This window comes from Melanostigma gelatinosum, assembly GCF_949748355.1.
Source record: "Melanostigma gelatinosum genome assembly, chromosome: 9".
NCBI classification, from domain to species: domain Eukaryota; kingdom Metazoa; phylum Chordata; class Actinopteri; order Perciformes; family Zoarcidae; genus Melanostigma; species Melanostigma gelatinosum.
In genome coordinates, this window is record NC_136642.1 from 22,856,066 (window position 1) to 22,961,033 (window position 104,968).

Below are 104,968 nucleotides of genomic sequence, written 5' to 3' on the forward strand. Positions count from 1 at the left end.
GGACAATGGTGGCAGTTGAAAGTGGAAGGCATTGGTCTCCACGACTGTTGTACTGTCTGATGGCAGGAGGCACAAATGATGATACCATGGGGGAGGTTGTGGGAATGTGTTATAAATTGAGCATGCTTACACTTTCTGGACTTGCATTCTTTATCCACCCAAGATGTGTAAAATTGGGTTTATTAAGCAAATCATGCAATTCTGCCCGTCCAGTCGTTAGTCCTTCATTGATTCCTCCCGTTGTCCCGTCACCTGATCCCTACTTGCCGTACATCTGTTCCAGAGGTCGCCACAAAAAGACTTTGGGGATGCCACCTTCAGTCATTTCACCCCAAATACATGAAACGGTTTGCCTGTAAATGTAAGACTTGCTGACAGTTCTAAATGGCAATGCAAAACACGTATTTTTAATATTGTTCTTAACTAGTAGCTTTATGTGTTTAACCTTTAATGATTTGTTGTTGTTGGTGTAATTTTTAGAAAATAGAAACACAATGTCTCTTTTCCTCCTCGTGTATATGAATGTGTTTTTTTGTCGCTGAATTGTAAATCACTTTGTGTTGCATTTTGTGAATAAAAGGTGCTATAAAAATAAAGTGAATTCATTCATCAGCACCCCACTATTCACCCACACCTGCCCACTAACACCAAACCGCCGATTGCGCAAACACAGAGAGTTTTCCAAATTCCAGTGGTGGAATGTTAAGTACATTTACTAAGTACAGTACTTACTGTCAGTACATTTTCATATTTCACAGTCATATTTTACTTGAGTATTTACATTGTATATATTACTTGTTGCATTGTAGTCTAAGATTTTACAAAGCCTTGATGAGTTTCTGAAAAATGAAGCATTCTTATGGATCAAACCATCCCAACTGTCAGGACCAGATTAAGGAGGCTAAAGGGAGGTCTGGGCCTTTTTACCTCTTTGGTTCCTGAAGTTGGTTTGTTTTTCATTTGACTTGAAAACTAAATAAAAGTATTCAAGACTGTGCATTGAAGTCTAATATCAACTAAATCTTTAAACGGTCCCTTTTCTGAGACCGAGCCTCAGGATGGAGCCACTTTATGGCCCTTATTTATTTATTTAGATTGTGCGTTATGGATATTACAGAACAAATGTGGAATTAATCAAAGCAGATGCCTTTGGGGCGTGTCAGGGTTTTGCGGGGTTTTGCCCTCTTTGCCCAGTTGGTAATCCTTGATATCAGCTTGCCCTCGACCGAGCCACAACATTGAAATACTTACACATAAATATATTAGTAATATTGACACCACAATGTAATCATGAAACTGTCAGGAGCCATTTTGCTGCATAAAGAGTACCTTTGACACTTGAAGTCCATTTAGCTGATAACACTCCTGTACTGTTACCGAGGTAACATTTTGAATGTACTTTTAATGGTGTACTTTCCATTAAGGTATTGGTGAAAACTTCCAAACATAATTTGACTGTTTTGTGCCTGAGCAAATACATCTAATTACATTGAATAATGCTCTCATTCTTCCACCAAGTGTAATCACAACAATGTACTTTTAAACCACCGTCCTTGAAACAAATATATAAAATGTGATGCCTGTGTAAAGTATACTTATTATTCCATATATGGGGTTGTCATGAGGATTGGAGGGATTTCTTTTTTCTTACAACTTCAAACGTTTACAATGTGTTGATAATGTAACAATTGTGATGGAAGATTTCTAAGTTAATCGGGAGAAGAGAGTTTTGTTCACAAATCAATAATAAAGTCTTCAGAAGATTCAAAGTTGTCTTTTCTCCGTTTATTTGCTTGCAAGGGAAGAGTACACAACAGAGTACGTATTCAGCAGTCTGTGGTAAAAACTTCAAAATATGTAACCCACAGGCTCCTTCATTTATACAGCAACAAGTTAGATTCAAAGTGCAGCACCCACGAGCGCTTGTCTGCTGTGTCCAGCTGACTTTGCACAGCTTCGATACATTCAAGGTAACATGAGGTGTTTTCAACCACCAGTTCTGATTACTGCTTAGTCTGCACTTCCTTTACTCCATGTAAGGAAAGTTCAAGTTCAAAGTTCAAAGTTCACTTTATTGTCAAATTTTCCACATGTGTTATGCATACAGAAAATTCGAAATGCCGTTTCTCGCAGTCCCACAGTGTAATATAGACATGAACATATAACATATAATAGAATAAAATAGAAAAAAAAAGTTAAGAACATAAGGGCCTAGATAAAGGATTAACAAGTAGCAGCAGAGAATAAAAAGTGACTGGTGCTGGATGAGGCAGAGAATAAAATTAAAATAAATAAATAGAAAAAGTGACTGGTGCTGGATGAGGGAAGGGGTGTGAGGGGGAGTAGATGTCCTGGTATGTTCCATTTGAGGCAGTGGGGAAGGTGGGTGAGGGGGAGGGTAGAGAGGTCAGGGGAGAGATGGCAGAGATGGCAGGGGGGGAGAGAGGGGGAGCGAGAGGAGAGAGGGAGGGAGAGAGTTCAGCATCCTGACCGCCTGGTGGAAGAAGCTGTTCCTCAGCCGGGTAGAGCTCGAACGGAGACTGCGGAACCTTCTCCCTGAAGGCAGGAGGCTGAAGAGGCTGTTGGAGGGGTGGGTGGGGTCACCCGCAATGCCGAGTGCTTTGCGGGTGAGGCGGGTGTTGTAAATGTCCTGTAGTGTAGGGAGTGAGACTGCGACGAGGGGAGGTAAGAGCCCCCTCCGCGTGACAGCGGGCGTCTGCGGACGTCCGCGCCTCAACTCCTCCTAGGGCCTTCTCGGTCGGACCGCGCGCCCCTTCTCTCCCCCCGCCGCCCACGAGCCGTTGCTTTGCCGACCTGTTCCGAGGACTGACGGACCTGACGGTGGAGTGCGCTCGGGCGGGGATGGCTGGGGCTGCGCGCCGGCGCCAACGAGCGGGCCCGCAAATCGGAACCTCACACTAGTGCGGCGCGGCGGCCTCGTCCTGGTCGTCCGTCGCGCGCCTCCGGGTACCCAACTCTCCTCTCTCCTGCGGAGGGAGCACGGGGGGTTCAACGAGTGAGACTCCTCGTGGCAGAACAAGTTGTTCTGCCACGCTAAAAGTAGTTTTGCTACTTTTTCAGTAGCCATTTTCCTTAATAGATGACGCGTAAGTTTTCAAGTTCACTGCGAGTTCACACCGAGGACAAAGTTCAAATGCAAATTTTACCATTCCACAACATATACACCTATCATAGAGCACATGTGTAAACATAACAGTAAACTATCAGCCATACCAATTCAGTTAATGAGGAAAGAAGAAAAATAACTTAATCAGACGGTATAATAAATAATCATATTGATAATAACAACAACCATATTAATATGAATATAATCGATATAATAACAATAACAATAATAAGAGAAAATAAAGTAAAAACAAAATAAATATATTTTGGTGACAAAACTTTGAGAACTATTTAAGAGGCTCTAAATAACATTTAATTTAAATGATAAAACAACTTAAAAGATGGGGTTGAGTTAAGGAATGTAACGTTAGCTGTATGAATATGAAATTCCCCTAAGTGATGTTTGGGACTCTTACATGGCAACAGCGCCATCTAGCGTCTCTTTGCAGTAGAGTCTTTCCCCCACAGCCGCAGACGGAAGTAGCCGGTGTGTCGGTGACACGTCACTGAGGTCAGACGGGAGGAAAGATGGCGAGCACCTACGAGAGTTTCAACTTGTAAGTGCTGCGGATCAACGCCGTAGCTTTTCTTTTTTTACTGTTCATGCTGAGTGAGGGGCGAGGGGCCTCCGTCAGGACTTCACACTGACACGGCTAAACGACGAAGCAGCTCGGCGTGTGTAGACCACCTCGTCAGCGCAGGTGTCGTGTTACCGCTCCATGCAAACAATGCTAACTGCACTGATTCCGCAGAAAGTTTTCTCCCCTAATGAGCTCTTTTGAACGGGTCGTGTATGACAGCGGCACCTCGTGAACGTCACTCTATGTGACAGGAGTCCCGCGCTACCGGGTGAAGCTGGATATGAGACGGTTTAACGGATGCAGCACTGCTACCTGCTGCTAGTCGGTTACTGTGTTCCATTAGCTCTCGTAGCTAACAGGTACTCCTGTCAGCTCGCCGTGTAGTCTTCCGCCAGTTGACTCTAGTCCGCATCGGTTCTGTAGGAGTATTACACGGAGCCCCGCTGATGGTGGTGTTAGTGCTAGTGGGTTTTTAAACAGCTCTCGTCTGTCTGTCTCACCAGGCGCATCACACCAGAGAAGTTCTACATTGAGGCTCTGGATGACGGAGCCGAGGACGTCCTGGCCATCGACAGGGTGTCGACCGAGACGACTCTCACAGGTGAGCTCAGGTTAGGGGCTTGAGCCTCAGCACGTGTGTCATTGAAGGAGAACACAGAGACTGTAGCAGCACTACTATATATTAAATATATTGTAAACAAGCTTAGTGTGTTGATGTCAATTCAAACCAGATTTACTTTTTTAGAGGGTATGATTTTAATTTTGTTTCATATTTATTGTCATTATTTACCCAAGATCTTCCTCGGTGCCATTGTTTTTGGTACATTTTTGCAAAAAGAAAAAAAGTTTAAAGAAACCCTCAGTAAAGAGGTACAAATTAAACACCAACATGGTTTACATTTTGTACTACCTTGTCTTTTGCAAGTGCCTTCATCATTTAAAATGTTCTATATATATACTGTATGCTGCAGTAGCCATACACACATACTGTATTTATATATATATATATATATATATATATATATATATATATAATTACCCCATAATAAATGTACATTCCCCAGCTTTGCACAGTAGTCTTACTCAAATCACTCTCACACACACACACACACACACACGATCGGTTATTTGTGTTAATCATTTAGTTCAGACATTCCCAAACACTCGGTGGGTTGTCGGAGATGTTATTTGGGTCGCCAAATACATTTTCAGAATTTCTTCCGTAGTCTAGATTGTGTGCAGTTCACATTCAAGCCACAAGAGGGAGCCTGAATGATCGTAATGTTCTGATAACTGTAGCCTACTTCTAACATTGAATCTAACATGAAAAGCTTTCCGTACATTCTGTTTGTTTAACTGATGAAAGAAAATGAAAAGAATGAGGCTGTTAACGCCGTCTAAATGCATTTATTTGGTGTCATTTATAAAGCATTTATCTAGTGTACATGTTTTCAGTAACGCATGCATAAAACAAACTTGTGATTCGTCAAAAGTTTGTTGTGAATTTGGCCGCGATGGTTTTCCATTTTTAAAAAGTGGGTCACTAGAAAAGAGTTTGGGAAACACTGCTGTAGTTGGTACAAATGCCCAAAACATTTACTCGTTGTAGTTGCACACATAACGTTGTTACTTTAACTCCGTCTCATTATGTGTAGCTCGCATCTAAAAGACAGTTTCAAGGCGTCCCTTTATTCTCTAATAATTTTCATTTGTGCCATTAAAAAAAAACAAAAAAAAGTATCTGATCAGTTGCAGCCCTAGCTGAGATAATTCACACTGCTGCTTAACCCTGGCTGTGTGCCTGCTTTGGTCCTCAGTGAGGAGGGAAATCCCTGCATCTGCAGAGACCAGGCCCATATGCGGACTCATGGGGACGATCCGCCTGGTGGCAGGTGAGTCAAGAGCACACGAAGACCGTCGGGACATTCCAGCAGCAGGCGGTGTGTTTTTAAAATCTCCAACCACTTGGTCTGTGTTAGGCATGTACCTGGTTGTCATCACGAAGAAGAAGAAGGTGGGGGACCTGCTGGGCCATGCTGTGTGGAAGGCCGTGGACTTTGACATCGTCTCTTACAAGAAGACGATACTGCACCTGACGGACAACCAGGTGAGAGATCTCATGGCTCCGGGTTGCAGTTGCCAGTCTCAGAGAGTTGAGAGGGTTTAAATGTCCTCCACGATGGTGGACTTGATTGATTTTCATGTAGAAGGTGTTCCCCAAAGTGGCCCTCTGGTGTCCGATCCGCTAGCAGCGGCTTCCCCTCTCTGACCTCTGGCTCTGGGTCCGTCTCTTTGTTTCAGATGCAAGACAACAAGGCGTTCCTGTCCATGATCAACAACGTGCTTCACACAGACGGCTTCTACTTTGCTACGGACTACGACCTGACCCACACCCTGCAGCGCCTGGCCAACACCAGCCCCGAGTTTCAGGAGATGAGCCTTCTGGAGAGGGTGAGATGTACTTCGAGCCCCTTTTCCCCCGCTGGACAAAAGAACCCACAAACATCTGGCTTTTGTCTTCGGGGGGAAAGGTCACAATCAGTCCCGGGACAAATGACTCTGCAGAAGTCACGGGTATTTATCGACTCCAGCGCCGATCGGTGCGATTTGGACAGTTATTATAATTTATTAACATATAAAACACACAACACAACAGTCATTATTTCCTCCCTGATCCTCGAAACACACTGCGTTCAAACTCGGCAGAAACAAAATACAACTCGTGAAATCCGTCTTTGTTCGTCTTTCCACCGTTCTGACAATCACCAGCTCTGGTTTGGTCAAAGTAAACTCCTAAATTCACAGACTTAGATGTGAAAAGAAACGGCCGTTACATGCGCTCCTCAGTGCTACCAGACGTTGAACGTAACACCAGAAGAAAACAGAAAGGTATGCTGGTCTACTGGCAGCAGGAGAGGAGTCCATCGGCTATTTTTAGCTGGTTTTCCTGTGTTTAAAAAAAAGCTGCATATATGTGCTATTGTTGGTGGAAAAAGGGGTGTTGAATACCAAATACATCCCTGTCTCTCTGTGAGTTGGTGAGCACACAGTGGCCAGAGTTAAATAGCCAACTATAAATGTTGTTACCCATAAAATAACAAATTAATTAAATTCACATAAACAATAAAAAAACAGGAAAAAAACACCAATCTCAATGAATAATTCCAAATGTACAATTGTTGAAGTATTTTTCCCCGACAGTAAGCCTCATCTCCGGGTGTAGGCCACGCCCCTGTCTGTCTTTGTATTGACTCGTGCTGACTGTCCTGTTGCAGGCAGATCAGCGTTTTGTCTGGAACGGCCACCTGCTGAGGGAATTCATCGCGCAGCCAGAGGTGAGGCCAAACCAACGTTCTCTCTTTCACAGCAGTTATGTAACCTCACTCTGGGATACGCCCCCCCCCCTCCACCCCTGAGGATTCTGGTCCGTAACTGTCCTCACCATTGGAAGCGTGCTTGTCTACTGTAGCCTGTGTTCAAACTGCGGACTACAGCAATAGTAGCAGCAGTCTGGCTTCTCCACGCCCATTCGACCAGAAGTCTGCGGCCAACATTTTTCTACATTGCAACATTTAGTTTCCATTTTGATTCAACAACTCAATTCAGCCGCTGTTCAGGCCAACTCACCAACACCCAACACCCTAGACCCAAGCAGGAGAGTAAAGCAAAGCATCTCATGATCTAACACTGTTTCTGTCTTACAGTTACACAAGTTTGTGTTTCCTGTGGTCCATGGCTGTATCCTTTCCTGCTGTTTGGTGGCTGTTGGTGCTGGTTTAGTGAATGAGTGTGAGATCTATCATGTCGGGTCCATCTCACTGAGTGAGGCATTAAATAAGACACGTCTACTTTATTGTATTGTTGTATTCACGACTTCTAAATGTTTGTCGTGTTTCTTTTAGTATAAAGGTAGTCGTATAAAGTTTATACAACTACCTTTATACTGTAAAGGTAGTCGTATAAAGTTTATACAACTACCTTTATACTGTAAAGGTAGTAGTATAAACGTTTATACTACTACCTTTATACTGTAAAGGTAGTCGTATAAAGTTTATACTACTACCTTTATACTGTAAAGGTAGTCGTATAAAGTTTATACTACTACCTTTATACTGTAAAGGTAGTCGTATAAAGTTTATACTACTACCTTTATACTGTAAAGGTAGTCGTATAAAGTTTATACTACTACCTTTATACTGTAAAGGTAGTCGTATAAAGTTTATACTACTACCTTTATACTGTAAAGGTAGTCGTATAAAGTTTATACGACTACCTTTAAAGGTAGTCGCCATATCGTGGGGGGGTGAGGTCCGCCATCTGCATATGTTATTTTTTTTAAATAAAAGTGCTTAGCACTGACTTCTCACGATTCCACGTCAGTTTTCTTAACGCATCTCTTGACCAGTCATCACCATGAAGTCGGGCTGCATCAACGGGAAGGTCTTTGATTGGATCATTATCTCCAGGAGGAGCTGCTTCAGAGCCGGAGTCCGCTACTATGTCCGAGGTAACGCTACCGACCCCACGCGTCCACGGGAAATGTTTTCTGTCTTCAGCGTCCAACACTTTTACAAATGTTCTACAAACGCATTGAAAACACATTGGCAGCTCATTTATGGCACATCCCCAGCGGACATTATTTCGATGATGAACCTGTCAAACAGCTGTTTGTGTTTTGGTGCGCAGGCATCGACTCAGAAGGCCATCCTGCTAACTATGTGGAAACGGAGCAGATCGTGCAGTACAACAGCGCCAAGGCTTCGTTTGTTCAGGTGAGCCAAAGCAGTGATGCTCCAGGAGAGACGCAGTGAAGTCTGCCTTCAGGAAGAATTGAACCGCCGGTCAAGTCTCAAGCCAGTGGTTTGATGTTATATCATGACGGCACACAGATGTACAACATTAAAGGGCAACTGAAGGGCTCAGATTGTTATGAGAAGTGTCTGACAACATTATGCAAAGAACCCTACAGGGAAGTAGAACTTTGTTTCTGAACCTTTCTGTTGGTCATTGTGTCATGTGACTTGTTGCCTGGAGACAACGGGTAGAAACGTCAGTGAGAGTCTGAGAGAGAGGAGAGACGGTGTTGTCGGAAGTTTGTTGAGCTCAGTTTTACCGAGAAGATTTTCAATGTCACGGCCGAATATTTATCTTATTTCGAAAATGTGACGTGGGATTTCAGAACGAGGCTTTTTGTGAGCGAACAGACAAACCGGATCAATTAAAAATGTTTTATTTCTCTGTAGGGTTCTTTACATAATGTTGTCAGACACTTATGATACCAATCAACAAGAACTTTTAGTGGACGTGCATTGACGGCGATCACACGACAGCCTGTTTAGCATCTGCAGCTGTTGTCCCCATTAGTCGCTTATAAAAGGTATAAATAGGGTCCAGGTTGAAAAACACCGAAGTTCCCATTTAAGCATCAAAATATCGTTAAAACAATTTGAGCATGTCTTCAGCTCTTTTTTTGTTTTGTGTATTTGTATTCCTTTACAATTAGTTCTTACAGACAGTTGTCTCCACATTGAATGCATAATGCCCTTTTCTTTTTTTCCTCCTCGTAGACCAGAGGCTCCATCCCCCTCTACTGGTCCCAAAGGCCCAATCTCAAGTACAAGCCGAAACCACAGATCAGCAAAACAGTGAACCACGTAAGCTGCCTTTTTCATTTACACGAGACAAAACATGTTTATTTTTTCCTTGCGTTCCTCACAAAGTTTCTCTCTGCTGTTCTCTTGTAGTTGGACGGATTCCAGAGACACTTTGACTCTCAGATTATTCTCTACGGAAGACAAGTCATTTTGAACTTGGTAAGTTTGTTATGGCAGATGTGCCAGCTCGGTTTTCATTTCACACTGTTTTAACCCACGATGCGACCCTGACTAGAAATCATTCTTTTTTAGATAAGAGGTCTTGTTGTCCTTCTTTTTTTTCACAGATCAACCAAAAGGGCTCCGAGCAGCCACTGGAGCTGGCGTTCGACAAGATGGTGACGGGCTTGGGTAACGGCATGATCAAGTAAGACAACCGCCGGCTCCGTCCTCCGCCCCTCACTGCGTTGCTGCGTTCTTTTAGGGCCTTGCGTTGACACCGCCTGATATTAGCTCGAGGTCACCACTGCGGTTCAGTAAACGCTTTCTCTTTTCCTGCAGGTACATAGCTTTTGACTTTCACAAGGAGTGCAGCCGGATGAGGTGGCACCGCCTGCATATCTTAGTGGATATGGTCGCCGAAATGCAGGACGAATTTGGGTTAGTGCGCTTTTTTGCTTTGTGCGCCAGGTAAATATCTACGTCCGTCTCTGCAGCAGAAGTAATGGTGTGTGTGTGTGTGTGTGTGGATCCAGATATTTCCTGGTGGATGCGGATGGGAAGGAGATGATGACCCAGGAGGGGACGTTTCGGAGCAACTGCATGGACTGTCTGGACCGCACCAACGTCATCCAGAGCATGCTGGCCCAACGCTCGCTGCAGTCACAGCTACGGGTACGACCCTAGCGTCCCACAGGAAGTGGACGTAATAATCACAACAGCTGATCACAGAGAACCGAGGCCGTGCCCAGCTTGATTTGTGTCGGTTAGCTCAATGTAATCCAGCATAATGTCCACAGCACGGTCATGTCATTCGATCCGTGTTAAAGGGATAGTTCGGCTGTTATGAAGTGGGGTGGTATGAGGTACTTATCTAAAGTCAGTGTATTACCTACGGTAGATGGCGGCCGACACACCCCCAGTCTGATTCAGACAGCAGTACCAGGCACGGGGGCAAAACAAGACTCTCGCAAAAGCCGCCAGACTCCATTGACAAAATCAGCGATTTCACCGAGCAAGACACGAGAGTTGCTGCTGCTTCGTTTGTGTTATTGTGACTTTGATGAATCTGAACTATCCCCGTAAAACACCAAAGTCACACAATATCACAAACAAATGAACGGATACAGGCAGAGTGGACCAGCAACTCCCGTGTCCTGCGAGGTGAAAGTACTATTTTTTTTCTGGTGTCATCGTCTGGAAGCATCGGTGAGAACAGAGACTGCTATAAAGATGTTTCACATTAAAAGCCTACCAGGAAAGTGAGGGAATGTGCCCTGCTTGTTAGGAAGTGTTGAGTTTGCATTCACAGCAACTTAAAATAAGAGCAGGTCAGAAAACTTGCTACAGCATCATGTAATGTACAACAAGCCTTATAGCAGGGGTCTGAAACTCTAAAGTCATTAGATAGAAAGTCATAACTAGAAAGTCAAAGTTATGCGATAGAAAGTCAAAAAGATGATAGAAAGTCAAAATTATGAGATTGAGATTGACAGTCAAAATTATGAAATAGAAAGTCAAAAAGATGAGATACTTAAACAGTCATAGAAGCAGCTAATTTTGGACTCTCAAATCAATATGTGTGTGTGTGTTCCTGCAGAGAATGGGAATCCTCCACGTGGGCCAGCAGATCGAGGAGCAGGCCGACTTCGGCAAGATGTTCAAGAACGGTGGGCTCACACTCGCACTACCGGTTTCCTGTTTCACCGGGCCACGCCCGCGGTCAAGGGTCCGAGATGTTAATGCCATCTGTTCTCGTCTATTTCTCTCCTCCCCACCCGTCTGTTCACGTGCAGCCTGGGCAGACAATGCCGACGCCTGTGCCAAGCAGTATGCCGGTACCGGTGCCTTGAAGACTGACTTCACCAGGTTAGTTTTCACACAGCAAATGGATACCGTGCTAACTACCTGCTAATGACAAAAGAAAAAGTCTAAAGGATGGATGTGTCTGCGAGTTTGTCTATTCAACTGTCTGTCCTTCCCCAGGGTTAATTCTTTGGTTGTTCTCTCAGATTTATGAGCATTAACCCTCTGAACCCAAAGCAGTTTCGGGCGTTCTTTTGGTCCTGTCACATTTTTCTCTCTGTGGCCTTGATTTTCTCTACAGTATGTAAGTCCTGCACCTCTGTGGAAACAGCACAATGATGGCAAGAACTCACAAATGTATTTTGAGCAGTATAACACAGTTACAATGCCATAAATCATAAGGAAGAAAAAGTAGAATTTCTGTGATTTATTTTATAAAAATTGAAAAACACTGGAATCTATATGTACATGTTATCAAATGTCTACAAGTTTAACCAATTTTGGGGAAAACAGAGGCTCCACATGCGCTATACATTGAACTCCTCTCTGCTCAGCAGCCTGCAGGTCTGTCCAGGTTTGGCGGAGTTGTTGCCGTGTGACTGTTGGTCTCAGGCCAGTCAATCATGGCTTTTCTTACAGCTGCTGGCTGTGATAAACTGTGTAGTTTGGGCGATTGTTTCAGGAAAACATTTAAATCCCGCCGGTGGGTTTTGGGGTTCGGAGGGTTAAGTTCACATGCAGTAAGAAAGCTGGATGGACGGGGTTTATCCTCTGGGGAGCACGAAATGGCCTCGGTAAATGAGGTTCGATGTTAGTTGGTGTTAAATTGGGAGGCTAGAGGACGGGTCAGGGGGATAACTAAATGGTTTGTATCCAACCTATGAGGACGTAAGTGATTTTCTACATGTTGTTGACCCACATGATGATCTCTCAGGACGGGGAAGAGGACTCAGTTGGGGCTGCTGATGGACGGCTGGAACTCCATGATCCGATATTACAAAAACAACTTCTCCGATGGGTTCAGACAGGTGGGTCCAAACCTTTCTGGATTTTATCCGTGCATTAGTGTGTTTCACTATTAATTGGGTGGCCAAACTTTTTTCATTGTGGGTCATATACAGAAAAATACAAGGAGTCACGGGACAAACTACAGTAAATGTGTAGTTTTCGAGCGGTTCCACTGCAAGAACATCAGTGTTTCTAGACCAGATAAACCCAACGTGCCAGTGACTGAAGTGTGGGACTGACCTTTAGTTTCGCCACAACGGATTCCTTGCAACTTCACTTGCACTTCTGTGACAAAGTACTCGTTTACCCAACGTTTCTGACATTTTCGGCACTCACTCGCTATCTTCCGTCTTTTCGGTTCCGCCATGTTTACCAAATCTAGTGAGGTAAATGTTTCAGTAATCCGTAACCTGACCGACCAGATGTTTGTTACACAGAACCAGCTGAGACGCCATCATTGGAGACTGTTTGGAAAAGGGCAGGCACTTTTAAAATGTATATGGCAGGTGATTGGACAAATCATCTGTCAATCAAACTAACTCTAACCGAAGCCAGTAGGGAGAAGAGCGGAAACATCTCTTCCATCTAGAAACGCCTTCAGTGTTCCTCTCCAGTTCTGATATTACTGATGCTATTCCAGCTACACTAACCTCTTCAGGGGCCGCCATTGTCGTGAACAGCAAACATTTGCCTCTCTGTGTCATCTGGCACAACCTTAAGCCACGCCCATAGCTACCAGTAGCTCCTCACAGGAAACTGATTGGTCCTTGCGCGGCTTACTGGACACAAGCGCACTATTTGATGCTTGAAGCCTGACGAGATGGGTTTTCGTGCGATATGTGATCCCGAGATTCTCACGTGATCTCGCAATATCTCGAAAATCCAGCTGGCGTGCAATGTAAAGTAATCAACGTAGGTCAAGTAGTTGTTCATGATGGCATCTAGTGTTTAAACTGAGACGTGCCACGTACAGGCCGCTATTGGTGCTATTTATTAGAAATTGGTTATGTAGTTCAGCCACCCAAGGCAGAAGGTGAAATGCGGTACTGCACATGTAATGTAGACCTGTCAGTTATCTTCAGTTACAGTAGACTATAAGAGGGTTGGTCATGAGCGAAGTCTGGAGATCTCTCATTTGCTGACACAATGTAGAGACGACAGAGTGGTAAATGAGAAGCACTCGCACTGCAAACAGTAAACGGTTGGTCTGTTGTAACGCAGGACTCCATCGATCTCTTCCTGGGGAACTATGCTGTGGACGAAGCTGATTGGGCCACCCCGCTGCGTGACACCAAAGACTGGAAGTTCCTGACGGTAAGACCGGCTCTGGAAGATAGACGGATACCCTTTTCCTCTTTTCCCGATGTTTTTTTTTTAATGTGACTCTTTTCCTTTTCTAGTTGCCCATCGTCATGGTGGTAGCGTTCTCCATGTGCATCATCTGCCTGCTAATGGCTGGTAAGACCAACTGCAGTTAACTCAAATTAACAGTCATTGTCACACTGCACACGTAACGACATGCATCAGGGTTTAGTTATCCTAAATTAAATTCAGATCATGCTTAAAATATTTAAGCAGTAATTGTTACTTTTGGAAAGTTCCCCCAACAGTTTGATTTAAATATGTTCCCCTGACTCTGTATGACCTGCTGTCCCCCCCCACCCACCCACCCACCCTGTCAGGTGAGACGTGGACTGAGACGCTGGCCTACATTCTGTTCTGGGGAACAGCCAGCGTGGTGACGGGCGGCCTCATCCTCTTTAATGGACTGGACTTCGTAGACGCTCCCAAGCTGGTCCAGAAGGAGAAGCTGGACTGAATGTGTGCGTGTGGAAAGCAGCTTGGCCCTGGCGATCTCACCGCCTCATCCTCTGGCTCTTCGTCACTTTACCCCCAGCATCAGCACCCGCAGGCCTGGAGCCTTTACTAACGGACGGGGTGGAGTGGAGGATGGCGGTGGGAAGCGGGGGCCGGGGCTCGTGCGCGACAACGGCGGTAGAGACAGGGACTGGGAGCGCACGTTGCCGGCTGCTGTCCACACTGCAGATACTGTCATGTGGACAGGACTGTGTGTCCGCAGTTTTACTGGACACTGAACCTCTGGAGTTTGTTCTTACTGGATGTGATTGTTTCCATGGTTTCAGAGGAATGCTGTGGGGCCTAAATGTAAATGTCCGCCCCATTGAATTACCTTAATGGGTGTTTTGGGATCAGTTCTTTTGTCTTTTGTATTATTGTCAAATATATGTTCATCCATGCACAGATGCTCTGTCCCAGGTTAGACGCTGCCTGCTTCGATGGTTCAAGACCAGCAACAGGTCGATGAGCCGATCCGGTTCCAAAGGCTCCAGAAATCCGGCCTTCTTTGGCGGCGACTTTAATTACACAGCCAGTGTATCATCAGAAGTCCTCAGTATCCCAAATGTCTGTTGGCGATTTGTTGGATGGTGCACTTTTATCACTTCACATGGTTGTGAAATACGTCAGGTATGCTGTATATTTAACACGCGCTTGTGATTATCATTGGTTGTTATCAATACACAGTGAGAAATCATCATATGAGTGTTGATCAGTTAAAGGCCACTGCAGGATGTAAATGATACTGTTGAAGGCAGACACCAACTCTACGGTTGGGAGTGAGCTTCTCACTCCAAACTCCTCAATTACTGACGTTTGGTCGGACTCACGACGCTTCTAACCCTCGAGCGTCAGTGTTGGCCTCTGGGACAACGTGTCGGTTCCCGGTCGTTACATGCGTACAGTATCTTTTCAAAATGAAATTCCAGCGTAGGTTTACTTATTTTGAAGGTTTACTTGTGCAACAAACTGCTTGGTTAGATTCAGGCAGCAAAAGCTCTCAAAATAACTACAGATGTTACATAACCAAAATTACAAAGAAAACTACGGTATAACAGGTCAACATTGCTGGAGAGGGGATGCAAAGATAGGTCTCCTGGGTGAAAGTCCCAGGTTTGTTTGATCCAGACGTACGTTTCTAAAAGATGCCCTGATGCGTCGGTATCAGACGCTGAGGCACTGACAAAGCAGCGGCATGAGACGAGTTGGGAGCGAGAGCGGGTTCTGCAATCGTAGGCATCATGGAACGTGGCGCTTTATTTACCATGAAGTGCACAGAAAGGAGCATCAAGTGCTCTATCTACTTAATTCTTGCTCTCAAATGAGTCATTTAAGAGCAAGAATAAACGGAACTTATTGTTACAAAGTATTGTTAACATTGGAACTCTCTGAAAGGGTGAAGTTGTAGGTTGGTGTATTGAAGCGTTAGCGGCATGCTAGCAGCTGTGTTTAGGTATCGAGGTACCGACATGTGCTGAGTTCATTCCTGCGTAATAACACTGTCGGTTAGCGCATTCGTTTCCTACAACAAGTAGCCTCCCGCCCTTTCTTTAAAGCTAGGGTTGGTAATGTTGAGAAACTAGCAAGAGTACACTAGAAAACAGCCCAACGTGCCAACCCTTCTTCAATGAAACTAGCTCGCAGCACTAGCTCCAAAAGTCGCTAAATCTAGCTAGAAAGTTGTCCTTTCACTTCCCTTCAAAGCCACGCCCCCAAAATGATCAATGATGGCTGTTAGTACTCCAAACTGTCAAGCGAGCAGCTTATGGAAGACTGGTGACGCGCAATGAGTGGACAGGCAGTTAGCACGGCCATAGATACCAGACCTCTTCTGGTTTTTTGTTGATTTATTGATTGCTGTCGGGATGCAATAAGACTTTCAACAAATATAACAAAAAGGTCTTCAAGAAGATTACCAACCCTAGCTTCAGTGATAGGTGGATATTGAATGTTGTTTCAATAACGCTTCGGCTGCACAATCTGATTCTAGAATAAGTGCTTGGTTTGATTTGGGACGGAGATGCATGGATATACTTCAGATTTAGCCAGTTATGTTATCTGTGACATTCCTAAATATATGTTAAACGTTAACAATATTTAATGTTCTGTTGAGTGTACCTGGAGAGCATTGATTTCCCCCTCCGTGACGCCAGCCGGGGTCCGGGCAGTTACCCTGTGCTCAGAGAATGTCCGACTTGATGAGATCACACAAATACATTGTTAACTTTGACTCTGTACATATAGATCTATGCTTCTTGATCAATGGGTCTCATGCAAGTGATTTATGAGAATCTGTGGCATTCACCAAGTTACTAGTATTTGGAATTCTTTCTGTGGTCCAGACCTGTCGCACGAGTCATGAACTTTTTTGATTTTAAGATATTGTTATGCCTTAATCTGAATGAATTTGCAGTTTAAATATGAAACAGAATACGAGATCAAATAAAATATTTCAGACAAACTAATACTCTGTTCCCCGTATCTTCATCATGGCTGCCAATAAAAAGGAAATAAAACCATTTTGGCATATTTAGTTAGAGATCTTATAGATGACAGTGGTTCTCTCAGTATGACTGCTGTCTGCAGGGCTCTGTCGAGTATCATCCTCTCTTGCACCTTAAAGTGGTAACATGACTTTAGGCTGTTACATTCTTCTGTAATATCTCTATGAATTTCACATCCTCTCATCCGCTTTGCTTTACAACATAAACTATAGAAGATGTGGACGTAGCCACATGATGTCCCCCATTGATTTGTGGAATGTCATTTTGAAGCCTTGAGTTTGGCATTTTTTCCATCGCCATCTTTTTCTGGCCAGCTGAGCAAGCTGAAAACACAGCTGTCATACTGTCGCCTTGTTCTAGTAAATCTGTTCACATACACATCCAGCCGATTGCTTCTATACACCGAAAGACACAGCTACAGTAGACCTCAGTGACCCGTTCACTCATTGAGCAAGTACCTTCACAATGTTAGGAAAGCCGAAACAAATGCTGCTTTCATGAAGGTGTTAGGAAGCCAAAGAGGATTACGGTGCGTGGAATGTGCGGTATGATTTGTATTAAAAGAGCTCAGACATAAATACACCTGTATGGTGCTCTGATTCAACATTGAAGTGAAAGCTCAGGGACAGAACACAGTGAAACTAAGCGACTCAAACGTTTTATGCTGAATTGAGCTGATAGTTCTGCGATGTGCTGTCAATAAAAGCTGCAGTGAGATGCTCAAAGGTGGTGTTTTATGGCAGGACATGCGTTTTCTCCACCTCCTTGTATGCTGAAACGTTTCTGCTCCTTCCCCTGTAAACCGCGAGCCGTGTTTACTGTTGGAGACTATTTCATGGTCCCTTTATCAGCTTCTATTAGCTTTAGCATGTGAACAATTGTGTTATTTATCAGATTTCGATAATGACAGCAGTACTTTGAACAGCCTTGATCTCATGATACATCGGTGTTTTCCCCATGTATTGTTTTATTGTATGTTTAGTGCTTCTGGGCCTCTATATTTGGTGCTTTATGGGTTATATTGTTTTATGAGTCTTTTGTGATTTCATTTTCTTATGTACTTTGTAACATTGTAAAGAAAAAAGTGTTTATCATTATCATGCGATGCTCATTTGAAGCCACCCAGCTGAGTTCTGAGGACTGGTCATTGTATAGAGAAGTATACCCTGGAAGTCAGCATTGCACTGGATCCCTCCACAAAAAGATCTTTTTCATGGTGTTTTGGATTATTGCAACAAAAAAAAACAAGCTCTATGTCAACGTCAATGATACTCACAACGACACTTAGCCAGCCATGAAAAGCTACTGTCAGACGTGGAGCTTGAACAGTTACTCGATTCACATTTTAAGATGAGATAAGATGAACCTTTATTATTGATCCCGAGCGTCAGAATTCTGATGTTGCAGCAGTTGGGTTGGCTAAATGAGCTGCCATCTCGTCAAAGAGAGGGTGAGGTGTTATTTAGGATGGTTTTGATCTTGTCCACCAAACGTTTCCAGTTCCACCCCAAATACAGAGCTGGCCTTCCTCACCAGCTTGTTCAGTCTGCTGGCCTCACCGGCCTTGATGCGGCCTCCCCAGAACACCACAGCAAAGACCAATGAACTGGCTGCTACAGACTGCTAGAAGATCTGCAGGAGTCTGTTGCACGTACATTGAAGTACCTGAGTCTCTTCAGAAAGAACTGTCTCCTCTGTCACATCCTGAGTCGGGCGTCTGTGTGATGGGACCAGTCTAGCTATTGTTGAATTAGACCCCAAGTTACCAGTATGAGTCCACTATCTTCACCTCCTTCCCCTGGACGATAACCGGGACAGGGGGGCTACTGTTCTTCCACAACCACTTGCTCTTTGGCCTCGCTGATATAGATCTTCAGATGACTGCAGGGTGGCGAAGCTCTCTATCAGTCCTCTGTCCTTGGAAACCAGAGTAAAAGCGGAAGTCTGAGGTGGAGATAGTGAAGCGGATCGGCCCATGAACAGTCCCCTGAGGTGCGCCGATGTTGACTCACAGGAAGCCGTTTCAGACAGCAGAGTGCAGCAACGAACTTGAACGTCATCAACAACTGCGGCGCATAGAGAACGTGGTGTTGCGTGTTGCACCATGTGTTGTGGAAAAACGGATTCTTTTTTTGCTTAAATGTGTGTGTTTGTGAACTGTAGCTGCTGTTGAGTGGTTATTCTCTTACATCTCTGTGTTGGCTGCCTCGGTGGTGCTTTATTCTGCTGTGAAAGTGGCAGGTTATATCATTTCTGTAGCCCAACGATGCTTGTTGCACCCTCCGCGGTGTCCATAGCTCTTTTTATTTATCGTTGGTCACTATTGCGTAATTGTCTGTTGGCTGTTTATAGTATATTTACAATCAATAATCAGTTGTGTGCACAAGCTACAAAGGAACATAGAGTACCGAAAATGAATTTATTGTTACTTTGGACACAGGGGCGCTGTAGTGCAGTGTGTTTTAGTGTACTATTAGTCCACTGTGGTGTTCATCTGGGTACTCGTGTAAATGATTTTACTACCATTTGTACCATTGACAATACCATGCTTATCCAATCGGATGACGACAAAACAACAAGCTTAAAATGCCAGTTCAGATGAGCCTCGGTGAGCAGAAAGTGAGAGGCCTAGCAGACACCAAGGTGTTTCACGCCATTCAATGAAGTACTGCATCCAAATGGCTGATGAGTTTAAGTGTATTAAAGTACAAAACAAATATTGAATTGTCTCTTGAATTGTCAACACCTGACCGATGTATGTAACTGCAGTAGGATTCTCTGGTCTATAGAGTCAACTGTGAATGTCCTCCCTCATCTTTCTTTTGCACTCTAATGGCTCCTGGTCGATGAACTTTCACTTGCTGTTCGTGGTTTTCATCTGGATCCGATTACACCTGCCATTAACCTGCAGTCTGTAACTGGACAAGTGTTGTGGATGAGGAAAAGCCCATGTTGATGCCAGGTGTAAATACATGCAGAACACATCGGGATCGGCATTGCATCGGATCAGATGTGTAGAGTTGCTGTTGTCCTGATGTCAATGGGGACCTCGTTCCACCTTTGTGGAGCCAGGGCAGCCAACAGTCGTGGATTTGTAGAGCGGTAGCCGGGCCCTCTTTATCGTAAGGGCGTAGCAAGCCGATTGGCAGTAGCAGAGCGTAGTGGACAGGCCGGTGTGTAAGATTTCATCATGACCTGGATGTAGGCTGGGCCCAAGAATGATGTATCCAGATAGAAATCACATGTTAATACCAGGTATAAATAGGGCCATACCATTTTCAAGTTCAGTTCTTCCTCTCCTATCTTCAGGGTGACCCAGCAGAGACGTTTTTTTGTTGAGTGATGATTGAAGGCTCTGGTTAGATGTTCCAGCTGCTAGATGACAATCTGCTTGCGTAAGGGCGTCCCACTGGCACACTGGTTTTCTCCATTGGCTTAGCAGTGTCTTGCTGGTCTGAAGTCGAGGCAGGATTCTCCTCATCCACTACTTGTACCCGTTGACCTGCAGTGATTCCCAGACCTGCTGCACCTCCTTCTCTACCCTCCTCCTCACTGATAAGATGGTGTGCTCTGTTTATGAGGGTCCTCAGACCGCTGTCTTTGATTATGTTCTGCTCAGAGTTCAAATTAGATACCGGTGTGTGTGTGTGTGTGTGAGAGACTGTGGTCTCAATGCTCCAGTCAGTCTTCACATGAACAGCAGCTCACCATTCTCCTCCCGTTCACCAGCCAACCTGATGTGTGGGTTGATGTTCCCGATGTGTCGGAGGAAGCTGTTGATCCTGGGCGATAACGTTGCAGTTTGGTGAAAGGCTCCTCCGGGCCGGATGTCAGATGGGTGGAAGCCGCTGTCCCGGTTAAAAATCTTCCATGCGCAAGTTAACTGCAACGGGGGAGATTTTGAGAGAAAAGATGAAGGAAGCCAATTAGGGGTGGGAATCGCCAGAGATCTCACGATACGATATTATCGCGATACTTCGATATTATCACGATATTGCGATATTATCACGATACTGCGGTATTCTGAGTATTGTGATAACATATATTGCGATTTATTACTTTTTTCAACTTCAAATTATGTCCCCAAAGGAAAACTGTGTCAACATGTTTTATCTGAGTTCTTTCTCTGATGTCTCCATCTTTGTTTCGACCAACTTCCTACCAATCACGCACGCAGACCCGGCACCTCTGCTGACCTCACCAGAAAACAACTCAGCGCCATCTAGTAGACTGAAAAAGCAATTTTAATACATTTTTTAAAATAGTTTATATAATAAAAGATCGATACTTGGCGTCCGTGTATCGATATAACATCGCCACGCAAAATATCGCGATACTATGCTGTATCGATTTCCCCCCCACCCCTAAAGCCAATCATGATCAGAGTAGCTTTCTGTTTTTTTCCGACTGCAAGGTGATGAGAATTAGTCTTTGACCTGACTCACACAGGTACATAAAGGACAAAAACACGGATTAAGGGAGATCATCTTTGAAACGAGGCAGGGGTTACCACCTCCACACATATACAACCAATCACGAAACCACCTCCACCACGAGCCACTCCATCAGCTGAAGAAAGCCAAGAGGTGCGCTTGAAAGCTTCAGAAGCAACAAGTAGGTTGGACTTGGTGTTGACAATTACTTTGTGAAGCCACTGTTTCAGAGGTCAAGGGTGAACGTTCAAGCTCAACAATTTCGTGGTAATATTCTTGACGCTATATTCATGTGTGAACAGCAATGTAGCCAGCAATACAGAGTTCACTGTGGTTTTAGTTGCTCAAAGTAGCTAGAGTATTAGCAAATGGCCATTTTCATTGTCCTGTCAAACAACAAAAAGGTATTCATATGATTAGAATATCATATTTAGTGATAATTGTTTGCATTAGAGACACCCATTCACTCACACACAGAGAGACTACATGTCCATTATTAACATCAACATTTATCTTTAATAAAATCAATAAAGTCATCGTGTCATCGTGTCGTGTCCAAGTAAGGTATCCTGTATTCTGTTACGGTGCCAATAGGTGTTTCAATAAAAGGATCAACGGATCGAAAGAAAGACAGCGCATTGGACATTGGAATGTTTGTGGAACACGCGTCCGAACAAGTTCACCCGTTCGCCCCCACCGTGACTTTAATATAGAAAAAAGGGATATTGTTGAAGTCACTACACTACTCATGACATGATGTATGTTAATGGCACTTTTGATTTGAATTGACATCAAACTAGTTCGTTCATCGTCTGTGACAGTCAGTTACTAACATCTCATTTAGCCAATTGCACAAAAAGAAGAAAACAAATCACATATTTCTGAAGCATTCCAATCATTCAACTTTTCAGCCAAAGTGGAGTGATGTTTTTTAAGCACTACATTCAAATAAAAAGTCATATTTTGGTACTAGTGATGTAAATGGCCCCTTCTTTCATATTTCAACAATAATGACTCAAAAATTCCTGAAAAGAAGGGAAACAGCATTAACTACTGGTGGCAGTAGTGCTGACCTTTCTATAATCCTATCGCTGGACTTTAATCCCATTCAGGAATGTGCATCTCTACAAATACACTTGATTTGACCCTGAATTAGTTCACTCCGTTGAGACATTAATATCTGTGGCTGAATATGAATAACAAGACATTTTTACAGTGTATAAGACATGAAAAAAAAGAATACCATACTCAAACATATAAGCCTCTGAGTAAGCTACATGTCGTCCTACATTCAACTACATTTGCTCCAAACATTTGGCAATCAAACAAACTGTAATATAATGATGCAAATACAACTTGAACTTCTCTTTAAGTGCACAGAGTATTGATTGGAATCTGGCTCAGAAGTCTGACTTTAATTGTGATGGAAACTGTACAGTAGTACATTCACCTGAATGTACCCGACACCAATCGGTGTCGCTGCGTGTCGTCGCTGCGTTCAGCTGAAGGGACAGATGTGTGGAAGGTGATCAACGCCCCGGTGTGTCATCTGGGTCGACGGTGCGCTACCTCGTGTGATGGTTTCCATGTTTCCTCTTCCTGCAGTAGACATACAGAGCTGTGAGGGGGACACAGCCGACTGACGACACCATCAGCAGCCCGATGAAGACTTGGCCGTAGACGGGATACTCCATCACCACCGACTTGCCCTGAGGAAACCACAGCTACATTCAGCACTTTGACTTGACACGTTAGTTAATTTCAGTCATTTCTATCAACTACAAAAAGTACTAAAAAAAGCTATTCAATTAAATCAATAGTTTCTAATTTTCTTTGGTATTTTTACATATATGCGATCATGATTGCTGGGTAATATGAATATTGATTTACAAGGTCAAGTCTCCATTTAAACATGTGACGAGACGCTAAGATACGCTGTAGCTAGTTTAGGGCGCAACATCTGTCAAGCAGAGGGAGCAGTTGTGCTTTTCAAACATAAGAGGCTGTAGGAAAAGTGTGTGTGTGTGTGTGTGTGTGTGTGTGTGTGTGTGCGTGTGTGCATGCAAGCAGGCTGTGCACAAGGGCCCATCATAACAGCGTGCTCTTGGCCCCGTCGTGACTACATTACACCACTGCAGCCAGATTGATCTGAAACACTAAACACCTTTTATTTATGTTGAGTTTTTCCAGTTTGCTACCCGTTGATATGTGCATGAAAATACTTTTTAGTGATTGAGGAAGATTCTCAACCAATAATATCATCCGCATTAAACTGTAAACTGTAAAGGGTTCAAGTTCTAAGACAAAAACACGGACAACTTCCAGACCGGACAACGTCATGTCAATCACAAGGTAGCCCCGCCCCCAAGCATACTCTGCTTTTTAAAGGCAATAAAGGCCAATCTTATTTTATAAGGCACACTTTAGGCCTGCATTCAAATTAGGTAGTCAATTTAGATGTGTAATTTTACGCCACGTTGTTACTCAGTAACTTAAGTTGGTAGTATGGAGAGTACGTCACAAGCATCTGTGACGTAACTCAAAACAACTCAACAACACAAACGCCGGTCTCCTGGTTGAAGGTCCTGTGTTTGTTTGACGCACCCACCATAAGTAGCTATCCTCACTGTTCATGCTACGTCACTAGCTCTGAACGTAGCGTATTCACACGTATGCTTTTACGCCGCAGTCAGTACAGACAACGTGGCGTAAAATGACACCAGCGAAGTAAGAGTAGCATCGTTATTGCATGCTAAATGATTTATATTTTGTTCTTCTTTGTCATGTTGTGTTCTTTTTCTCATTTATTTGGAAAGGTGGCCCTCGGAATTTTTTTAACAATCAGAATTGGGCCTTTTACAAGTTCCAAAATGTCGAGAAGCTCCGGCCCATATAGTATTTATAAGTAGTCTATAAGAAGTGGCTTGGTGGCGTGGTCTTATTTGTAATGACATTTGTTTAGGTGGGGTGATAACATGAGATATGATATAATATGATATTGAAGGAGACAGCTGTGCGATTGCAATTTGGACATCAGAAGGAGGCGGATCTGTGCTCCGGCTTTCTCCGGCCCAATTGAACCGCTCCACGTGCACACATGTGAACCAGCTTGGAGATAGAAATGGATAAGATAGAAAGATAAAAAGTAACACATAAAAGACATCAGTAAAGGAGGAGGAAAAAGCCACAGCTCACCAGCTCTTTGTTCCATGCCTGGTAGGTGGGTGTCCCTCCTTGGATGTAGTTGACGATGTAGACGATGAAGAGGGTGATGAGGAGAAGGGGACTGACTCCTGCCCACATGATCTTCCAGTACCAGTTGGGACGATGACCCAGCATGTCTTCTATGTCTTTCTCAAACCTAAAATGAGAAGATAACGTATTCCATTCACATACTAGCCACGAGTGGAGCCAAAAGCTGAACTGAAGGCACACAAATGTGGGAAATGTTAAACTATCGAACCAGAGGCTTAAGATTCTCCGACACAAGTCATAACCTTGAGAAAAACTAGGTGTAAATTTGCATTCTACCCACATTGCCTTGATGTAGCAATGATGCAAGGAAGGGGGTATTTATCCATAACTCCTGACAATTCTTATATTAGCCTACCCACTGTTATAAAACTAAATTACAAGACAGCACAACTGGAGGCCTGTTCATATTCTGGGCTAATTGGCCTTTTTTTTTTTGCTGTCCTGAAATGAATTAAAATGAGAATGCTCAGACTAAAACCAACTACTAATTGTAAGCGTCACAAAATGGTCAAATTGAGGCACTTTTGGCATTGTCGATCGTATGTCGTGCAGTGCACAAAATGAATGATCGTACAAATACGACGATGAGCGTACATCTTGGAACGCTGGTGCTGCCGCACACAAACACACAAACCTTTTAATCCCATAGATGTAACTGACGGCTATGACCTCGATGAGGACGATGAAGAGCAGGGAGAAATTGGCTCCATAGTCGTTGAACATGACAAACCAGTAATTCCCTGAGGTGGTGGTGAAGCCCAGGCCGAGCAGCAGACAAAAGACACACACTATACCTGCGAGCGAAACACAGGGCACAGGACGTTTTAACATTCGCTGCAGAGCAACACATACTATGTTGCAGCAGACGTGTGTATATGAAGGGATGTAAACAAGTGTGTGTATATAACGTAGAGTACTTTGTTTGTAACCACAACCACATGATCAGCACTGAGTGGCTGAAAGTAACATTTACTCAAGTCAATATTTAAGTACAATTGTAATGTACTTCTACTTTTCATTTTCTGCTACTTTGTACAGACTTAAATTTATTTTTATATTATGTGATTTTTTAAAAACAAAATATGATCAACTCATAAATTATGATGTATTATTATAGGGAAAACTTTATTGACCCCTGGGGAGAAATTAAAAAAGTAAAAGTTTGCTCCACCTTTCCCAGCTGCATCATTAAAATGATGAATACAGTTATGCATTAATTATTATAATCCTATAATAAATAGTATTCTGACAGAAGCCATTCTGCATAATGAATACTTTCCCTTTTGGTACTTTAAATCTATTTTGACGACATTACTGATGTACTTTTACTTAAGTACGATTTTGAATGCTGGACTTTTACCTGTATCAGAGTATTTCTAGTACTACTTTTACTCGAGTAAATGATCGGAGTACTTGTTGATCCGCCAAAACGCACCAATATGGCGATTGGCTTTTTGGGACTGACGGACACAAAGGCTGACCGTGGCAACATCTTCCATCAACATCAGCCTGGATCTTACCGTTGAGCAACTCGTCGCTGATGTGGGACGTGAACTTGAAGTCCCGCAGCGGGGTGATGATGGCGGTGACGTTGCCCAGCATGCTGCCCATTCCCAACAGCAGGAGCATGAAGAAGTACAGCACCGACCACAGCTGGGACACTGGCATGTTCTTAATGGCCTCGCTGTACACAATGAAGGCCAGACCCGTCCCCTCCACTGCCTGAAACAGAAGAGCGAGACGAACAGTTTATGACTGGGATGGATTCTGAATTGGGCTCAGAGAACGTTGCTACATCCCGATGACTTTTGCTCCACAAAGTAGAAGCAATAAGGTCTTTAGTTAGCACACATTGCTCAAAACCCACCAGGTCTGGTGGCAGCATTATATTTTGACTAATCGGTCTCTCTGCCTCTTGCTTTTCATGGTTTCTTCTTCAACTGTTATTGCAATATCTAAAAAAAGAATCCATATCTTGTTTTGCGCACCCAATTTCCCAATCAAAGCCTTAAAAAATATGAAACTGTCTTCACCCACTCACCTTAACGTATACGCAATATTAAATTGGGTATAATCAGTATTTCTACTGTAACAATGTGAAAACCATGTGACAATGTGCAAGGGGTCGCTCTTAGTAATTATGAACCTGCTGCTCCCCTCGGCTCTACAGAGCTTTATAAATTGTTTCAGTGAATCGTTCAGCTGTCCGGCCCACAAATTTACCGTTGAGATTCACTTTCGCGGCTCTCATGGTGCTGTTTTTAGCTGCACATGGCTGCTGTTTTCAGAGAGAAAGCTCTCGCTGTACACTACCTGCTCAGCAGCAAGCAGCAATCAGACACAACCAGAGACAAGCCGGGGAACATAGTGGAGCAGTCAGCAGCTAAAGAGACTCAGGAGTTGGTAGAGACCAAAAACAGAGCTAAAATAGGTTCATTACAGTCCAATCGTCAGGTGGATCGAAACACAACTACAAAGGAATGATAATGTTGCTCTGTAACTGCAGGATATGGAAATAAGCAACTGTTTGCTAACAAATTTGCAATATCGACTTAAAAGGTCACAACTTGTTTCTACTGCCTTCAAGTGGCCAAACGAATACACAATTTTGCGCAAAATGTATGAATATTACATAATTTAAATATTTGAAAATAACAGAGGAGCACGAGGAGCTGTTTGCTTGGCAGCACAGTTAGGGGTACATTTCACTGTTTGCAGGAGCTTTGAGTATTGTCGGGTTTTCTGTTTCATTTGTCAAGGTAGCAAAAGCAGCGCAATCTTTACTGCAGGTGCTATATTTTTACAATAATTAGGTGGAAACTTATTGCCATTGATTGCACTGTTCTTTTGTTTTTATTTTGACATGTTTTTGTGTCTAGCAATATGTGTGAATCAATTGTATTCTCAATATATCAATAATTACACATATTAAGACAAATTGAAATGATGGGGAACATACAGTGTCTAGCTCGCTCTCCAGGTTACAGCCTTCGAGTTTGTTGGCGATTTCAGCAAACTGTGCTGGGTATGTTGTGTTCAGCTTCTCGATCCACTCAAAGACATTGTCCATGTTGATGCTGTCCTCTGCTAGATCAAATGTATTCAGCAGTAGTACGCGTGTCCTGGAAGAGGGGATAAAAAGGGCCGTTACATGAAGAGTACACTGTCTTCATCCTGACCATCACCCAGAATGTTAAGCGCCAGGAGTATCCTTCACTACTTGTTGAGTATATTTGGACGGAGCACATAGGACGGACCTAAGGACAATGACCATGGCAAATGGATAATTGACAATGAGTGAAAGATGCATTTGTGGCAAGGTCTGCAAGAACAAGTGCTGCCTTAAAATCCATCAGGCCAGAATGAAATGCTTGGAGCCAGAGAGACCAACGCAGCACACGGTGAGACGCAGGAGGATCCAGGACCAGAGTCATCCCATAGTGCCCAAAACCTCCAAACAGCGGAAACTTCTGCTCCAAACAAAGTAGTTCAACGTGAGAGAGCGTGGCTACAGTTTGATGAGAATGCAGCCAAAAATGACTAAAACATCAGGCAAGGGAGACGCTGACAGATGGTTTCAGACAATCATTCATCAGTGACCAATCATTGTCAGCTACTCCGCAGAGAGGTTTGGTGTTGCAGGTGAGAATACCGACAGATCTTAGTGCACCATGAGCAATAGGGCAGCCCAGATCCACCACCTGCGTCGAGAGCTTTGGACCCTCACCTGGCAGTTCAAGGCAGCAACCGAGGAGGAAAGACAAAATGGAAAAGAAGAAAGAAGCAGGCACAGGAAACCGAGGAGAGAGAGACCCAAGGAGCGCACTGCCGTTAGCTAACTCGTTTGGGTTCATAAAATGATTATATGGACATAAACACAGCAGCTGCCTTGCCTGCTCAAAAGAAGAGATTGACCACTTCCCTCGAGTGACTCAGCAGGAGAACAAGAGTTGGATCCCTACATAGCCCTTAGGAACCCACCCCCACCTGTAAGGAAGTCCAGGGGGTAGTCACCACAACCAAAGCCAGACCTTGTGGAGTATCCTATAAGGTGTTCAAGTGCTGCTTGAAGCTCTTTTGAATACTCTGGAAGATCTTGCAGGTCATATGGCACAGGGGAACAGTTGCGAACCAGTGGAGGCAGGCTGAAGGATTCTGCATTCCCATAAACCTGGAGATGTTCAGATCTATCCCACTCAGCGTGGAGAGTAAAAACCATCTTCAGTATCCTGAACAACAACACATCTACACAACAGCACAGAAAAGCAGAATCCTTGGAGTACCTGAAACACACCAGAGTGGTCACTCAGCTGATCAGGGAAGCCTATGCTGGGAAGGGAGACCTGGTAATGCTTTGGCTAGATCTCGTCAATGCATACAGGTCAATATTCCACAAGCTGATTGAGGAGGCCCTGGACCATTAACCATGTTCCCAGCAAGATCAAAGGACCTCATCCTCGACCACTATGGTAACTTCCAGCTTAGCTCCACATCTGGATCGATGACATCAGTCTAGCATCGGCTGGACAAGGGCATCATAACAGAGTGCACAATCTCTGTTATTCTTTTTGCCCTTTCCCTTACCATGTTGGTCAAGGCAACCAAGGCAAAGTGCAGGGGTCCCCTGACCGAGTCCGGTTTGTGGCAGCCCCCCTTCAGAGTCTTCATGGATGACCCCACTGTCACCACAAAATCAGTACAGCCCAGCAGGTGGATCCTCCAGGGGCTGCAAAAGCACACCGCCTGGGCAAGGAGGAGCTACAAAGTTCCATCTCTCCATCAAAGAGAAACCAGTTGAGAGCTTGGGCAAAGTCTTCAACTGTAGCCTCAGGAATACAGTTACTATCCAAGCAACCAACAGGGAGTTCGAGACCTCACTCACCACTGTGGACAAGTCAGGTGTACCGCGCTAATTGAAAGCCTAGGACAGACGCCGACTGGTCCTGGAGGAGGTGTGGGCTGCTGGAACAGAACAGCAGGATGGTGGACATTTGGCAGCAGAGAGCATGGGCAAGGTGGGAGAATGACTGAGAGGAGCTAGACTGGAAGATCCAATAATCAAAGAAATACTCCAAGTGTGGCTGATCAAGAGGAAGGGAGCACGAATATGGACAGAGATGTGAAACTGAAACTTTTCTTGTTGGATGTAATTCAGTATATTTTCTAGGTTGATCAGTTGAGTTCATGAACTACACTGCAGATTGAAGTGTCCTCAAACAGTGATACAGAGGGGTAGTGGACTCGTATGAATGGGCCTGACATGGATATAACAATTAAGTAACTTACTCCCACTCTCAATTATGAGAAGAACAAGAAGATCTTGAAGCCCCCAACTTTCTTCATTACTTTCTCTCTAATCAGCTACAATGTATTAGAGCTTGCAGAGCTCCCATTCATCAGTCTTATATCTAAAGCCACCGTTGTTTGGCCAGCTCAACAAAGGTTTTGACTCTGACAGCTTGGTGGAGATTTCACAGAATCACCTCTCAAAATCAACGATGCATCCCACATCTTAAACACCTCTTCCAGAACAACACAATTATCCTTCATCTCTCATCTGGTCCAGCAGTATGGCATTGAATATTTTTCTAAATGAATCTTAATAAATAGTATTAATCAGTAAATCCTGTATGGCCTGTAAAACACTTCCAAACGTCATCAAGCTGTTTCCATATCACGCTAAGCCCCGTGCAGCCATAGGATGCTAAGAATGGTATTCACTAAATATGAAATCTTTTTCACTCAACACATCCGTGGTGACATCCACGCCACTCGGCACCGCACACAGGTGGATCAATTCTGCCAAGAAGTAACTCAACATTTGATCTCCTTTTTGATCTCCCCATCGCTCTGCCTACTGGTCTACGTCACCCTCTGGCATCATTTCCATCTGACATTCACCTGCATCCATCAGTAACCTCATGCAAGTGATCCACATAAGAAGAAAAATTCGCATTTGAGTTGCATTAATACAAAAACAAATAAAAATAATAATCCAAGGAACCCAAAAAATTAAACCATGAAATTATCTCCAGCTTTAGTGTGCACATATGCACAGCCTTTGCATATTGTTTTAAAGTACACGCATGTACACAGTTGTCAGGGTGAACTCACATATACACGTCAGGAAAAAACACACACACACACACACACACACACACACACACACCTCTCCAAGCAGTTCTCGTAGTTGACGGTGGCCTTGAACCCATAGATGGAAAAGGTGACAATGCTGGCAAAGATGGAGGTTCCACAGTTGATCAAGGAAACAATGATGGCCTGGCGCTCAAAGTTGTTGTGGTACTCGTTATAGCTGGCAAATGCTATGAGCGTCCCAAAACCCAGACCCAGAGAGAAAAAGATCTGAGTGGCCGCGTTGATCCATGTAGTCGGGTTGGCAAGCTGTTCCAACTGAAAGCAGACAGACGCATATGGGCACAGTTGCGACCACACACGTAAAAAAAGCACACATTAGAGCAAAACATGACACCTTACATTTTAAGAAGTCATATTTGATTGATTGTCCAGCCTGTATCATGGGCACTATCAAGTATCGAGTATTGTCCTTGTCCTTGGTATGACAATACATAGGGAATACTCACAATTTGTACTACTATTGATACACAATAGTGACGCTATGTTGTTAGAAAACATCTCTCGGCTTCAATGTCGGTATGGCTATTGCCCAATTTGCAACATAGCCTTACCTTCGGTGTGAACATGTACGCCACACCGTTGAGGGCGCCATGCAGAGTGAAGCCCCGGATCAGGTAGATGAAGAGGACCACGTATGGAAATATGGCTGTGAAGTACACCACCTACAGGTGGAGACAAGCAGCAAAGTCAGGGTCAGAGTTCAAACGTGGGAGTGAATGCGTGGGAAAAGGGGGGTGGCTTGTTGGACAACTTATCATCATATCCCCCACTATCATCCCACTACTCTGGTCTAACACTTGCATGCTACACAATTCTTTAAATGTACCTTTTTCAGTGAGCCAGTTTTGGTCTACAGGTCTAACAAATATGTAAATTGTTATTTCCTGTACTTGTATGTGATTGCATGGGCAAAGATCTTTCATATGGCTAACAATCATGTATGAATATATGTGGTTCCTTTGTGATTCCAACATATTACAGTTACATTACAGTTGTTACAGCTGCAGTTATTGTGTTCATTTTGATAATGTGGAGATTTAAGATCCAAGTCCTCATAGCTGCTTTATACTAAACTAACTGTTGACTGTGGTTAGCTAACATTAATGTGCAGTTATTTTTCGACAATGAGTAATGTTGATACTGACAAGATTAAGTAAATTAAATGAAACAGAAGATACCTGTGTTTCTTTAAACTGAATGCAGTGTTTCCCTATGATTGTACAGGCCACAAAATTAGTTTTTCTTTATGCCAAAAATAACGCCAAATATCCACTCACTGTGTCTGTGGTTAGTTCACATGTGTGTAATAACAGTAGGACAGTCGAGTGTCAGCTATCGAAACTGCTAGTGTCAGTAGAACAAGTGAAGCGAAGATAACATTGTCAGTGGGTTACGGTAGCTAACGTGCTGTCGGCTTCTGTGTTTTTAGCCAACCAGTGAAAAGTAGATTTTTTCCAATTGTATCTTAAAAGTTGACAGTTACAATTTGCTGACTAGACCCAAACCATGTACACCAAGGAATACCTCCCAGTGTGTATGCTTTCAATACTTGCAGTCTGAGGGACTTGGAGCACTCTTACCTTTCCTGTTGACTTTATTCCTTTGACAATGAACAGGTAGGTAATTATCCAGGCCAGCAGAAGGCACATTGCCTGGCCTGTATGAATGCCTCCATTCTCTTCAATAGAAGGAGAGATGTTCAGCGTTTCCCTGTAGAAGAAGTACTGGGTGGGTGTCGCCTTGTCACACTCCTCTATCGGTCCCGTCTGGTTGGAATTGAGGGGGCACTCTGCCCATGGCAGGACTGACTGAGAACGGAGCGAACACAGAACAGTATGGGCGTGTTAGCTCACTGTCCAAGCAATATCCGACAGTTTAAATATATGTATGTATAGTATCGGCTGATGACAAAAAATTACAGTCGTTTGTTAATTAGCAGCTCACTTGAAATGAATGAAAGAGGTACCAGAAACTCCATGCATTGATGATGTTGTAATAGAGACACAGATACAGGGACGTCACAACACTAGCAAGACCTAAAACGAGAACATGATAGAAGAAATATCCCAAATCATTACATAGGATAACGCAGCAGTGAGAAGGGCGCTCCCTTCTCACTGCTGCGTCTGCATGCAGTGATTTTGTCCTGAAACCTGCATGGATGCACAGTCAGCACTTACCTACTCCTCCCAAATAAGGGCTGATGGCAGTCCACGCGCCGATGCTGCCCAGGCTCATCTTCTGACCAATGGCAAGCTCCAAGTAAAATAAGGGGATACCCTCCAGAACCAGCATGATCAAATATGGAATCAAGAAGCCCCCTGAAGGAGGAAATATAGTATAGTAGTAAAAACAACATGACTTTTGCTGCTAGTCTAGGCCTTCATTTTTTAAACAGGAAATGTGGAGCAAAGAATTTGGTCCCTCGGGGTTCTTGAAGGGGTTAGGGTAGCACAGATTTACTGAAAGATAACACTAGTGGCATTAAGAGGTGTGGCATCATGAAAACAAAAAACTGATAAAACATTCAATCTATAGCTGCTATATCTGTGAGGCGGCAATAGATGTGGCAGGAGGCAATATGTTTTTCTGTCCGTCCATACTCATTGAACGTGATATGTCAGGAATGCCTGGAGGGAATTTCTTAACATGTTGGTACCACTCAAGGATCACCCAATTCGTTTTTCAGAGGTCAAAGGTCCCTGTCCATCCCGTTCCTGTGATATCTCGGGAACGCCTCGGGCAGATTTCTTCATACTTAAAATGTGGTTGTCAAAGGTCATTGTAACCACACAAGACATGTTTTTGGCCATAACTCAAGAATTACAGTTTCATCGTTTTTACAGGAAACTTCATACGGAAACAGCAAGAAATGATGAACCTGTGAAATAGCATTGATGCACTGCTGAAGGTTTCATTTCTTCTTTTCATTTGAACGTCTAACCAACTCCGATTTTGGATGTTTTCCCCCCAACTTCCAGTTCATGTGCACTATATAATAAAAAGCTCGAAATCAAAGCCCTACAGCACTATAGACATCATTTTAGTTATTAAGAGTCATTTTAAAATGATAATTATTTAGTTGGCTTTTAACAGTGTCTCCCATAAATCTGAACCAATGGCACACTATCAAAGCATCATTGGAATAGGAATATCATATTTAGTACAAATGATTTTGACTACACTTGGTGGAGCTGGTGAACCATTATCATTGAGTTGTCAAACATTGAGAGCAGGCTGTCACGTGTCCCTCTGGTTTCCTGCTCCAAAGTTCCACATTTAGGAGAGTAATTACAGTAGATGTGTGCTCATTGTTTAGTGATCCGTGACTAGAACCCAATAAAGACAGAACAATTCTCCCGTCATGACACTGCATATCTACTCTGGACACTTTACGACCTGCTGTATGAGATCTGGCAACGACCCTGTTATTCTTACCTCCTGTTTTGTCCTCACCGCTCCACACAGCAGAAGTAGGGAGAAACATTACAGATCAACTATGTATAGAATAGAAACAACCGTCTTTTGTTACTGACAAGTGCTGGAGGATATCTGTGTTTACACACAGTACATACAGATATCCTCCAGCAAACAACAGTGTCTCCCATGTACTGTTTACATACAGTACATGTGCGAATTGTTTTCTCTCCTGTAAGACACAGTCCTAGTCATCGTTCAGTGTTGAGCCTATATTATGCAAGCAGTCTCCAGTCTGGAACCAGTGACTTACCTCCACCGTGCATTTGACAGAGGTACGGAAAACGCCACACGTTTCCCAGTCCGACTGCATACGACACACACGCCAAAACGAACTGGACCGGGTTGTCCCAGTTGGGTCTGGCTTCTTGTTCCATATTCTGCGATTATTCTAGAGCGAGGCAGAGCGAGTCATTGGGCCAACAACAAGTGGGTCAGTGCGGTGCGCGCGGTGTGTGTCGGAGTCTACGTGTCACCGTTTTTATAAGCAGCTCGCTGTGATTGTAATGGCCCGGGAGGAGGATGAGGAGGAGGAGGAGGAGGAGGATGAGGAGGAGGAGGAGGAGGAGGATCCTCTAACGGGACAATTCTGATGTTTGTATTGTTACATAACTCCTCCTCCCACGAGCCTTTGACTTCAGAGCGCTGTAAAAGCTTCTTGTAGTTCATTTGTAGTCTTTGAGGGGCAAAACAATTGTAGATGCACCTGTTCTGAGGTTATGAGGAGGCTTTTTGTTCTTCTTTTTCTTTTTTTTAAGTCCAACGCATGTCCCGGTAATTATTGAAAGTTTACAAAACGCATTTAGCTTCGTTATGTCTCAGACATCACATATATGTAACTGTTCCTCTTTGCAGACGGGAAATGGCCCACATTATGAGAGTGCTGTCAATCAATGAGGTGGACAAGGAAGATAACCAGGTGAATGTTTAATTGTACAGATTAACCCACAGCAGTAAACTGTCTTCAACCCCAGCCGACCCTCGTCTACACCTGAATAGACGAACCATTTCCATTGACTGATAACACTTAACATGCTGGGTAGCCTGGACTGAGCCACTGGAGCATTTAACTGTCTTAAATTACAGTTGAGTAACTGAATAATTCAAAAGCATTTATGGATTGATTGATCAAAGTTATATTTAATTAAAAAAATATAAATATATTTTAGAATATTATGGGCTATTTTGCTTCAATAAAAAAACAACTCGTGGACATCATTACAAATGTAGGGGGTTTCTTTTACTACTTTGTCTAGTTTCTGTATATTTCTCCTGAATTCACCAAAAGTTACCATTAGATAATGCCTAATTAGCATATTTAAACTTCACATTTCAGAAAACTTGTAATACAAAAAAAGAATTGTCCTAATGTAAGTAATGAACAAGTATCTATATTCACCTTATTCGTTTGTAGTGTCTTCCCTCAAAGGTTTTATGAAGCTCTAAGTAAATAGAATTACAGTTGCAATTAACTGACTTTGGGTTAATTTGTCCCTCTATCAGTCAAAATCATAATTGGGCAACTAATGGAGAACAGACAAAAGCGTGTAGTTGTCCTGCCAAGCCATTCAGTTATTGCAGAACGGTTTAATAAGTTATATTATTGTATCCATCCATTCAGAAGTCAAACATGGCTCCATTTGTTAATGGAGCCATGTTTGATTAACATTTGATTAACAATGATTAACATTTGTTAATCATTAATGAAATAGTTAATTCTCCCTGAACAGCTTCTTGTGTGATGACCCGGCAGAGATAACAAACAACAGGTTGAATATAAACCAGGATGCAATGAATGATATGTGTGAGTTCCTCTCTGGGAGCCTTCTCTCTGCCTGAAACCACACTGAACTCCCACGGAGCAAATAATCCACCTCTGCCTGCTGATCCTATCCCAACCACCCTGTTTATTGACCATTGTTATCTAGTTGACGAGAAAATGCATCATCTGACTTCCCTCTCTGCTTTTCCTCCCTCCTCCTTCCTGCTTGTATATTTTACGGGTGAAAAAAGGCGGCAAGGTTATATGTCCGTAGGACTTTGTAACTGCTCTACAAAGACAATAATTAAATATTGTATGTTCGCAACTCGCTCCTGAACATTGGATAGATCTCTTCCTACCGGTTTTCCAGCTTTTCAGTGAAGGCGAATGGAAAAAGAACAAACATTGTGTGAGACAAGTTGATGTTGATGAGAGCCTAAGTCCACCATCCACCTCGGCCCAGTATCTTACTTACAAACATTCAGTCCCAGACCCGGACCTGACCAATGTGGAGCCCCAGAGCAAGGTTTCAGCTGGTGCCTGTTGCATCACAAATTCCACCACCAATCATGTCATTCATGCACTCACACTGAAACTGCAATAGCGTTATGTCTTTAAGATATGCTGATCACACTTGACTGTATTCCTCAAAACAAGGTTGTAGGTGGGAAGTAATTGCTGTTAACTCTAATTATTGTGACAGCCCCCGGGGTGGACAGGGGGTTTCACGACAACACTGACCAATAAACACAACCAGTCGGCAGATAAACGGTTCAAGTGAGGTTTTTACTGAAGGTAGAGAGTGGAAAGAGGTAGGATAGACACTCAATAACACAATGTCCGCTTTCCAGAGGGATGGTCGGTGTCCAATTCCACGGTTCGGTGCCCAACGGGTATTCCTCAGACGGTCCAGGGCGCGGGCAGGAGCAGGGTAGTCGTACAGGCAGGGGTCGTGAGCCGGGCGGGTAGTCGTACAGGCAGGGGTCGTGAGCCGGGCGGGTAGTCAGACGTTCCCGGGTGATCCAGGGGTAAGGCAGTCTTCTCCAAGGGTTTCGCTGATTAGGCTACTTCTTCTTCTTCTTCTTCTTCCTCTTCTACTCCTACTCTCTCCCGGTTTCCTGTTTCCTGGGCCCTTTTGTAGTCCCCTCCTCCTCCTCTGATAGGGTGTGGTCGCTCCCTCGTCTCTCCTCCTCAGGTGTTGCTTGTTGGGCTGATGGTGGTTTGGCGCTCTTTTCCCTTCCCTGACATGGGGGCTCCGCCTCCATGTCAGGCCATATCGTCCCTCTATCACTACCCCTCTGGGGTTGCCCCTCCGGCTGCCACATACCCCCCCCCTTAAATCCGACCTGGGGGGAGGACTGCTCCAGGACCCTAGGGCGTCCCGTCTTGACAGGGCGTCCGCGTTTCCATGAGCGGCCCCGGATCTGTGGACAACAGAGAAAGCATACGGCTGAAGGGATAAAAACCAGCGGGTGACCCTGGCGTTATTGTCTTTCGTTCTGGACATCCATACCAGGGGGGCGTGGTCCGTGACCAGGGTAAAGTGCCGTCCCAGCAGATAGTATTTCAATTCCCCCAGAGCCCATTTGATGGCCAAACATTCCTTCTCGACCGTGGCGTATCTTGTTTCTCTAGGTAATAGTTTTCTGCTTACGTATGTGATTGGGTGCTCCTCTCCATCCCTCAGCTGGGACAGGACGGCACCCACCCCGGTCTCGGAGGCATCCGTCTGTACCACCAACGGTTGGGTAAAGTCCGGGGTCACCAGCACTGGTTCGGAACAAAGTGCTTCCTTCAGCTTCTCGAAGGCGTCCTCGGTCTCTGCCGTCCAGACGATCCGATCTGGCAGCCGGTTTTTGGTTAGGTCCGTCAGGGGCGCTGCAAGGGCAGAGAACTGGGGAACAAAACGTCGGTAGTAGCTAGCTAGCCCAATGAATGCTCGTACCTGTTTCTTTGTGCGGGGGCGGGGCCACTCCCGGATCGCCTCGACTTTCCCTACCTGGGGCTTGACGCAGCCGCGGCCGATGGTGTACCCCAGGTAGTCAGCTTCCCGGAGGCCGAGGCGACATTTCTTGGGGTTGGCTGTCAGCCCCGCCCCTCGCAGAGCTTTCAGGACTGCTTCCAGTCTTTGGAGGTGAGCCCCCCATTCCTCCCCGTGTACGACGATGTCGTCCAGATAGGCTGCCGCGTATTCTCGATGGGGACGAAGTACCTGGTCCATCAGTCTCTGGTACGTGGGGGGGGCTCCGTGGAGACCGAACGGCAGCCTCTTATAGTGGTACAGGCCCATGGGAGTAGTGAAGGCCGTTTTTTCCCTGTCTTCGGGGGCCACTGCCACTTGCCAGTAGCCTTTAGTCAAGTCGAGGGTGGTTATGTATCTGGCCCTCCCGATGCGCTCTATCATTTCGTCCACCCTGGGCATCGGGTAGGCATCAAATTTTGAGATGGCGTTGAGCTGTCTAAAATCATTGCAGAATCTGACTGAGCCATCTGGTTTCGGAACCAACACTATAGGGCTGCACCACTCGCTAGTCGAGGGTTCGATGATGTCTGCCTCCAGCATACTCTGTACCTCTCTCTCTATCGCCCCCCGGCGGGCTTCGGGGATGCGGTACGGCCTTAGTTTTACCTTCTTCCCGGGCTCGGTGATTATCCGGTGTTGCACCAGTGTGGTGTATCCGGGGTCCGGGGAGAACACGTCTCGGAACCGATCCACCATTTCCCGGACGTCCTGCTTCTGCCGGGGGGTCAACTCTTCTCCCACGGGTACCTCGACTGGCTCCGTTTTTCCTGGGGGTGTAGAGAGAGCGAAACAGAGCATGGCATCCCTACTCACCCATTTCTTGAGAAGGTTGACATGATAAATCTTCGTCGGGTGCCTTCGACCTGGTTGCCTGACTCGGTAGTTTACCGGCCCCAATCTTTCCATAACTTCATAAGGTCCCCTCCATCGGGCTAAAAACTTACATTCCGCCGTGGGCACCAGGACCAACACCCGATCCCCTGGGTTAAACACTCGGGGTTGTGTTCCCCGGTTGTACACGCGGGCTTGGGCCGCCTGTGCCTCGGCCATGTGTTCTCGGACTATGGGCCAGAGTGATGCCATCCTCACCCTCATCTCCTCGACGTGGTCCACCATGGTGCGGTAGGGGGAGGGTTGGTGTTCCCAGGCTTCCTTGGCCAGGTCGAGTAGTCCCCGGGGTCGTCGACCGTACAGGAGCTCGAAGGGCGAGAATCCTGTAGACGCCTGGGGCACCTCTCTGATGGAGAACATAAGGAATGGCAGCAGTTGGTCCCAATTCTTACCGTCCTGGTCCATGGTCTTTTTCAGCATTTTTTTCAGTGTCTGGTTGAATCTCTCTACTAGGCCGTCCGTTTGGGGGTGATACACCGACGTCCTCAGTTGTGTCACCTTCAGCAGGCCACACAGGTCCTTCATGATCCTAGACATGAACGGGGTCCCTTGGTCGGTGAGAATCTCCTCCGGTATTCCGACCCTGGAAAACAACATCACAAGCTCCCTTGCTATGCCCTTGGTGGCCATGGAGCGTAGGGGGATGGCTTCGGGATACCGGGTGGCGTAATCAACAATAACCAGGATGTACCTGTGTCCCCTGGTGGTCTTGGGTAGTGGCCCCACTAGGTCCATCCCGATCCTGCTGAAGGGGACGGTGATGATCGGCAGGGGCACCAGCGGGTTTCTGTGATGGGGTTGTGGGGCCACTTGTTGACATTCGGGGCAGCTCCGGCAGTAATCTTCTACGGCCTTTTTTATTCCGGGCCAGTGGAACCTGGCCCTCACCCTTTCCAGGGTTTTCTCCACTCCTAGATGGGCACCTAGGAGATGGGAGTGGGCTAACTGTAGGACCGAGGGTATAAAAGGACGTGGCACCAGTAACAACCTGAGGGGGGCCCCGTCCCTCATTACTACCTGGTATAGGAGCCCGTTATATATGGAGAAATGTGTGGGAGGGAGGTCTCTTACCCCGTCCAGTGGTCGTCCGTCTACGGCGGCCACCTGCCGAAGGGCGTTGGCTAGGTTGGGGTCCTCCAACTGGGCCGTCCCAAACCTCCCTGTGAGGGGCCCGGGTAAGATGGGCTCCTCCGGGTCCTGGGGAAACAGCCCGGCCAGCTCCTCTTCGTCGAGGGAGGGGGTATCTGCTTCCTCGGGGATGGGCGGCGCCTCTCCTTCGGGCTCACTGGGGCTGGAGGGTCCGTCGTTCTCGATGGCTGTGGCATAGACGTCATCGGGGTTGGGTTGGGTGGCCTCCACCAACGCCCGGGCCACGGCACTGGCGACTCCTTCCGATAGGGGAGAGGTGGAGATCTCCTCCCCCAGCCCACAGATGGCTTTCTTTTTGTACTTTCGGGGAGGGGTCGTACCTTGTTTCACCACCAGGCTGCGCCAAAGCTCCTGGAACACGGGCAGGTCTCGGCCGACGAGCACCTCTACGGGGAGTCCTTCCACGACTCCTGCAGTGCCGATGTATCTACCCCTCGTCGTGTAGATCTCTAGGGCGGTGGTGGGGTATTCGCGGGTCTCCCCATGGATGCACGTGACCGCTCGGGTGCCTGTTAGGAGCGGGTACTGAGCATACGTGGGTCTCACCAATGTAATGGCGCTCCCGGAGTCCACCATCGCTGAGGCGTCGCGGCCGTTGACTTTGACAGGGGTGAGGGGCATGTGGTCCTCGTGAGTGGCCCAGCATCCTGTAATCAAGCCGCATGGGCGACTCCCCTCACTGGCCGTGGGCATGGGTGCGTCCTGGCGGTGAGGGCATTCCCAGGCGATGTGCCCGATCTCGCCGCAGTTGTAGCACCTCCTCTCTTCCTGTCCAAACGCCGGCCGACGTCGGGGAAAGCCTGGGGGGAAGGAGGGAGACACATATTTATTTTCCTCAGTTTTAATTTTTTCTTTGCAGGTGGGCCCCTCTAATTTCTGGTTTCTTCCCCCACGCACTAAAGCTTGTGCTGCTTGGTAACCCTCCATTATTTCCACCAGGTCCTCGATGTTGCGGGGGTTTCTCTGGCCTGCCAATTTTTTTTGCCTCATACGGGAGTGATCTGATGTATTTGTCCATGACCACGCGATCGGTGGGCGACACCTCTGTTGGCTCTGCGTGTAGCCAGGCCATCGTAATCCTTTTGATCTCATGCATCTGGGCTCGCGGAGAAAGTGAGGCGTCATATGACCATTCATGAAATCGTTGGGCCTTTAAGAACAGCGTGACCCCGCATCGCTGTAACGCTTCCGCTTTCAAAACCAGGAAGTCAACTTTTCCAGCGCGCTCTAAGTCCTGATACGTTACTTGCGTTTCATTGATCAAAAAGGGGGCTATTAACTCTGCCCAGTGATCTTCTGGCCATTTTTCGCGGAGTGCCGTTGTCTGGAATATTTGAAAAAAAACTTCAACATCGTCAGCTGCCGTTTGTTTGAGAATGACGCGCGCTGGATTGGCTTTCTCCACGGTATGTTGCTCCTGTTGGTTTTGTAACATGCCCTTGATTTCGCTTTGCATGGCATCCGCGCGTTCTGTTTGCAATTCCATATATTTCTCCATTTGTATTTGCTGTTGGTATTGTTGTTGCTGCTGGGATTGGAGGATTTGCATTTGTAATTGCATGGCTTGTTCGTGGCGCTTTTGGGTTTCTTGGTTGCTAGCGATTAGCCCCGCTAGCAGCTCTTGAAATGGCACCGGGGTGGCCATGCTTACTGGGTCGGTTGGTCTATCGGTCAGCGTTGCCAGAACCGGGTTGTGCCCACATTCTCCACCAAGTTGTGACAGCCCCCGGGGTGGACAGGGGGTTTCACGACAACACTGACCAATAAACACAACCAGTCGGCAGATAAACGGTTCAAGTGAGGTTTTTACTGAAGGTAGAGAGTGGAAAGAGGTAGGATAGACACTCAATAACACAATGTCCGCTTTCCAGAGGGATGGTCGGTGTCCAATTCCACGGTTCGGTGCCCAACGGGTATTCCTCAGACGGTCCAGGGCGCGGGCAGGAGCAGGGTAGTCGTACAGGCAGGGGTCGTGAGCCGGGCGGGTAGTCGTACAGGCAGGGGTCGTGAGCCGGGCGGGTAGTCAGACGTTCCCGGGTGATCCAGGGGTAAGGCAGTCTTCTCCAAGGGTTTCGCTGATTAGGCTACTTCTTCTTCTTCTTCTTCTTCCTCTTCTACTCCTACTCTCTCCCGGTTTCCTGTTTCCTGGGCCCTTTTGTAGTCCCCTCCTCCTCCTCTGATAGGGTGTGGTCGCTCCCTCGTCTCTCCTCCTCAGGTGTTGCTTGTTGGGCTGATGGTGGTTTGGCGCTCTTTTCCCTTCCCTGACATGGGGGCTCCGCCTCCATGTCAGGCCATATCGTCCCTCTATCACTACCCCTCTGGGGTTGCCCCTCCGGCTGCCACATAATTTATTAAAAACCAAATGTTGCTATTGGCCAAAATAAGCCAGTAGCAACGGTAACTGCTAACATCACGTTACCTCTGTGCTTTCCCTGTTTTTCCTCCTCTTCCCCAGAGGGCTTTGGTCTTTTTGACATGATACAATATATTTGCATCAGTTGAGTTTTATTGTCCCCGGGAGCTATTTTTCTTGGGCAATAGTGCTACAGCAAAAAGACACAGTAATTTATGTTTTCAGAAAACTTGTGTTGTGGAATATTTCTATGAATAGTCGGGAGAAGAGTGTTAAAGTGTTAACAAATCAATGTCAAATGAAACAGAGTCTGGATGAACGATCAAAGTTGTAATAGTCAATTTATTTGCTTGCAAGCAAAGAGAACACAGTCTCACAGACACATCAGCGTCATCTGTTAGAGGTGCTCTGAATAACATAGTCAAATGCATGGACATTTATCCTCAGTCAGCATGCTGTTATCTTGGCTCGCAAACAAGAATAAACAGAAGAAGGAAACCAGTCAAGGCAGATGTTTTCCTTTGAAGCATAGTGTCCTGTCTTTACGATACCCTGAAGGCGCTTTATGGCCGGTTTACGAATCCCTTTGTTATCAGTTTGTCCCACAATATTTATGGAGACATCAGATGCTTCCTTTGATGTCACTGTTAACTGGTCAAAGAGTTAAGTCACAGTATTGCAGAGACGGAATAAACCGGTGAACCATCACCCATCATAAATACCTAAAGAGGGTCATGCTCTGAAGACAAATAATGCACAGGAAAACAGATACCAAGATAACATAACAACAAGACCCCTGGATCCGAAACTTACGAGAATCATTTAGAAAACACAAGGTTTAGTGCCTGCTCTTCTAAAACTCACATTTCTTAACCCTAAAACAGTAGACTGACATATTTTCCCATCACATTCCACTCTTTGATTACATAGTAATCACACAATATAGTAAAAATATGTTATAAGGACAATTCAACAACAACAGAAGTATTACCCAAAAGTATGATTTGAAAATACATCACTTGAGAGAACTGAAGAAAAACTGTTCTTGTGAGATAAAAGATCCCATGAATGTAGCAGGCAATATAATTCAATTAACACAAAAGAATAAAAAGATAGAAATCAAAAACTGTCTTGAGTGCAACAGCCACCAGTTTGTATGGAATTCCCTCGAGCAACTGCTTTGTGTGAGCAGTTTTGCTTGTGTTGACACCGTGAGGTTTCCACAAAACTGTCAGAGACACTGTTATCATAAAAAGTTTTTCGTCCTTTAGAAGCCTGACCGTTCTTCTTTTCTTGTGTTTGTTGGCATAAACACGTGTCGAGAGGGGCTCTTCCAGCCGTCTTCCTTGCGTGGCATCCACGTCGAGTTGTAGACAGTTAACACAGAACACGCACGTGTCTGTCGGCTAACTGCCCGTCGTGATCCCGTCCGTGAATCACTGCATCTCATCTGTCGATGGCACCGTCGTCCGTCTCTCGTCCCTCGGTGGTGCCGGTTGGCTGACACTTGGTGTAGGTGCTCGCTCACCTGAAGCTTCTCCTGGATCTGGAACCTTTTTGCAATGTGACGCGTGAACCCAAGTTGCCATCTCAGCTACTTTGACAGCCGTCTGAGTGACGAGGAGGACCTGGAATGGACTTCCTTCTGAAGTCTTTCACCACCTCGAAATCACCAGGCTGCAGCTTATGGAGAGGTCCTTCAGTTGGTCTCTGGAGTGCAGCTGCTACCTGTTGTCTTATGTTAGATAGAGCAAACGACAATTGTGCACAATATGTTTACATTTCATGTGTTCGCATAAGGTGGTTGAAGTGGTGCTCTCGGTGCTTCCGTGCCCACATGGGGAGGAAAACCAAAGCTTTTGTCCAAGGCAGACCTGTGTCAGCACAACATTTTGCTAACTTGGTCTTAAGTGTTTCATTTAATGCTTAACATTTAACATCCCCCCTTTTGACACATGGTCTAACCCATGAGTCAACTCAGCGTAGTGAGAGAAATAATGTTTAGGCAAACAAGGTTTACCGTCAGATTTTAGAAAACTGTCTGTGTTTCCATAATGCGGCAAAATCATATCTGCAGCCAGTGTGAATAGTCACAGTGGTACCCTCTGCGAGTTTGCAGGCTTCCATGAGTACGATAAGCTCGGCTGTAACCTAATTTAGCGTAACAATGGAAGAGACCACATAGCAATCTATCTAAGCTAAGCCATACATAATGTTATAACAATTGAATATCATAAGTGAGAAATATTTCCGTAGACACACCGAACCTAAAAGAAAAAAAATAAATCGCCTTCACAACATCAGCTTCAGCATTTCCTGTTGAAATGGGATCAAAAGCGTTAGTGGGAGTGTCGGTGAGGTCAGCTCTCTGTATGCAGACCTGTTGAAGAGAAACTACATAGTTAATCAGCCTTCCATCTGCTGGAGGAGGAGAAAAAAGTGTTAGGATTAAGGGTAATACATCGTTTCAAAGTAGTGTTAGGCAAATCTATTGTATTCATTTGCTCTAATCTGTAAAAAACAGCATAAGGAAACATGTCGCAATATCACGTGCAACAGCATGCAGACAGAGGAGGTCCTGTGCTGTGAGGTCTAACCTAGTAAAGTAACCAGGCCTTTGTCTTCCCCCATGTTCCTAAGTCTAAACTAATGTCATGTAACCGTCTCTCAGGTCAACGTATTGTATGACCAGTGTGTCAAGTTCAGATAGTCCAAGTGTCGGAGCTGATAGTAATGCGTCCTCTATGTCATTAAAAACAGCAGTTAAGTAATCAGTCTGGGTCAGTTCGTCTTGCGCATAAAGATATTACCATGAATCATGGAAGAGAGGAGTACCTCTCTTTCTGACTAGTTTGGGATCCACTTTCTATACTATGACGTCATTCCTAAGAAGCTCATCATTCGTTTCTTAGTTTATAGTTTAGGCACACTTTGAATTGCCTGTAATATTTTGGGAGGGAGGGTTTTTGTCCTCTGCTGTGATCACATGTCCCAGATATGAAACTTTATCGAGAGCAAATTGCAATTTGGACGGTTAGGCTTGAGCCAAAACCTAAATAGGACAACTGTAAATCTAAATTATTCTAATTTACATGCTTCTTCTTTGGCCTGCAAATCATGATATCATCAACATATTGTAAAAAGGCTGAACCATTTGGTAAGTGTAAATTAACCAGATTGTCTCACACAGCTTTGTTAAAATATACCAGGGCTTTTGGGTGGCAAAACAGTTTCCCCACTGGGGATTAATAAAGTTGTCCTAATCTAATCTAATCTTTCTGAATAACCCTAAGGACACCTGGGTCCAGGTAGAGACTCTTCCTTTATGAGAAAGAAAAATAAAAAATGACAGTCCTTGTGCACAGGTACAGGAAAAATAAAATCAAATAAAATAAAATAAAATCAAATAAAATAAAATAAAATATGCAGTGGCCAAGTCGACGACGAAATAAGTCTGGAGGGATGAGTGACATAATGGTGTGTGGATTAGAAATGTGAGGTGCTCGCGGCTGCACCAAACCTGCTTACAAATGTTAGCCAAATCGTCACTCAATTGGTTCCCTCAGATCATGAATTTTCTTTACCGGTAAATTTTAGTGTGCACACTGGTGAATCATCACACTCCATTATTATACAGCCTTCAATAAAAACTCAAAAACAGGTGTAATACTTTCAATAGCCTCTCATTTGAGACCGCTCAGTCATGTTGACAGATGTGTGTGTGTGTTTTATCAAACATAAGTTGAATGACTCTTTTTACTGATAAAATTGATTTGTGTAAGTCACCTTTGTTTCTGTACATTACCAGGATCCTCTATATTGCTGAAGTCAGTGAATTGAGTCTGACTTGCTGCCAGTCAGACATGTCCTTCACACCAGTCCTGGGCTTGTACCATGTGGAAACATGTGGAAACATGTGGAATCCTCCCCCTTTACAAACTCAGATTGTGTGGGACACAGAGAAACAGACAGCAGCAGTACTTTTTTGTCCAACAAACTCTTATTATACCATTATATCATTTCCACTTCTCTAAATCATACTTCCACTAACCTTTCATCTCGTTCATGTAACCCATGTGCTGTGCAGTGAAGTGAATCAGCCTGCATGTGACAGTCTAAACATTTTCTCTTTTTTTTTTTTTTTTTCTTAACAGTTAACGTGACTTGCTGTGACTTTCTAAATCCTTCAATCTCATTCGAATACATATGTGGGTGTGAGTGGTGTTTGTCTAGTTCCTAATGTGTGTACTAAATGTACAAGTTTGTCATCTAAAGAATCTAAAGTTAACTCACCCTCTGTGTTGTATTTGTGTGCGGGTCGTTGGTCCAGCTCTGGTCTCACTCCGGTCCCTGCTGCACCCCCTGATGGCTGATTGTCGAGCCCTCCCACCACTCCTTGTTCATGGAGCGTGAGCATCTGTTCCTCAATGTTCAAGCTGCCACATTTATGGCACACAAAGTCTTCAGTTGGTGTGTGTCAAAGTCTCAAAGTCTCTTTCAGCTTCCTCTCATGCGCTGATACATTATCAGCTGGGCATGCTTGCATCTGTGCTGACGAAACTTCTCTGTTGTCCGTTGTTGAACTGATCCTCATGTTCAGCATGCTGCATGTCACACAACTCTCTTGTGTGATGTTCTCCAGGCTTATGGATGGCGGAAAGCCTTCTTACAAAGTTCAGTCAGAGCTGTCACCGCATGTTTATACGGCCAGTTTTCACCATTGTCGTATGCACTCACTGCAGGTTTGAATGCCGCAGATATTTTCTGACATGGTACCTGTAGATTTTGACGAGTCTCGTTCGTCTTCTTCATCCTCGACGTGTTGAGTGGTGGGTGTCGTTCAAGTTGTTTGTGGCTGGGGAGCATACAGCAGGAAGCGGAATCCCCAGATCAGGACCAAGGACTAAAAATCAACAAAACAAACAAAACAAAACAGCTGCCGAAAGTTCAGCAGTAAATGTTAGACAACGTTGTCTCATGTAGAGATACAATTCTTAGATCTCTGTGTTTCTGTGTGTGCGTGCCTCTGTGGGTGTGTGTGTGTGTGTGTGTGTGTGTGTGACCCCTCTTTCAGCTGCTGGAGCGAGCATGGTGTCTGTGTGTGTGTGTGTGTGTGTGTGTGTGTGTCTCACCCCTGCATTCCTCTCTCTCTCTGCTCATATGCCTCTCTGTCTATTTTAAACAGTTACACCTATTTTCGTTTCCTCTTGGACATCAACTTATTTGTATCTGCTTCACCTCTTTCTCTGCTCCAAGCACGTTTTGAGTTTATCAAATTTAATCGTCGGCTAAAACTGCCTCTTTCAGGGAATCCCAATTTTGTTCATTCTTCCAATTATTTGGCAGTCTGATTGTCCTTGTCCCACATTTATTCATTATCGGAGGTAAGACCTTGGCATCGGGCTGCTCAGACTCATTCTATGACTTTTATCATTCCCAAATGTTTCAGTTTTATTTCTAAGTCTTTGACTCGGTCTTTCTTCGTACATTTAATCTGTTTCAATTTACCTTCGAAATCCCCTCTTAACATTTTGAGCTTAGCGGCGCTCAATCAGCCGTTTTCAGGAAAACCAAACTCCTTTGACCAGCACGTGAGGCATTCTAAACACCAGTTTCCATATTTCTGTCTCATCACATCCACTATCGGACCCGAGGGCTCCGCGCTCTTACTATCTTTACCACCCATCTTTCAGGCGTGGATACGTTAACGTTACCTTTACAATACAGTCGTCACCATACAGCGTATGTTTATTCTCTCGAAGGAAAACTTTTTGCAAAAAACCTCGTTTGAAATTCACGTTATGTTGTGGAAAACCACGATTCTTATTTCAAACTTGTTTGAAATTCACGTTATGTTGTGGAAAACCACGATTCTTATTTCAAACTTTATTTGAAATTCACGTTATGTTGTGGAAAACCACGATTCTTATTTCAAACTTTATTTGAAATTCACGTTATGTTGTGGAAAACCACGATTCTTATTTCAAATGTTATTTGAAGTTCACGTTAGTTATTTATCACGATTCTTATTCTATCAGTATAGAATTCACGTAATTTTAACCACGGTCTTACAACAAACCAATTGTAGTCAAGCGATCTGTGTCTACTATCACCGTATAACACAATCCTGTCTTCTACGTAAAAGCGTGCAAATAGTGAGATGCCAGAAAATGAAAAAAAGGAGTTTAAATGAACCACATGTAAAACGAAACCACGAACGTCAAAAACAATTGTTACCCAAATAATAAAAAATAAAAAATGACTACTTGACCATTCATCTGTGTCTGTTAAATCATATGACCTTAGTATACTTTTACCATTACTTTTACAATTGGAATTTTAACTTTCTTACCCGTTTGTAGAAATTAATTCTTTTTCGTTGGATTCGCGTGCCGTCAATCAGAAACTCCCTCGGGTCTGCCGGCTCTCTCTCTCTCGGCTAATGAGGTATGAGACAGGAAACTTCAGTTGTGGATTCCTGGAGAGGCCTTCTCCTCCGGTCAGTCCCTCTGGAGCTCTGATAGACAGTCAGCGAATCCTGCCGACAACGCCAAATTGTTGTGGAATATTTCTATGAATAGTCGGGAGAAGAGTGTTAAAGTGTTAACAAATCAATGTCAAATGAAACAGAGTCTGGATGAACGATCAAAGTTGTAATAGTCAATTTATTTGCTTGCAAGCAAAGAGAACACAGTCTCACAGACACATCACCGTCATCTGCGAGAGGTGCTCTGAATAACATAGTCAAATGCGTGGACATTTATCCTCAGTCAGCATGCTGTTATCTTGGTTCGCAAACAAGAATAAACAAAAAGAAGGAAACCAGTCAAGGCAGATGTTTTCCTTTGAAGCATAGTGTCCTGTCTTTACGATACCCTGAAGGCGCTTTATGGCCGGTTTACGAATCCCTTTGTTATCAGTTTGTCCCACAATATTTATGGAGACATCAGATGCTTCCTTTGATGTCACTGTTAACTGGTCAAAGAGTTAAGTCACAGTATTGCAGAGACGGAATAAACCGGTGAACCATCACCCATCATAAATACCTAAAGAGGGTCATGCTTTGAAGACAAATAATGCACAGGAAAACAGATACCAAGATAACAGATCACAAGACCCCTGGATCCGAAATTTACGAGACTCATTTAGAAGACACAAGGTTTAGTGCCTGCTCTTCTAAAACTCACATTTCTTAACCCTAAAACAGTAGACTGACATATTTTCCCATCACACTTATCATCTAGAACAGCGGTTCCCAAACTTTTTAGGCCACGCACCCCCTTCTACATCCCGACCGGGTTCACGCACCCCCAACCCCCCCCCCCCCCACACACACCTTAAAAAAAAAAAAGCAACAGAGCCGCATATAAATCGGACGAATGAGAGAACAGTTTGCTCGCGCGTGGCGTTTGTTTACAAGATAAAAAACACAAAAACTCTTCCTGCACCGTGCCTTCGAAAAGGTAACGGACGTAACGTTACGAAGGTAACGGACGATTGGCCAGATTGGCCACATCTGTAGGCTCGTCTACTTGCAGAGAGTAAAACTCACTCTTCTTCACGCGACCGACCAATGTAGCCAGGATGTCTTCGGACAAAGCATCGATGCGCGCGACAGTGTTGTTGGACGCGGGATCACGTCCAACTTTTTCGCTTCTCTCTCTCCAATCATACATTCCACCATCTCTTTAACATTTTTCCCTCTCCTTCTCCCTATTACGCGGTCAGAATACGACCACAACACGCCGCCTGTCTCCGGCAGAAATGCGCTCATCCACGCACGGGAACAACACCGAGTTGTAATATATACCTCCATAACACCCCGCCACTCTCGGCTCATACCTCCCCAGCAACGAGGCACATCACCCGGTCACAATACCTCCAGAATGTCCCCCGGGTGAAATCCGGGACTTGGTGTTATGGTTCCGAGTGGCGGGCGCTCACTCGTTGGCGCCGGGACGCGAGGTCTCCAGCCGTCCCCGCCGCGAGGCGCCCGATCGTCAGGTCTGTCAGCCCTCGGAACAGGCCGCGGGTCAATAACTTGTGGGTGGCGGGGTAGAGGCGAGGCAGATGACAGAAAAATAATAAAGACTAAAGTACAGCAAAGATATGTTGATGAGAAACGTATTTGTACGTCAAACACAAACGTAATCAGGGAGAAAATACGTTCGTGGTAAAACGTAATTGAGAATGCATTTTAGTTTTGGGGGAACGTAATTTTTAGGAGACAGGACTGCACCGCCATTACACTTTTCCTCTCGCGCACCCCCTAGAGGCAGCTCGCGCACCCCCAGGGGTGCGCGCACCCCACTTTGGGAATCCCTGATCTAGAATGTTAGGAATGATGAAATTCTCAGGGTTGAAGAATTTGTTTGGCATTCACAAGACATGCACAGTTTTTAAACTGCACTTTTGCATTTATCATCTTATGATCTGTGTTCTATTTTGTCTGTGTGTGAAATGCCAGAAAGAATCCCTCCTCCATTAGATGTAAGGGCTCCGAGCCCACAAGCATGCATGCAGAGAAAGAGGTCTTACCTTCAGGTACTGTGGCGATGGTGGGGCGTACACACAGCTGTTCATTATGTAGGTACGACAGTTGAGCTCCTGCTCTTTCGTCTTCACTGACAGCTCCACGGGAGTGTACGCACCTAATGTCACATTCTCTTGGCTGAGAACACATGCACACAAATGAAAACACACAAGTGGTCGTGGTCGAGGTCAGTTTCACAGGAACAGCGATCCAGGGGAGGCCATTAAAGGAATTAATAAGTGAGAACTTTACCTGTCTAGAGACTCCAGATCAGACATGCTCATCCTCCACACCACACCCCACACCTCGCCCTTCGGGCTGTGCTCTATGGTGGCCACACCTCCGTGCCACCGGTCACTGGCAAGGCCTTTGTAGTTCCCAAACACCAATCTATAGTCCTGAAAAGGAGAAAAAAGGTCATAAGTATGCACAGCTCACGTGGGACAGAACATTGATGCGCCTGATATCAGGCCGTACCTTCAGCCTGGCCACGCAGTGGACCTTAGCAGACGGGTTCTTGAGCTGGAGCCGCTCCTTCAGCAGGTTGCTGCCATATGCGAAGTACAGGAAGGTGAGGTGATTCTCCATGTTGGCACCTGCTTCTGCCAGCGGGGAGACAAGAACAAGGAGGGTCGAGGTGAGGAAGATGACGAGCAGTGGGAGAGAGGCGCCACTGACGGAGCTCACAGAGCGGAGTGTGTGGAGGAGCGGAGGGCTGAGGGGAGAGAGCATGAGCTGCAGTGACAGAAACCAAGTACTGGCCTTCCAGCACTCGCACACCATTCTAATGCTAATCCCCTGCACTGCTATTGAGCCCTGTTCACACTCACAATGGTTTGTCTCATGTGTTGAGCCAACAGCTCTGAGCCGTACACATGGGGAGTAATACAAATACACACAAACACACACACACGGCTGTCTAAATATAATATCAGGTAGAACTTTTTACCAGAGATCACATGATAATAAAGTGATAATATCTTGGGAACAACAGGGTAATAGTGGGGCTATACAATGGTAATAACAGAGGCAATAACCTGGTTAATATAGTGCTGATAATAAAGAGAATATCATAGTAACATGAGAATAACAGGAAGACCAACCCAGCAGGGAAAGACATATCTCAGCATGAACTTGTTAACAATAGGGAAACAACAGGACAGCATCCTCAGCATATCTGGAAGATACAGATGTTTTGTATTTTCCAGCCCTGATTCTTGGTTTTTATGACAAAACCACCATCTGTGTTTCCAAGTACGAAATAACAACATTTGAAGGAGCATTTTGACTGTTGTTTTCTTGTAACTATGACGGTATTTCACTGATATTACCCCAATATATTTTGAGAAAATATTTCCCGAATACTATAAATATATATATAATATTTATATATAAATATTTATAAAAAATATTTATAAAAAATATTATAAAATGTAATATTATAAAATTATATAATATATAATATATTATAATTACAATTATTATAATTATAATATATATAAAATTATATAATATATTATATAATATAATTATAAATTTAATATTATAAAATTATATAATATATTATATAATTATAATTATATTTTATTATTATAAAATATTATAATTTCTTTTTATTATGAAATATTTATATATAAATATTTCCCGAATAATCATAATAGATGATGCTTAGTTTTACAATGGCATTACTGAGATGTCTTTCCCCATTATAACCCTCCTGTTTGTGCCTCATCTTTGTCTGGTAACCGAATGAATCCCCAATATTGTAACAAGGCTTATTACCAGGGTATTAACAGGCTATTACCTCTGTCAATTTAGTTGCCAATATATTAGCCCTTAATTAAACTGTCAATGATTACATGTCATGTGGCGTGATACCAAATCTCATTAGGGATATATGAAAACCATATTGCTACATGACAGAGATGGCTGTTGTTTGAACCATGGGTCACTTTTGATTTTGGTTATAATGTCAGAGAAGAATGACTGCCTTGCATTTCTAAGTTCCAAATTATAATTGCGAAGTCTCTCTTTATAGATGTCACAGTGAACCTGGACATTAGTTTTTCGTCACCTGCGCTCAGCTTTCCGACACTCTCGTTTCTCTATTTTGACCAGCGTAGCATTTCTCCAAGGAGATCTTTGCTTACCCGAGACAACCTTCACTTTAGTGGGTGCAATGGCATCAATAATATTTTTAACTTTAGAATTGAAGCCATCTACAAGCTCATTGACTGAGAGACAAGAGAGGGCTGGTGTGGAGGAGAACTTCTGAATAAATAGTTCACTGGTGTTTTCAGAGATGTAACGCTTTGTCACAACCTTGGTTTGGACATTTGTGTGCAAGGAGATTGCACTCTCAAAGAAAACACAGAAATGGTCAGAGAGTGCAACATCAGTCACAGCAACCTTGGAAATGTTTACACCTTTGGTGATGATTAGGTCCAGAGTGTACCCCCTGTTGTGGGTGGGTCCTGTCACATGCTGAGTCAGATCATAGTTATCAAGGACACCACATAGTTCTATAGACTCTCTGTCCTGGGGATTATCAACATGGATATTAAAATCACCAACAATAACAACACAGTCAAAATCAATACAGATTACAGACAGCAGTTCAGTAAACTCATCAAAGAAGGTTGCACAGTATTTAGGTGGTCTGTAAATGTTTAGGAATAAAGCTTGAGAGGAATTAAGAGCCACATATTCAAAAGAACTAAAATGACCAAAGGGCATCTGCTTGCATTGAAGAGAATCATTAAATAAAACAGCAACTCCACCTCCTTTCTTATGCGCTCTTGTTTCGCTCATGAAACTGAAGTTGTGAGGTGTTGATTCAATAAGAACAGCTGCACTGTTATCTTGATTTAACAAAGTTTCAGTTAAAAACAAAATGTCCAGTTTGTGCCTAACAATAAAATCATTGATTAAAAATGTTTTTCCTGACAGAGACCTGACATTTAATAAAGCTAGGTTTAATGTGGTTAAAGCTTTCTTTGCCCAATTTATTTGGACAGGCTGACGAGGAATGTATGCTAAGTTTGATAAGTTAGCATGTTTACTATTGTTTCTTCGCAGCCTCACCTTTCTTTTTCTATAAACTTGCAGGACAGGAATTGAAACAGCTAGCTGCAAACAGGGCCCCGACTTTTCCTGGAGAGAGTCATTGGTGTCATAAGCCTTGTAGCCTGGACCCAGAAGATATCAATTGTGGTACCGTTGAGGAGTGGGGAGAGGAGTGTGTTTGGTTCCAGCAATGACCAGCTTTTCCATGTGGTCAGTGAACTCCAGGTGGGGGGAGGATGGGGAGAGTGTGAGAGAGGATTGCGATCCAAAGTATGGACCCGAAATAGAAGTAGGTGCTGGGGAGGGAGGTAAAGACTCCTCGTCTAGGAAGTCCATACTTTGCAGTCCAAAGTATGGACTTTTAGTAGGTGCTGGGGAGGGAGGTAAAGACTCCGCGTCTGGGAAGGGTGTGGAAAGTGGGAGATCGGAGGCGGTCTCTGATGATGAGGTTGGAGACTCCTCCTTTTGGCTGTCGTTAGGCGGGGGTATCCTTCCCGTAAGGTCTCCATGGCGATGCTGTGTGGTTATCTTGTGTTTAGACTCCTCTTGTATCTTGTCCTTGACAGTAGGCACAGACGGGTGATGCAGGGAGAAAAACAGGTTCGAGGTAAATAGTTTTACCCCTGACTTGTTCAGGCAAATTCCATGCGCTGCAAAAAGATGTCTGCGCTCCCAGAAAAGGTAGAAATTGTTGATTAAATGTACTGAATGGTCAGCATATGCAGTTGACAGCCATCTGTTCAGTGCAAACAGCCAGCTGAATCCTTCATCTCCTCCTCTTGACTGGTGGAAGAGGGCCACTGATGAACACCTCAGCCTTGACAGAGCTGACTGTGTTTAACAGATAAATAAAGTCTCGCTTTAGAACTTCAGACTGTTGTTTCACAATATCACAGCTTCCTGTATGCACAATGATGTTTTTCGCTGTGGGATAGTTAGCCACGATGTCCAGGAATTTGTCTCTCATGTCAGAGACCATATCTTTCGGAAAGCAGAGTATTTTGGTGTTCTTGCTGCACAGTTTTCTGACATCTTTTACAGCATAGTCACCAACAATCAGAGTCTCAGGCCCAGTCACTAGCTTTGCCTGAGGCCTTTTCTCACATTGACTCTCAGTTCTTACCCTGCTTTGAGGAGATAGCTGCTTATCCAGGTCATCAGATGGAGATTTATGATCCTGCGACAATGGAGCAAATCTGTTTTGAAGTTGTAGGCTTGGTTGTTGTGGAGGTATTTTGCTGGTTTTACTTTCCTTAGCTGTCCTTGGCTTTGTCCGTCTGGGTGCAGGGGTTGAGGAGGAGTTCTGCCCGTGTGCTAGTGCAGGCCAGTCAGTCGCATAAGATTCATTATCTGCTCTCTCCTCCTGTTTCTTGGTAGGCCTGGTTATGCTAGTTAGCTGTGTCTTAGCTTGCATTTGTCCAGTGTTTTGAGTCCATGGTAGAGTGGTATTATTCCCACACAGTCCATTTACTTCCGCGTTTACTTCTAGTCGGTAGATTTTTGTTTCCAAGACTGCAATCTTCTGTAGGAGTTTGTAGTAGTCATCCGTGGAGAAGGGAGGCATCTTGCTGCTACTTAGCTTTAACTTAGCTGCTAGTTAGCATTAGCCAACAATCCAAATAGCTCGACGACTTTCTGGATTTGTCTTCACTCAAACGTTGAAGAGTGATATATGTGATATATCTGGCAAGATATATGTGATATATCTGGCAAATTGAAGCAAGAAAATGCAAGAAAATGCAAGCAGAGGCAAGCAGAGGCAAGAGCAAGCAGCAAAGCGACTGCACTCTCTCATCAAGGTCGATGATCGAAGAAAGTGCTTCATCATGCTTCTACCGAGACCGCTTACCAAAGGGGAAATAAAGAGAGTTCGTCTTTAAATTGTTATGTTTCTAGAAAGCACTTCAGCATAAAAACAAATCATAAAAATAAAGGCAGGTCAAAACTGATGAACCATTGGATTCTGGCTCTGTTGGAAGAACTCCGCAACTACGACGCCGCATTTAGTTTCCAACTGCAACAAGGAAGCGTTCTGAATTGGCTCCAGCTCGGACTCACGCTGGTAGGCAGAGACGAGAGAACCACTCGTGTTTTCATCTCGTCCTCCACACAGACGGGGGGACTGTGTGGAGGATCAGATGCACAAACCATCTGATCAGAATGCCCTCCCATTTATGTTGCATGATGGATCCTGAGGTTATGTGCGTGACACTAGTTAGTGTCAAGCACATAACCTCAGGATCCACCAATTGGTGGCTGTGTGGTGGCTGTGTGGAATCCATCTATCCTTTAATATATCAAAATATTGTGACAGAACTACTTTCAATTCTCAGATATTTATCTCAACCTCACAAAGAATCAGCAATTTATTTGAAACAAGCACATGTAGTCGTGCTGATTTCAGGTCAGACATCATGCAGGGATTGTGTACCTTGTAGGAGGGGAGCATATGCATCGGTTGTGTGTAGCGAGGAGAGGAGCATCTGGAGGTTTCTGTATCCACAGCCCCAGCCTTTATCCCCCGCTGAGGAGCAGTAGTGGTCGGTGTCAGCACTCAGCCACACGTGCACGGAGTCCTTGCATTCGGTCTGGTAATATTCATACAAAGCTCGGACCACACCTAGACAGAGAGGAAACAAGTTCAGCTCGGTACATTCCAGCTCAGCAGTGTTACGGACACACAGCTAAACCAGCAGCCATCACATCTCACTGATCAACATGCACCTCGGGTGACAGATTAGGTGAATATGTTTGTCGCCAGCGAGGGCCCCTCAGTTTGGGCACACTTCTGAGGGTCTCCGCTCCAGGAGCGGGGGAGGCGCCTGCTTTTAGTTAAAACGTGTGAGCAGTGCATGTGACAGCTTTAAGCCATCTCTTGAGTGTATTTGAATCCTAGAGATTTTATTTATGGGCGGATAAGCCATGATTACAATATCCTGAAGTCAAAATGAGCAGGTAATGCAACTGTGCAATGTACAGCACATGCACAGTTGACTAGCTGAGCGTGTGCTGCTGTACTGCCAGCCCAATCGGCACCCGCTGACCAACAAACACTGTGTATGAGATAACTGTTGTAGGCACTCGTTTTCAACGAATGGACTGGAAAATAAATGTGAACAAAATAAAAATAAAATCCCTGCTGAAATAAACGCTGGTTAAGGTTAATCTGTGCCAGGCAGTACACGCTAGAGTTCAGCTTCTTTTTTTTAATGGTTCTCAATACGATATTCAGAGCAGAGGGATTGCCTCCACTCGGCTGTCGACATGGAGACGACTGAGCCAGTGGCTAGCGGCTAAACTGGCTATCGCTTTAACAAGTGCTATAGAAGCAGACATTGACCACAAGGGGAACCGCAGGGTGGGTGCTACGCTTCAACGCTGTTGGTCGGGACGGCGTGAGAAGCAGTAACCGCCGCATGAGCGCAGTGCAGAGAGGCGGGATCAGCTAGCCGGCACAACAGAGACCCAAATGCATGAACATGCACGCACGGCCAGCCCTGCTACGTAAATGGACGTTCGCATGTAGCCTTTTATGTCTTCCTGCCACTCAAAGTGCTGCACACACACCTTTGTACGTTGATGGCAGGGGCCACCATGCAAGGTGCCACCGTGACCTACCAGACAACAGGATATTGACAGTGTAACCACACGGATCTTCCTCTCACTGCATGTCTCGCTCAATTGATTTCCATAACGACTGAATAAAGCACATGTGATTCGGCGGGTTAATACACACACGCACACACACACACACACACACACACACACACACACACGTATGTGTGGCATGTATTTTAGTAGCCTATCCCACAACCAGACAATGACAGATTAACTGAAAGAACATTTTGTGAACGTTGAGGGAATGCTGAAGAACTGGTTCAGGACAAGGACTGAAAAGGGGAGTTGACATGCAAGAGCATGAACAACAGTCCAGATGTATTCATTTATTCATCGACGTTACCACTCCTTTTTCAGAAATTATTTTGAACAATTCAAAAATTTGAGGATTTGACGATGCATTTCCCTTGCAAACACTGCAGTACAAAACTCATTAACTGTTAGCACCCATGACAATTTCGATCTACTCTTAATTCCAAACTCTGCATCAGATATTCAATCTGGGGTCCTCCAAGGCTCAATTTTAGGTCCTACTCTCTTCTCTCTTAATTTCAACCAAAATGTTCCAGGAAATAAGGAAATATGCAACCAAAGGAATTATACCAAAGGACCCAGAGAAGAAGCGGAAAGTCTCTTTTGTGCATTCCCCTTTGCAGTCCACAGTGGTTGGGAATAGCTGCTGGGTTACTGTAACAAATGTCAGAGTTGCCTAAACCTACAGGAACTTTGTTGTATCCCTTTAAACCAGTGACTCTCAACTGGTGGGTCGCGGGCCTTTGCCTGAAAAAAAAAAAAAAATCCTGTGCTTTATTTTGAAGGGGATTTTTTTATGCAGCGGAGTGCCGTCTATTCACACTTCTTAATGATATTTGGCGTTAATGCCTTATAACAGGGGTCTTCAACGTTTTTCAGGCCAAGGACCCCCAAACTGATCGAGAGATGGAGCAGGGACCCCCGACTATATATTGTATAAAATTGTGTTTTATATGAAATGGGCCTAGTGCCACGTATAAACATACCTCTTTGTTGTGCATTCAATACTAAGTTATTCAAATAATACACAGGTTCATATATTCATGCTTTCATGCAAGGTACAGTGAGTAGGGCAGCCGTGCCACTGCCATTTATAAACACACCTTGTCAGCTGATACCAATGCCAATATCAACATTGTCAATTGCATGATAATCATGCATACAAGCTATTCAAATTGATGTTTTCATTTTAAACATAAATGTGGAAACGAAAAATGAGTGATGGCCTATTAGTGCCACTGCCATGCATAAAGATACCTGTTATCTTGCATACAATACTGAACTCTTAAAATAATGGACACATTCATGTTTAGAGAACAAACAAAAAAAGATTTTACCCCCTGTTGAAGACCTCTGCCTTATAATGATAATATCAGCAGAGGATGAACTGAAAACTATACCTCTGTCAAATGACACTAAGTAGACGAATTGAAGACATGTTAGATGACATCAAACAACAGACCACACCTCGAATTAAGGCAAGTGGTCATTCTGCATTACAAATGGCCGAATGTACAGACATAAACAAACAAAGCAGTTTGACTCGTTTACGTGAAACCTGTGTGGGACGGGGACAATTTCTCTGCACTAGAGAGCTCCCTACACTACGACTGAAGAGGACATTTTCAGCTCCGGTTCAAACTGCACCACCTTTACATTAAATACATTTCAGAAGTTGAACATTTTCCTTGATTTGGGTCGCGGCTTGTCATTAAGGGGTGACGGTGGGTCCTGCAGCCGGACCAGTTGAGAACCACTGCTCTAAACCAGCAGTGTTGTCTCGGTGTGCTTTTGCAGAATTGTGGTTCAAGGATGCGAACAAACATACCTTGAGTTCTGGTTCTGCCATCATCAACCCCTGAGGCCAGGGACTCCATCATCTCGGCCCTCTTACAGTGGAACTCTGCAGGGGCCATAAGACCCCTGGCCACAGCCCTCTCCATGGTCCTCTCCATCTGTCTGCTGTAGCCCCCGCTGCCATCCAGACCGAACTGCCTCTGCACAACATGTCAACATGTCAACATATCACACAGTGGTTGACATAAAACTGCAATGGAACTATCATTCTTTTTTTTTTTTTTTTGGTGCCTTTTGTGTTCAGTTCAATGTTCAGTTTGTTCAACAAAAGTGTGTCGGAAATAATTTAATTTAATTTGTTTAAATTCAACAAGCAAAAAGTTGTGTTTTAGCAGTTTAACACTTTATTATCCTCTCATTTATCGCAAATAATATCGCTATCGCGATACTCAAATACGGTATTGCATATTATAATCTTATCAGTTGGGTTCGCCCTAAAAGTGACACACAGACAACCCTACGGGGTTAACAGTAAAGGAGGGATTTGTAGTTCTTACAAAGTATACGTACTTATGAAACCCTCGAATGAATGCTAACTTATTGGAAATCCAACAACATCACTGTCTAAACGGTCTGCACAGTGAGTGTGCTCTCGCGTAGAATCCAGACCTGCAGCTTCTTGAACTCTTCCCTCTCCTGCTGGTCCTCCTCCAGCCTCCTCCTCTGCTCCTCCTCCTGCTGGAGCTGTCTGGCCAGCTTCAGGTCAGAGCCCGGGCTCCCTGCGGACGCACACGTGAACCAAAGGCACAGAAAGATATGACATTTATACCAGTGTGCGAGACAGAAGTGGGAAAAAAAGAGTTTAACAGAGGGACCTGAGTGACTTATGCAGCACGGGGGGGGGGGGGGGGGGGGGGGGTAGGAACACATGCCCACCTGCAGAGTTCCCAGCAGCTCCGTGGTCTAAATGCAGTTCCACGTGTTCCTGCAAGAGACGCTGTCACTGCAGGCGACAGAGCACATCGGGCACACGAATCTCTTCTCTCCTACAAAACAGAAGGGAAACCCCATGTAGCTTTTAAACATGTTTCCTATGAGGGCTGACCACTGACACAGGTAGGTTAATGGTCCTTTCTCTGGTCCAGTCCGTGTCATCCATTGGAGGGAAATTCCACTGGAAACATTTGTGTTTAAACACCTTACAACAGACAAATAGACACAGTATTAACCGTTCATGTTTCTACAATTCTACCATACAGTTACTAAGATCACTGAAGCACCGTGAAACCTGACTGAAGCTTGCATGTGTTAATTCAATAAACTGTACATACAGCGACAACTGTACATGTTTCAGACTACTTTAATACGTATCCACGAACAACTGTCACACGTCTTCCGTTCCTCTAGAACAGCGGTTCCCAAACTTTTTAGGCCGCGCACCCCCTTCTACATCCCGACTGGGTTCGCGCACCCCCCCCCCCCCCCCCCTTAATAAAAAATAAAAAAAAAGAAGCAACAGAGCCTTTTAAGCCTTCATAGCCGCATAAGAATCGGACCAATGAGAGAACAGTTTGCTCGCGCGCGGCATTTGTTTACAAGATTTAGTCCGCTGTTAAATGTTGCAGTGTGAACACAAACCGAACAAAGGAGCAACTGCAACATTGTATCATATTAATCCCTGAATCGCAACAAAGCAAACGAACTGAAGGTGTGAAAACGCCCTGAAACACTGCAACAAAGTTTCAATATCTTTCAGTGACACAAGGCGTCACTTTTAAAGAGCAATACGGATGTGAGGACACACGCACAGGCTCAGAGGCAGATTATCACATTTCATTTACAATTAATGAGCGACTAATGTAGCCAGGATGTCTTCGGACAAAGCATCGATGCGGCGCGACACAGTGTTGTTGGACACCGGGATCATGTCCAACTTTTTGCTTCTTTCTCCCCAATCATACATTCCACCATCTCTCTGGCAGCTGGCAAGCTCACGTCTTCAGTGATTGTGTGCGGTAGCCCCTTTCTCGCTATTCTGTAACCAGATATGAAGCCCGTAGTGCGTCATTTATAGACCCAACACATGAATGAGACTCCAGTTGTTTTTGGCTGTTTTGTAACTCCTCCAATTTCGATATAAACAATGTAAGGGGCTTTTGACTTGCACTGGCATGCTTGGTGTTCAGGTGGCGACGTAAATAAGAGCTTCAGACTGTTAGCCAGAACCTCGCTGCACACCACGCACTGTGGCTTTGGGGAATCTGCGTTGCCAATCCAAGTGAAGCCCAGATACTTTTCATCATATTTCCTCTTTTTTTTCCCAGTCTGATGCTCACTCTCGTTTCCTCTTTTTCACCTTGACTCCGCGATGGGCCGATGTGCTCCCGATTTGTCTGTGCTGCACCTCTCCGTTCCCCTCGCCTCCGATTCCTCTCTCTCTCTCTGTCCCTCTCCTCTTTTACGACTGATAGCTTCAGATGTCCCACCTGACAGTTTTTAAATTAAAATTACATTTTTTTTTTATATTTAATATTATTACACCATCAGACCGCCATTACACTTTTCCTCTCGCGCACCCCCTAGAGGCAGCTCGCGCACCCCCAGGGGTGCGCGCACCCCACTTTGGGAATCCCTGCTCTAGAACTAACTGCGTCCCACGCATGCGCACTAGTTGACTCAGGACTTAACAGTATGAAGGAGTTGCTTCAATATTTGTCTTGTGTTCACGCAACACTGAATCAGAACCTGAATTATCCGTTGATTCCGTCGTCATTTTCATTCATACGACTCATTCCCTTTCCTGTCTAATTGATATTTCTTCTGGCGAATGAGAGAAATGTGCACGATTATCTGAGAGAGAAATAAAAGCGGAGCAGAAGAACCACAGTTCACTGTCAAAAATAGTTGAGATCCCAGGGAAGCTGCCTTAAATGAGGGAATACATGTTCGGTATGTAAATTAGGCTAATGGGACATAGAGCGTATAATTATAGTTTAATGGATGAAATCTAATAATCATTTTAAAGCAAGCGGGTATTACATAACAAATGTAAAGTGATTTTAACAAATGTAAACCTGATAATAATAATATGTGTATCTGAGTATAGTGCAGTCTGAGTGTAGAAAGTACGGAGAAAGAGGAAGTAAGCAGGGTGTTGGCTTCAAGGGATGGGGAAATAATGGTGGTTGAGAAAAAAGACACAAAGCACAATAATGATGAAGGATGAGATCAATAATCATTTTATAAGCACACGTGTACTAAGTAAAGTGATTAACAACTGTAACTGTGATTATGATAACTAATCTGTGTTAGAAATGTGTGAGTGTAGGAAAAGGGGAAGTACAACAGATGTTGAACACCCAGACACGCGCAGAGCTTGATTAAGTAAGCGCCCAGACAGGGAAGTTGGGGTGATTTCCTCATGCACACACACACAAAAGTTAGGTACTTTTCAAAGCACATGCACCAAATCAATGATGTCATGTTAATCATGGGCTGAGGGAGGACGTGTTGGGGAAGAGGGGGAGAGACGGGAGAGGCAGCCCAAAAGTGTTATAAAAGAAGTAACTTGCAAACAGCAAGACGGGATTTCTACACGAGCCGTCCAGACGCTCTGAGAAGAAGATACGGACGATCGCCACTGAAGTATTCGAGGACTTCGTCTCTGTTCACGGAAAGAAGGCCGCTGTTCGTGGACAAAGATTGAAAGACGGAGATTTTCCTCTCCCCACTGCTCGACTTTAACAACTGAACAACGGAGGAACGCGGCAGTCTTAGAAAGACTTTGTACTGAGCCTTCAGGACTGTTGAACAGACTCCGCTGCGGGAGCAGGAGGACCGAGGGTCTGGCCAGACCTTCGCTCCTAACAACTCCAAAATAACCTTTTCATCGCACCATTGAAATCCAGCTCCAACCGAGCCGTCTCGGCATCTAAAACTAATGAGTATAATCTAAGAAGAAAATCAAAGTAACGAATCAAGTGTAGTAACATTTTATGTGAGCTGTAGCTTAACCCTTGCTAACTAACTAAATATAACCTGCAATAAATATCTAATCTGCATTTAAAGTAAATTTCTCAAGTGCATTTATTTGTCGGGAGTAACGGCAGTTAGCAGAGCCAGGCGAGTTCCCTCGACAGCTCAACAATCTTTTAATAGAGAGCTGAGTCAGTAAGTAGCCCCGTATCGGGCCAGAAGTACCCCAGGATCTAACAACCCATTCAGATGACCGACTCATCGCTGTCAGCGTGGATATCAGTTATTAATAGTGCTGCCCGCTGTTTGTTTGTGTCACGAAGTGTTCCTAAAAGACGACCAACGAATCCAAGTGGGTCTCATGTGGGTTATAGTCGGGATTCGTGGGTAAAGGCTTATTATAAAAGAGCCCAAACCCTTCGGAACACTCATCCAGCTGGGATCCGTAAACTATGACGCTAATCTATGGTCTGTCATTGCTGCTCCCTATTTGTAGGGATGGGATCTCTATGCAGAGACAAATCTCCCCCTTAACGGGATCAATACAGTATAATAAAATTAAAGGAACCCAGCATCATCATTACTTTATATTAGAAATACTGAATTTACTCAATTGATCCGTGGTTAGCAGATCAGAGCTGTAGACTAGACAGTCTACAGCCATGCAAGAGGCAATCCGTCAGCTTCTCGGGACCGAGAATGTCTGTGCAAAAAGGTCACGGACACCCATCCAACCGCGTTATGTCAGACAGACAGATCGCCAAAACCATTGCGTCATCGGCGAGTTGACAACAGCTTTCAGGCAGCGATGTTGTGTTTTTCTTACAGGTGAAGATACAAACACCTCGGTTGGATGGCGAGATCTTTCTTTCCCTTTCTTCATATTACCATAACAACAAAATACTGTTCCCAGCGAGCTAAAAACAAAGTCAAGAGGAGACGCACCTGAGAGGCTGCTGGCTGACGGGGAAAGCGAACACGCCTCCAGTGTTGACCCTGAACAAAGAAACGGTCATGAATACAAGGTACAATGGTGTACAAGTATCTGGCTCAGGGCGTCTTTGTGTTGATGCCATTTCATAACTGCTCGCCCTGCTGGCTTGATGTGCTCAGCTCGTCAGTCTAAACTAGACAAACAGAGACTTGATATTGGACAACATCAACATGCACATTTAAAAAAAAATTATGTTTTTACTTAAAACCATGACGAAGATGGGTTTTCGTTTTCAGCGGGATAATATAGAAAAATTGCCATAATATGTAAATTCTTCCAAACCATTGCTCGCAAGGGCCTTTTCGTTATTGGAAGGCCTGCTCTCTCTATGGGCCCCCTCATCCCGAGGCCCCTGTATCAACACCCCTGACTGGGTAGGTATCTGTGACCCCTTGAGAAATTTGCCCAGATCCTACAGATTGATTATGTGCCGATAACCGTCGGTGACAGAGTGACCGAAAAGGAAATGTTCCAGACATGGCAGCAAAGACGCGACTCTCGGAGACACCGTTACCTTCAGCTGCGCGCTGCTGCTGCAGATGTAACTCCACATGCTCCTGCAGGATGAAACAGCTGCTGCAGACCAGCGCACACATGGGGCAGGAGAACAGCTTCTCTGGAACAGATGCAGGACAATTCAAGTCAACGGTGATGTGGTGGTGGGCGTGGGTGGCTCAGCTGTGGAGGGGGCGGAGTGTGGGAGTGGTTCGGGGAACGGTGCCGGTAAGGGACTTAATTAGGCGCAGCTGGAAGGGATCCTGATTGTCTCACTGACGGCTGTATTTAATCCCACAGTAGAGACTGAGGCGGTGGAGATGGGGAGGGGGAACCAGCGGAGCCTCCCGTGGAGACTCCGCGGGGTCCCGAACTACACTCCATGGAAGATTTTCCACTTGAGCAGTCTCGGGATGATACTCTACGCTCAGCCTTTGACCAAGTGATACGAATTGATGGTCAGTTGGTGCGCCCTGACGCAGCACAGTCATACCCGCACTTTTCATTGATTAGGGACAGACTGTATAGAGTGAGTCGTGACACTCAGTCAGGTCAGGAAAATACCCAGTTGTTGGTGCCGAGAAGCCGCCGGGAAATTATTTTCCAGGCGGCTCACTATAACCCGATGGCTGGCCACATGGGATATGAGAAAACACTGGACCGGATAATGGCCCGATTTTATTGGCCGGGCATTCGGGGTGATGTGCGCCGTTGGTGTGCATCCTGCCCAGAGTGTCAGTGGGTAAACCAGCCGGCCATTCCGAGGGCGCCTTTGCGTCCTCTGCCGTTAATGGAGGTCCCATTTGAGCGTATCGCCATGGACCTCATCGGGCCATTTCACCGGAGTGCACGAGGATATCGCTTTGTGTTAGTCCTAGTGGATTAAGCAACACGATATCCCGAGGCAGTGCCGTTGCGCAACATTTCTGCAAAGAGTGTCGCGCAGGCTCTGTTTCAGGTCATCTCCCGAGTCGGAATCCCGAAAGAGATTCTGACTGACCAGGGCACCTCGTTCATGTCACGCACACTGAGAGAACTTTACGGATTACTGGGCATTAAATCTATTCGGACCAGTGTGTACCACCCACAGACCGACGGTCTGGTGGAGCGTCTGAATAAGACTTTAAAGTCCATGATCCGTAAATTTATTCACGACGATGTCCGTAATTGGGATAAATGGCCTCCCTTTGAACTACTGTTTGGCAGGACACCACCGGGGGTGCTCGACCTGATTAAAGAAAACTGGGAGGGTCCGAGCACCGGGAAAAGTGAGATCCAATAGGTCCTGGACCTGCGAGCAAAACTCCACACACAGGGTCGACTGTCACGTGATAATTTGCTCCAGGCCCAGGACCGTCAACAGCGGCTGTACAACAGAGGGGCCAAGCTGAGACAATTCGCACCGGGAGAAAAGGTACTTGTATTGCTTCCTTCTTCCAGCTCTAAACTCCTCGCCAAGTGGCAAGGACCCTTTGTGGTCACACGGCGGGTGGGGGATGTCGACTATGAGGTGGTGCGTTCTGACAGGGGCGGAGCTACGCAGATCTACCACCTCAACCTCCTAAAAGCATGGAGAGAGGCGGAGTCTGTGTCTCTGGTGTCCACGGTTCCTGAGAGGGAGGAGCTGGGGCCGGAGGTTCCAAAATCCTCCGATCCAACCTCGCTCCTTTGTGAAGCCCACCTCTCCGGGACCCAGAGAACAGACATTGCACAGTTGCAGGAACAGTTTGCCGATGTGTTCTCCCTCCTGCCAGGGTGCACAAACCTCATAATGCACCACATTGAGACTCCTCCGGGTGTGACGGTGCGGTTACAACCCTACAGGTTACCTGAACATAAAAGAAAAGTGGTTCAGAGGGAATTAGCGGCTATACTGGAGATGGGGGTAATAGAAGAGTCCAACAGTGCCTGGTGTAGCCCCATTGTTCTGGTTGTCAAGAAGGATGGGTCTATACGGTTCTGTGTGGACTATCGCAGGGTGAATGATGTGTCACGATTTGATGCTTACCCAATGCCCGGGTCGACGACCTCCTGGACCGACTAGGCACTGCACGGGTTTTTACGACACTGGATTTCACCAAGGGCTACCGGCAGGTTCCTTTGTCGCCAGAGTCCAGGGAAAAAACGGCCTTCTCCACTCCGTTTGGGTTATACCAATTCACCACACTTCCCTTTGGGTAGTTCGGTGCCCCAGCCACTTTTCAACGCCTCATGGACCGGGTGCTGCATCCGCAGGCTGCGTATGCTGCCGCCTACTTGGATGATGTGATCCACAGCACCACCTGGGCGGAGCATGTGCAGCGTGTGGGTGCGGTGCTGGAGTCCCTGAGGCAGGCGGGGCTCACCGCCAACCCGGGGAAGTGTGCGGTTGGACGGAGGGAGGTACGGTATCTGGGGTACCACTTGGTAGGCGGGCAGGTGTGCCCTCAGGTGGACAAGACTGCGGCTATCGCAGCCAGCCCCCTGCCCAAGACTAAAAAAGAGGTTAGGGGGTTTTTGGGGCTGGCGGGTTATTACAGGCGGTTCATCCCCAACTTCGCAGATCTGACCAGCCCCTTGACCGACCTGACCCGGAAAGGTGCCTCAGATCCGGTCCAGTGGTCGGAGCAGTGCCAGTTGGCGTTTGAGCAGGTAAAACACGCCCTCTGTGGGGAACCACTCCTTCTTACACCTAACTTCTCTTTGCCCTTTACTCTGCAGACTGACGCATCGAACAGAGGGCTGGGGGCCGTTTTGTCCCAGCGGGTAGAGGGGGTTGACCGCCTGGTGCTCTACATCAGCCGGAAGCTATCCGAGAGGGAGACCAGGTACAGCACGGTGGAGAAGGAGTGCCTGGCCATCCGGTGGGCGGTCGACTCCCTGCGCTACTACCTCCTGGGACGCTCTTTCACCCTCTGTTCGGACCACGCCCCGCTCCAGTGGCTCCACCGCATGAAGGATACTAACGCCCGGATCACTCGGTGGTATCTGGCTTTGCAGCCGTTTAACTTCAAGGTGGTCCATAGGCCGGGGGCGCAGATGGTCGTGGCCGACTTCCTCTCTCGCCCTCAAGGGGGGGGGGGGGAGTAGGTCAGGCCGGATGGCTCCCCGGCCTAAGTCGGGCGGTGGGGGTATGTGGTGGTGGGCGTGGGTGGCTCAGCTGTGGAGGGGGCGGAGTGTGGGAGTGGTTCGGGGAACGGTGCCGGTAAGGGACTTAATTAGGCGCAGCTGGAAGTACCCCAGGATCTAACAACCCATTCAGATGACCGACTCATCGCTGTCAGCGTGGATATCAGTTATTAATAGTGCTGCCCGCTGTTTGTTTGTGTCACGAAGTGTTCCTAAAAGACGACCAACGAATCCAAGTGGGTCTCATGTGGGTTATAGTCGGGATTCGTGGGTAAAGGCTTATTATAAAAGAGCCCAAACCCTTCGGAACACTCATCCAGCTGGGATCCGTAAACTATGACGCTAATCTATGGTCTGTCATTGCTGCTCCCTATTTGTAGGGATGGGATCTCTATGCAGAGACAAATCTCCCCCTTAACGGGATCAATACAGTATAATAAAATTAAAGGAACCCAGCATCATCATTACTTTATATTAGAAATACTGAATTTACTCAATTGATCCGTGGTTAGCAGATCAGAGCTGTAGACTAGACAGTCTACAGCCATGCAAGAGGCAATCCGTCAGCTTCTCGGGACCGAGAATGTCTGTGCAAAAAGGTCACGGACACCCATCCAACCGCGTTATGTCAGACAGACAGATCGCCAAAACCATTGCGTCATCGGCGAGTTGACAACAGCTTTCAGGCAGCGATGTTGTGTTTTTCTTACAGGTGAAGATACAAACACCTCGGTTGGATGGCGAGATCTTTCTTTCCCTTTCTTCATATTACCATAACAACAAAATACTGTTCCCAGCGAGCTAAAAACAAAGTCAAGAGGAGACGCACCTGAGAGGCTGCTGGCTGACGGGGAAAGCGAACACGCCTCCAGTGTTGACCCTGAACAAAGAAACGGTCATGAATACAAGGTACAATGGTGTACAAGTATCTGGCTCAGGGCGTCTTTGTGTTGATGCCATTTCATAACTGCTCGCCCTGCTGGCTTGATGTGCTCAGCTCGTCAGTCTAAACTAGACAAACAGAGACTTGATATTGGACAACATCAACATGCACATTTAAAAACAAAATTATGTTTTTACTTAAAACCATGACGAAGATGGGTTTTCGTTTTCAGCGGGATAATATAGAAAAATTGCCATAATATGTAAATTCTTCCAAACCATTGCTCGCAAGGGCCTTTTCGTTATTGGAAGGCCTGCTCTCTCTATGGGCCCCCTCATCCCGAGGCCCCTGTATCAACACCCCTGACTGGGTAGGTATCTGTGACCCCTTGAGAAATTTGCCCAGATCCTACAGATTGATTATGTGCCGATAACCGTCGGTGACAGAGTGACCGAAAAGGAAATGTTCCAGACATGGCAGCAAAGACGCGACTCTCGGAGACACCGTTACCTTCAGCTGCGCGCTGCTGCTGCAGATGTAACTCCACATGCTCCTGCAGGATGAAACAGCTGCTGCAGACCAGCGCACACATGGGGCAGGAGAACAGCTTCTCTGGAACAGATGCAGGACAATTCAAGTCAACGGTGATGTGGTGGTGGGCGTGGGTGGCTCAGCTGTGGAGGGGGCGGAGTGTGGGAGTGGTTCGGGGAACTTAATTAGGCGCAGCTGGAAGGGATCCTGATTGTCTCACTGACGGCTGTATTTAATCCCACAGTAGAGACTGAGGCGGTGGAGATGGGGAGGGGGAACCAGCGGAGCCTCCCGTGGAGACTCCGCGGGGTCCCGAACTACACTCCATGGAAGATTTTCCACTTGAGCAGTCTCGGGATGATACTCTACGCTCAGCCTTTGACCAAGTGATACGAATTGATGGTCAGTTGGTGCGCCCTGACGCAGCACAGTCATACCCGCACTTTTCATTGATTAGGGACAGACTGTATAGAGTGAGTCGTGACACTCAGTCAGGTCAGGAAAATACCCAGTTGTTGGTGCCGAGAAGCCGCCGGGAAATTATTTTCCAGGCGGCTCACTATAACCCGATGGCTGGCCACATGGGATATGAGAAAACACTGGACCGGATAATGGCCCGATTTTATTGGCCGGGCATTCGGGGTGATGTGCGCCGTTGGTGTGCATCCTGCCCAGAGTGTCAGTGGGTAAACCAGCCGGCCATTCCGAGGGCGCCTTTGCGTCCTCTGCCGTTAATGGAGGTCCCATTTGAGCGTATCGCCATGGACCTCATCGGGCCATTTCACCGGAGTGCACGAGGATATCGCTTTGTGTTAGTCCTAGTGGATTAAGCAACACGATATCCCGAGGCAGTGCCGTTGCGCAACATTTCTGCAAAGAGTGTCGCGCAGGCTCTGTTTCAGGTCATCTCCCGAGTCGGAATCCCGAAAGAGATTCTGACTGACCAGGGCACCTCGTTCATGTCACGCACACTGAGAGAACTTTACGGATTACTGGGCATTAAATCTATTCGGACCAGTGTGTACCACCCACAGACCGACGGTCTGGTGGAGCGTCTGAATAAGACTTTAAAGTCCATGATCCGTAAATTTATTCACGACGATGTCCGTAATTGGGATAAATGGCCTCCCTTTGAACTACTGTTTGGCAGGACACCACCGGGGGTGCTCGACCTGATTAAAGAAAACTGGGAGGGTCCGAGCACCGGGAAAAGTGAGATCCAATAGGTCCTGGACCTGCGAGCAAAACTCCACACACAGGGTCGACTGTCACGTGATAATTTGCTCCAGGCCCAGGACCGTCAACAGCGGCTGTACAACAGAGGGGCCAAGCTGAGACAATTCGCACCGGGAGAAAAGGTACTTGTATTGCTTCCTTCTTCCAGCTCTAAACTCCTCGCCAAGTGGCAAGGACCCTTTGTGGTCACACGGCGGGTGGGGGATGTCGACTATGAGGTGGTGCGTTCTGACAGGGGCGGAGCTACGCAGATCTACCACCTCAACCTCCTAAAAGCATGGAGAGAGGCGGAGTCTGTGTCTCTGGTGTCCACGGTTCCTGAGAGGGAGGAGCTGGGGCCGGAGGTTCCAAAATCCTCCGATCCAACCTCGCTCCTTTGTGAAGCCCACCTCTCCGGGACCCAGAGAACAGACATTGCACAGTTGCAGGAACAGTTTGCCGATGTGTTCTCCCTCCTGCCAGGGTGCACAAACCTCATAATGCACCACATTGAGACTCCTCCGGGTGTGACGGTGCGGTTACAACCCTACAGGTTACCTGAACATAAAAGAAAAGTGGTTCAGAGGGAATTAGCGGCTATACTGGAGATGGGGGTAATAGAAGAGTCCAACAGTGCCTGGTGTAGCCCCATTGTTCTGGTTGTCAAGAAGGATGGGTCTATACGGTTCTGTGTGGACTATCGCAGGGTGAATGATGTGTCACGATTTGATGCTTACCCAATGCCCGGGTCGACGACCTCCTGGACCGACTAGGCACTGCACGGGTTTTTACGACACTGGATTTCACCAAGGGCTACCGGCAGGTTCCTTTGTCGCCAGAGTCCAGGGAAAAAACGGCCTTCTCAACTCCGTTTGGGTTATACCAATTCACCACACTTCCCTTTGGGTAGTTCGGTGCCCCAGCCACTTTTCAACGCCTCATGGACGGGGTGCTGCATCCGCAGGCTGCGTATGCTGCCGCCTACTTGGATGATGTGATCCACAGCACCACCTGGGCGGAGCATGTGCAGCGTGTGGGTGCGGTGCTGGAGTCCCTGAGGCAGGCGGGGCTCACCGCCAACCCGGGGAAGTGTGCGGTTGGACGGAGGGAGGTACGGTATCTGGGGTACCACTTGGGTGGCGGGCAGGTGCGCCCTCAGGTGGACAAGACTGCGGCTATCGCAGCCAGCCCCCTGCCCAAGACTAAAAAAGAGGTTAGGGGGTTTTTGGGGCTGGCGGGTTATTACAGGCGGTTCATCCCCAACTTCGCAGATCTGACCAGCCCCTTGACCGACCTGACCCGGAAAGGTGCCTCAGATCCGGTCCAGTGGTCGGAGCAGTGCCAGTTGGCGTTTGAGCAGGTAAAACACGCCCTCTGTGGGGAACCACTCCTTCTTACACCTAACTTCTCTTTGCCCTTTACTCTGCAGACTGACGCATCGAACAGAGGGCTGGGGGCCGTTTTGTCCCAGCGGGTAGAGGGGGTTGACCGCCTGGTGCTCTACATCAGCCGGAAGCTATCCGAGAGGGAGACCAGGTACAGCACGGTGGAGAAGGAGTGCCTGGCCATCCGGTGGGCGGTCGACTCCCTGCGCTACTACCTCCTGGGACGCTCTTTCACCCTCTGTTCGGACCACGCCCCGCTCCAGTGGCTCCACCGCATGAAGGATACTAACGCCCAGATCACTCGGTGGTATCTGGCTTTGCAGCCGTTTAACTTCAAGGTGGTCCATAGGCCGGGGGCGCAGATGGTCGTGGCCGACTTCCTCTCTCGCCCTCAAGGGGGGGGGGGGGAGTAGGTCAGGCCGGATGGCTCCCCGGCCTAAGTCGGGCGGTGGGGGTATGTGGTGGTGGGCGTGGGTGGCTCAGCTGTGGAGGGGGCGGAGTGTGGGAGTGGTTCGGGGAACGGTGCCGGTAAGGGACTTAATTAGGCGCAGCTGGAAGTACCCCAGGATCTAACAACCCATTCAGATGACCGACTCATCGCTGTCAGCGTGGATATCAGTTATTAATAGTGCTGCCCGCTGTTTGTTTGTGTCACGAAGTGTTCCTAAAAGACGACCAACGAATCCAAGTGGGTCTCATGTGGGTTATAGTCGGGATTCGTGGGTAAAGGCTTATTATAAAAGAGCCCAAACCCTTCGGAACACTCATCCAGCTGGGATCCGTAAACTATGACGCTAATCTATGGTCTGTCATTGCTGCTCCCTATTTGTAGGGATGGGATCTCTATGCAGAGACAAATCTCCCCCTTAACGGGATCAATACAGTATAATAAAATTAAAGGAACCCAGCATCATCATTACTTTATATTAGAAATACTGAATTTACTCAATTGATCCGTGGTTAGCAGATCAGAGCTGTAGACTAGACAGTCTACAGCCATGCAAGAGGCAATCCATCAGCTTCTCGGGACCGAGAATGTCTGTGCAAAAAGGTCACGGACACCCATCCAACCGCGTTATGTCAGACAGACAGATCGCCAAAACCATTGCGTCATCGGCGAGTTGACAACAGCTTTCAGGCAGCGATGTTGTGTTTTTCTTACAGGTGAAGATACAAACACCTCGGTTGGATGGCGAGATCTTTCTTTCCCTTTCTTCATATTACCATAACAACAAAATACTGTTCCCAGCGAGCTAAAAACAAAGTCAAGAGGAGACGCACCTGAGAGGCTGCTGGCTGACGGGGAAAGCGAACACGCCTCCAGTGTTGACCCTGAACAAAGAAACGGTCATGAATACAAGGTACAATGGTGTACAAGTATCTGGCTCAGGGCGTCTTTGTGTTGATGCCATTTCATAACTGCTCGCCCTGCTGGCTTGATGTGCTCAGCTCGTCAGTCTAAACTAGACAAACAGAGACTTGATATTGGACAACATCAACATGCACATTTAAAAAAAAATTATGTTTTTACTTAAAACCATGACGAAGATGGGTTTTCGTTTTCAGCGGGATAATATAGAAAAATTGCCATATGTAAATTCTTCCAAACCATTGCTCGCAAGGGCCTTTTCGTTATTGGAAGGCCTGCTCTCTCTATGGGCCCCCTCATCCCGAGGCCCCTGTATCAACACCCCTGACTGGGTAGGTATCTGTGACCCCTTGAGAAATTTGCCCAGATCCTAGTACAGATTGATTATGTGCCGATAACCGTCGGTGACAGAGTGACCGAAAATGTTCCAGACATGGCAGCAAAGACGCGACTCTCGGAGACACCGTTACCTTCAGCTGCGCGCTGCTGCTGCAGATGTAACTCCACATGCTCCTGCAGGATGAAACAGCTGCTGCAGACCAGCACATGGGGCAGGAGAACAGCTTCTCTGGAACAGATGCAGGACAATTCAAGTCAACGGTGACTTTAAAGTTTGAATTAAAGTTTGAAATAGTTCAATCACCTTCTCCCGGTGAAGACCGTCGCTTCTGTTTGGCTTCACTGTGCTTGGCTTTAAGCCCATCTTTGTCCTCAACACAGCGCCTGACAGACTCCTGTCTGGTTTCAGGGCTCCATGTTGTCAAAGTCGAAGTGACGGGTGCAGCCTCCCCAGTGGATGAACCTCCGCTTCCTGGTGTACTATTCGGTTTCGGCCGCACGGAGTCTCTGGTGACACGAGAGGCACCGGTGGGTGCTGCTTCGCAGCCGTCCCCGGCCGGGCAGGACTGAGGCGTTCGGGGCTTTTTGCTCCCCATTCCGGCCGAGCGGTCCGAAGTGGATGCGAAGCGGGCCGGATGCTGCGCTCCGTGCTGCTTCTCTGGGTGCGCCGAGCTGATGTGGAAGCAGAGTTCGTCGTAGCACACACCAGAGAGGGGACAGAGTGGGCAGTGCATGTCATTTTCCAGGTGGCTGAGAAGGACATGCGTCCTCATGTCCTCCTCCAACATAATGTCCTCACCGCAGATTTCACAGGTCAGCATGGCTGCAGCACACACACACACACACACACACAGGAAAAGTGTCAGGTGCTGAAAGTTGGTACTGGCACGGCATAAAAAACAGATCAAGTTAATTATAATAAAATATAACCAGCTGACAAAACACAACCTTGCCTCTGTCTTCCTGAAGAGATTGTTAAGGGATGCAAGTAAATGTCCACATCAACTGAAATGAGTCTGAAATTGGGAACATGATTTCTTAGCAGACAATTAAGTCTCATACAATCATTAATAATCATTGGTCATTAATCTGTTATCAGCAGATAGATCTTTGTATTATTAAAAATAATAATAAATAAATGTGCTCAAGCAACTAAACACTAACAAAGACTAATCTGACTAAATTCATTGTAGCATCCTGCAACACTGATTCTATTTCAGAACTACACAGTGAGCATGAAGGAGAACTATCTCCTAAAATATATTTACTTATGAATGTGTTACATTAAGGGTTATGCATCTGCCGAAATAAAGAGAGGTCTCGTACGATGAGGTAAATGTTGATTGCAATGTTGCCATGATCTAAAACTATCGTAAATGAGCAGATTTGTTGAATGGAACCTGGCCTACGAGGCACACTATCGGCGCTATCAGACTCTACAGGAGGCTGTAACGATGTGTAATTGGAATCATGGTGTCACCGCCTTTCATAGCGTTCTGTCACACCGTGCACACCCGGTGGCTAACGTGAGCCACACCGAGTACTTTAACGTGCGCGTGTTGCCTCTCTCCGTCCAGACTGTGACGTCTTTGTCTCAGTACGTTGAAAATGTACTCATGGTCGATGCAATGAAGTCAGTATAGCAAAGCTAGAAGTCTGTTTCGCTTTCCTTTCGTCACGTTCCAAACCTTCAGCAAATTTAGGCTCACGTCGCCGTGCTACCAAAATAAACCGCAAGACTTCTGGCATAAACTTTCACAATAAAATGATTGCAAACAAAGAAAAAAAAATATTTTATAGAAAATAATAATACTATAATATAGTATTATTATATCATATATATGTATATATATTTGTATTAATTACAAGGGAAATTGCTGTCCAACAACGATATCTTCACTTCCAGGTTCAAATCGAATCGTTTATGACCATAAGAGTGATCATTTTTGTATTAGCTGTGAATAGCATTTTCACTGTTTTTATAAAGAACTTTGAGCCTGTCACACTAAACCAACGTGGCTTTAAATAACATATGTGCTTGTAACACCATTTCATTCCTTGCTCTCCAAATAGGTAGATTTGGGGTCCACTATGCAAATTCAAAATCCCTCGTGCCTTATCCTGACCTTTCACCTGGCTTAAAAAAAGAGGATGCGGTTCTTAGCAGCAAAAATAAATGAATAAAAAATCAGCTACATCGGATAATGCCTCATTTCCCTAAGTTTGTTTCCTGTGGAAACAGTATCAAATGGTTTAACAAGCACATATTTTGGGCTAAATAATAATGCAATTGACACAATAATAAATACACCTTTTAGTCAGGAAGGCACAATTCAACAGCCATTGACAACGTGACCAATGAAAGGTGCACTCAGGTGACTCTTGCAAAATAATTCTTGATCAGAATGAGACTACACCTGATGAAATATATGCTACAAATATCTCTCCCTCTAGCCACCACCGCCACCATGTGGACACACAAAGAAATGTTGCAGTGAAAGCACCTTTGGCCACGATCAGCGCTCCTGCAGCGAGGGCGCATTGGTGCTGGATGATGTAATTATTCAGTGTGCTGAGGAAACAATCCCTAAGAGTATGTAAAAGTAAGTAAGTCAAATTTATTCATCAAGCGCTTTTCACAGACAAAAGACACAAAGTGTTTTACAGGGCAGAAATTACAAACGTAAAAAACACAATGTGACCATAGGGCCAATCACAGACAAATACAACATTAAAACATAGTTTAAAAGCATGCACGTTCAGGTTGGTGCTGTATTTGTACTGAAAATTACAGGTCTCAATAGTTCGCTGTACAAAGTCTAAACACCAGAGTGCGTCCCATCTCTTCGGGTCATACAGAAACAATGGTTTCTGATGGGTTATTTCGGGAGGCACTAAAAAAACAAACAAAATATTAAAACAAAAATAAATGAAAAAATATAGGACTTTCAACCAAAGCGATGTTGTGACGAAAAATCAACACAAAGTAATAGTGCTTTTTTTTTTATTAATGGGAATTTGGAGCCAGCATGTTTATTAACCAGAGGTCGGGACGTGGGGGAGGTCATTCTGGGCCCCAGCAGTGAACTTTATCTCTGGGGCCCTCAACAGGTCTTCTGAAAAAGACGAGGTGTCTCTTTTCGATAATATAACAAAGTGGACATTCATGTCCCAAGTCTTCCATTGCATTAAAAACCATCAAGTAAGTTGTCGTGGCAGTCGTCCACCACCAGAGGGTGCAACAGATCAAAGTCTGACAGGGAGAGAATCACAATTTGGGAGTTGAATTAAGAGAAGAAGAGTTCAACCTGGAGCTGGTTGTGGACCTCGTGAGAGCAGATGCATACCTAACATGATTATGTTTAGTGGAATAACCCTTTAATTACTTTTATATCTGCAAACCTGATAGGTTGGTGGAAAGTGAGCTGTCAAGTCTGCTGCTGCTGTCCAGGAGGTAAGTGGTTAAACTGTTCATTGGAGTAATTAAGGAATATAACGAGTGGTGTTGGCCTTTTTAACATGACCGGTAGAAGCAGTGACAACTAACTGGATTGACACTAAGTTAAAGTACCAGAAGAATACAGGCAGCCTATAGTTGTTTTGTATCTCTTTGTAGTTTTCTATTTCTTTGCAGTCATTTTGTGTCTTTGTGTTTCTTTCTTGTTGTTTGATGTCTCTCTATAGGCAAGGCAAGTTTATTTGTATAGCACATTTCAACAACAAGGTAATTCAAAGTGCTTCACATAAAACCATTAAAAGCATCAAAACATAAGGCAAAAGAAAAGGAGATTTCAAAAACAATTAAGAACATTCATTGCATTAAAACAATAAAAACAGTGCAAGAAATAAAATACAATAGTAAAATGCAGAAATGCAGGAAATTGATTAATATATTAATTGAATGTGGTTCAATTAAAGGCAGCAGCAAACAGAAAAGTCTTCAATCTTGATTTAAATGAGCTGAGGGTCTCAGCAGACCTGCAGCTTTCTGGGACTTTGTTCCAGATATGTGGAGCAGAAAAACTGAACGCTGCTTCTCCATGTTTAGTTCTGACTCTGGGAACAGAAAGTAGACCGGTCCCAGACGACCTGAGGGGTCGGGATGGTTCATAAGGTAGCAGCAGATCAGAGATGTATTTTGGCCCTAAACCATTCAGTGCTTTGTAAACCAACAGCAGGATTTCTATAGTTGTGTTGTGCCTCTTAGTAGTTGTTTTGTATCTCTTTGCAGTCATTTTGTGTCACTTTGTGGTCATTTTGTGTCTTTTAGTAGTTGTGGTGTGTCTCTGTAGTCATGTTGTGTCTCTGTCACTGTGTGTCTGCTGGTAGTAGTTTTGTGTATCTTGTATGGGTTTGCAATATTGTGAAATGACTCCAGTCAGGGGAATGATTTTATTCCAGATTCAGAATCAGTTTTATTTGCAAGTCATGTATTGGGCTTCTAACGCTGCATACTCTTAGCCCAGGGCTATCCTTAGCCCCTGTGCTTTATAGGACTTCCTCAGTTCAAATCTAAGACTTTGAGCATGTTCATACTACTCCGTTTTCAAATGAAAACGGGAGTAGTATGGATGTAGACTTACTCTCTGGCTGTTTATCCTCTAATGAAAGGCAAGGTGCTCATATTTTGGGTGTAACATTTGACGCCCACCTTTCTTTTGAAAGCCAGGTGGCTGACCTGTAGTTGAGCTACAGGGGATTGCTCAAGTTTCAACTTGTCTGGGAATCGTCAGAGTTAAAGAACAAATGACAAAGACAAACAGGCCGATAGTTTGCCGCAGGGTATGGTAATCCTCATAGTCTGCATCAATGTCAAGAATACAGGTTTTAAAACATTTTTTAAAAAGCTTTACAAATGCTTCCTAGTCGGAAATGCAGTCGACATGTTTGTCTTAAACGACCAGTGTGTAAGATTTAGGGGTGTTTATTTGCAGAAATGCATTACAATATTCAAAATATCGTATATTATAAGAACATTTCTACAGTAGTGTGTTTTTACGTTATCTGAAGGCGACTATAATTCTCCAACAGGGGAGGGGTGAGCTAGAGTGTATGCAGTTGGCTGCAATCTGCAACCTCACCACTAGATGTCACTAATCCTACACGCTGAACCTTTATGGTTATAACCGCTAAAACAAGGATTTAACGCGCAGTGTACCAATAACTTCTCTGCCGTTTCCCATTCATATAAAGTTCTGCAGTTGTATAAATAGGTAAAGATTAAGTTTTGTGGATTTACTTGTACTGTCAAGGTAAACAGTTTGGCTGTTCATAGTCATCATCTTTTAGAAAGGGACCAACCAAACTAATAGTTTGTAAAGAAAATTACAACAATAATGCCTTTTTTAAAATTCTAAAATACACATGCGGCCTGGTCTCATCCACTGCAGTTCCCATTGAAAGGTTTTGTGAAGGTTGGCTTGTCCGAGCTTGTTTTAACCCCTGAAAAGGAGTTTGACATCATGCAATGAAGGATTATAACTTTAAGGACATACAAGGATGCAAATACATTACTATTCAGTTAAAAGAAAGAGGATCCAAATACAGGAAAGCAGGTGGATATGTAAAGTGAACAAAAGAGGAACTTTCATTTGAAAGAAGAAGCTGGTTCCAAAAAGCAAGGTGATACAAAGGAAACACGGCCAAAAACTCAACTGATGTGGCACGAGGACTACAGGTCGGGAAATCAGAAAGACAAGCGACAAACGCAGAGGACCTAACAACTGAAAGAGGGAGAGCACACAGAATAAATACACAAGGGACTAATAAACTATCGAAACAGGGCTGCCATTTAAAAAACAGGCGGAGAAAAGGCAAAAGAAACAGGAAACAAACTACAAACAAACCTGCACAGTGACTCTAATGACACGGCAGGGCAACCACGCTCGCTTGGCCTGCGGATCAGACAGGAGTGGAATGCTGAAAGACTGTCAGGATCATTACACAGTCAAACATGACCTCCTATTGAGACACAACATGGCCTACATGAAATGCATGTGTACAGTGGCTAGCTTGAACTGAAATACTGCCTAAATTATCTCACATTACACACACACACCAGGAGACAGTTAATGTGGTATTACAGTTTACTTTATTTGCACACTTGTCAGTTTTTAAATGAATTGTTCATCAGGTATGCAACCAGGGCTATAGGCAGGACTTTAAAAAAAATACTAATGTCGTGAGTTCCCCAAACCCCCCCCAAACCCCCCCCCCCCGCGATTTGTTTTTAAGAGCAAAAATAATACGACAATATCGAAATGGCTCCTATAGGTCTGTTTAAATGGGTCTCAGTGTTTTCAGTAGGCCCTGACTGCAGCTTCTTACCTGAGTTAGTTACTTACTTTGTGTTAGTGGTTGAACACCTAAATGCATGCAGTGTTACAGACATAGGGAGAGCGGGTGTGTATAAAATAGTGGTTATGCCCTTCATTATGTCATGTGCTTACAGAAGGTTTGGCAAATACTTCGGAGTAACATACTGAAAGCTTTTTGACAGTTTTCTCTGTAGAAAAGCTGTTCCTGAGTCAGACTTGCACATAAAATCAACTTAGTTTTATACCAACAGTTATAATAATAATAATAATAAAAATGCATTTTATTTGTAACGCACTTTTCATTTAAAAAAAATCTCAGAGTGCCACAGAGCCAGTACACAGTAAAAACATAGTGAAAAGCATAGTTAAAACATAGTTAAAAAAAATAAACTATAATAAAATAAAAACCAGTGAATGAACAGAAACACAAAAGAAATAACTGACAGTGATTTAGGTCAGAAAGGCTTTCCTGAATAAAAAGGTTTTTAGGCCAGTCTTAAGAGAGACCAGGGTCTGTGTTGCCCTTAGATGGTCAGGGAGACTGTTCCACAGGCGTGGAGCTGCCGAGCCAAAGGCCCGGTCGCCCATGGTGCGGAGCTTGGTGCTGGGGACCCGGAGGAGCGAGCTGCTTGATGATCTGAGGGTGCGGGTGGAGATTTGGGGAGTGATGAGGTTATGACGGTAGCACCACAGTTTGCCCTCTCTCAATGCATCTCTATTCCATGCTCCAAGTCCAACACGGGTCTCTTCTCCGGTGCATAGTCCCTGTCTGTCCTCTCCACGTACCGCTGCAGGGTGCTGTAACACTGGTCGCTCCTGGAAAAGGTGTAGTGTGCCGAGATCTCCTCCCAGGCCTTGTGGCTGGGGAAAGGGAACGCCTCGGGGTCCTTGTTCTCAAAGAAGCTCTGCAGGTTTCTCTCGGCCAGCTTGGTGGCGTAGTCCACCGCAAAGCTGTCGAAGCGCTCCTTCTCTTTCTCCACATAGCGCTTCCAGAACGTGAGCTGCAGGTAGCTGACTTTGGAGCGGCAGTTTGTGCAGCAGGTACCGATGAGGCCCCCGAATGCAGAAACGATGATGATACACCAGCCCAGGATCTGCAGACATACGGGGATGATATGAAGGGATGCGCACTTGATAGGGAATGCATTTAAAGGGGACACATCGTGCTCATTTTCAGGTTAATACTTTTGGTTTCAACTAGAACATGTTTATATGCTTTAATGTTCGAAAAACACATTCTTTTTTCTCAAACACTCTTTCTGAATATACCTGTGTTCTCCGTCTGTCTGAAACGCCCCGTTTTAGCGCCTGTCTCTTTAAGACCCCCTCCCCAAAGAGCCCAGTCTGCTCCGATTGGCTTGCAAGAAAAATATAGTAAACCTTTGCAAAGGTACTTCTCTAACCGTGTGCGGAGACTCAGATGGGGGCTGCATATTCTAATATGCCTGCATGTGACATATAGGAAAGGGAGCCAAATCTGGATCGCATGCTTTTGGATCTAAGCGGCCCACAAAAAACTGACTGGCTTGCCTTATTCCAGTTTGTGGGTATCGAAGGAAGTACTCTTACTGTATGTATCGGTATCACTTCAAGGCTAATGTTATTGGTACTGACATTGTCATGTTTTAAACGATACCCATTCCGACGACATATCCTGTCTTTTAGTCCCTAGTATGGAAGAAACTCCAAAAACCCGGATCCTAAATTTCCCATAATTCAACTGGATAGCATCTTTTATCAGATGCTCCCTGCCCGATAAACACTGTCAACTCCTTAGCACACAATTTGTAACAAATTGTGCTGTGAATTTGTGTCTCCCAACCAAAGCTGATACCCCTTATGACATCACTATGACATCATCAGGGTTATTTTCTAGACTTTCTAGACATCCACAGATGAAATGATATACCTGCTTTTACAGGATTGTGAGTAGTGCGTGTCTCTCTTACCTGTGACTGGGCCCTGAACATCAGCAGCAGCTCCATGCGGTCATGATCGGACAGGTCGGACCGGTCACAGGGCACTCGGGCCAGCTCCTCCCGACACTTCGTGGTCTTGTTTTTACAGAACAAATCCACCACCACGTTATCGTCGAGGCCGCTGACGGCACACTCATAAAAGGTCCCGTTGAGCAGGGCCACCGAGAGCCACATTATAGGGGCCACGCAAGCCCCAGTGAAGATGCTCATGAAGGCCTTGAGGCAGCCCAAGCAGTTCCCCCGTGGGCACAGCTTCATGGGATTGAGGCAGCAGCCGGTGTAGAGCCTCCACAACCTGCTGCTGAAGAAGAGGCCTGAAACCAGCAGCACCGCTGCCGGGCCCAGCAGGAAAGTCAGCCCGTAGGCGAAGTTCTGGTCGTGGTTGCACGGGCACTGAAAGGAAACCATGGAGAAGACTCGCTCCCCGCCTATGGTCAGGAGAGCCATGAAGCTGTAGCCGATGGTGGCTTTCTGGCTCATGAAGAAACGCAGAACGGTCTGGAAGTTATCCATGGTGCCAGCGGGGAGGTTTCGGACACACTCCGGTGAGAAATCAAGCGAAGGGAAAGACAGAGGGTGGAGAATGAAGAAGTTAAGTGTCTGCAGTCATTCGCTGTCCTGCGTTTTCCTCCACAGCTGAGGACAAAACACTGTCTGTGCGCCTCCCTTCAGCTGCCTCTCCTCTCTTAAGGCTCCTCCTTCAGTCAGTCTGACTCTCCCTTCCGCCCAAAGCCTCTTTTTCGTCTCCTGCTCCAAAGGAAAGGTCCAGACTCAGCTGCAAAACACATTACAGCTTCACGCCACTTCCCTTTCTCTGTTCACATCAACACCCTCCGCCCCACCCCTTCATATGCTTCCCCTTTCAGCTCTAAATGTGTCGAGGCAATCGTTTGCAAAAAACAATCCTGCTGGTCTAGTTTTTACAAGTCTTTGACGGTCACGTGATCGGAATGCAGCCTGAAGCAATTACATGCCGGCAAAACAAACGACAAACAAACACACCAAATGAACTGAGACGATGTCCTGCATCCGGGACAAGAGCATGTCAAATGTGTACATATTGTAAGCACCTCTGAGGCTAATTTGTAATTTGTGATTTTGGGCAATACAAAAATGAATTGAATTGAATCTGTTTCTTTTCACTTTTATATGGAGCAGAGGTTAATTGATATGAAATGAGTAAAAGTAGAACATTGATTTGTTTCTCTTCGTGCACACACACACTCACCAAACACAACAAAAAGTCTCAGTCCAGCGTGCACTCAGCAAGGATGAAATCTGGAACGACAGACTGTGCAAAAAAGGGGAAAAGCGTACAAATCATCCAGGACGTTTGCATTCATTCATTGTTTTGATATGTTTCCATGGAGAACATACCATCGCTGCAGAGATACAGAGAGCGGCAGCAGCATCAGCAGCAGAGTGCTGCGAGGAAGTGATCACATCCTCTTGGTGGTTTTTTTCTGTTCCATTCCCATAAGAGCGACTACTCAGACTAAAACACTCTGAGGACATTATACAGGAAGTGGTTAAACCACCTTTATGCATTCTGTAAGAGCCACGTCATTATCTGCTGCTACTACAGTTATATGAAAATATGTATTTTCTATCTTAAATATACACTTTTAGTCTTTATTTTTATTACTGTTTATGTGTCAAAGTTGCCACTTAAAGCTACTACGAGGAACTTTCACGTTGTGATTTTGGCGGTCCATGTAGACAAAAGTGGTAGAGTTTCCGAGCACCAGATTCCCTTTAAAAACATTTTTTAAATTTAAATTTAAATCACCGCCCTGCTTTCAGTCATGTTGCCAACTGCCCTCTCGTGCCATCCATTGTGTCATTATGTTGTTAATTGAAGATTTCTTTTTTTTTAATTGTCAACAATTTTGGTTTTATGGATACGTGGTTAAAATATTCTTTTTTTCTGCTCGGCATAATTCTCGATGATCGCTTAACTTTTTTTATCTGGCGCCATCATCTGGTCGGAATTTCAATCAGTCCAATATTTTGGACTTTGACCAAATACATCAGCCTGCAGCTCGGCGTTCAGCAGGTAGTCCATTATTTAAGGTTGGCGGTCTTTGGCTCTCTGGATTATCAGCAACGGTCCAACACAGATGATCCTCTGATGCCGCGTCACAGCGCCACCCTGCCTTCGTCTACAAAACCAAGAACAGCCGGGGTGTCGCCGTGCTCGCTCGAAATGACCGAGTCCATCCTCATCATCTTGTTGTCGGTCTCCTGCCAGCTCTCCACGTACCGGTGCAGGGTGCTGTAGTAGTGGTCCTTGGTGCTGAACTTGTAGAGGGAGGAGATCTTCTCCCACTGCTTGCAGGAAGGGGTGATGATGTCGTCGGGCGGCTTCTGGCCAAAGAAGCTCTTCAGGTTCCTCTCGGCGAGCTCTTTGGCGTGATTGGCGCTGTACGAATCGATCAGGTTGCTCTCCTCCTGAACGTACGCTCTCCAGAACTTGAGCTGCAGGTAGCTGATGGGGGAGGTGCACCGAGCCACGCAGCTCAGCAGCAGGTTGGACAACATGACGGAGGCGATGAGCAGCCAGCCCAGGATCTGTGGTCACACACGGTATGGATTTAGAATTCACTTAGATGTTTGTCACACATTAAAGGGATGGTTTGGTTGTTTTGCAGTGGGGAGGTTCTTATCCATAGTCGGTGTATACCTACAGAAGATGGCGGTCAGCACGTCCCCAGTTTGGAGAAACAGACAGACAGACAGCCCTTTACGACGGGGAACTGAGGCGTTACCGATGCTCTCTTTGAAGCCACGAGAGTCCTTTGACAAAAACGGTTATTTTACCTCGCAGAACGACGGAGTTTTGGTCTACCGCTGCCTAGAATTATTTAGGGGGCCTGAAGCCCCCCTAAATAATTTGGCTATATATATATATATATATATATATATATATATATATATATATAAAAAAATTTCGTGATGTCATTAAATTAAACTGTTGTTTCTCACATGGACAAGTTATTTATAACTAACATGCTACATATGTGCGTGCGTTCTGGTTTGTATGTTGTCTCCCCCTTCAAATTACAATCAAACAGCCTATCATCACACTGAACGATATAAAGTTGACACTGTCAGGTCCATTCTCCATCCATTGTGTGCGGCCCCTTTAAGAATTAGGATTTGGGAGTGACGCGGATATGAAAGCTAGTTTATCAGTCTTTCCTTTACAAGCAGGAACATTATTTCTCTCTTATTTGAGAAAAGTTCATATTTGTGTCGCGAAATTTCACTATGACCCTCAAATTCTGTCTCTTGTGTTTTCATATACTGAATGCAAGCAAAACTACAGAGCAAAATCACACTCTTTCTGATTGAACCAATCTGTCTGAAACGATGGATATCCACGGCCCCAAATGGGCCCCCAAAGAAATTGCAGCACGCTGCCCTCGCAAACATGCCTCTCCCCTTGGGGCTAAGCCCCCCTTTTCTTTGAATCCTAGAAACGCCCCTGACACTGACTTTGGATAAGTACCTCATACAACCACAAGACATCTGAACTATCCCTTTAATACGTGAAATGAAAGGATACAATAACGAGTATGATTTTTTTAATGCAAACTTTACCAGTTAATAGATCCGACTGACATGACTTTTGCACACACAAATAAAGGATGCCGACTTAGGTAAACAGCAGAGAACGTCAAAATAAAACACTTAAGCGCACTTCAAATCAAGAAAATGAATGTATCTACACATTTTTGCACAGAAAAAAATGAATCTGAACTTTCATTACAAGTTTGCTCATTATCATAACATGCTGTCACTTTTATGTGTAGTCTATACTTCTAATAGCTGATTATCAACCTCTGTTTGAGATGGTATTTAAGTTAAATCTAAGTTAGGTGCAGTTTTATAACTTTTTTCTGTGATGATCACAATAATGCAGCCTAAAATATAACTGTATAACACTGTATTATCATCCACACTGCTAAGACGACTGATCAGAAATATGAAGTGTATTGTTGGACGAATCGTGTTTGTTAGGAGACCACTGACCTGAGAGTGAGCTCTCAGTCTGAGCAGAACGTCCTCTCTGTCGACCCGCGGCACGTCGCTGCCCGTCCCGCAGGGGAACCTGTGCAGCTGCTGCTGACACGGGACCCGGGAGCTCTTGTCCCCGCACAGGTGCCTGGCGTACGCGCTCGCGTTGTTCCCGGTCATCGCGCACTCGTAGTAATTCCCGTTGAGCAGGGCCACTGCGATCCAGCTGGAGGGCGCAACCAGCGCGGCGGCGCTGATCTGGATAAGTGCCGCGCCGGCGGCGATCAGCCTCCTCCAGCGGCACAGCGCGGCACCGCGCCGGCACGCGCCCGTCAGCAGCTTCGACGCCTTCTTGCTCAGGATGTAGCCCAGCAGCAGCAGCGCCAGAGCGGGCACGAGAAGGAACACCATGCCGTAGAAGAAGTTCAGGTCGCTGCAGGGACAACTGAAGACCGCCGAGGAGAAGATCTGCTCTCCTCCCGCGGTCAGCAGGGCCACCAACCCGAAACCGAGGTTGGTCTGTTTGTTGGCAAAGTCCAGGACCGTCTTGAACTTGTCCATCTCTGACTGCCTCGTGACAGAGCAACTGCACTTTCACTTCCACATCTTTATTTATATCTGTTGTCACCCCCCCCCCCCCCCCCCCCAAACCACCAGCACCAATCACGGTTTGTTTATGGGTTAGTTTCACCTGTTGCGTAACGCAAGTTCCGCTAAATAAACCATAGTGCTTTATATTTGTATTATTATGGCTGATTTCTGTGTGCATGATGTCAAACACAAATATTTATAGAATTATCAATGACAAACATGGCATGTTGACGTCACTGTTCACAAAGTCTATTTATTTATTAATTTATCAATTGATGGAAAAAAAAGACCATGCAAGGTGTCACCTGACTATCAAACATTCATTCATACACCGCAGGAAAACCCTGCGGCAGCAACTTGGGGTTAAGTATCTGGTCCAAGGACACATCAACGTGGACTATAGCGGAGCCGGGGATCGAACCACCGATTCTCTGATTGAAGGACGACTCTGCTTTACCACTGAGCAGTTGCCCCAAAATAACCATAGTTGCAGTATTTGTGTTTCAATACTGTGCTTAAGTAGAATTTTGCGTTACTTCACTTGAGTATTTCTAATTCATGTTACTTTCTACTTCTATTTTTACTCCTTAACTTTTAAAATGTGATTCAGTATTCGAGATTACATGATTGGACTCCATGTTCACACATGGTCACTAAAATATAATTTCTTAACATGCTTCATGAGGTGATGGCTTTGTGCAAGAATATATTACAAAATCTGAAGTAAATATACAGCTTCAGCAGTCTGATTTCGTGAAATCAACCCGCACGTCAGCCAAAAGACACATTTGGAAAGAGTTAAGCTTTAGGGCTATTCAGTTGTCACTGCAACTACGAGTAAACAAAACAAAACAAACACTCTTTCTCATTTGAATATTAACCTAGAGGAAGAGCAGCATCTAAAGCAGTTATTCTCTTTTACACATGCAATATGTATAAATATGTAGTCAGATTTCATATAAAATGGATTCAAGATTAACCATTGCTAATTCCAAGTATGGTTTGCTGCATTATTCTGTATTGAGTTGTGAATATTTCCTTTGTTTCTGATAGTCTTTTGTCAGTTCAACTGACGTGTTTAAATACTACAACTCCCATGCGCCTCGGCTGCCGTTGCTATGGAGAAGAAGCTGGTGAGCGGCAGCGGCGTAACTAAGTACGTTAACTTCCAATTATTTAGCAACTTCCACGTATCTCCAAATGTTTTGATTTTGAATTCGTGTGTGTGTATGACGAACTGAAGGATGAGAAAACTGCACTCGTACGTGGCCGATAAAGGTCATTGTGATTCTGATATATTGTCCTGACACGTCCGTGACAGCAGGGGGCGGTGCTGCCTTAAACCGCGTTGGTTGAAATCTGTCATTAAACGACAAAGAAGAATCTGTTTAGAGCGGACCAGACAGATTTCGGCTAGCCATCTTCGGTGTGAAACACTGGAGATAAACTATTCACGTATAATTGTTTTAACGTTTCATCCGCCGGTCAACTGAATTTGATCTAGTCTAACCGTAACTACAAATATAGGATCTCTAACTGTCCTTGAAAAGGCCCCAGAAATGGCAGAAAATACAGGTGAGTGGGTTAGCTTGTGCTAGCTGGGTAGCTAGTTATGGTTATTGGAGCTACCTTGAACATACGCACATTTTAATAGGCTATCAAATATAAAACTGGTACTCTAATTTGAAGGGAATCACTCGTAAACCCAGTAGGTCATTATCGTATGTTGTGCCCTGTAGCCTAACGCTCGCCACCTAAGTTAAGTCAACCCTCTCACAGCGCCTGTCCCAGTTATTGTTAGCCTAGCCGAGATACATGTTGCCTGTGCCTGAAGACACGTTTAGGGAGAACTTAATTCAGAAATGTCTCATTGAATTGTCTTCCTTACTGGCAAAGCAGCGTTAAAGTTGCGAACGTTTTGTTGATCAATTCGGCGTGCATAGAATCGAAGAGTCGAAGGAATATTTAGCTTTATCCCACATGCTTCTGCCAACAGTGAGCAGGCTAACAACATGTTAGCATAACACATTATGCTAACAGTCAACGCTATCAGGGTGAACCAGTCGTCCGGCTGAGATTTTAACTTTACTCAAATAGATTGTTTTGAGATTGATTAAATGCATTCTGAATAATAAAAATGGATCTTAAAGATTTTATAAATACGATGTTATATCACAGTGAACGTGTTATGTCCGGCGCCAAATGTCAGATTTTTTTAACGATGTTCTCAAATTATCCGCCAAACGGTCACGTCACGTACACTCAGTTACTTTAAATAGCTACATTGTTACATCTGCTCGTCAATGCAAAAAATAAAATAAAAAATCAGCCAAGAAACAAGTCAATGCATGTGGACATGGTCAAGAGCTTCAGTTGCTGTTCAGCCCAAATTCTCCTGATCTTTATTTGCACCACAACAGTCTCAGAGAAAGGTGTGGAAAAACCGAAAACTGTCAGTGAGCAGCAGATCTGTTGTTAATAACAGGGAAAAGAGGCGCCTGGCCAGATTTGGGTTACAGTGGCTGCAGGCTCACCTTGACTGGACAGTAGAAGATAAAACTGTCTGCCACCTGGTCTAACACATCTTGATTTCTGCTGCCATGTGCAGGGGGAGAATTTGGCGAGAGCAACTACAGTATAGCACCAGTGACTAGATCTCCGTCCAATAGAGCACTTTTGGGATGTGGTCGAGTGGGAGGACAAAACTGCAGCCACTGAGCGATGCTATCATGTCAACATGGAGCAGAATCTCTGAGAAGTGTCTCCAGCACCTTGTTACATCTATTCCACAAAAATCGGGGGCTGTTCTGGGTGCAAAGTTACCCCGTATTAAAAAGGCGTACCTCCTAAAGTGACAACCGAGTGTATCTTCGGTCAATACAGGCTGGCAACACAGCTCATCCCGATTGCATTTATATACCTATGTATTGTAAATCTTTTTTTTTTTCCTCCTTTCATTTTGATCAGAGCAAAATGAGGCGAAGCACGACAACTCACCATCCCCTGGAGTGGCAGATCAAGAGAAGGAAATGGCAACCAGGGCTTATGAAGCGTTTTCGGTAAACCGCCTCCTCCGAACATGCTCAGAAAGAAAATCTGAACTTTCTAGAAATGAATAAAAGAAACTGCTAGGCCCAGTGTCCGCTTATTCTCGGCTCCCATGCTGTAGATGCAACACTTGCAGAAACACAGTTGAGCAATAAGCAGAGGTGAAGATTCATGGAGCGATCACACCAGTCTCCATTTTACAAATGTCTCACTTTTTTTGCCTTCATGGTAATGATATGCACCTTGTAAATAAGCTTACTGGTTTTCTGAATTATGATGGGAAATTCAGTGTAATTGGTCAATCAAAAATATAGACCCGAGCTGATCCTGAGGGCATATTTTAATGGTTACGTTTTTTCGCCAGCTGAAAATGAATGTGACAAATGTCGCCAGCGTAAAGTCACATCAGCTGTCGCTAATTCATCTTAATTCCGTGAGAAACTTGATGACTGAACTAAATTGAATCCATGCTTCCCAAAACACCCTCCAGATCAGCAAATGTGTATCAATCCACCAAAAATAGTCCCCAAAAGAGACGCCCAATATACAAATGAAACCATATATTTGTTTGGTGGTTTTAAAGATCAGTAGAAAGCTGAGAGCCACAGACAGAAAGAGAAATCAGGGAGTAGAGACACATTATTGGTTTAAATCTTTTCATGAAATGGGATAGAATATCACCACACTCACATTCCTAAAGAAAATACAGCAAAAAACCTGACACATTCCTTCATTGCAGTCAACATGTAGTGTGTGTGGCTGTGACTCATCTTGTCTCTCACACACACATTATTATTGTGTCCGAGGCGAACACGATGTTGGGCGAACATAGATCCACTCACAGGTTTATTTGAGAATACACCATGGCACATAAACACTCAGGTCACACCAATGTGTCCATGCTGTCGTCACTGACCCGGGGCCCGGTTCATCAAAGCCAACTGCAAGCACTGAGATGTAGATCGCTGGTGGTGACAGCGAAACATCTCATCAATTGCACAAATCCTGGATAGATTTGATAAGCGCGACTCAAAAAATAAATGTGAGAACAAATTCCAGATTGCACGCTTGGTGTAATGGTGCCTCCTGTGTTCCTCACAGAGCGGGAAGTACGACGAGTCTCTGAAACAGCTGGACGCCATTCAGGAGCTGAACAAAGCGGACTACAAGATCGCCCTGAACAAAGCTGTCGTGGAGTTTTACAAGAGCAGTCAATCCACCACGGGGACTCTGAAGCAGACCCTCATGGCAATGAAGAACCAGGTAACTGCTGAAACGTGGGTCGCATTTTTCTCGTGCTTTGACGTTGCCGCTGAATGACGTCCCAGACAGGCGGCGCTCTGCTTCTTCGCGGTGTCGCGGGTTTCATCAGACGTTCCTGTCGTCCGTCTCTCAGGTTCACACGTCGGCAGAGGACACCGACGGGTTGGACGACGTTGAAAACAGCCTGCTGTACTATAATCAAGCCATCATCTACTACCACATGAGGCAGTACTCTGAAGCCATCGCCATAGCAGAGAGGCTCTACCAGTTTCTGGAACCGTTTGGTATGTTGTGGTGCTCTACGTGGGTTGCATTTAGGTGATTGGCTGATCAGCAGACAGTTGATCCAGTGCTGCTTTCATCATTTGTCATCATGGGTCTGTCAGCAGTTTGGCACGGAGTCATTGTGTTATTTGTCCTAGAAGAGAAGTTTGCTCAGGCCGTGTGCTTCCTGCTGGTGGATCTGTACCTGCTCACCTTCCAGCCAGAGAAGGCCCTCCATCTGCTGGCCGTGCTGGACAAACTCTCCACACAAGGAAGCAACAAGAACGGCAAGGGAGAGGTACGCCACTACACTGTGAAAAGAACATGACGAATCATCGCTATACATTGTTATTCATTAAAAAAAAGAAAGTTCTTTGTATCGCCTATTTTAGCACGTTTACAAAACCTACATTTACGCGCATATTGTGGTGTAAACTGTTGTCGGACCACACTTAAGTGTTTTATTCCGTAATCTAACTTAACAAGCTAAATATCGGAGCTGTGCTACTTGAGTGGCTCCAGCTGGGAAGAATTCCGTCTGGTAATGAAACTGTGCGAGGCCATTTACTGTTTGCGTGCTGCGCTTGATTCCAGAGCAACAGTTCAAACAAAGACGCAGCAAACCAGAGGGCGGAGTTCACAGCCATGATCGAGGCGGCCAAGTCAAAGATGCACCAGGCAAGAGCTCCTTGAGCTAAACGTCCACGCTTCCTCTGTTTCACACTTCACCGTGTGACTGTGACGGACTCTCGTTTCCTTTGCAGTACAAAGTGAGAGCCTACATTCAGATGAAGTCCTCCAAGGCCTGCAAGAGGGAGATCAAATCGGTGATGAACACAGCGGGGAACGTGAGTCTCGGTGTTGGTGCCGCGTCGTCACATTGGTCTAAAAGGGATTGGGGGGGGGGGGTCTAGTCTATTTTTAAAGGAGCTGCGGACTACTTTGAGTCAGGGGAATGTTGTAATACATCAAATTCAGTGATATTCAATACATTTCAAACATTTTCTTATTGATTTTTTTTTAATTTCAAACATCGAGACACAAAATGTGCTGAAATCTTAAAACAGAATTCAGAAAACGGATTTCATATGACCCTAGTCCCTCCCTCTTCAGTGGCAAATAACACGTCGACTCAGTCACCGTCTGCCTCCATGCATTCACATGAAACAAACGTTTAGTTTTGATATTGACTGCACAGATTCAAAAATAACTTTATTTAGACCACATAGGGAACATAGCTTTGTAAAGCTGCGTTTCAATGGAGCGCGCAGACGCTCTGCATCAGCCGGAGTGACGCTCACCGCGCTGAACCTCCACGTCACTCGTCCAACACAACTCCTGCATTGACTGGAGGCCGATGTGTTTCTGAGGAGGGTTAATGGTAGAAGTGTGTCCGTCTGTCTCTGACCCGTGTTTTCTGTCTCCTCCCTCAGTCCGCGCCCTCGCTCTTCCTCAAGAGCAATTTTGAGTACCTGAGAGGAAACTACCGGAAAGCGGTGAAGCTGTTGAACAGCTCCAACATCGCAGAGCATCCCGGACCCATCAAGACGGGTGACAAACCACTGTTACTCTCGAGACCGATGACACGAGCTGTGTGGCTCTGATAAGCCACACAGCTCGTTTTGGAGCGACTGTTGATGTGTCATTGTTGGCTGAATGCTGCTTGAAAACGTTGCCTTTACGAGCGATGTCACCGCGTTTGATGATTTTCCTAAAATGTGTGCTTGTGTTCCGACTTGTCTCATTCAGGCGAATGCGTTCGGTGTATGTTCTGGAACAACCTTGGCTGCATTCACTTTGCAATGGGGAAACACAACCTCGGCATTTTCTACTTCAAGAAGGCGCTGCAAGAGAACGACCACACCTGCGCACAGCTGGGAGACGGCAGCAGCGGGCAATGTGAGACAATGGATTCCAGCTGGACTGTTTTGGGCGGGAAATCTCTTCAAAATGTGGCTAAATAAGATGTTGTTGTATCTGGTCACCATTGAAACCAAACTGACTACAGCCTGTCATCCCAAAGGAACATCGTGCTTCATCCAGCAATGTTTGAAAAAACAAAAAAATATATATAATATATTCATACATCGCTTCAATTAGCACTAAGGCAGTTGGGAAAACGTATTGTTATATGTAACGAGTCCCTTCTTCCTGTGTCGCCGCCTTGGTTCTCCAGCTAAGAAGTTCACGGGCATCCCCATGTGTGCTCTACTAGCCAACAAGCGCTACGAGCTGCTGTATAACTGTGGTATTCAGCTGCTGCACATCGGCAGGCCTCTGGCAGCGTTCGAGTGTCTGATGGAGGCCGTGCAGGTGTACCACTCCAACCCCAGACTGTGGCTGCGACTGGCCGAGTGCTGCATCTCTGCTAACAAAGGGGTATGGCTTGATCCTGACTTCAGTTCAGCTTTGTTTCCATGTTGCAGTGTCTTTTCGCTAACTTCAGTTTGTTTTAACAATTACTTGTTACGTGAATTATGTTATGTGTCAAAGGACCAAAAAGACATGTTCTGTCCCTTACGTTAGCAGTGTAATATCATATCATCATGATGGTTTTGCTGCAGTAATTATTCAGATTTTCTTCTGTGAGGATTTCAACACCAGCTGCAAAGTGAATTTAAACGTGCATTTCCAAATGACCTTTTTAATTCATGATCCTTTCCAGTCCAGCTTTATAAGGGTGAACAGAAAACCACATGAGGTCATTTCATGGTCTGTGTGTTTGTTTCCAGGGGTCGGAGCAGGAGAGCAAAGGTCTACCGTGTAAAAAAGGAATAGTTCAGTCTATCGTCGGGCAGGGCTACCATCGCAAGATCGTGCTGGCGTCCCAGTCCACCCAGAACACGATCTACAGGTCAGTTTCAACTCCATCCTTTGTCCTGAAGTACACAAGTGAAATGACTGATTTGGACGTTTACATTCTTTGTCCAGCAGAGGGCACCAGTGCTGCGTTATTAGTTGTTGACGGTGTAACTAATGTAAAGGCTGCTGTTAATCCTGGTTTTCTCCTTTTTTTTTAAAGGATTACTTCAGCATTTCCTTTCTTGCCAACAGTGAGAAGATCAATGTCAAGTCTGTGCATTAACTAGTAGGATGGAGCTGGGTGTCAATTAGCCTAGCCTAGCCTAGCTTAGCATAAAGACTGGAAGCAAGGGGAAATGGCTGCTGCTCAAGATCAAAAACACACCTACGGTACTTTTTTAATTTATCTTAAACCAGATTACAGTAGCTGTTGCCCTTTCCTTCCAGTCTTTATGCTAAGCTAGGCTAATTAACATCCAGCTCTAGCTTCATAGTGAATGGGTTAGGGTTGAGCCCAAGCTGAGTGTGTGTGTGTGTGTGTGTGTTTGCACAGTGAGGGCCAGTCGGCAGCGATCCCAGTAGCCAGTATGGAGTTTGCAGCCATCTGCCTGAGGAACGCTCTGCTGCTCCTCCCCGAGCACCAGCAGCAGGACACCAAGACAGAGAACGGCTCCAAGAGCTCCAGTCAGTCGGGGAGCACCGAGAGCGGCAGCGAGAACAGCGACGCCTGCAGGTCAGAGAGACGCGCTGTCTCCGTTTGGAAACAAACAGAATCTTACGTTGGTCACGTCTTCATGCTGCTTTTTGTTGTAACAGATGCTGTGTTCGTCCCGGCTCATTGTTGCCCTCTGGGTTGGCGAGCACCGGCTGGAATGATGTCTAGATAATCTATAACCTTTCTGACTTCCTATGGGTCGAGGCTCAACACCTAATCGAATATTAATTGCAATCACAATTTTGGCTTTCCACCATTTAAAATGGACATAAAGAAGTGTGAGCTCTGCTGCACATCTAATGAAGAGCTTCTTAAACTAACAGCCTGCCACCAGGGGGCCATCCAGATGTTTTGGCTTGACTTTTGGGGAGCTGCCATGTTGCTGGGCAGCAGCCTCTGATAAACTTTACTGAATGTTGGGCCAAAGTCGAGCGTAGAAGAGTAATACACAACAATGCAGGTGCAGAAGAACCTTATTTTAAGTCTTATTTTGATGCTGAGATTTGTTAATGGGCCGGAATGTAGTGCTCTGTTTATCTCATTTTGGGGACAACATATGGAAAAAAAACATGCTTTTTTTTCCTTCCTTTTTAAAGTAAAAAGCCATTTTCTCTCCATGAAACCCAAATGCACAAAGGGAAGCCTCCTGTGATTAAAGCCGCCATCGAGTGGTCACACTAGGCTGATCCTCAACCAGCTCTGCACCACCGCAGCACATGCAGCCGAACGGCACCATGCCTTGATAAACGACTAGTATACAAAGCATAACTGATTTTATTACTGAGCAGGCACATGAAAAAACAACAACAATGAACTCAATTAATGGGCGTAACGATAAGATAATGATATTGTGATATTAACTCAACTGTCACTGATCCCTTGCGATAGCGGGCGGACTGTGACAGAGGGTCTGACTGGCTCAGTAGAGATGATGTGTGTGTGTCGTGGTGATGTCTTGCAGTGGGAAAGGTCAGGATGCTGATAAGTTCCTGTCTGCTGCTCCATCGTCTCCTCTCAGAAAACAGGAAGTAGAAAACCTCAGGTAATGACGCTGCTTGCGCACCAAGACGTTACCCGGGAGCCTTGACTAACCCGTAGCACCCAGAGGGCTGTACAGTAATGGGTTGACTGTTTGACGCCTAGGTGCTCCATCCTGGCGTGTAGTGCCTACGTGGCGTTGGTGCTGGGAGACAACCTGATGGCTCTAAACCACGCTGAGAAACTGCTCCATCAAACCAAGGTGTCGGGATCCCTCAAGTGAGTGCTGGGTCCGTTTCTCAGAGCCATGCTGTCGGCTCACCGGCTCTGTTTCTGTCTGCAGTGTCCCGCTCCACTGTGAGTCACTCGGCTGTCTGGTTTGTTCAGGTTCCTGGGTCACCTCTACGCTGCTGAAGCCCTCATCTCACTGGACAGGATCTCTGACGCCATCGCTCACCTCAACCCGGAGAACGTCAGCGACGTGTCAATGGGGGTGCTGACCAGCGAGCAAGACCAAGGTCTGTCTGTGTTGCACATTACTGAACGAAATGTCCGATTTTCTCCTCTTTTTCTTTAACGCTCGGGTTTGTTTTTGTCAACAGGGTCCGAGAAAGGAGACGAGTCTGTCGAGTCCTGTGAGTCCACCTTAAACCTTTATTCACCATTTAAAATCTCACCTATAGGATATTTAAACAACAATAATGGATATTAAAGTTAGGTGATGCATCCGAGCCAGCAAGGCGTGCTAATATTAATATCCTGCCAGCAGGGCCCGTTCTAGCTTCATGGGGAAACGCTACTTTCTACACATAACAAAACTATTTTAACTTAACTGAGCTGCATCGTCAAAGTCACGCGCTCATCAAAGATGCACATTCTGAATAACAAACTAATAAATTGACTTTTTAAAATAGATTTTGAATTAATAATAAATGTATGAATACAAGGAAACAAATCACTTTTGATCTTTTATTTATTGGGTCCACATTCGTGTGGTGACGGTTCCGGGACGATTGTGACAAACGTTAATAGAGAGCTCTGCTCCAATGAAGTTTTTGTTTTTGCATTTAAAGCTTCTATTGAGGTTTCTGAATGAAGCTTTATGTCTTGTCATATTTTATGATGTCAACACCCTTAAAGTCCTTATTTTGAATAAAGTAAATCATCAGATCAAATGTTTTATTTTTACTAAATCAACTTTCTTTAATAAATAACTAGTCAGTTCCTCCATTTGCGTGCGGAAAGTTCAGGAAAAAGTGTTTTTTTTTAAGGCAAAACACCATCAAACGCCACATTACACCAATCCTCTGACAATACACTGACTGTCACATGAGTCTGAAACAATCCCACCGTCACCGCTGTGTTCTTAGTCCCAAAATATATTTAAACCAATAATATTAGTGAAGCCTGATCTTTATCTGCAACTGCGCAGAAATACCTTGTTTAAATAGAAGAAGAAAAAATGTACAGCATTCAAACATCAACGTACTGAAGTGTGTCACGATTCGGTACAGCACTACACAAGTCTAGGTATGAAGGATACGACTATAACGTGTGTGTGTGTGTGTGTGTGTGTTTGCAGCAGGGAAGCAGACTCCCCTGTGTTACCCCAGCAGTGTGACAGCAGCTCGGGCCATGATGCTCTTCAACCTGGGCAGCGCCTACTGTCTGAGGAGCGAGTACGAGAAGGCCCGCAAGTGTCTGCAACAGGTAACCGTGACTACAGCAGGTCCCATTCAAGTCCATCAAATACACAAAGCTTCTCTTCAACATCTTGTCTTCACCTTCTTTTGAAAACGCAGTTCGACTAAACGCTCTCTGTTGTTGAAACCATGTGAGAGTGAAGTGAGTCGGTGGTGGCTTGTGTTGTGTTCCTCAGGCTGCATCTATGGTGAACACCAAGGAGATCCCGCCTGAAGCCATCCTGCTGGGAGTCTACTTAGAGCTACAGAACGGTCAGCCCTCCAACACACACCAGCCGGGTTCACGTATCGTCACGCCACATTTAGAAGTTTCTCATTAGACGAGCTGTGTGGAAAAGCAACAACACGATAAAACGTCCTCAATGTCCTCGCGTGACGTTTTTATGTTTCGCCGAATAAATTGTGCCGGTGCGAACATTTAACTCACATCAGCTGTTTCTGCTGTCGCCGTCTTCTTGAACATATATATACACAACAGATATTGTAGTAATTGCACATTAAAACACAAAGTTAATAAAAGAATAATAAGAACTTATTGCAGCTGCATATGGAGCATAAACACATTATCATGGACAGGAAGTTGTTTCCTTGTTCTTTGACTCCGATAGCTTTTTATTTAAACCCTCTATTTGTAAACTCTGCTTCTTTAACGAGGTGAAGTAAAGCACCGAATGTCCGGCATCATAACGACGTTGCTATCACAGAATTCAAACTGCTCCGAGCTGTCGGCTCTCCAAACACTTGTGCTGATGTGGGTTATTACCAGTATTTTCTTTGTTCAGTATGTGACGAATCGGGAGCTAAACCCCGTATCTGTGTCGTGCGTCCTCAGGCAACACCCAGCTGGCCCTGCAGATCATCAAACGGAACCAGCTGCTGCCCACGGCGGTCCAGAGGGTCTCCCCAGAGTCCCGCAAGAAGCCCGTCCAGCCCTTCCAGTCCGTCCAGCTGCCCTCTCCCTTCACACAAGTTCAGCGCAAATAAGCCCCAGAGCCACCTCTGACTACCCCCCCCCCCCCCCCCCCCTCCACTCCACTACACACACAACACACTCACCCCCCCTGACGAGCCTTGGTATTTATGAAGCTGCTGCCCCTCAGCATCAGGAGCCGTTTGAAATGCTGGTGTGGCTGCTGACCGATGGGAGTAAATTCAGCTGCAGCGGTAACGTGGACTGAGACCAGCTGACTGTTTATTTCCATTTGAATGAGGAATCCGTGTGTTGTCTGAACAAGGAAAATAAATTTTATTTACTGTATGCCATGTGTGACTCTTTCTTTAGTTTGTCACTGTGGACTTACTGTGAATGTAGTAAGTACCGAGCTGCTTGTATAATAATAACTAATTATATAGCAGCGTGAAAAACTAATTTAAGTGTTTTTATAATACAAAATTACTAATAAAATATAAAACAAGATTAAATCATTTAAAATTGAAAGTAATGCCGAGAGTTAAGGAGAAGTCATAAGATGAGTGCGTTTTTAAAGACATTAACAGGATGCTGGAGCTCCAAAGCTGAGGGCCCGAGCAGCAAAACCTTTAGTGTCGAGACTCTAGAACCATTGCTGAGGATCTCAACAGATCACAGGTGGAGGCAGCAGCCTGACACGGCTCTAAAAACAAGCACTAAAATGTTCCTCGTTTTATGTTTAACTAGACTCCAAGCGCTACCTTATTAGATACTGTTACCACTGATACAAAATATTTTTAGTTTTTAAGTTCCATGCTGTCAAAGTATTCTGTGTCTTCTTTACAAAACCCTCTGAGCCATTGTTCCTATTGTTGGTGTCCTTTTGTTCTAATGAATGTATAACCTCATGTCTCCTCACTGTAATGCACGATCATGGGGGGGGGGAATGAGATCACATGCCCGATCATTTATTCGTTTTATAAAGTCTCTAATAAAAATGGGACTACGCTGCACACTATACTAAATATTTGTTTCTTACATACTATACTCGACACACTTTTATGAAATGATATATGGATTTGTTTTACCATTTTTCCTCAAACTATGCTATAAGATTTGTATTATTTACTCTAGGTTTTTGTATGGATTATTTACGTTTAACTTTATTCGACATACTATACTATGACTGCAAAAAAAAAATGTAGACATACTAAATCATGGCTTTTTCACAACTTTTGTGAACATACTACACTTGGGCAATTTTTTGATTTTATTTGATAAACTATACTACGAGTTTTTAATGATTTTTTTTTACAATATTACAGCATTCTTTATTTCATTGTTTTATGGCTTATCATATTGTTAGGCTATAAACGAACTACACAAAGGTAGCATGAGTGCGTGTATACAACTAGGCGCACGAGTCAGCGTGACGACGTTCCAGAGATGTGCTAAAAATAGAAATCAGAATTCCTTTGCTATCGTATACGACAGCGCAGACCTCGGTGGGTTTGTAAGTTACTTTAGAAACCATCAAAATAGATCCACAAATCTCAAAATCACTGATTTTAAATATATGCGATTATTTCTGCCTCCTAAAATAAAAAATCTGCTTACAAATGTAACGGTTACAGTATTTAAACAGCTGACAATGTCAGAAACAGGAGCATCATGTAATGTATGTCTGTGTTCCTCACTGCAAAGAAGCACATAAACAGGTGGAGTGAGGTGGAGGAGAGAGAGAGAGAAAGGGAGGGGGCGTAGACGAGGGCCGAGTCCAACTCCCCGGCCGTCCCCAGTCCAGGTCTTTCTCACACTCAATAGGCGTCACAATAAACAGTCAGGTCTGATGTGAGCACTTTTATTTGAAAGGAACATTGTTGTTTCACAGCTGTGGTACCGTTACAAAGTCCAAACCCGCCTCCCAGTGTGTACAGTGCTTCGAGTGATACGAGAAGTCAGGACTCAAAACTGCACAGCAGCATCTGAAATGTCCAAAACATCTCCATCCGGTGAAGCGTCCCACCATCGCACATCTTAGTCCACACGCTGCATCACACAGTTAGTCCTTTCCCCATATGCACACAACGGAACAACACTGTAGAAGGTCTTTGTTAATGTTCAACCTGGCTAAGCAACCTGTTATGGTGTTCATTCTGTTCACATGATATCTATCACACTTCTGTTCATCCTGATAGAGGATCCTCCTCTGTTGCTCTCTCTAAGGTTTCTCCCTCTTTTCTCCCTGTTAAAGGGTTTTTTGGGGAAGTTCTTCCTGTTCTGATGTGAGGGGTCCGGGACAGAGGATGTCACATGTGTACAGATTGTAAAGCCCGCTGAGGCAAATTTGTGATTTGGGGCTATACAAAGTAAATTGAATGGAATTTAATTGAAAATAGAGACAGACCAAAACCACGCAGCGTCCCCTGAAGAGGAGTTCCCACGTTCATGTAAGGCAAGGCAAGGCAAGGCAAGTTTATTTGTATAGCACATTTCAACAACAAGGTAATTCAAAGTGCTTCACATAAAACCATTAAAAGCATCAAAACATAAGGCAAAAGAAAAGGAGATTTAAAAACAATTAAAGAAACAGTGTAAGAAATAAAATTCAGTTGTAAAAAGTAAAGGAGATTTAAAACATACATTGAAACAATAATTGATGTCTCCCTGAGACATTACGCTGCACGCAATCAACCATACACTGCCGCAATTCTGCAATTACTCGCACACAAACCACGTCTGGAAAAGATCTCTGCCGATCTGCGTTTTATAGTGTACGCCTTGCACGAACTCGGTCCTGGAGGAAATGGAGATATATTGTGCAGTCCTTTTAAAACCATTAAAAGCATCAAAACATAGGCAAAAGAAAAGGAGATTTAACAGCAATTAAGAACAGTGTAAGTAATAAAATACAGTAGTAAAATGCAGAAATGCAGGAAATTGATTAATATATTAATTGAATGTGGTTCAATTAAAGGCAGCAGCAAACAGAAAAGTCTTCAATCTTGCTTTAAATGTACTAAGTTATCTTGCACAGGATGGCATGACATGTACTAGATTACCTAAAGGTACAGTGATGTGAACATTGAGTGTTTATAAGCTATGTCGCAATGTCCGACTGTCAGAAGCAGCAAAGTTGATACAAATTTACGCTAAAGCTCAGAGTAGGAATACAAGTATCCAGTATGGACGGAGCGAGGTCATCGCATCTGTTTCATCTGCTTCTTCTGTCCCCTTCACCACTCCTCCTTTCGTCTTGGCAAGCCCCCTGGGGGAGAACACTGGCCCACTGTGTAGGTGTGTGTGTGTGGGGGGGGGGGGGGGGGGGGGGGGGGTCCCCATATCTTGAAAGGGGGAGATGACAACATGAGGTACTGGTGAAAAGGAGTAACAGCAGTGTGTGGAACACGAGTATGTGAGTGTTGAGTCCCCCGCACCCCCTCAAAAAAAAGAACACCTGTGATATTGTATTCGAACATAGTGTTCGTTATGGCCAAACCGTGGCAAGCACAGAAGTCCACTAACGAAGCACCATTCGGGTTCAGATCGGGCAAGCCGTTCCTCCCAATCACCCCCCGCCAGGTTTCTCCGTCATTGCCCACGTGAGCGTTGAAGTCCCCCAGGAGAACTATGGAGTCGGTAGGCGGCGCCCTTTCCAGGACCCCGCCCACCGACTCCAAGGAGGCCGGATACTCCGAACTGCTGTTTGGTGCATAAGCACAAACCACAGTCAGAGCCTTGCTCCCCGCAACCCGTAGCGCATGGAGGCGACCCTCTCGCTCTCCCGGGAGAACTCCAACACAGCGGCGCTCAGCCGGGGGCCTCGTGAGTATCCCCACTCCCGCCCGGCACCTCTCACCCTGGGCAACTCCGGAAAAGGACAAAGTCCAACCCCTCTCCAGGAGCTTGGTTCCAGAGCCAACGCTGTGTGGAGGTGAGTCCAACTATATCTAGCTGGTATCGCTCCACCTCCTGCACCAGCTCCGGCTCTTTCCCCGCTAGCGAGGTGACGTTCAACGTCCCTAGAGCTGGTCTATGCCGCCGGCGATCGGCATGCCCAGGCCTCCCGCCCGACCCGCCGCCCGGTCTGCATAGCACCCGACCCCGATGCATGTCCCTGCGGGTGGTGGGTCCACAGGGTGGCTGCTCCATGGTGTTTATTCGGGCTGAGCCCGACCGGGCCACATGGGCAATGGCCCGGCCACCAGACGCTCGCCTACGAGCTCCCCTCCTGGGTCTGGCTCCGGGAGGGTGTCCCGGTTTCCCTGGTCCGGGCGAGGTGGCTAAAGTCCGTGGGCTAACTATTATAGGGGTCGTTTTGTACCGCTCTTAGTCTGGGCTCTCCCCTGAAACCTGTGGGAGAGCAACAGAGGAGGGATCCCTGTCCCAGGATGGACAGAAGTGCAATGATGTCTTGTGTACAGAATGAACTCTAGGGGCGTGGGGTTATTTACTGCAAGGGTACTTCTACTTTTGGTACTTTAAGTACGTCCTTACTTGGCAAACAGTTAATATTTAGAATGAGCTGAAGAATAGACATCTACAAGGAAGTTGGACCTCTGTGAGGAGGAGTGATGCCCATATTAATTACAGGCTCGTCACTTGGTCCAGTTCAGATTTGTTTGTTTTTTTAGTAGATTATTAGAACATCTGTTAACTTCTACTATCACAGTAGAAGTTATCAGATGTCCTCATAATAATAACATTAACTGTTTGCCAAGTAAGTCCTTACTTACAAAAGTAGAAGTACCCGTGCAGTAAAATGTATCCCGTCTGTTTTATCTGATGTTTTAGGATATATATTGCTACATTAACGTGTATGCTGCATGTTTTTCAACCCCGGCATTAGAGGAGTTTGAACCATTTTTTCTTCTTCTTCTGCATGTCGGTGATCTGGCTCTGAAGATCTTCTTCGGTGGTCTTAAAGAGGTACTTCTCCTGCTGCCAAAGAAGACGTTCATTTTCGAACAGATCTTCTGTCTTTTTCTGGGCCGCTTTGATCCCGTTTGTCTCCGCTCTCTGCTCCTCCAGCTGGGCTTGGGACGCCTGGTTTCTTTTGGACATCTGCGTAGTTTCCTCCTCCAATGTTTGAAGAGTAGCTAGGTTCTTCAGCTGGGCATGATCGAGGTCCCTGCATGTTTTTTCCAGGTGTGCATTGCGGGATGCCAGTTCCAGACAATTGAGATGCTCAGCTTCTAACTGATCTGCAGTCTTTTTCAGAACTGCCAAGATCTTGCTGGTCTCTGCTCTCTGTTCGTCCATCTGGCCTTTATGGGCTTCCTGGAATCTCTGCAGCCTCCCTCTCCATTCTTCCAAAATCAGCTGTGATCTTCACCTGTCTGATAAAGTTCAGAGGCTTTTTTATTCTGGTTTACGAAGGAAGACTTCTCCTTTTGCCACAGTAGATGTCTATTCTTCAGCTCATTCTCAGCCTTGATAAAAGCTGCCTTGAGCTTACTGTTCTCATCTAACTGTTGATTAATTGTCATCTGACAGCGGGTCTTAAATACCTTCATCTCCTCCTCCGTGGTAGTTTTAGGCTGAACTTGACGTGCAGTCTCCAGCAGGTCCTGTGTTTCTTTCAGAGCTGCTGCGATCCTGTTTGTCTCCGCTCTCTGTTCGTCCATCTGGGCTTTATTGAGAGCCTGGGCTTTTTCCAGTGTCTCTTTTACTGCTTCCTTCTCTTGTGCTCGAATGGAAGCGATGAACTGCACCTGGGAGTGAAAGTATCCTGTTTGTCTCCACTCTCTGTTCGTCCATCTGGGCTTGATAGGAAGACTTCTCCTCTTGGCATTGAAGATGACCATTTTTCAGGTCCAGCTTGGCGTTATCAAGATACGTCTTGAGCGTACTGTTGACGTCTAACAGTTCATTAATTCTAGCCTGACAGAGGTTCTTAAATACCTCCATCTCCTCCTCGGTGGTAGTTTTAGGCTGAACTTGACGCTCATTCTCCAGCAGGTCCTGTTTCTTTTAGAGCTGCTGCGATCCTGTTTGTCTCCGCTCTCTGTTCGTCCATCTGGGCTTGATAGGAAGACTTCTCCTCTTGCCATTGAAGATGACCATTTTTCAGCTCCTGCTTGGCCTTGTCAAGATCCTCCTTGAGATTACTGCTGACATCTAACTGCTCATCAACTGTAGCCTGGCAGAGGTTCTTAAATGGCAAAGAAATGAAACTATATGTAACCATACATACATTTATATATATATAGTTCAATTATATATATATATATACATATACACAGCAAAATTGGTAGTGTTAATTGGTGTTCATTTTCCAGTGTCAAATATTTTGAGTTGATCAGTGTTGATTTGGGTACTTTAACACTGGCAATGCTGAAATAGCTCTGGGGGCGAGTTAACGTAAAGCTCTCCTGACTGAGTTACTTACACATCCGGTTTGTAATGCGCACTTTCTTTTTGAACTCACGGTGACGGTGGACAAAACTCGGTGTCCGGAATATAGTATTACAGAAGGTAAGAACAGATATATTCACTTAACCAGGCTGTTTATCTTCATATGAAATTATGTGTCAACGTCAAGTGTGGTGTGACGTGATATATGTCATTGAAGCTGGTGGCTAATAGCTAACTAGCTAATACAAATGTAGGTTAAGATGCTAGCTAGCAAGCAGTTAACTTCGTCAATTAAGGGGCATTTTATCTGGTAGAACGTCAAATGTATTGCTTCGCTAAGTGTGTTTCAATGTTATTCAGATGGCCAAAGTTAAATGGTTTTGCTATTCGGAAGTGAATTATTGTCAATGCAATAGCTAATATAGCTGACGTTCAATGCTAGCTAACGTTAAAAATCAGTCAATATGCCTGGTGAACACTGGTGTC

At 45.2% G+C, this 104,968-nt stretch overlaps 7 protein-coding genes and 1 pseudogene across 10 annotated transcripts; 2 read left to right on the forward strand and 6 right to left on the reverse strand.

The window, feature by feature from the left end:
• Window positions 1-3,624: 3,624 nt before the first annotated feature.
• On the forward strand, window positions 3,625-16,641 carry sacm1lb (SAC1 like phosphatidylinositide phosphatase b). Its single transcript, XM_079274596.1, has 20 exons — window positions 3,625-3,683; window positions 4,211-4,308; window positions 5,525-5,599; window positions 5,687-5,814; window positions 6,009-6,158; window positions 6,983-7,042; window positions 7,412-7,445; window positions 8,113-8,214; window positions 8,394-8,479; window positions 9,275-9,361; window positions 9,452-9,520; window positions 9,649-9,728; window positions 9,863-9,961; window positions 10,057-10,195; window positions 11,121-11,190; window positions 11,317-11,389; window positions 12,261-12,354; window positions 13,556-13,648; window positions 13,735-13,792; window positions 14,017-16,641. Exons 1-20 carry the CDS (start codon window positions 3,655-3,657, stop codon window positions 14,151-14,153), a joined length of 1,761 nt encoding a protein of 586 aa, XP_079130722.1. The 5' UTR covers window positions 3,625-3,654; the 3' UTR covers window positions 14,154-16,641.
• A 6,052-nt stretch (window positions 16,642-22,693) lies between these two features.
• Window positions 22,694-34,393, reverse strand: slc6a20 (solute carrier family 6 member 20; the record flags this gene model as incomplete). Its single annotated transcript, XM_079275312.1, has 11 exons — window positions 22,694-22,837; window positions 24,324-24,489; window positions 25,018-25,177; window positions 25,904-26,105; window positions 27,343-27,505; window positions 30,553-30,794; window positions 31,091-31,201; window positions 32,120-32,347; window positions 32,484-32,575; window positions 32,720-32,860; window positions 34,270-34,393. 11 exons carry the CDS (start codon window positions 34,391-34,393, stop codon window positions 22,694-22,696), a joined length of 1,773 nt encoding a protein of 590 aa, XP_079131438.1.
• Window positions 34,394-39,468: 5,075 nt separating this feature from the next.
• Window positions 39,469-42,318, reverse strand: LOC306782118 (uncharacterized protein; the record flags this gene model as incomplete). The annotated part of the gene is made up of 3 exons (XM_079275313.1): window positions 39,469-39,615; window positions 39,764-40,641; window positions 42,261-42,318. The coding sequence occupies 3 exons, from the start codon at window positions 42,316-42,318 to the stop codon at window positions 39,604-39,606; spliced, it is 948 nt and encodes a 315-aa protein (XP_079131439.1). The 3' UTR covers window positions 39,469-39,603.
• Window positions 42,319-50,678: 8,360 nt separating this feature from the next.
• Window positions 50,679-51,315, reverse strand: LOC306782119 (gamma-glutamylcyclotransferase-like; the record flags this gene model as incomplete). The annotated part of the gene is made up of 3 exons (XM_079275314.1): window positions 50,679-50,865; window positions 50,980-51,125; window positions 51,205-51,315. The coding sequence occupies 3 exons, from the start codon at window positions 51,313-51,315 to the stop codon at window positions 50,679-50,681; spliced, it is 444 nt and encodes a 147-aa protein (XP_079131440.1).
• A 4,417-nt stretch (window positions 51,316-55,732) lies between these two features.
• LOC306782120 (zinc finger-containing ubiquitin peptidase 1-like) lies at window positions 55,733-74,356 on the reverse strand (annotated as a pseudogene). Its single transcript has 6 exons — window positions 73,840-74,356; window positions 60,178-60,287; window positions 59,911-60,020; window positions 59,273-59,441; window positions 56,225-56,413; window positions 55,733-55,896 (listed from the first exon to the last, which is right to left on the reverse strand). The product of its transcript is annotated as a zinc finger-containing ubiquitin peptidase 1-like (transcript).
• A 5,747-nt stretch (window positions 74,357-80,103) lies between these two features.
• LOC306782274 (calcium homeostasis modulator protein 5-like) lies at window positions 80,104-82,645 on the reverse strand. The gene is made up of 2 exons (XM_079275561.1): window positions 81,802-82,645; window positions 80,104-80,946 (listed from the first exon to the last, which is right to left on the reverse strand). The coding sequence occupies exons 1-2, from the start codon at window positions 82,342-82,344 to the stop codon at window positions 80,557-80,559; spliced, it is 933 nt and encodes a 310-aa protein (XP_079131687.1). The 5' UTR covers window positions 82,345-82,645; the 3' UTR covers window positions 80,104-80,556.
• A 70-nt stretch (window positions 82,646-82,715) lies between these two features.
• calhm6 (calcium homeostasis modulator family member 6) lies at window positions 82,716-86,412 on the reverse strand (the record flags this gene model as incomplete). The annotated part of the gene is made up of 2 exons (XM_079274973.1): window positions 82,716-84,402; window positions 85,867-86,412. 2 exons carry the CDS (start codon window positions 86,410-86,412, stop codon window positions 83,971-83,973), a joined length of 978 nt encoding a protein of 325 aa, XP_079131099.1. The 3' UTR covers window positions 82,716-83,970.
• A 1,413-nt stretch (window positions 86,413-87,825) lies between these two features.
• On the forward strand, window positions 87,826-98,473 carry cnot10 (CCR4-NOT transcription complex, subunit 10). 3 transcript variants are annotated; one of them, XM_079275800.1, is made up of 19 exons: window positions 87,826-88,017; window positions 89,410-89,501; window positions 90,592-90,753; window positions 90,887-91,037; window positions 91,176-91,315; window positions 91,612-91,695; window positions 91,782-91,865; window positions 92,451-92,568; window positions 92,767-92,916; window positions 93,194-93,396; window positions 93,750-93,871; window positions 94,373-94,552; window positions 95,496-95,576; window positions 95,678-95,791; window positions 95,900-96,030; window positions 96,115-96,147; window positions 97,095-97,222; window positions 97,392-97,467; window positions 98,048-98,473. In XM_079275800.1, exons 1-19 carry the CDS (start codon window positions 88,002-88,004, stop codon window positions 98,197-98,199), a joined length of 2,217 nt encoding a protein of 738 aa, XP_079131926.1. In that variant the 5' UTR covers window positions 87,826-88,001; the 3' UTR covers window positions 98,200-98,473. The 3 variants fall into 3 exon arrangements, with proteins under 3 accessions (XP_079131926.1, XP_079131928.1, XP_079131927.1); XM_079275802.1 differs by having other exon boundaries at window positions 97,098-97,222; XM_079275801.1 differs by having other exon boundaries at window positions 91,179-91,315.
• The last annotated feature ends 6,495 nt before the right edge of the window (window positions 98,474-104,968 follow it).

Excerpts from the sequence above, each read along its gene's own strand:
- sacm1lb (XM_079274596.1), top strand. The coding sequence starts at position 3,655 with ATGGCGAGCACCTACGAGAGTTTCAACTT. Across the intron at positions 8,215-8,393 it reads AGTCCGCTACTATGTCCGAG|GCATCGACTCAGAAGGCCAT; the intron begins GTAACGCTACCG and ends TTTGGTGCGCAG. Across the intron at positions 9,362-9,451 it reads TCAGCAAAACAGTGAACCAC|TTGGACGGATTCCAGAGACA; the intron begins GTAAGCTGCCTT and ends GTTCTCTTGTAG.
- LOC306782274 (XM_079275561.1), bottom strand. The coding sequence starts at position 82,344 with ATGGATAACTTCCAGACCGTTCTGCGTTTCTTCATGAGCCAGAAAGCC. Across the intron at positions 80,947-81,801 it reads TGTTCAGGGCCCAGTCACAG|ATCCTGGGCTGGTGTATCAT; the intron begins GTAAGAGAGACA and ends GTATGTCTGCAG.
- cnot10 (XM_079275800.1), top strand. Across the intron at positions 91,316-91,611 it reads ACAAGAACGGCAAGGGAGAG|AGCAACAGTTCAAACAAAGA; the intron begins GTACGCCACTAC and ends GCTTGATTCCAG. Across the intron at positions 96,031-96,114 it reads GACCAGCGAGCAAGACCAAG|GGTCCGAGAAAGGAGACGAG; the intron begins GTCTGTCTGTGT and ends TTTTGTCAACAG.